The 136861-nt window shown below is 49.8% G+C and overlaps 12 protein-coding genes across 24 annotated transcripts in view; 4 read left to right on the plus strand and 8 right to left on the minus strand.

Annotated features, from left to right (window-relative positions):
- The window catches only part of ppfia2 (PTPRF interacting protein alpha 2), a 63453-nt gene extending 50058 nt beyond the window's left edge, over positions 1 to 13395 (minus strand). For 2 of the 4 annotated variants that reach the window (XM_062559576.1, XM_062559578.1), the window contains exons 1-2: positions 12931 to 13395; positions 6647 to 6902 (exon numbers count right to left, since the gene is read on the minus strand). In XM_062559576.1, the coding sequence (XP_062415560.1) occupies positions 6647 to 6895 (249 nt within the window). In that variant the 5' untranslated portion in view covers positions 6896 to 6902; positions 12931 to 13395. The remainder of the gene's footprint in view (positions 1 to 6646; positions 6903 to 12930) is intronic. The other 2 variants (XM_037462095.2, XM_062559575.1) reach the window with 1 other exon arrangement.
- Positions 13396 to 26106: 12711 nt separating this feature from the next.
- Positions 26107 to 28195, minus strand: pex26 (peroxisomal biogenesis factor 26). The gene is made up of 5 exons (XM_037462103.2): positions 27840 to 28195; positions 27607 to 27747; positions 27125 to 27450; positions 26904 to 27044; positions 26107 to 26800 (listed from the first exon to the last, which is right to left on the minus strand). Exons 1-5 carry the CDS (start codon positions 28025 to 28027, stop codon positions 26694 to 26696), a joined length of 903 nt encoding a protein of 300 aa, XP_037318000.2. The 5' UTR covers positions 28028 to 28195; the 3' UTR covers positions 26107 to 26693.
- Positions 28196 to 28263: 68 nt separating this feature from the next.
- llph (LLP homolog, long-term synaptic facilitation factor) lies at positions 28264 to 29912 on the plus strand. The gene is made up of 3 exons (XM_037462104.2): positions 28264 to 28368; positions 28930 to 29146; positions 29284 to 29912. Exons 2-3 carry the CDS (start codon positions 28942 to 28944, stop codon positions 29445 to 29447), a joined length of 369 nt encoding a protein of 122 aa, XP_037318001.1. The 5' UTR covers positions 28264 to 28368; positions 28930 to 28941; the 3' UTR covers positions 29448 to 29912.
- Positions 29891 to 34063, minus strand: hcls1 (hematopoietic cell-specific Lyn substrate 1). 2 transcript variants are annotated; one of them, XM_037462102.2, is made up of 15 exons: positions 33937 to 34063; positions 33310 to 33393; positions 33131 to 33204; positions 32553 to 32676; positions 32323 to 32433; positions 32162 to 32216; positions 31943 to 32053; positions 31753 to 31863; positions 31614 to 31669; positions 31372 to 31441; positions 31119 to 31267; positions 30892 to 31035; positions 30588 to 30720; positions 30439 to 30501; positions 29891 to 30341 (listed from the first exon to the last, which is right to left on the minus strand). In XM_037462102.2, the coding sequence occupies exons 2-15, from the start codon at positions 33391 to 33393 to the stop codon at positions 30205 to 30207; spliced, it is 1422 nt and encodes a 473-aa protein (XP_037317999.2). In that variant the 5' UTR covers positions 33937 to 34063; the 3' UTR covers positions 29891 to 30204. The 2 variants fall into 2 exon arrangements, with proteins under 2 accessions (XP_037317999.2, XP_062415540.1); XM_062559556.1 differs by having other exon boundaries at positions 31943 to 32216.
- Positions 34064 to 35661: 1598 nt separating this feature from the next.
- Positions 35662 to 49056, minus strand: golgb1 (golgin B1). Of its 2 annotated transcripts, none has more exons than XM_037460200.2 (20): positions 48960 to 49056; positions 48139 to 48217; positions 47450 to 47614; positions 47232 to 47345; positions 46982 to 47146; positions 46778 to 46900; positions 46084 to 46197; positions 45181 to 45859; positions 45016 to 45092; positions 44455 to 44509; positions 39286 to 44239; positions 38782 to 39193; positions 38469 to 38702; positions 37564 to 38376; positions 37276 to 37469; positions 36979 to 37138; positions 36749 to 36849; positions 36606 to 36677; positions 36403 to 36484; positions 35662 to 36307 (listed from the first exon to the last, which is right to left on the minus strand). In XM_037460200.2, exons 2-20 carry the CDS (start codon positions 48205 to 48207, stop codon positions 36170 to 36172), a joined length of 8721 nt encoding a protein of 2906 aa, XP_037316097.2. In that variant the 5' UTR covers positions 48208 to 48217; positions 48960 to 49056; the 3' UTR covers positions 35662 to 36169. The 2 variants fall into 2 exon arrangements, with proteins under 2 accessions (XP_037316097.2, XP_037316096.2); XM_037460199.2 differs by having other exon boundaries at positions 46982 to 47149.
- Positions 49057 to 50990: 1934 nt separating this feature from the next.
- guca1aa (guanylate cyclase activator 1Aa) lies at positions 50991 to 53015 on the plus strand. Its single transcript, XM_037460318.2, has 4 exons — positions 50991 to 51316; positions 52014 to 52163; positions 52275 to 52368; positions 52488 to 53015. The coding sequence occupies exons 1-4, from the start codon at positions 51119 to 51121 to the stop codon at positions 52613 to 52615; spliced, it is 570 nt and encodes a 189-aa protein (XP_037316215.2). The 5' UTR covers positions 50991 to 51118; the 3' UTR covers positions 52616 to 53015.
- A 303-nt stretch (positions 53016 to 53318) lies between these two features.
- On the minus strand, positions 53319 to 58250 carry orc5 (origin recognition complex, subunit 5). The gene is made up of 14 exons (XM_037460264.2): positions 57694 to 58250; positions 57340 to 57432; positions 56628 to 56813; positions 56318 to 56392; positions 55519 to 55630; positions 55114 to 55244; positions 54963 to 55011; positions 54705 to 54795; positions 54512 to 54567; positions 54293 to 54405; positions 54164 to 54211; positions 53956 to 54066; positions 53653 to 53765; positions 53319 to 53545 (listed from the first exon to the last, which is right to left on the minus strand). The coding sequence occupies exons 1-14, from the start codon at positions 57805 to 57807 to the stop codon at positions 53500 to 53502; spliced, it is 1338 nt and encodes a 445-aa protein (XP_037316161.2). The 5' UTR covers positions 57808 to 58250; the 3' UTR covers positions 53319 to 53499.
- An 824-nt stretch (positions 58251 to 59074) lies between these two features.
- On the plus strand, positions 59075 to 69765 carry lhfpl3 (LHFPL tetraspan subfamily member 3). Of its 2 annotated transcripts, none has more exons than XM_037460309.2 (3): positions 59075 to 59527; positions 66763 to 66993; positions 69013 to 69765. In XM_037460309.2, exons 1-3 carry the CDS (start codon positions 59092 to 59094, stop codon positions 69063 to 69065), a joined length of 720 nt encoding a protein of 239 aa, XP_037316206.2. In that variant the 5' UTR covers positions 59075 to 59091; the 3' UTR covers positions 69066 to 69765. The 2 variants fall into 2 exon arrangements, with proteins under 2 accessions (XP_037316206.2, XP_037316207.2); XM_037460310.2 differs by having other exon boundaries at positions 69046 to 69765.
- A 714-nt stretch (positions 69766 to 70479) lies between these two features.
- Positions 70480 to 95441, minus strand: kmt2e (lysine (K)-specific methyltransferase 2E). Of its 7 annotated transcripts, none has more exons than XM_062559564.1 (25): positions 95051 to 95440; positions 86555 to 86739; positions 82802 to 82916; positions 82170 to 82399; positions 81915 to 82054; positions 81275 to 81456; positions 81116 to 81154; positions 80816 to 81016; positions 80513 to 80643; positions 80222 to 80339; positions 80028 to 80137; positions 79650 to 79902; positions 78668 to 78766; positions 76913 to 76984; positions 76077 to 76265; positions 75617 to 75946; positions 75211 to 75510; positions 74967 to 75117; positions 74644 to 74870; positions 74491 to 74547; positions 73739 to 74290; positions 73287 to 73555; positions 72960 to 73039; positions 72751 to 72830; positions 70480 to 72655 (listed from the first exon to the last, which is right to left on the minus strand). In XM_062559564.1, the coding sequence occupies exons 2-25, from the start codon at positions 86623 to 86625 to the stop codon at positions 71651 to 71653; spliced, it is 5001 nt and encodes a 1666-aa protein (XP_062415548.1). In that variant the 5' UTR covers positions 86626 to 86739; positions 95051 to 95440; the 3' UTR covers positions 70480 to 71650. The 7 variants fall into 7 exon arrangements, with proteins under 7 accessions (XP_062415548.1, XP_037316098.2, XP_062415554.1 ...); XM_037460201.2 differs by having other exon boundaries at positions 82802 to 82913; positions 95051 to 95439; XM_062559570.1 differs by lacking the exon at positions 78668 to 78766 and having other exon boundaries at positions 95051 to 95441.
- Positions 95442 to 98334: 2893 nt separating this feature from the next.
- ndufb2 (NADH:ubiquinone oxidoreductase subunit B2) lies at positions 98335 to 99568 on the plus strand. The gene is made up of 4 exons (XM_037460334.2): positions 98335 to 98540; positions 98736 to 98880; positions 99155 to 99230; positions 99476 to 99568. The coding sequence occupies exons 1-3, from the start codon at positions 98455 to 98457 to the stop codon at positions 99227 to 99229; spliced, it is 306 nt and encodes a 101-aa protein (XP_037316231.1). The 5' UTR covers positions 98335 to 98454; the 3' UTR covers position 99230; positions 99476 to 99568.
- Positions 99569 to 99645: 77 nt separating this feature from the next.
- kdm7aa (lysine (K)-specific demethylase 7Aa) lies at positions 99646 to 117021 on the minus strand. Its single transcript, XM_037460234.2, has 18 exons — positions 116871 to 117021; positions 109952 to 110037; positions 109418 to 109535; positions 109142 to 109302; positions 107560 to 107701; positions 107269 to 107455; positions 106952 to 107114; positions 105677 to 105764; positions 105456 to 105562; positions 104914 to 105005; positions 104647 to 104733; positions 104248 to 104499; positions 104010 to 104131; positions 103685 to 103827; positions 103513 to 103607; positions 103095 to 103270; positions 102618 to 103000; positions 99646 to 101706 (listed from the first exon to the last, which is right to left on the minus strand). Exons 1-18 carry the CDS (start codon positions 116966 to 116968, stop codon positions 101618 to 101620), a joined length of 2589 nt encoding a protein of 862 aa, XP_037316131.2. The 5' UTR covers positions 116969 to 117021; the 3' UTR covers positions 99646 to 101617.
- Positions 117022 to 120669: 3648 nt separating this feature from the next.
- Positions 120670 to 136861, minus strand: part of si:dkey-97m3.1 (fatty acyl-CoA reductase 1) — an 18565-nt gene continuing 2373 nt past the window's right edge. The window contains exons 2-12 of the mRNA XM_037460251.2: positions 132880 to 133170; positions 127998 to 128173; positions 126309 to 126488; positions 125925 to 126102; positions 124872 to 124916; positions 124664 to 124782; positions 123994 to 124061; positions 122606 to 122777; positions 122381 to 122510; positions 121876 to 122003; positions 120670 to 121649 (exon numbers count right to left, since the gene is read on the minus strand). Coding sequence (XP_037316148.2) covers positions 121487 to 121649; positions 121876 to 122003; positions 122381 to 122510; positions 122606 to 122777; positions 123994 to 124061; positions 124664 to 124782; positions 124872 to 124916; positions 125925 to 126102; positions 126309 to 126488; positions 127998 to 128173; positions 132880 to 133104 — 1584 coding nt within the window. The 5' untranslated portion in view covers positions 133105 to 133170 and the 3' untranslated portion in view covers positions 120670 to 121486. The remainder of the gene's footprint in view (positions 121650 to 121875; positions 122004 to 122380; positions 122511 to 122605; positions 122778 to 123993; positions 124062 to 124663; positions 124783 to 124871; positions 124917 to 125924; positions 126103 to 126308; positions 126489 to 127997; positions 128174 to 132879; positions 133171 to 136861) is intronic.

The following is a 136861-nucleotide window of genomic DNA, read 5'->3' on the forward strand; positions in this document are numbered from 1 at the left end:
CCAACGCGGTAATTAGCCCCATCAGGCGTTTCGGGGAGAGTTCAGGGAAGGGGCTGCTGCTGATCTGTATCCTGAGTGCGGATATCAATATGCACAGAGCAAGAAAGAAAATGATCAATGAAAGCTGAAGCCATCCGTCATTCAGGAGGTGGGGGTGGGGGGGGGTTCAGTGAGGGACCCGGGGGGGCCTCGATCTCTCCCGCACAATGTGGATTTAAATATCTAAAATGAGGATATGTTGCCGCCTTGAGCTGCATCAATGAATACGGTTTTCAGGCGCCAGATTAACTGAAGAGAGGAAGTCTGTTTTCCTTTGGACCGTTGTCATCGTTGTTCTGTGAAAACACCGAGTAGTTTCATCTCTAAGGCCTCAGAGTCACACGAACCTAACGTTTACAACAGAAGGGTTTTCGTGACAGCTAAATCACAACATTACTATCCAAGATGCTCGGTGCACACGGGCTTTAAAAAAAAAAAAGAAACAATGAGTCACGCTAATCAAACTAATTGAGCCGTCTTCACGACCGTTTCATTACTCCACGTTTTACAGCTGTAAAAAAAGCGCAGAAAATCACAGTCAAAACTTCCCAGCGGTCTTTTTTTTCTGTTTGTTTGTCTGGATGACCGTTCTCAGCATTGGCAACGAGAAGCAAGCAGCTGGGGGGCGGGGGGATGGGGAGGGGGGGGGGGGGTTGCCTCGTCTTTCAAGGGAGCCAGGCTGTGATTATCAGAGTGCAAAACAGGGCCACAGAATGCTGTTAACGCAACCAGGCCAGTGTACAAATTCCAGTGCTAAAGGAGCCATCAATCTATTCTCACACTGCTTTATATATATATTTATATATTTATACACACACACACACACACACACACAGCATCCATTATAGAGCCATTACACTGCTAATAATAATAGTGATTAACTCTATTTGTGTAGCCCCTTTCGCTCAAAGAAATACAGCTGGTGCTTTTTACATTGTAAAATAAGATGTAAAGAAATAGTATGACCGGGCTAACGCATTCCCAATCAACGCATCCTCCAACAAATGGCATTATGGGAAATGATCACAGACCGTTATCTACGAGACTTTCACACCTCGGTTTGACAAAACTTTTTATTCCCTGGTCAACGCTCCCGAGTGTTTGAGAGAACGGCCCAAATAATGATTATATATTATCTATGGTTCCTCGGGTTTTTACAAATGTTTATGTAAATGCATCATTCATATCCTGCCCCAGCAGCACATGTTTGATTTATGGTTAAATAACCAATTGGTTAAAGTTAGGAATTCATACTCGTCAGTGACGGAGGCAAAATAAACACATGTGGCTTCAGCGGGACGTCGGCACTGCGAGGAGGACTAAATATTGGCCATAACCTAATTTTCCTCTGCTCACTAATGTGGCTCCCAAGGGACCGGTTCTCTAATTCTAATCCATTCGGTGTGTGTGTGTGTGAAGTAAGATTCGAGAATATCTTGCCTCAGGTTCTAATACTCAAGATCTACCCGCAGTGACGCAAACACACACACACACACACGCACACACACACACGCTCTCTCACACGTGCGCTTGATTCTCACAGAAGGAGATGCCATCAAAGCGTAGCGGAGTGTGTCTGCCCACGCACGTCATTTCCTAAACGCCAATGATTCATCGTCAAATGTCTTTTTTCGGGAACATTTGGAAAAGAAGAACACAGAGGAACGTACCTGGAGGTGCTTCGATGCATCTCACAGCCTGACTGAGAACACCTATGATCATATCCACTTGCAAACTCCGGATTAATCTCTGAGCCACCGGACGGAGGGACATAATTCATCCTTTCCTCTCTGGAGTGGATCCCACTCATCTCAATGAGAGAAAATCCTGTAATTCACTCAATGTAACAATTTAACAACCAATATCCCGCCAGGGCAAACGTCTTCTCACGCATTCCCAAATTCTCATTCCACTTTTTCAGCGTTGCATTGGAAACTGACCAACTGCAGTCATTAATGAATATATGCCTCCATTTCTGCAAAGGGTGTCAGTAAGGAGAGTAACTCTTTCTAAAATTGATGTGTGTGAGGAAACCAAGATTAAAAATGAATACATTGTAACTGCCAACTAAAAGCTGCGTCTTAGCAACAGTCCCAAAGGTTTCCTCCATCAACTGGATCCTCGTTTTTTGGGGGGATTTAGATTCAACAATTCAATTCAAGAGGTGGATCTTTCTTCTTGTATCCGTATCAGATAACGAAGGACTAACTGCCGGTCTGCAGCCTTTTCCTCAATGTGGTGATTCACCACCCGGCCAAGGAACGCTTCCCTCCCCCCCCCCCCAGCGGCGTGTTTTGATCTGCGGCGCAGTAACCGATTCAAGGGGCTCCGTCTGTGCGAAGGCCTCTGAAGTGAGTTCAGCGATCCTTTCCCTGCAGATATTTCAACCCGGATGGTTTTAGCGTCAAAGCTCGGGCTGTTTGAGCGATCGAGGCCGCTCCGGCGTTGACTTCGTCCTCCTTGCTTCGGGCTTCAGCTTCCTCCCGAGGTCACGGCGCAAACCGACGCCCTGCCGAGCCGTTCATCAGAGAGGTGATTACATCCGTAGGAGATCACAACCTCACCCCCCTCCCCCGGCCCTCATCTCCTTCCTTCAACCTGCACCCAGCGCTCGACGTCTGCACTAGCAGTGATGATTCATCCCGAGGGGGGGGGGGGGGGGTATCAGACAGAAGTAAACTCCGTATCTCTTCTTCATACCGGTTTCCTCCTCTGCTCTTGCTAAGCACCAACTGCACATTGGGCCCCCCAGGCGGCGTGAACTGGGCCACAAACAATAACGGTAATCATGGAAAGTCATGTGCTGCTCCGGCGGAGGAGACCAGCTGAGCGGCTGACTGTTCGGAGCCCTGAGGGCCTCCCGCACAAGGAACAGAGGAACGGGGGGGGGGGGCGGGGGGGAGGGGGGGCAAAGAGTCATCTTCGCCTCTGCGCTTTGCCCATGTCAGAGAGCCTCTCATCACCCCCCCCCCCCCCCTCTTCACTCCGTGTAGTGGTACATTCCGTGACTCCAAAACACTCGTTTGGTAATATCGGCCGAGGCTTTAAGACGGAGGGTGGGGGGGGGGATTATTGACTTCAAAGGGGGGCGCTAGCGAGCCGACACCACCAATGTACATAGTACCGCCTTGAACCGCCTTCATCCGCCTTCATTACCGATGTGCGAATGAAGCCGTGTGATTGGCGCGTGCGATGACAGCGTGGTACCAACAGCCGGCCAAAGACCGGTACCAACGACCGGGCAAAGACCGTTACCAACGACCGGCCAAAGATCGGTACCAACGACCGGGAAAAGACCGGTACCAACGACCGGCAAAGATCGGTACCAACGACCGGCCAAAGACCGGTACCAACGACCGGGAAAAGACCGGTACCAACGACCGGGAAAAGATCGGTACCAACGACCGGCAAAGATCGGTACCAACGACCGGCAAAGATCGGTACCAACGACCGGCCAAAGACCGGTACCAACGACCGGGAAAAGACCGGTACCAACGACCGGCAAAGATCGGTACCAACGACCGGCCAAAGACCGGTACCAACGACCGGGAAAAGACCGGTACCAACGACATTGTCGTGTTTCCCCCACCGAGGCCGGCGTGGCGGTCACGAACCGCAGATTAATGGCCGCCACTGTACAGTGCCTTCATCCGCCTTCATTACCGATGTGCGAATGAAGCCGTGTGATTGGCGCGTGCGATGACAGCGTGGTACCAACAGCCGGCCAAAGACCGGTACCAACGACCGGGCAAAGACCGTTACCAACGACCGGCCAAAGATCGGTACCAACGACCGGGAAAAGACCGGTACCAACGACCGGCCAAAGACCGGTACCAACGACCGGCAAAGACCGGTACCAACGACCGGCAAAGACCGGTACCAACGACATTGTCGTGTTTCCCCCACCGAGGCCGGCGTGGCGGTCACGAACCGCAGATTAATGGCCGCCACTGTACAGTAATCCAGCGCAGCCTCCCATTACTGCACCGAGGGATCGATCGGCCGGTGTCTCGTTACTGTCTGGGGGGGGGATGGGGGGAAATGGGGGGGGAAGCTGATTTGCCTCGACGTCTGGGTGGCGCCGCAAGTCCACGAGGTCAGATTCTGACCCCCGGCGACCTCTGTGATGCAATCATTGTCACATGTGCTGCAGGCCCACACGTCTCCCCCCCCTTTCTCTGGAATCGCTTCATCGAGCGTCTCCAGCTACACCGCAGCAGAGGAAACAAGGCAGAATAATGCGAGACACGGGGGAGAGACACCACGCGCCCCCCCCCCCCACTCATTTCTCATTTATAGTTACAGGCAAGAACAAATCGCTCAGCCTGTGCAACGAAACTCGTGTTGCATCAGCTGCACAGACGTGGCTGAGGGTTAAATCAGCAAAATGAGAGCAATTCATATAATAATACCGTCTTATCTATTTCACGTCTTTCATGGACAAGAATTAATAGATAATGCACACTATTAAAAACAACTGTCCTTTTTAGGCTAAAAGTCTAAAAGAATCTATTATGGCTGCTGCGTGGCAATTATTACTATTGAAGAACTGAAAGTGGTTGGAAATGACTCAACAAACAGAGAAAAGGGTCATTGTGCATGAGGGATTCAGGAGGTTTCTTGTGATGTCCATCACATGACTCCGGGTCTCCACCGGAGTCTTCTGCAGCTTGTTCACACAACGTTCCTTAACAACGAGGAGTCGGAAGCATCCAAGCGTTTGTACACCCGTTATTATCCCGTGATGGGCGTACGACGCGTGCACAGCGGATGCATCACTGTGTAGAGGGAGGAAACAAGGGAACAGTGGGTGAAGAGAGGAGGCATACAGCAAAAAGGGAGAGGGGGGTGGGGGGGGCTCTGTTGCCTGGATGCGTCGAGAGGGGACGGCGAGTGTCACTCCGATAAGTCGGGAAGTGTCGCGAGGAATAGCAGAGACGCGACCTCTGATGGGGGGAGGGGTGGGGGGGGAAACAGAGGAGAAAAGAGGGAGGCAGTGACAGCAGAAACAGAGAGAGAGAGAGAGAGAGAGAGAGAGAAGGTTTGTGGTGGGCCAACGCTTTAAATCCTGCCAGCGCTGTGGGCTTCAGAGACAGAGGAGCGATATCAGCAAAGACACACTCACTGCCCGCCTATCGCCCCAAATGAGGCCACGTGTGTCTGCTGATGCTCCGCTGCCTCCCCCATTCGCACGCACACACACACACACACACACACACAGAGGGGAGAGGCACCTGGGAGCGATCTGTTGCCCTCATTGAAGATCCCCCACTGCTTGATTCCCTGAGAGTTGGTCCACGCTGAACCCTCCGGTTTCTCTCTTTTCTTTGCTCCCCTCTGTCGAATGAGCTCATTCTTACTGACCAACACGACGCCAGCGGGGGGGGGGCAGTGGGGAGAGGATCCCGATCGTCTGCCAGAGAGCGACATCTTATTTAAGCCGGGGTGTCGCGGCGAACGCTGTGTCTGCTCTGTCATTACGCAATGACAACCCATACATCACCACGGCTACCCTCTGCAGCCCTCCCCCCCCCCGTTGGTTGGAGAGCAGTGAATACGTCTGATAATGGAAATGTTATTATCCCCCCACCCCGCCCCACCCCCTCCCTCCACGGCTGGAAGCCCGGGTTGCAAAATGAAGCAGATTGAACAGGAGAGACTCAAATTCCCCCCTTTCAACACAAATAGAGACGTGTGCAGAATCTACAAAACGGAATTTTATACCTTTTGTGTTTTCCCTTTTCTTTTTTTGATTTTTTTTGGTCTTGTACTCCCAACTGTATCTCATCGTGTCCACCGAGTAACTTCTGAGGAAGAGCGAAGCTTTACGACGACCCCGCCCCCCCCACCGGTTCAGGCCTCCGGTTTGAGACGAATCAGAGTGGATTCATTCAAAAGCATCTCCAGGCCCCAAAAGAGCAAAGAGGCGCAAGTGCCTTCACTCTAGTCATTAATAGATTATTAATTAAGGCAACAACAACAAAAAAGGTTGAGATTGTAGCAGGATTCATTAAAAAGAAACGAGGCATCTATAAACACCGCAAAAGTCCATCTCCTCCCCGCCAGCAGCAGGAAACCTCAAGAGCCCCCCCCTGGGAAGAGCGTGTGACTAGAATCACTGGCACACTTACAACAACAAAAAAAAAAAAATGAAGGCCGATCGCCGCTTACTGTCCAACTTTGGGCAAAAAGCGCAACCGCGACGTCGAGCTGGATGTTTTCCGTCATGTTTTCACTTGGAACCAACGTGGACGACGTGCGCGCCGGATTTGAATTATGGATGGGATCTTAAATCATGTTTGGGTGAGTCGAAAAAAAATGGTGGCGTTTGGCCTGGTTGAACACGGTGAAGAGGAGAAAAACAAAAGGCTGAAACATTGTGTCACTTCGGTTCAAACAACTTGTTCGTTCCATGTTGATTCAACAATATAAAACTGATGTTCTGTATATTTAACGATAACCACCTCATGGTTTTAAGGATATTTTAAGGATTATTTGTAGTTCATCCTGTGATTGTGATACACATTTCAAATTTTCATTCAAATAAATTAAGCAAAAATACCAGCAGCCTGGTTTTCTTTTGGAAGAAAAAAAAACGGCGTCTAACCTGCGGCAGGGCGGAGCTGAGCTGGCGCTGCAGAGAGTCGCGGTCGTAGATGACGTCCTGCAGGTGCTGCTGGGACATGCCCAGGCTCTCCTGGGTCTCCCGCAGCGTGTCCAGCAGCCGGTCCCTCTCGTCCAGCATGTTGACCATCAGCTGCTCAAAGTGGGAGTCCGGGTCCGAGGCGCCGCTCTGGGAGCCGCGCTGGCTCAGCGCGGTGTCCTCGCTGATGGTGGGCATCACCTCGCACATCATCCTGGCGCTGGGAGGGAGAGGGGGGAGAGCCTCAGTCACTTGACTGACCCATTGATCCTTTCATCAAGGGGTTAGCTCATTATTTTTTCAGATATATCTTAAATAAAATGTGAAACATAACGTGCATTACAACAGGCGAGGTGCTTGGTTTTTCAACGAAACCTCCGGCTACTCGTTTCTTTTCTGTTGAGCCATTAGAGGGAATTAAGCCTCAATTGTCAGTTACATCATCCGCTTAAAAAGTCAAATCTGATTCCTGTTTCATCACCAAGAGACAGCGTTCCACGGCACATGGCAATGTGAATACATATCGCTGTGAGGACAACCCTCCCGGGACCAACGTCCCTCCACCTCCCAACGAATGACGGAACTGCAGACTGCATTGTTCCTGAGTGACAGCTCACCAGCGCATGTTGATGTCAATAGAACTGGTCCCATTAGAAAAACCTCTCTGGGAGGTTTGCAGCCACAGATTGAAAAAGAGTTAAAGTTACAAAGATCTACAATCTACAAAAAAAGGCCTTGTTGTCTGTGATGCTTTAATGCTGCAGATAACCATCTTTACATTTGAGGTTAATTATTCATAGTTCATCTAAACTAATGTTTCCTCTCGGTCTGTCTGTGTGTGTGACTGGGCCCCCCCCCCCCCCAGAGAGACGTCTTGAAATGCTGGGCGCTCTGCCCTAGATTTCACGCTTGTGCAGTTAAATGATCCAGACCCAGATCGAGTTGCATAACACCCCATATCTATGCAGCAGTGGATGTGAGACCAAATCCCCCCCCCCCCCCTCGCCGATGGAACGCTTCGAGATCGAAAAAGCCGTACCTGCGACCTCCGCTAAGCTGCAAATAACCACCGGTTGGACACGTTTAGCGAGCCGAGGTGAGCATGAAGCATGACGGACACTCTGAGTGTGGAATAAGTCATTTTTGGGGGAAACATAATTCTTTGCTCTCTTACCGTGATTTAATATCAGTTTAATCCCCGGGTTTGAGTGATACCTTAACATGTTCAGCCGGGCTTACTGCAGGGGGGCTCATAGCAGGGGGGGGGGGAACACTTATGGTAAGCCCCAAAATAAAACACAGTGAAGTTAATTTGTTTTTACATCGCTTTTAGCAGAAGCTAAGTTAGGCTAACTACTACTCATTTGACCCACTTTACAGTACAAACATTGCAATAAAAAAGGTGTCAGGCCCTCAATTATGGTCCAGAAGCCCAAAAGACGTCACTTCCATGTACTCTCAGCCGTAGTTACACAGTGCCAACATCCCCCTCCGTGTTTGGCTACGATGGCGGGTCTGTGTCTCAGCGTTCTTCTGGCAGGGAGACAGGGTCTCCCAAACCCCCCCCCCCGTACCACCCCCCCACCCCCGGGCGTCCGGCCAGACTCCCACCGACCCGCCATTTAGACCGAGCCGGACGCTGCGACACATGGCGGCGGGCCTGTTAGTAGAAGGTGGGGGGGGGTTTAGTCCCGAATCCGCCTCACTGCTTGTTAGATGAGGGCAGATTGGAAGGTGCTGGTTGCACCTAAAGATCAATACGAAAAATGCAAAATACCAGCTCGTATTTTCAGCATTCTGAGGAGTTAGTGGTCACAAAGTTAGATCTGAAAGCGTTGAGCAGCTCTCAGAACTTCTCCACGAAGAACCAGTAAATATGGGCCCCTAAAACGTTTTATTGTGTCCTGCGGATGTTTTTCCTGCTTTGTAAGACCTACAAACCCCCCTTTTGTCCCGTTCCTGCACCGTACGCTTTGATCTCGCCATGTCTTGCCCCTCGCAAATCATTTTTTACTGTCTATGAAAAATCAATAGACCCGGCGGGGAGGGCGCGCCGCTTGATCGGCTCCCGCCTGGCCCCCCGCATGGCTCAACTAAACATGCATCCGTTTCACCCGGCCTCCTCTTGTCGAGACGGAGATTTGTCAAAAAACGCATCGATTTAAAAAAACAACCACTTCTTTTTCCTCTTAAACGGAACGGTAAGAGCCACTGCGCTCCTCCCGGATAGACGAACCCTAATCAGCCACGGCAGGCAGCGTGGCGCACGCCACGGTCCGAGAGCTCCGTTTGCCAGCTGCGATGCAGATGTTGCCTGGGCGGCGCTCGCTAGCAGCGACGACACCGCCTCCTCACACAGCCGAGCAGCCAATTTGACCCTCATTACAACAAGCTATTCTGGCTACGGATGTACAGCCTGCAAACAGGGACGACCCGATTGAGCGCCTGTCCACATGCACATCCCATCAAGCGATGCAACATCATGGCGCATTACGATAACGCACACCCGACTTTGGGCATGAATGCATGTCTGACATTGAACGAGAAGGATTTTATTGGGCAGAATGACACATTCAGTGATACTTTTTTTTAGCAATTGACAAGGTAATGTTGTGCAAACAAGATGAAGCTAAGCTTGAGTGCATTTAGCGCGGCTGGGTAAAGATGTCAAACGTGAGCCTGAAATGATGCGGGAAGTCACGGCAGGGTGGAACAGCAACGCGCTCAATTGAACTCGTGGCGGGGCCCCAGATGCAGAGCGGCATGCACAGGCCGACCGGCGGCAGAGATCACTGGGCTTTTCTCTCCGTGCCATATGCCAATCAATTAATTATTTAGAGGGAGTCGGGAGCGAGGATTTCTCCCCAATCAGTGCAACAAACCCAGATCCCTTTGTGCACGCAGCACCCGGCTGGGGCTCAAGCGTAGCTGGAAGTCGCAATCTCACCACCTCAAAGAAAGGCGGAAGCAATGGCCGACAAACTATTGTTAAGGAGAGGACTGGGGGGAAACCGTAGCAAGGAGGTGTCCGACCTGGGACCCGTTTGTTCTTTCTTTCAGCAACATTTTGGTCACATTGAAGGTTTGTAAACCATCGTTTCACCGTTCTGTAACTTCCGTTCCTAAGAAACAAGATGGCCGCGGTACGAAAGAACAAAGATGGCGACCACCAAAAGTCTAAATTCTAAGCTTCGAAAACAGGAAGTCAGCGAGCTGAGGGTTCACTTCGCGGTGCACGAGCATAATGCGAGTTCCTCGTTCACCTTCACCGTTTTAACCACCGTCGCCGTGGTGAGGGCAGCTTTTGCGAAGACATCTTTAAGGCGCTTTTCCCAGGCAGGCCGTGAGCTGCTATGTGGGACGGGAAAAGAAATGTTGCCACTCCATATTTGGGGACGAAACAAACTGCAGGCTAATTTCCGTTGAACGTCTTCGGTTAATCTCATTAACGGGGGAGGGGGGGGGGGGGGGGAACAATTGTGCGAGTAGATAAGGAGCAGCGCAGTAAACATCAGCAACACTTGCGCGGCCACGTGAGGCGGGTTCAGCGCTGTTCTCCAGCCGGGGAACATCAAGGAGACGCGTGGAGGAGGGGGAACGAGGACTTGAGCGCTCGGTCCTCTCTGTGGCTTTGGAGATAAGCTCAAACCAAAACGAAGCACGGATTGCATAACTGTACATCTCTTTAAACAAGATGGTCATTTAGGAAATTAGTTTAAAAAGAAGAAGAAAAAAAACTAAAACTAATAATGCCCCAAAAAAACATTCCATTCGGGTTCAGTTCCTCACAACAGGAATGAGAATGTTGGACTAAACTGTTTTGATGGTAATTTGCACCAGGCTGATTACACACTTGGCTTCGCTGTAGTCAGGGGAGCAGACTACCGAGGAATATTCCACTTTTAAATAATGTCTGCGTTGGATTTCTTTTGGCATGCGACTTCGTCTGCAGACTTTGTTGATGACCGGGGGGTGGGGGGGGGGGGGGGGGGGGGGGCGTTACGGCCCAAGCTGTCCCCTCTCTGGCGTCCCGTATCAGGCCCGACAGGTGGGGAAAAGTGTGACACGGCATTTTTTTTTGTGAATGGAACGGACCAGATCGCTGGCTCCCGGCACCAGAGAGGCTTCTGACAGCCGAGAGACAGCCAATCGAGTCCATCCGGTTGAACCGCGGCCCACGAGGGGAACGTACGACAGCACTCCGCCAGCCATTACCTCGTCTTTCAACACTGCCATCCGCTGATGCAACAGTCATGCTGAAGGGTCACGTTGATGTGGTTTGGGGGGAAAATCTCGCTCATTGGAATTGAGTCATGTTCTTCTGACAGGAAAAAGGTTGCATTAAGTCATGATAGTGTTGGGCAGAAGCTTCAACAGTAGGATCATGTGCTGTTTATGTTGAAATGGACAATTTAAACCATGTTGATTGTCTTGATGCAAGAACATATACCTCCGAAATGTTACATTTAGCACCTTAAGACTTGTTTCCCCCGAGCACTTTCACTGACTAAAAGCGGCTAAAAGGAGAGTGGATATTCGACTGCCACTGGTCAGATCAGGACTTACATTGTTGTTGAAAATATGAACACCATTATCAACATGGCTTTCATCAAACAACAAAGACGTGGTGGGATTTTTTTTAAAGAAATATTCCATCATTTTTTTTTTGCCATTTCTCAGCAAAGCGATATCTTTGATATTGTATTTCGCTATTTTAATATTGGGTGGTATTTTGTATCTACCAACAACGGTTGCTTTGATCCCCTGAATTTCAGTTAACATTAGCCCTATTTACTAAATTGCATGATGAACATTAATAACAGGTTCGTGTATTTCCGCCCGTGACGGACATCCTCGTGTGAGAAAAAAGCTGAATGAGATGGCGATGGGATGAAGAGGATCGGCATGGGTGTAGAGTTACATCCAGCCGCTGCCATTATGGAGGAGGGGAAAGAGAGAGCAGGCTGTGCATCAAGTGTGTGTGTGTGTGTGTGTGTGTGTCTGTTTGTCAAAGCCCACCTCACCGCTACCGTGAGTGCGGAGCATCTGTGAGGTTCCGTGGGTGTCTTGCAACGCGTGATCGACCCGAACACAAGTCTGCGTGCAGCGTGAAAAGGACGGCGCGTACAGCCTGCAACATTGCCCACAATCCCCTGCAGCAAGGTCACGCAAACCATCAATCGATGGATTGAATAAGAGCACGGGCCCGGGGTGAGCGCCATAACCAGAAAACGGCAATAAAGCTGCAGGTTGCAGCGGATTGGAGCCGCGCCGCCGGCGTTGTTCCTGCGTCCCACCTTCCTGCTCATGGAGAGTTTGGCCTCACAAACGCCGCCACTAAACCATCATTTTGTAGACATTAAAAGCACAGGCGGCGTGTGACATCCTGGGGGAAGTAAAAGCTTTGTCTGCACGGGCGCAGCACATCACTGGAAATTCACACTTAATGCAAAAAAACCAAATGAAATTAAAGACACAACGCAGGCCGAGATGTCGCTCGACTGTGGCGGTTGGTAAATGTGAGCGTTCACTCACGAGATCGTGAGGGACCATCACAGCTTTCGCCTGCAGGCTGTTAACCTTCTAGCCGGTATGTGTGTGTGTGCCTTTTTCATTCATTCATCCATTCACGTATTCATTCATGCATCCACACTGGTGGGGGGAGAGAGAGAGAGAATGGGAGCGATGTGAGGAGTGGATGACAGAGAGGCTCTTTCATGCTCCCTCTCGCTCTATAATAGCTGGTAATGATATTATTTATAGGAGGGGCAGCTTCTCTTTTTGCTGTAACACACACACACACACACACACACAAACACACAACTGACTGCGGCGCTGATCGTGTCTGTAACATCTCCCCCTCACTCTGTGAAATGATAATTGGGGAGAATCCTTGGCTATTGTCTCAAGTGCATTACATCATGCCAGCCTCTCAGTCTGCACCCCCCTACCCCCCCCTCTTTAGCTCTCTCCTCTGACTCTCCACTGTGGCAGCCGGCCGTGTTTCTTTTACCCAAAAAGCCCCACAATGTCATCCTCCGGCTAAGCACACCCGGTCTCCATCCACACACACGGAGCCCCCCTCGCTCCTCCAACATCACCACACCAGATGCATGAGGAAGAGGAAGAAGAAGAGGAGGAGGAGGAGGAGGTGCAGGGCACCGCGGATAAATCAACCTTGAGCGTGCGGGGAAAGAGGGCAATGTAGGTCAGCGCGACGCGGGCGGCAACGGCGCGCGTCTACTCACAGTGTGTCGCGCTCCTCGGCGCGCGTGGAGAGAGGGGGGGGTGGGGGGCGGGTGGCGCTGCCGCCGCCGCCGGGCGGCGGGTCGGTTGTCGACTGCGGTCTTTGCGGGCTGGAGCTGCGACCATCGAGCGCGCGACCCTAGGAGGCTTCTTCGGCGCGACCGAGCGGCGACGCCGAGCGACCGATCGTCGAGGTGCGGCCGGCCCCCGCCGCTGGCATCGTCCGGACGCGAAAGAGAGCGCGGGTGGTGGTGGTGGTGGTGGTGGCCAAATTAGCCGCGTCGGGTAATGACATTGGATTTCCGGGGCTGACACACACACACAAACACACACACACGTGCATGCATACACACTCACACACACATACACACCGGTGAGAGGAATTATGGCATGGCAGGAATACTGCTGCGATAAGCGGAGCTGGAAAAGACCATTGTGGGAGCTGGCGGAGGGGAGGCGTGTGGAGTCTTAAAGTTGCAGCTGTGCGCCGACCTCCTCCCTCACAGGTCTGTGTAGACCTAATGATGATAATAATAATAATAATATCTATTTTAAAATCATAAACGATATCATAAGAATACGTATTATCATTGCTTCAAAAAAAATCAGAACCAAAACTAAATTTTCTTTTTCGTGGCGGGCTTTGAAAAGTATGTTTAATTACTTCCTGCTCGTTGACCAGCAAGGTCAACACTCTACATCCGGTTGAAGGTGTGATTTTGTTCCTCTCACCTTCTCCTGTCACGCAGATGGTCTCTGCCGAGTTACAAATGTTGGATTTCACTAAGTTCTGAGTCGCTGACAGTGACATTCACAGTCTGGTGCTCCTCCAGACAATTTAGGAACGAAAACAAAAATCGGATTTGGTGGTTATAGTCCAGTTTTTATGTACATTAACATCCTCAAACAGAATCTGCTCTTTTGAAATACTATTTTTCCATGCCTTCGTACAGTTTACTCCTTATTTTCAAGGTTAAAACCGGGTCCCTTGAAGAAGGCATTCTTTCTAAATGTGCTGGTAATCAGTTCGCCATGTCGACATTATGGTCAAATTGATGTATTTTCCTCTCATCTGTAGAGGTATTTATCAATCAAGTTTGTTTTGGTGTGAATTGCCGAGATTCTAACGCGTGGTTTTTAGAGATGCTCGTCCACTCTCCACGATAATCAGCGTTGTCCTAATTCACACGCCTGGTTACTCAAGATGACATAGGAACTACCAATCCTCTTCATGCGCAGTGGACCACTGCATTGGTGTGTTGTGTCTGGGGCGTCCGCGTACTTTTGGCCACCGGTTTTGGCTGAGAGGGAAATCCTGGGATTCATTGTTGTCCCGGGCAGACGAGTGCAAAGACCGAAGGAGACGGTAATGTATTCGCTCTCACGTTTTTGCATGAATAAATATTGCTCGTGATAACAGCTGTGATCCCAACACACAGACGCCTGTCGCCTGGCGGTGGACATCCTGCATCAGAAGCCACTCGTCCTCCAAAAAGGAAAAGACAGAAGATTTCTAGGAATTTTGTTTGGAGGAAAGGAAATTCTGGGAGGGCTGGAAAAAGCTAAAGATGATTAATCTTATGCAGAAGACACAGCCTTTTCTAAAGAAAGGTTTAGAGTGGTTTTCCCTTGGATATGAGACTGTGACAGTTATTATTACCGCTGTGCAACAATAAGCTTTGATACATATAAAATTTTGGTAAGATGCGCTTAGTCAACTGCAAATTGGACCAAAAGTACAAAGTTCAGATCAGTTCGGTGGCCCCAATTCTAAGTCTGAACTAACAAGTAGTCCCTTGATAAAAAAAATAATAAATGTCTAAAAGGACTAATAACACTGTGTTCTGGTTATTTAAACATAGTCAATGCTAAATGCACTAATAAAAGTATTTACAAAATACAGCTTAGCTCATGTTTTAACTCTTGTTCCCTTGGTCTTGGTCTGGATGTCCTTGGGTTTGGGACTTTTGGAGCGACAGAAAACCCTTCCTCTACACCTTTTGAATGCGCACACTTTGGCTTCCTCACACTCGGCGGCCATCGACACGATCCAACGACGCGCAAACTATCTCGCGAGACCGAGGAGTGAAAATCCGATGGCGAATCCTGCCATCCATGTTTTCAGACCATTTGGATCACGTTGCTTTGCTCCACCTCCCCGCAGCATCCGGTGGACTGACCCGGAGGTTCAGGCCGCTGTCCGTGGTGCTGATTCCCGTTTGCTTTCTGCAAGTGCAGCTCATTTGGGAGGGTGCGTTTGAAAATATACAACCAGTAGTGCAACCAACTGTTTTGTGTTTTTGTTTTTTTAAAACTAAGTCATCAAAGACCTGTGGATGTGTGTCAACAGGATCTATTTTGGGGCTTCCCGCTGACTCAATCCCACCCGGGAATAAAGGCTTCCCGTCGCCTCTCGGCTGTGTTGCCGCGGTTCTCTTCCTCTCCTGAGATAAATTACCAAAACAAACGCGGCGTTAAGTGGCGGAGCGGAGTGCCCCCCCTCGCCACTCCAAACCTCCCCTAGCGGGTCATAAAGCCAACAAACCCTGCCCTCTCAATCATGTCAATGACTCAATCAAGGGAGTTATTTTTAAAATATAAAAGCAACTTATATCATTACTTAATAATGTAACGTTTTAAACCCTTATGTTTAGGAGACAGGGCTGGAAGTGGCTCAAGAGTTCATGGAAAGCTTCATGGATGAACGGAAACCTTGATTTCCCCTCAGGACGGTCTCCATGATCACATCCTCATCTCGAAATGGCTCTTTATAATGCAGCTGATGCTCCCGGTGTGCGCCTGCTGTGTGTCACATCGCTCCAGATGTTCCATATTAATTTCCCCCGAGGGGTCAGTGTAAGCCTCAGCATGTGAATGGACGTAAATGCAGCCTGGCGATGAAAACCCCACTCGCTGGTTTGATTAAGCGAGTAACCCACCTCCGCCCCCCTTTCGTCGTGCAAATAGCCCGCTTTTCATGTGCTGGGTTAGCGGATGCAAATGGAACATCAAGATCTCCACCGTGTCAAAGGCCAAGAGCGGCCGAGCTCCTCGTGGCCAATTAGACACTCACCCACTCACTACATCTGCATAGATGTGAATGTAAACGAGAGGGGGGGGGTCCATGCGACGTGGCCCCCAAGGAGATGCTCCCCCCTCTCAGGGATCGTTTCACACAACGCGAAACAAAATGAGTAGTAGGGAGGGGGACATTTTCCACACCTGTTGACACGCGTTTCGTCCCTTTTATTCCCTCTGCTCTGTGGAGGGTAATAAAAAAAAAAAAGCTCTGCACTCCTCTGAGCGTCTTCATCAGTCAAGGTCCCCCCCCCCCCCCCTCGAAGAAAGGCAATGTTATTCAGCTTGTTGAATAACATTGCCTTTCTTCGACGTCTCTCGGCATTAAGAACAATCTTTCTTTATTAAAAGGCGGGTCATTCATGCTCCTGAGATAAAAGCATCTTGTTACAGGGGATTTACAAATTTGGCCAAGCAGAAATTGTATTTCAAATCTTAAAAAATAAGATTGGCATATTATTTGAAATGCCTGAACTTGAGTACTAACCTTTTCTAACAGACAACTCTATTTATTATTGTGTACAACGTTTTGCATGATTAAATATTATGCATCTCGACGCAACCACTGTTAACGTTAGCAGTTATCTCTCTATTATTTAGCCAAACAGGACTCTCTGCCCACTAAATGCTAACAGCTAACGTTAACGTTAGCACTCCACCCCCCCACCCCCCCCCAATATTTAGCATCAGAACAACTCGAGCCCAATCGAACGGTGCACGGTGCACAGAGGCTGCACAGAAACCCTCTTTACTCACGACCTTATGACCCACACACATGAACACACATCAGCCCATGATTCATGCTCCACGTTGTGTAACTCGTTCCACAACAATTATGACACCGCGTCCACATGCTCCCCTTTTTCGAGACACCTTAGCCTTTACATCTCGTTAGCATTCACCGCTTATCGAAATGGGAAAGGGCAAGAGTTATGGCCGCGTGCACATTTTACCACCCTCGTGAGTGCGGCCTTTGTTTTTTCTTTTTTCTTTTACGACAAACACTTGGTGCCGAGGACAATTCGTCTCTCACGGGGGGGGACGTGAGGCTGTTTGAATAAAGAGAACCGGGCGGGACGGGGTTATTGTTGGAGGGTCGGGATGCACGGCTTGGTTTCTTCTTACTAACTCTACTGACCATGAAATGATCGAATCGGACAGTTCAGTCCTCGCGTGTAAGACCAGAAAGACCAGCACGCCGGCTGTAGCCATATAAGTATTAATCCTCTTTTTTTTTTCCTCAGCAATTTGAAATCCAATTGACTTTTTGTAGCGGGGCGTTAGTGATCAGCACAGATCAGTGGAGCCTTGAGACGACAGCCCCCGCCCCCCTCCCTCCCCCCCCGGTGTGATGCAGTGTTTGCCAGGAGCAATTACACGCATTTCTGCTCAAAGGAAAAAAGATGGCTCGTCGTTGTGCTTTAGAGAACGTGTCGTGATGAAGTGATTTACCTGGGCGCAGGGACAGTGTCTCTACATGGTCATCTTTAGCGCCTTGTGTCTGCAGGTGCATTACCTGGAGCAAATGCCCCCCCGGGCGCTTACTTATTATCCACAAGTCACAGAGGAGCACTGCTGGGATCGCCTTGCTCCTCCTCTCCTCCTCTTCTCCTCTGGTAACGAGACCTGGGGCTGGATGTGCAGCTCCTTCTCCTCCCCGCCTTTTAGAGCACAGCGGGGCTGTTTTCCCGAGGATGTGTGGAGCGGTGCTTGTGAGTCAGGAATACCTCCCCACCTCCCCCCCCCCCCAAGCCCCGTCTGCTCTGCCCTTGAAGTGGACGACACCGATGCAAAATCAATGGAACCGGGGGGGGGGGAGGGGGGGGACTCGCACGGCAACAAGGAGGTGACTCCTGTTGCATCCGCCCCCCCCCCCCCCCCCCCCATCGGCCGAGCAGTGTCCCAGTTGCCCGGCAACCATCCAGCGTCGTTCCGGGCCCTGTGTAGCAGACGGACAGCTGCTAATGAAGGCGGGGGGCGGGTACCAAACCTCCATCCTCCTGCCTCACACATTCCGGGATCCTGTCACACACACACACACACTGATGCTCCTATACGCACACACTCATCCATTGTATTTGAGGCAACATCCCACAGGGGCCACAGCCAGCTGCTGGAATGCAATCATGTCTTAGACAGCCCCCCCGCCCCCGCCCCCCCCCCTCCTCACACCTCATCACCCAGTGACTAATATTTACACAGCGAAGGAAGGCGCTGCATTCGTTATCACTACGCGTGCGGGGAAGGTTTCTCTCTTTCACTCCGCTATGCCACAGGTTTTTGTAAAAAAAAAAAAAAAACGGCGGCCTCGGAGGTGTAAAGACGCAGATGGAACCCAACGCAGTCACGACGACCACGGAGCCGAGCGTTGATTGCTGCGCGTGAGTCACGCTCGGGTCACACGCGCCCTGCAGGCGAGCGTCTCCCTCAATCTGCTTGGATACTCGCTGAAATACGATGGAAGTGTACTTTTGTTTTGTTGCAGCACTGTCAAAGTGTTGTGTGAAGTAGCCTCTCGTCAGTGTAATGATGGTTTAATGAGGCACTACGGGTTTATTTGTTGTCTAACTCAAGGCTGCGTGATGCTGCTTTAACAAATGACCAAATATGTCCATTAATCCGGTTTCTTTTTCTCTACATGAATGAGTAAACAAAAAAAGGGGTTGGTACACCTTTGAGTCTGTCCACCCACCGCTTTGTGCCAGACATCTTCCGTACGCTATGAATCTTATCACAAAACGAGATCACATGGTCCCACAAGGTCTCCCCGCACTCTCTCCGGGCCACAGCTGATTGATGGCGTCCTCGTGAAGGTTTTATGAGGCCAATGTCAAAGGGCCTCGTACTCTCACCTGCGGTGGTTCCTAAGTGCGGAGGAGTGATGGACCCACCTGTCCGGGTCACCATTGGAATATGCATTGAGGGGATGGACAGACATCCATTTTAAGAGTTATTCTCAAAGCAATCAACCTACAATTCATGTTTAAAGAATCGCTATTAAGTTATTTTGTGCATCCTTGGGTCTCCTGAACGCTGCGTGCTCTTCATCTCAGATGGGAGTGGGCCTCGGGGCTGCTGAGAGGCAGCAGTCATAAATGATTCAAGCGCGTGTTAAGCGCAGGATACACACGGGTCCGGAGAGACTGGACACCAGCAGATTTGACCAGTGCTGGACTGGTTATTTAGGCTGTTGCGGAGGAGGAAGCTTCAAGGTCTTTCCTCTGAGAGATCTGGACGCAGGATGATCCTGAGGAGGAGGGGGGAAAAGTGCAACGTTTGGATGAGAAGCTGAACCTCACATTGCCCTGAGGGACTGGTAAAAACTGTTTTTTTTTTTTTTTAATAAAGGAGGGTCAATCCAATCAAAGCATTCAAAGAGAGACACATAAAGACCCCCAAGGACGGAGTTCTGAATGAATGAATGTAAGAAAAACCTCCCCTAAAACAGTACCTCCCTCCTCCAGCATCAGCTGCACCAGTGTAAAAAAGAACATGATGACCAACATAACGATTAAGTCTTCTGGAGATTGGAGATGTTTAGAATTAAAGAGACAAATTAATTAGACAGAGCGTTCAGGCATGAAATGAGTATGGAGTTCCGGAACAATCCATGACTCGGTACCAGAGTCCGACTTCCTGGGCTCAGATCACTGGGCTCAGATCCCCGGCGAAGCCCAGCGTCCATCTGCCGCCAGCCCAGACCATTTGAAGCAGATGTTCCAAAATACCTAAATTGGACTGTTGGTGGTGTCACTGACTCAGAGGAAAGATGCAAATATGGTGGCGATGACAGTGAGATGCATTCGAAGCTATTAGACATCACATGACCTAAAGGAGACTGGTCAAACTGAACGCTAGCGCAGAACCCTCGGGGCAACATGGGCTTCAAAGTCATCTCCTCCAGAGGTGGAAGGTTGTTCCCCTCGAGAGCCTGCAGGAGCCCAACCGGCAGGAGGCCAAACGCATTTTAAAGCCCTGAACGCTTCCCACTTAATGGTGGCCGGTCGTTCTCCACCGACCCATCAGACCAGGGTCCAGTTTGAATCCTTTCAACTGTGTTTCTCGCAGGAAGCGCAACGGTTCCGTCATCTGAGCGCTCCGTCGTGGGAGCCTAGTCGGAGGGAGGAGGGGTGGGGGGGGTTCTCCAGGGCCCGGACGACACGGAGGTAGAAAGGATTTCGGGGCCGAACCCCATCCGTCAATCAACGCTCCCCCAGATGGAATCGGATCACAACGGGAGCAGAGGAGCCGCCCGGCAGAAGGAGAGGATCCAGGCGAGATCTGTTCACCTTTCAGACAGTTGAGTCCTCATTTCAATTTTTCTGTCACGCTTCACCGCGCTGTGATTTATTCATTAATACGTTGAGGCCTTCCTCCACGTGGGAAGGAGGAGAATCAATCGAGGCGACAAGAAGAAAAACGCCCCCCCCCCCCCCCCCCCCCCCCCCCACACTCCTTTTTTTCCGTGGATGACTTATTCGGTGAAATCAAATGAGTCCGATTCAGAAGACTTTCTCCTCTACCTGGGGGAGGTGCCGGGCCAGTTTTGTTTTACTCCCATCTTTTATTCATACAGTAAAAAACAAGGTTCAAAGCAGGATGGAATGCGTATTACCGCGAGATCAGAAATCAATGAAATGGAATAAAAAAAGTTTTAACTGAATGATTGACGTACCTCTTTGTTTCACAACACGTGAGGTCCTGTTGAATCAATCACCACTGTAAAGGTTTTCACTCATTTAATAGAATGAGGAGGGGGGGGGGAAGCAATATGCTAATCGAGTTTCTCTCTTTGTTATATTTCTGCAGATGGTTGAAGGTTTTTTTTTTATTAACATTCTGGTTTCTTGTAAAGACCATCTGGCAAGACAGGATTTTCTTCCAGTTTGCAACATCTATCGGTGTAAACATGAAGAGATTAGTGCATGAGAGCTATTGCTCTACAGCAGCAGTGTAGTTTCTGACGTGAAGCTTGACGTTGTCCCAAAAGACGAGACATCAGTGCAGAGCTGTTGGAACGGCTGCTGCCAACGTGCGTCCAGGTATTTTGGAGATTCTCTCCTCGAGGAAAAAGGGCGAGTCTCAATGTGCGTTTATATCCGAAAACAAGGAAGGCAATAAAAGCATGTCATTCGAAATTGCCTCCGTCATTGATTCCTCCATCAGTCCGCCAAGCCGGGTGCGCTTCATTTCTCCACAGTCCGACCCAGTGAAGACGGACGGGTCAAACCCAGGCCGGCTGGCAACAGGTGGAGTTGTGTTACTAATCGGAGACGACGTGGTGGGTGACAGCTCGACATCTTGTGAGAGCAAACCCGAGACGGGCGACAAAAACGTTCTTCGGAATCAGGACCGTGGTGTTTTTACTGGCTCCCTGATTCGGTGACACAGAGGCTCTGTGGAGGAGCGAGTCAGCAACACGGGGTCAGGGTCAGGGTCAGGAAGGAGGCCTTTCTTTTCTGAAGGTAATTCAACTAAAACATGACAAAGCTTTCTACTCCGTTTTAAACGGGATGGCGTGGAGAAGTGCAATCTAAGCCGCTGCAACGGACGAACGAACGCCACATTATCTACGCTCCCATTTATTGAACGATCTAGAAAAATGCTCGACATGTTTTCTCCCGGCTGGGCGACAGCTCGCAACACTTCGCAAAGAAATCCCGTCCGTCGGATCGCGAGATCACGCGTGGCATGAAAAAATCCATCCGGGCTTCAAGTAAAAGAAATCAGTGACTTGTCGCCGTGGGCGTCACCATAGAGACGACAGTGATGCAGTCTCTGATATGGCCGTGCTTTCTCGTGAGCCGAGAGACCCGTACATCAAGCGTACTCCGTCCAAATAACGGATAATTCAACCCGGCTGGATGGGATCAAGGTAAGAGGCCGCGTATGGTGGAGATGAATATGACCTCTACTGCAGGAATCAATTGCTCCTCTTGTTTTACTCTTAGTTTTATTTGTTGGAGGTCATTTGATCTCCAACCGTCGGCCCCACAGAGAAGAAATAAAAAAATCGCGGTTGAGTAAAAGGAACGGCATAAACACTTTTATCGCCCCAGATATTCTAATCGCTCTAATCACCTGAGAGGAAGTGCGCTGAAGGGGGAACATCAGTTCCTTTGCAGGGGCGAGATTAATTCACGAGGTGACATTCGTGCTTTTATTGAATCTCTTTGCAAAAAGGTATTTAGTGACGTGCTCGCTCTTTCACTGCAAAGCCTTTTATGAGCTTAACCAAGTCGGGGTTTTTTTAGCTGCCTGAGCGCATGGAAGAAACACCTCACTCACGCAAGTACAAGAAGCAAATACTGAAATACTGCGCCCTGCTTTCAAACTGTGTAAAAGTACACGTTGAGGCATAAAACGTCAAATTCTACAGTAAAGTATCGAAAAAAAGAAAAAAAAACTGGTTAATGATAAAAGAAGTCTTAGTAAAATGTATTAATACAGAATCAGTTTAATCTAAGCAACCAAGGGTAGAGTCACTTAAATATGCCTTTCCTTGAATGACACCAAACACGACTGTTTGTGAATATAATATCAAGTTTTAGGTTTTCGTTTTATTGCTTACGATTGGTAAATTCGTACCAAGATTTTTTTTTTTTCTCAAATGAAGAAGAGGGTTGTGTGAAAGCAAAATGTACTAAACCACAACAAGTGGTATTAAGATAGTACTTGGAAATAAGCCATGGCCATTTTATTGTTACTTTGAACTCAAACTATCTCCATCACACACACACACACACACACACACACACACACACACACACACACACACACACAGTTACAATGGGATACCCAGATATCCGCTGGGCAGGGAGGAGGTGTCGCCATGGCAACTGGTTCTCAGCGAAAGCGGTCGGTCTGGCACAGCCCCGTGGTGGGGGGGGTGAACTCACACAAGGTCAGAGATGTACTCATCCAACGTGAGGGGGGGGCGGGGGGGGGGGGGTACAATAATAATACAAAACGATTATTCAGCAACTTTCAAGCGAATACAATTGTGATAAGGTTATTTATTTACAATGAAGTCTTCTACAATGATTGATAATTGGTAATCAATCTATAGAGTTTTCCAAAACATATATACACATATATATATATATATATATATATATATATATATATATATATATATATATATATATATAGATATATACATATACATATACATACGACCGCCGTGGGCTGGTGTTAAAAATAAGTCAAACCCAAAGGACCAGATTTCTGTGTCTCACTTGTTATTCTTGGCAGCGAGGGGGTTGGGGGCGGGGGGGGGGGGGGGGTCAGTGGGGCGGGGGGGGGGTCGTTGACTCCATCTCAGCCGCGTCAAATTAACGCGGCACTTCATCACGGAGGACATAAATTCCCCCGGCCGGACAGATTTACATTGATTGAGCACACTGAGATGAGCACGAACACGCCCCTCGAGGCAATGAAAGTGCCACAGTCCATCACCCGCCAGACGGGGCGCGCGCGCAGCGTGCGGGGTGACACGCGCATTCCTGCCGGGTGACCCGAGAGCGGTGCGTGCGTGGACGCGGCATCGGGTGAATTATATTGCGTGACAGCAAGCAAAATAACGCTCTACTAGAGTCATCAAGTGGGATTTTTTCCACTCTCAGGTGAGCAGAAAGTGCCTTTAAATTGATGACATTTGACGGTGGCGGAGTGCCGGACGCCACAAAGTCTGCAGATCCATCATCTTTAAAGTAGGTTATATGACCAAATCTGAGAAAAAGTTGCAGATTTAGTCTGTGAGTGAAAATCTACCAAATCTATTTAAACTTTATAACATTTCCTCCTGTACGAGTTGCTCATAATTGAATCTGTGTCTGTGACACAGGGATTTAACAAGGTGAAAGGAATCCAATGTGTTTTTATGTAACATGTTGAAAATCACATGCAATATGTGGCTGTGCAGCATGCTCCCCTCCAATCATATTATATTAATATTATATTATATATAATGTCCGGCCTGGACATCTAGTTACTGTAAAGGGTTATTAAAGGACCCATTTTAGTGACTTGTTTACGAGCTGGAAAGTATTCTCTTAAACTAGTTATAATGTCATCTAATGTCATCCTGCAGCTTTTTAGATTGAATTACCTCAGCATCTCTTCACCAATCTCAGTAGAGGGGGAACGTGAACGTCTGGCCATGAGGGGGAGGGGAGGGGAGGGGAGGGGGGGGGGGGGGGGTCGATGGTATAAACAAGGGGTTTAAGAGAAAACATGTTTAACTACGCCTTGCGTTTGTTAAAAAACAGACAGATTTTATCCGTCCTTTTTGCTAACAGACACCGTACGCAACTTGAACTAAAGAGGATTATCTCATCCTAACGTCCCCCCCCCCCACCCCACAGTCCATCACAGTGTAGTATTAAGTATTAAGATGTAATTGCAGTTTTACTCGGACCAAATCAATATCGAAAAAGAATGAGCTTCAACGAGCAATTGATTGCGTTGCGATGGGACGCACACAGCGGGTTACTCCTGCTCTAAAGCCTTTAGAGATTCCTAAAGGAGCCCTGTGATGAACACAATGCACCATGGACCAATTCCTTTACATACAGGAGTGCTAAAATAACACATGGTTCGTCTCTTAAGTTTAGGTCTGCAGAAATATTTTAGGAGCCAAGAGGCATTTTGGAGGCTTTGCTATTACAATCTAGCTGAAATATTGGATGCAATGATGATGTTTAGCAGAGATAACTTGGTCCGTTTCTTTAAGGGGGGGGGGGGGATCACTCGATTAAGCATTAGTGCCGTGGAGCATCTATTCACCACTTGAGTGCAGCCAGAGAAGGTGATGCATTATTAATCGTATTCATTATTTTATACTGACGTGCACGTGAATCCCATTTCTAATGCTGATTGTTTAATGATGCACCAACTCTGCAACATCCTTCAGACAAACTTTGCGATGCTCATCATATCAGCCCAAATAAGGTAGACCATCGAGCAAATATCAGCCATCTATATGCGCACAAAACTATGACTCACTGTGAGAGATTTCACTGCATTGGGGGGCATGAAGGGGGGGGCGGGGGGGGGGGTCCAGCTGCCTGATGACTCACACTCTACTGCACGAGTCACCTCTCACTGGTGTACATCACAGCAGCAACATGACAGAAAGATTTAGAGTGAGAATATGTGAGCTTTGATGTTGAAGAGCAGAACAGCTGGAGTTTCCTAAACCAGGAGGCGCTCGCTGCCTTCTCACTTTGTCACTGATGCAGACTTCAAAATGCAACAACATGGCTATATTTTTATATCTCCTGTCTATGCTAACACACCCATCTGGTGGGGACCAGAGGATGGTGTGTTAGCACCTGTGTGTGTCTGTCCACGTCTGTCCACATCTGTCCACGTCATACTGCTGGACCGGTCTGCCTAATATTTGTTTGCTTTTTTTACTACAGTATGCACAAGGCTGACTACGCCGGAGTCCTACGATGTCTGAATGGAGGAGAGATAGTCAGCTGACAGCAGCTAATGGGCAGCAGGCTAATTGGCTCACAGAGCTAACAGCGAATGGGCCTAAAGAAACAAGCGTTTTGCAGACAGCCGCATGGATTGGGATTGTGATGAGAGCGCATCTGTTGCACGAGACGTGCAAGTGACCCACCGGATTGGCCAACAGGTTGCACAGGGGTCAATGGTGGTTTTACATTACAGCGGTGGTGGCTGCAGACACTCGGTAAGACACGCCTCTGTAAGCTGCCTCATTGAGCAGCATGCTCCGGTGCCCTAAAGTTGTTCTTTTATCTTCCGTGCATGTGAAATGTGCCTGAGTCAGACCAACAGCTGGACTGTCGGGGATCACAGGGATGCTCAAAAGGAAATGCATGAGTGTCCCTTCGATCCTTACATGGATGTGTGTGGAACATTTTCCAGCTTTTGCTTTGCATTCATGAAAGCCAGAGCTAAACTGTATATTTCAAACAAACAAAAGTTTGGACTTCATAAATCAAAAGAACCTGACACTTCTCATATTAAATCAACAGAATAAAACATCACCGAAGCAGAGAAAACTGAGCTTTTTGCACAACTTGTAGTGCGCACAACGAGGCGCTTCGTTTTATTGTGTTATTAGCACAACGATGGCGGCAGCAGCTACATGCGGCTGAATGTGTATTTACCCATGCACACAGCACGTTACGCTTTGGACCCATCGTTGCCTTGTTTGATGGAACAGTTTGTAATAAAGCTCAAATGTATTTGCGTGAGCTGGGTTGGTCGCGGTTACCGCTGATATTTTTGTTTCTTCTGCACAAGGAGATGAAAAAGACCAACAGATGGCAGTATAGATCAATGTTTTAAAAGTTCCTTTAAAATTAAAAAAATCCAGTTGTAGACTACAATCATATATAAACAGATTTAAAGTGTTGGGACACTCCTGGTATTGAAATCTTTGTGAGGAACTTTCCTGGTTGCTAAAATGATTGTTACGATGAAGAGGAAGCGGCAGGATGTCGATCTAGTTGATCATCTCGAGGCCGACTCAGACGACAGCAAATACCGCAGAGAATGTCTTTGTCTGGAGCAGAAATAAGGAACTAAAGGACTCGTGTTCACACTGGTTTGATGACATTTAAAAAAAAAGGCAAACATATTCTCTTATAAGCACAACAAAGTGAAAATGAATCAAATTGAATAATGAAAAAATGGGATTTTTAGTCCTTTACGGCCTCCCGGTAAGAGCCTGGTAGTACGGTGCGAACATGGCCGTCCACAGCTGTCTCAGCAGCTGGAGGAGTTTGGAAATCCACACGAATGAAGATGGATGAGCTGACGGGAAGAAATGAACACATTTAGCTCCAATAAAGACCTTTCAAACTCCGTGATGAAACTGAGATACAAAAAAAAAAAAGAAGGAAGATTTCGCTCCAACCTGTGTCCATGCGGAACCAAAGCGCGCACAGGAGGACGGCGGCCAGAAAGAGCCTCCGGAGAGGGAATGAGCCGCGGCCGGCCGACGACACCTTTCTGCACAAAAACCGGAGCATGGCTTCGAGTTTATGGAGTACGGATCCTGTACAGCAAAAAAAAAACACAATCAGAAAATCTGCATTCGTTGTATGAACCAATATGAAGCAGAAGAAGAAGAAGAACCTTGACTCGAGGGGGGACGTGCAGGGATCTCGGCGTCCGGACCGATGTCTGGATTTAGCGGCGGTTCCTCGTCCGGCCGCTCTTTTTCTCCCACGACGTCCAGCGCCGCCCACCTCTGTTCTTCTGTGAAGGCGACGCGTCCCACCTCCCCGGCGATCAGCTGCACGGCCTCGTCTCTGAGGCCGAGGGGCACGAGGACGTGCAGGAGGTACAGCTCGGCCACCGTGGCGAACCCCGCCGCCGCGCCGTTGGACGGGCAGTGTAGCCAGACTCTGGCGGCCTCCTGCACCGCGGCCGGCTCTCCCACCGTGGAGTAAAGGAGTATGCTGCCACGAGAGAAGAAATGTACTGCATTTAAAATCATGGTTTCACTTATTTATCAAGAAACAATTCCAGTACGCTTGTTTATTCAAATACTAAAATTATATAAACAGAACCACATTTTTATACATATTAATGAATGGACTAAAAGCTCTTCTCACCACATCTGCATGATCTTAGCTGGTATTTTCTCCTGGTGCTCGTACTGCTGAAGGACCCAGGAGAAGACACCATGCCACTGGTTCATCTCAGCCAGTGCTTGAATTCCCAAGATGCAGAAGCCAGCCTTAAAATCGCCACATCTGGGTGAGGCAAAACACAGCAACACACTCTGTGACGTAAACCGGGCAGACAGGCAATGCGGGGGGGGACCAAGGTGCATTTGGACCCCCACCTGCTGTCCTCTCGCTCGACGTCGACGAGGATTTCCAAGCCGCTGTCGCACGTTTCAAAGGCCGCTTGGAAGTCTTTGTCGACCATCATCTGCTCCGCAGCGGTGTCCAGCATGCAGGACATTTGCGCCTCAGTGAAAGCGGGCTGCGGGATGCAGGCAGCAGCCAGCCTGGATGAACAGTGGCTCATGACTGTCACACGTGATACCAACTAAGCATGGACTAAAAGAAGGACACAAACTATTTTAGAGCCCTGAAATATACAACTAACCCTGTCTGGGGGTTCGATTTGTACATCGTCCTGTCCCCTGCAGTTTGTTTACACACACGTAATCCGTCGAGCTTCCTGGTTTGAGTCCACCAGCCAATCGGACGCTAGGATCTTCAGCTCGACCGACGTGGCCAATCACATCGCAGCTTCTTTGAACACGCGTCATAGTTTTTTTCCTCTTACTTGTAAACACGTGCGAGCAGCTCAGTTTGTGTTATCCTGTCTACGGAGGACATTTGTTGGAAGTTAAGCAATTTTTTGTAAGTCTCTGCTTATTGTTAACATGTTAAATGTGTATGGTATACTTAATTAATTCAGCATGTGGTATTAGTTGGCTCTAAAGTCCATACTTGAGCTGCTTTAGCTTCTTATAGCTAACAAGCTAGCGAACGTTTTTTTATCATATCGTTTAAGCTATTAACAACTCCTATCTAATCACGTGTTGTAACTGGTTTAACGACGATACATACGATTATGTGGACAACTATCTTATAGCTATGATCGTCGTGTGAATAGTGTAATAACGTAATGTATAAATAACCTTAGGCCAAAGCCAGCTTTATTCAAGCTTATTGTAAGTTACTACCTACCTCCACCAAGCAACAATTTATGCTGTTATCGTGATAAACTCATAACCGTATTACGTTTATTACGTTTATTACCATCCATCGCTATAATCTGCTTAGACATCATGTATTCACACATCCTCCAGTGAGTTAACGTTAGTGCCCTCAGAGAAATGTTTCCTTTTTTGATAAAGAATTTGGATCAGAACGTGTAAAACTAATTGCTGTGTAATTCTTTTTTTCTTTTTTTTTTAGACCGAACTTAAAATGGCAAAAAGCCTCCGCAGCAAATGGAAGAGGAAGATGCGCTCCGAGAAGAGGAAGAAGAATGCCCCGAAGGAGCTGATCCGTCTGAAACAAGCTCTGAGTCTGGACAAGAAGGGAGAAGCTGTCATGACTGACATCCAGGAGATCGCCACTGTGGTGTCAGCCGACCAGATCAAGGAGGCCGCAAGTGCGGGAGAGGTCGACGGTGAGCGAGACAAATCTGCACGACGTGCTCCATGCTTTATTTACATCACGCACAAAGCATTAGGCAGACATCGCTCTCTAAATTCCATATCCCTCAAAAATGTATATTCATCACCTGCCCTATTTTGTGTGTCACAGACGGGAAGATGGACATGGACAGCAAGCGCAACAAGAAGACCCAGCTGGACGAACACGGCCAGTACCCCGTGTGGATGGGTCAGCGGCAGGCCAAGAAGCTAAAGGGCAAACGGGTGGGGAAGAAGAACACCCAAGGCAAGAAGAAGAAAGGCATCGCCTGGTGAACCAGAGGAAAGACCGAAGGCCGCTGCTTTGCCCGCAAAGACTTTTGACGCAGGAAGAGCAAATAATTTCATGTGTTCTGTGGTACTTGGTAACCGCGGAACTTCTCCTGTCTCATTCTGTTCAGTGGATTACGACGTTCATGTTTGTGCATCGGAGTCTGTTGTGAAAATATTTCGGTGCAGGAAAATGTTTGTCCTCGTGGAACAGCTGTTCTGGAAAGTCTAAACATACTTCACCTCATCTCACTACATCACATGAGTGTGGGATTGTCACATCCTCTATTACAATGTAAGCCTCCTCCAATGAAAAAATCTCTTACAGATCTAAGGCTGGTTCATTATTGTTGTATAAAGACTGGCCTGTGTGTTATTCCTAATCTTCTCATCATGTATTGGAATATTTTTCCAGTATTGGTGTATGCAAAATAATAAATGAATAAATGTTGAAGATAAACAATGACTTTATTAACAGATTTTGTATTTTTGAATAATTTGAAAAATAATAATGATCACATTAAAATAACGTTCTCAGCGAAAATGTTCACTGATGACGAGTCGACGACACAAAGGAGTTCGCTACTAGAAGATTCCAATCATTGCAATCAGCATATTGCAGACACAAGATTTAACTCCCATGTTTTTCTAATATGGTCATCACACAAAACTAAAAGTTGGCTCCAACTCAATTTTTGTGAATTATTCCATAAATACGGCGCTAAAATTGATTTCCTCTGCTGAACAAACGGAGAGACGTCGCTCACTGCCTCAGCTGAACGTAAGCAGACGGGAAGAGACCCACGCGTCCGTTACACTGGCCCTTCCACCAGCCCTCGTCGATCATCTCTATGTGGGTGATGACGTCATCCGGGTTGAAGGAGATCTCATCGTCATCCTCTGTGGGGGGGGGGGGGGGGTGGTGGTATGACATATCACAAATGTTGAAGGACGATTATTAACTGTCAGAAAATGAAGGCCTTCTAAGGTGTTGTACCTCCTTGATAGTCGTAAATCGCAACGGCCTGCGGGCTGGTCGACATGTCTTCATAGTCATCAACTGTAAAAAAAAAAAAAAAAAGACATTGAAACGAGCCCAGGTCTCCTAGTCAAGCAGGTGTGGCCTTTGACAGGCGGGTGACAGACCCGGCGGCGGAAGAGGAGGCGGGTCATCGGGCTCTCCGTCCTCCTCCAGAGGTGCCTGAGCGCCGGGTACCGGAGGAGGAGGAGAATCCAAGCGCGGAGGCAGGGCCGGGGGCTCCTCGTAATCCGGTTCCTCCTGGAAACAGCAGAGAACGTCTTCTCAGTGACCTCGAATCCTCAACATGACCTGAGACATTTTCAGTATGAGCCCTGGCTCCAGTTTCCTGAATTTACTGAGCCTTTTTAAAAAAATGTTTCACAATGTCTTTTGAACATTGAACAATGCACAGCTCCATGCGTGTCTTACCTCAGGCTCCGGTATCTCTTGGATCTCCGGCATGTGGTGGTGGATTTCAGGCGGCGGCATTTTGTCCTCGGCGTCCGGGGCCTCGTCCTCGGCCTCGTCCGGGAAAGACGGCGGAACGCGTTCCTCCTCTCGCCTGCTCTCCTCCTGCAGGAAACCCACGGAGTCATCAACGCCGCGCCCGTCCACTCAATGTCCAGCCGCGCGTGTTTCACGTGACCTCGGGTTACCTCCTGTCTGCGCGCCGCCACCTCTCGCTCTCTGCCCTCTCTGGCCTGTCTCCTCGCTCGCTCTTCGTCCGCCTTCTTCTTGTTCTCCTCGTCGGACGCTTTGGCCATGTTCTCGAAGCGGGCCTTCAGCTTTCCCGCGCCCGCGCTTGCTGCAGAGGAGCGGGTTTGTGAGTTAACGGGGGGGGGGGGGTGGGGGTGCGATGACCTCCGCATTTCAACATTGGAACATCGAGAAAAAAACAAACGAACTCACAGGCCTCCACTGGTTGCGTCTTTTCGTAGGCAGAGGTGGGGGCGTCCATGTCGGAGAAGCCGACTGCGCTCTAAACGAGGAAACGACCAAGAGGGGGGGGTTGACTTTGGGAATCATTAGTCAGGTGGTTCATTCATGCAAGATTCGTTTAAAAATGATATTTAAAAAAAAAAAGCCCATTCAAATTCCTTGTTGTGGGCTTCATTCGGAGAAATAACCTCGAGGTGACTCAGAATGCTGACCTTATCCATGCGGTCCGCCTGGACTCCATAGCGACCCCCGAAACCTGCAGAATAATCTAAACAGAGTCCGTCTGCTCAGCGCGACGTGCGAGGGGGGTCGGGTGTCATGTGAGCTCGGTGCGCGGGGGGGTCTCCTCACCTTTCTGTGACTGGTGCTTCTCCGTCTTGCTCTTGTAGTCGTAGCCCAGAGCGGCTTTATCCACGTTGTCCTTCTCCACGCCAAACTTCCCCCCGAATCCCTTTGAGTAATCTGAACGCGAGAGACGGACGAAGATCAACCCAGCGAAAAAGAACGCGTCGAAGCGGTCCGCGACACCGCTTGAACTGACCTTTTTGGGACTGGTGCTTCTCCGTTTCTCCTTTGTAGTCGTACCCCAAAGCCGCCTTGTCCACCTTCTCCTTCTCCACACCGTACTTCCCTCCGAACCCCTTCGAGTGGTCTGAAAGCACAACGTGGACGTTAAGGGACATTACGTCGCGTGGCGCCTCGGGGTCAAAGGGAATTCTGGTGAGGGGAGGGGGGGGGGGGGGGGGGGGGGGCGGCTCACCTTTCTGAGATGCGTGTTGCTGCACCTCCCCTTTGTATTCAAAGCCCATGGCTGACTGCACACAACACGCACAAACGTTACTTCAAGTTTCCACTTAGTTGCATCGTGCAACTGGCTGGTGAAGATTCAGAGGGGACGCTGTGTCTTCTGTGTCTTCTCACCTTGTCCACTCGGTCCTTCTGAACGCCGAATTTCCCGCCGAAGCCCCGCGCGGCGTCCTTCTGGGAGGAGTGCTGCTCCACCTGCGCCACGTAGTCGTTCCCCAGAGCCACCTGGAGACGAGAGCGACGCACGGGTCCGTCCATCAGCGCGCGGTGTCTTTTTTTTTTACGATGAAGTGGATGCAGTGGTGAAACTTGTAAGCTGTGCCCCCCCCCCCCCCGCCGCGCACCTTGTCCATCCGGTCCTTTTCGACCCCGAACTTGCCTCCGTAGCCGTACGAGGCTTTGGGGGTGTGGTCCTTCTGCTTGACCTGCTCGTGCTCCACGGCCACTTTGTCTCTGAGCTCCGCGATGCTGGCAGGTGGCACAGAGGTGTTTGAGTGTTAGAGGGCACCAGATAAAAGGCCGATAGTGAATGAATCCCTGATGCTTCATGGACGTGAAAGTGAAGTGCTGGAGGTTTCACACTATCTGAGAATGCGTCGTCAAGAGTTATAAAGGGAACTGCATTAATTGGGGTGCAGAGATGGTGAAAGATTATTTAGCTAATTATAATTTTTTTTAATCAATTTAGTCACAAGAAGCAACTTACAGAAATTTCGGGATGTGTCACATAAATCTGTCAGCAGTCTCCTGTTCCTACAATGAGCAGCACTGCCTCGAGTGATGGCAAAGTGTCATCACATATTACCCATATTAGGAGAGACCTGAAAGCTTGTGCTGTGTGCTCTCGCTTCCTCTTCCTGTTGCTACACAGCCCGCCCCCCCCCCCCCCCCCGCCTCTCTGCAGAAACCGGGCCTCTCCTACCTGATGTGCTCCTTTCGCCCCGAGCCCTCGATGGTCTTTGCTCCCCACCTCTGCTCCTGTTCCGACACGTCGTTCTGAAAGCAGAAAGTCAGAGATGTTTCGACTCCCCCCCCCCCCGATCCCCCCCGATCCCCCCCTCCCCTTCGGAGTGAGACACGTCTGCAGGAAGTATGCAGTACCTCAAAGTCAGGGTCCGTCTCCCAGTCGTCCCCCTCTGCAGCCACCTTCATGCTCACATCGTGGCCCACGACCGACTTCCACATCTGGGGAAGTAAAACCCAGTGAGTCCAGCTGACATGTTTGTGCACAGAGGCCATCGTGTGTTTGTGTGTGACCACAAGCTCTCACCACCATTTGCTGAAGTCTTTAAAAAGGAAGTTATTTCTAACACGGAGCTTCATTTCCCCACAATGAAGCTCAAAAACTGCTTCTTCGTGAAGTACAAACAGACTGAAATCCTCCAGACTGACTACTTTTGAAGATAAACACTCCCCGTAGGGCCTTAAATCATTTAGCAAATAAAAATAAAAAATACTTATCGACTGAAGCACACACAAAAATGTCATTAAGCATCTTATTAATTTTAAGGTTAGTTGTTTTGTACTATTTTTTAATTTGTAGCTGCCAAGTGGAAGTAACATTAGACATAACGTTATGGCCAATAGGTACGAGATAATAAGTGCTATATAGTGTTATGACGTACGTCTGACTAAATCTACTTCCTTAATCAACTTTAACGGTGAATAAAATAAAAGTAAATACATTTTGGGGTTGGCAGACTTTGAAAGGAAGAATCAGAACTTTACCTTCTCGCTGTCAGGTTAATTTATCCGCTTTCAGGTGGATTTTGGCACCGACAACCTGAACTCGTTCCGCTTCCCTCACGCTGCGACAGTTTGACGCTGAACACGTGAACGCGGATCTCGCTCACGTGAACGCGCGTCGATGTAAATAATAACGCGGGTTGTGATTAATTCTAATTCAGCACATCTAAATATAATGGATTCCTTTTGTTTGCGAAGTAATTGTATGGGTATCTTTAATAAGATGTTATTTTTAATTGGGAGAGTAGCAAACTTACTGCGTCATTCACGCAATTAAAAAACGGAAATTGTCTTATTCACTTTATGCAAACGTAGCAACTTTAACTTATAAAGAAACTACGCACTCAAATTGATAACCCTATGTTATGTACATTTTAATGTTTTTGCTTTATTGCTCTTTTTAATTTTGACATACATTTTTTTTAAATGTATTTGAAGAGATAAAAAGGAAATGAGAAATGCTGTTTTCACGCCCTTGAAGGCGAGGTCCTTTAAATGCTCTTTATCTGGTTGAAGCGTAGCTCCAACACTGGGGGGCAGACTTACACAATAAAACAGTCATGGGAGAAACCTGGGAAACAATTATAACTATGACCATGGGGGATAATAATAACAATAAATTCAAAGACAACTGTTATTTTATTTTGTTGTTTGTTAAGCAAAGCATTTTAAAAAGTGGCTGCAGGTGTCAAGGTCCCACTGCCTTAAACGTGACTTAAGCGGGTTTAAATTGTGTTTCAGTATAGAGGAGCACAACAGTTTTTAAGACGCAGCGCTTTATTGTGTAAATTACAAAATGTCACAGTAGGTCGTGATCTCTCTCCTGTAGTTATGTTTTATGAAACAGCCAAATCACTGATTAATGAAACTGAAATGACATTTCTTCATCACCTTACAGGTTTGGATTTGAATTCAAATTAAACCGTGACCAATTCTCATTTTTATCAAGTTTAGAAAATATAATTGATGCCTGGCCAGATCTTCCCCTGATCGATTCCACCATCACTTTTATTATATATCAGTTTTCTACACAGCCCTTTTAAACAGGTATTTACACGTTAAAGTAAACTTCAGTGTGTAAGATGTGAATAAAGAACACAAATGTTTAGGAAGAGGGTTACAGAGGAATCACTTCACCGACAGTGAGCGGTTAAATAAGCAAGAAATGACGTCAATGTACATGTAGGTAGTGGATCCTCTTCACCGTTATGGCAATAAATTATGCTACATCGGCCTCGCTCATCATTGGATGGATATCGTTAGAAAACAGCAGTCTCTCTCTCTCTCCCCCCCCCCCCCCCCACCAGAAGGAATCTACTGGTGGTTACGCTTCATCCGTCATTAAAAACTAAACCGTAAAGCCCCCCCCCCGACGCCCAGCTATCATACGTAACACAATTACATATGTACAAATATAAATACGCTCCCTTTCTCTAACTGTGATTTATTTAAGGAGAAAATAAAAGTAACCCCCCCCCACCCCCAGATAGGAATGTGTAACGTGAATTGCACTGTGCTCCGTTGCTGTGAAGGAAACGAGTCGGGACTGAAACAGCACGCCACGCCCCCCCCCCCCCCCCTCCGAACCTCACGCCAGCCTAAAAGAATAGTTTGACATTTTGGGAAATATACGCGCTTATTAAGACGGCGGATGGTTAGCTTCCCCCAGTCTGGATGCTAAACTAACAGCAGAGTGTGACGTCCTTATTAGCGGGAGGGGGGGGGGGGCTTTTAGCGTAACCAGCCCCCCAGGATGTCAGCGCTTTGCTTCGACGTAGTGACCCCTTTTCTGTCCTGATCAACAAAAAAAAAAAAAGGCACGCGAGAAACCCAGCCAACCGACACCAATGATTGTGACTCTACGTTTCCACCATGAAACCATAGATATTCAGGAAGAACGTCAGGCCTCTGCTCCAAAGTCGCTACGAGAGCGACACATTTAAAAACCAAGGACTGCAGCCCTCCTCCATAAATCGACACACACTTTGGCTAAAAAGATGTAAAGTCCCGTAAAGTGCAACGTTCCTTTGAAGAACATCTTTCAACATTCCATCACACGCAACCAATAAAAACACAACTGAGCTTCGGGTCAGCTGTGTGCGTCGCATTTTCCATTTCCTCTCTTATCTTATCCGTCATTTCTTTTTTTTCGTCTTTTAAAAATCAGGGGGGTGGGGTGGGGGGGGGCGGGGGGGGGTAGGGGGGGGCGTCGGCCTCAGAGGTATCCGCCCAGGCACAGCAGCAGCAGCGCGTGCACGGTGAGCAGGTAGAGGCTGAACAGCAGAGGCGTGCGCTGACGGGAGCAGAACGCCACGCGCAGCATCCGCACCAGGCCCGGCCCGCCTCTCCGAGTCTGCAGGAGAAAGAGGGGGGGGGGGGGGGGGGGGCATTCGGTGAGCCGGTCTTAAATCGAGGTGAAAAAAAAAGGGGGGGGGGCGGAGTACTCACGCGAGTGACGACTCCTTCCGGCTCGATCAGAAGCGCGGTATCGGGGGGGTCGCCGTCTTGTGCCGAGGGCCACTTAGCCTGGCTGTGGGTTCGAATATAAAAATAAAAATAAAGGAAAAACCGACAGTTATTACAGAATACGATCATTAGCCTGAACTTTCATGCATTTCCAATTGAACGGAGAACAAACGTGTGGCGGTCACCGTTTGAGCCGATCCTGCGTGAGCGTCAGCTGCTCCTCCGCGGCCACCCGCTGCTGCACCTCCTCCCCCAGCCTAAAGAATCCAACACGCATCAGTATCCATCGCTTTCATTTCAGGTTTCACTCTTCACCCCCCCGTCTCACCTTCTCTGCAGCTCTTTGACCTCGGCCACGTAGGCGCCGCTGACCCCCGCGCTGCTCCGCTCCTGGGGGGCTCCCGGAGCGCTGCCCAGCTCCTCCGAGGCCTGTTGACAAAGCGTTACATGCTGCGACGCTCGTTGTGAAGAGCGGCGTTTCACGCCTTCCGCGAGACAAATTTGCCCAGAATGGCCATAATTAGGATCTCTGACGTTAAAAAAAAAAAAAACACGCACCTCTCTCTGATACTGTTCCTGCTGGAGTTTGGGCCTCTGAGCGCGAGCTTCCTCCAGCATGGCGGCGAGCTGCCGCACCTGTTGGTCCCTCTCCGACAGCGTGGCGAGGGTCTGCTGCTTCAGCTGCTCCGCCTGAGCCACCCAGTCGACGCGCTCCAGTCTGACGAGCACAGCGGCCGGACAACATTAACGCACGATTAAAACCGGGCCTTTTTTTTTAAAATTTCTCCCCGTGTTGGTTGACAGAGCGCCACGGAGGGGGGGGGGGGGGGGGGGGGGGGGGGGGGGGGGGCTCACCGGAGAGTTTCGATCTCCCGCTTGCCCATTTCCACCACGTTCTCCAGCTGCTCGACGTCGCCCAGCAGGTCTTCGCTCTTCGCCTTCTCCTCGATCAGCTCCTGGCTGACCTTGATCAGCTCCCCCGCTCCCAGTCGAGCCAGCTCGGACTTCTGCGCCTTGACCTCAGACGACTGGGCCTGGAGCTGCTCCAGCTGCAAAATGCGAATTAGAGACGCGCAATCAACGTGGGAGCCCGCAGCCCGTCATCTACAACGGGCTCGTAAATGGCGGCTGCATGTGACTCACCAGCCTCTCCCGGTCGTTCTGCAGGGCCTGCAGCGCGTTCTTCAGCCCCCACACTTCGCCGGCGGAGCCCCCGGCGCCGCCCGCCTTGCCGGTCTCCTCCAGCCTCAGGCTCAGCTCCTGGACCCGGCTCACCGCCTGGTCCCTGCTGTCCTGGAGGGACGCCATGGCCCTGGAGAACGACTGGTTCTCCGCCCTCAGCCGCGCCGCCACGCCCCGCTCCTCCAGCAGGCTCTGCTCCACGGCCAGCAGGTCCCGGGCCAGCTCGGCCACGCGCTCCTGAGCGGTCTCCGACTCGGTCCGCATCACGCCGCCCTCCCAGCGCAGCTCGGCCAGCTCCTTGCCGCCGCTCTCCTGCGCCCGCCGCTCCTGCCGCAGGCTCTCCTCCAACGCCGCCGCTCGCTCCCTCGCCGCCCGCAGCTGCTCCCTCAGCTTCTCCACTTCGGCCCCCGGGGCGTCCGCCGCCCGGGGCGCCGGCCGGCCGAGGTCGGCGGCGCGGCTGAGAGTCTCCGCCTCCGCCGCAACCGGCGCCTCCCCCTCGCCGCCAACGCTCTTCGCCTGACCTTCCCACCGCTGGCGCTCTCTCTCCAGCGAGGCGATCCGCTGGCGCTGGGCGGCCAGCAGCTGCTTGTGCTGCGAGTCCTTCATGCTCAGCACCTGGGTGAGCTCGTGGCGGTAGCCGTGGAGCTGAGCCGACAGCTGGGCCCTCTCCGCGTACAGGTCGTCCCGCTGGACGAGCAGCGAGCGCAGCTCCTCCTTCAGGCCGTTGTTCTCCCCCGCGGCCTCCTGGATCAGAGCGTCTTTCTCCATCATCACCTGCGGGACGACACCAGCATTATTCAGAGTACTGAATGGGGCTTAAGGGGGAGGGGGGGGGGGGAGGGGGGGCGTAGCTTTTTCTGCGTTACCTGCAGGTGTTTCTCCTCCAGCTGCTTGTACATGTTGAGGACTCGGTCTCGGTCGTCCTGCAGGGAGCTCATGGCTTTGGTGAAAGCGTCCAGTCTGGCTTTGCGGCTGCTGCTCTCTTCTTCTGCCTTCCGCAGTTTTTCCTCCAGATCCCGCAGTTCCCCCCTCCTCGTCTCCAGCTCCTCCTCGGCTCCTTTGGCCCTGCCGTCGGCCTCCTTTCGAGCTTCCTCCGCGGCCTGCGGAGCCCAAAAAAAAAAAGTGTCACGCGCGGACCAGATTATAAAAACACTCCGCGAGGTGAAAACGGGTCAATACCTGGGTCACGGCGTGCTCCTTCTCCCCCAGCATCTCCACCTCCCTCCGCTCCTTCCCGTTCAACTCGGTCTGCAGAGTCTCCGTCAAGGCCTTCGAGGCGCGCAGGTCGGTCTCCAGTTGCTCCACGTTCAGACACAGCCGCCTCTCTTCCGCCTCCCGCTCCCTCAGCTCGGCCGTGGCCCGGTCCGCTTCGCCCTGCAGCCGGCCCACGGCCTCCTCCAGAGCTCCGGCCCTCTGGTGGAGACCCTCCGCCTCGGCCTGCAGGGCGCGGGCCTCGCGCTGCGCCGCCTGCGCCTCGCTGGCGGTTTGCTGAAGCCTGCCGCTCGCCGCCTCCAGGTCCGCTTGGCTCGCTGCCGCTTTCTTTACCTCCTCTGCCAGTTTCAGCTGCCAGTCTTTGTCTGCTTTCTCGAGTCTGAAAGTAAAAGGAAAATAAAAGTGTTTTGACCCCAAGTGATAAAAAGGATTCGGGGAAATAAGACAAATGCAGATTTTTTTTATTTTTACCTGTCCACTAAAAGCTGGAGTCCATCTTTCAGCGCAGATTCCCTCTGAAGCTGCTCCGCCAGTCCCTTGGCCCTCGTGTCAGCCTCTCGAACTTCGGCCTCCTTGCTCTTCAGAGCGTCATTGAAGCGAGTCTCCCATTGTCGCGTCTCGTCCAGAACTCTGTCCCGGTCGTCTTGCAGCGAGGACATGCAGCGCGAGAAGGCGGCGAGCCTGGCCAGGGACTCGTCCAGACGGGCTTGCATCTCCTGGGCGCGTCTCTCGGCTCCCGCCGCGATCTCTCGGGCCTCCAGGGTGGCCTCCTCCTCCCTGTCCCTTTCTCTGTCCGCCTCCTCCAGCCTCAGCTCCATCTCCTTCAGCTCGGCTCCGAGCCTGAACCTCACCGAGTCGAGGGTTTGCTCCGCCTCGGCCTTCAGCGACGCCTCCCTCCTTTGGGCGGCCTGCGCGGCGGCGGCCTCCGCGGCGGCGCCCTCGCTCGCCCGCTTCTCGGCCCGCTCCAGCTGGGACCTGCAGCCCGCCAGCTCCGCTTGGCACCGGGTCAGGTCTTCGGAAGCCCCGGACGCCTCCAGTCGGCATCGTGCCAGCTGGCCGGCGAGCTCGTCGTGGGCTACCTGCAGCGACTTGGCTTCTCTGCCCACTTCGCTGATCCTCTCCTGGTACTTGATGCAGTCCCGCTGCAGCTGACGGACCTCCAGCTGCTTCTCCCTCAGCAGCTCCTCCAGCTGACGCGCTCGGCTCTGGCTGCCTTCTCGGACCCTCTGCGCCGACCGCAGCTGCTGCTCCAGCTCCCTGCGCTTGCCCGCCTCGGCGTCGGCCTCGGCCCGCTCCCTCCGGGCCTGCCGCATGTCCTCCTCCAGCCGGGCGGCCCGGTCGCCCTCGCTCTGGGCCTCGGCCTCCAGCCCGGCGCGCTCCCTCGCCGACCTCTCCGCCTCGCGCTGCAGCTCGGCCAGGCGCTCCCGGTAGTCGGCCGCCTCCTGCTGGTAGCCGGCGATGCTGCCGTTGAGCTCGGCCAGCTGGTTCATCAGCCGCTCCTCCAGGTTGTCTTTGTCGGCCTCGAGGCGCCGGAGCGACTCCTCGACCCGGGCCTCCCTCTCCGACGCCTCTTCGGCCAGACGCCGTTCTCGCTCTCTGCCCTCCTGAATGCACTTCTCCAGCGCCGCCGCGACGCCCTCCTTCTCCTTGCTCTCCCGAAGATCTCGCTCTAGAGAAGCCAGCTGGGCTCGGAGTCCGGCCTCCTGTTCCCGCCACAGCTCCCTTTCTGCATTGGCCGCTGCCTCCATCTCCCTCATCTTGTTCTCTAATAAAACCTCAACACTTTCCCTCATTTCTGCCCGTTCGTTTTCCTCACTCGGCTCGTGGGTTTCTGGTGCAGTTTGGTCGGCTGGTGTCTCTTCACGAGTGGATTGTATTTCTTCTTCTTCTCCTCCTTCACATTGACTCTGTACGGGCTCTGCTTTGGTCGGGATTACGTCGGACTGCTGGGCTTGCGCCACCTCTTCTGCACCCGGTGCAGAGCTAAGCAAAGGAGCTTCGACTACACCGTCCTCTTTCTCTCTTGCCAGTTGCTCCCTCAACTCCTCAATCTGCTGCCCTAAGGAGTTCTTTTCTGCCACAGCAGCATCCAACGCCGCTTTCAATGCCCCCGTCTCTTCTTGAAGTCTTTCCACCTCAACCTTGAGAGCCCGGCCCTCTCGTTTGATCACGTTCTTGTCCTGCATCTCTCCGAGTCGCTCGTTCTCCTCCTCCAACTCCAGGATCTTCTGCTGCTTCGTTTTGGCGAACTTTCTCATTTTGTCCTTCACCGAACTCACCTCTTTCTGTGCCTCCTCCGCCCGTCCCTCGGCTTCCTGCCTGGCGGCCTCCTGTGTCCTCACCCTGGTCAGGAGCTCTTGTCTCTCCTGCCTGGCGGCCTCCAGGACGCGCCTCACTCGCTCCGCCTCGTCGCTCACGTTTTCGTACGACTTGAGCAGCGTCTCGTACTCGTCCTTCATGCCCTGGACCTTGTCCTCCCATTCTCCGCGGGCTCTGGCCGCCTCTTCTTTCGCCAGCTCCACTTCTCTCTTCCAGGCATCCTTCTCGGTCAGTATGCCCTCCATGGCCAGCTTGAGGCTCTCGCACGATGAGCCCAGGCTTTGGTTTTCCAGCAGCGTCCGGTCGACCTCGTCAATCAGTTTAACTCTTTCCGCTCTGAGCTTCTGCAGCTCGTCTTCTCCCGACTCCATTTTCTGCCGCAGCTCAGCTAAAAGCGTCTCCGTTGAGGCTAGTTTTTCCTTCTGGGTTTTGTTTTCCTTCAAGACATCTTTGCGAGAGATCAGGGCCGCCTGGAGCTTTCGCTGAAGCTGCTGGATCTTGGCCTCGCTGTCTTTTCCGTCCTCCTGCTTCTGTGGAAGCTCATCCTCGACCCTTTGGGCCTTCTCTTGCTCGGCCTTCAGCTCGTCCTGCAAGGCAGCGATTAGCTCGTCCTTCTGAGACACGGCGTCCCGCATCGAGCGAATGAGAGAGCTCTGCTCGCCGAGCTGCTGGCTCAGCTCCGCGACCTCGCGGTTCTTGTCGTCGAGGAACCGCTTGAAGTCCTGCACCTCGGCCCGAAGAGTCGCGACGGAGGCCGCGGAGTCCGCAGCCGCCGCGTCCGCCTCCATCTCCGCCCTGAGGGATTCCGCGTAAGACTCGGCCTGGCGATGCTTTTCTCGGAGGTCGCGAATTTCCTCCGAGAGGGCGTCGATCTGCCGCTCCTTCCCTCGCAGCGCGAGCAGCTCTTTGCCCGCGCCCGACAATTCGGTCTCTTTCAGAGACAAGCTGCTCAGGGCCTCCCGCAGCCGCGCCTCCAGCTCCGCGTTGGCGTGCCGCACGGACCGGACCTCGCCTCGCGGGGCTTCCGCGGACTCCGCCTCTGCAAAGTCCACCCAGTCCTCCTGGACCCAGTCCCCGGCCGCTTGCTTTTCCGCACTCTGCCCGGTCTCCCGATGCGGTTCCTTCTCCGCGGCCGCTTTCTCCTCCAACTCCGTCACTCTAGTCAGCAGCACCTCTCGCTCGCCGCCCTGCACCTCCAAGCGCTCCACCAGCGCGCCGTACTCCTCCTTCTGCTGCTTCAGCTGCTCGCGGTGGTGCCGGTCTTTCTCTTTCGCTTTGCGGATGGTTTCCTTGCGAGATTCCTGCGCCTCTTGAACCTTCTTCAGAAGGCTCTCACACTCGGCTTCAAGCGAGGCCACCTGGGATCGCAGCGCGTCGGCCCGCTGGGAGTCTGCGGCTGCGTCGGTTAGCTTTCGATTCAGGGCGAGGGTCTCGTTGAGGGCTTGATCCTGCCGGTTCACTTTCAGCTCAAGAGCCTCGAGCGCCTCTTCTTTGGATCGTAAAGCCTGCTGGAGTTCGGCGACTTTGGCCTCCGCTTCCTGGACGTCTGGCCCTCTCGATTGTTCCGCCTCGGGAATGTCGGGACTCCCTCCGTCTGCCGCTTCGCCTCGCTCCGTCTGTGCCTTTGCTCCCTCCTCAAAACCGGCGACCTTCCTCAAGAGCTCTTTGCGCTGCACAAGCGCAGCCTGCAGCTTCTTCTTGGTGTTCACCAGCTGGGCCTCGAGCAGCGCTTTCTCCGTCCGCACACTGGCCAGCTCCCCGTGCACGTGGGCGGCCGAGTCCTCGGCACTCGCCATCGGATTCTCCTCTCTGGCGTTCTCCAGGTCCACTATCTGCTCCTTCAGTTTATTGACCTCCCCTTCCACCTGGAACTTCTCTTCTTCTGCTCGGAGGAGTTTGGCAGTCATGCTGTCGTTGAGCTCCGTCGCCTCTTGCTCTTTTTGGCTGAGGCGGACGTGGAGCTCGCTGATCTCCGTGTCCCTCTGGGACAAAGTGTCCCTGTTGAGCTCTGACGTTTGAGAGTAAGCCAGCAAGCTGTTTTCCACCTCTTGAAGCTTCCTTTCCAGCTCGGAGGAGAGGAGCGCTCGGTCCTCCAGCTGTGCACTCAGCATCCTCGCCTGGCCCTCCTGCTCGCAGAAAGCTTGGCGGGACGTTTCCAGGTCGGTCTGCAGTGCCTGGATGGTCTCCTCCTTGATTGTGCTTTCAGTGCTTAAAATGCCGATCTGCTCTTCGAGGCGCTGCATTTCAACGCCGTGTTGCTCCTCCGCTGAGCGGAGTTGCTGAGAGAGCTTGTCGGACTCCTCTCTGGCTGACTTGAGCTCCTCCATAAAATGACCGGCCTGGGCCTCTGCCTCGTCTTTCGCGGCGGCGAGGGACTGTGCGTCTTCTTCCAGGTTCTTGATTTTCTTCTGCGACTCTGCGGCCGCCTCCCTGAGTATCTGAAGCTCAGCCAAAAGCTCACTGTACCTCCTCTGGAGCTCCTCCGCTAAGGCCTGAGCGAAGACCTGGCCCGAGGCCACGGCACCGTTGGTGGTGGAAGAACCCTGGTGAGTGACGTGGACCTGTACCGTCTCTCGGATGATGACAGAGGAGGACTCCACTTGAACCGTGGAGGTTTCCTGCTCCATGCTTGTGGCCTCCCAGGACTGCAGCTGCAGCTGGCCAAAGTCCTGCGTGATGGACGGCCACTCCTGGCCTCCTCCATCTTGATTCATAGCCTCCAACAGGGTCCAGCTGCTGTGGGCCACCTCGGAATCACTACTGGCCACCATTTCATCCGAGGAGGCCCCCTTGGATTCTTCTGGGGGCTCTGGAGACTCGGACTGGTGTCCGATAAGCTCCGGGCTGCTCTCACTATCGGCAGGAACGGAGAGGACCGAGGTGTCCTCAGCAACTAAGGTGTTCTCATCTTCTTGTGTGTCCTCCGTTAAGTCAGGGGGGGGCGTTGAACCGTCACGGGGTGCTGTGCTGGCACCCTGAGCGTCATCTGGAGTCAGGTCGGGTCTTCCGCTGGAGCTTTGCTCGATCGCCAGTCTGAGGGATTCGCGCAAGGCGACCAGCTCGGTGTCTTTTTCTCGAAGCTGCTGCTCCAGTTCCATTAAGTGTGCTGAGGAGGTCAACAAAAGGGGTAATCAATGAGAACTATTTCCTTTTGGCATCTTAATTGATTATCAAAACAGCTGCTGATGCAACAGTTTAAAAATATTAGTGTACAAAGTAGCTTGTAACTATAGCTGTACAATAAATGTAGAGTAAACATAAAAAGTAGCATCAAATGGACACACTCGTGTTCGTGTTTGAGTATGAATTAAGTTTTTGTACCTTTTTTATCTTCAGAATCCTCTGATGAGTCAGTCACATCCTCCTTTTCAGATGCCTAAAAAATAAGATATATATATGTATAAAATTAAACTTGAACCTATAACCAGCTGCGCGCGCACACGCACACGCGCACACGCACACACACACACACACAGCGTGAGGTGAAGGTCAGCTAAGACGGTCAGTCCTAGCGGTGGATCAGTGCAGAAGGGATTAGGCACATTTCTAGCCACCGTCTGTCTGTCTTATGACAGACCTGACCAGGCCGGGACCAGCTGGAAAAGGACGATTGTGACCGAGCTGCGCTCAAAAGAAAAGGACACTCTTCACGCTGCATTTGAATAAAAGGGGTCAATTTAAAAAAAGACACACAGATTAATAAGATTAAAAACTACTTTAACTTCCTACAGCCTGTCCTTTCCTAAGCTCCCAGTCCCACATCTTACACTTCAAACTTTCTTACTAATCTCAATACTTAAATACCAGATTTATTATCCAGTTATTGCATCCAGATACAGATCATTTAATAATACCAGGTGGTCATAGGTTTTTAGCACTGACCGTTACAATTTGATCCTGCAGCCGTTGTATCCTGGCAGTGGTTTCCTCCTCTTCAGCGCTTCGTCTGTCGAGTTGTTCTGAAAATCACAGACTCATATTCAAACATCTCCGTAAAGGTTTGACAATCAATCAGTGTGAAGTGTGCAGACAGAAGAACGTTGTTACCCTGAAGGGTTCCCATGGTGTGGGTGAGCTCGGCGCAATACTCCTCTCTCTCGCTGCGCTCATCCTTCAGCCTCGCCATCTGCGTCTCAATAGTCTGCACGGCGCCCAGGAGCAGCGAAAGGTCATCGGGGAGGGGGACGCCGTCCACTGCTGCTTCTTCTTCTTCTTCTTCTTCTTGGAGCGCGAGGGACCGAAGAGGGGCCCAAATTTCAGCCAAGATCTCAGCCTTCCTCCGGGCGTCTTGGTGTTCCTCTCTGAGCGAGGCCAGCTCTCGCTCCAGCGTGTCGACCTGCGACGTCTCCCTCTCGGAGGCGTCCCGGCTGGCGAGGACGACTTCGTCCCTCGCGGACGCGAGGTCCCTCTGCAGCCGAACTATTTCCGCCGCGTCGCTCTCTGAGGCCTCTTTCGTCAGAGCCAGCTCCCTCTCCAGCCTGGCAACTTCCATCTTTTGCTCCACCAGAGCCTCGCGACTCGCCAGCTCCGCCTCCCTCAGGGACTCCAGCTCGCCCTCTTGCCCCGCCGCCCTCTCTCTTTCCAGCTCCCCCAAGCCGCCTCGGAGGGCCGCGATTTCCGCATCCGCCCGGCTGGCCTGTTCGGCCCACTGCTGCCTCTCCTCGTCCCTCCGCTGGAGGGCCTCGGCCAGCTGCTGCTCCATCTGCCGGAACTGAGCAGTCAAGATCTGGAGTAGAAAAAAAAGAGAGAAAAGGATACGAGTGGGCGTGTTTTGTGTGGCTCGGCCAAACAATGCAGAATTGTGACATGCCAACGAGACGAGGGTGTGAGCGTTTGAGCAGTGTTCTTTTAATTGAGCACTTATTCATTCCAGCTGAAGCCGCTGTGCACAACAGTCTCTACCCGACACACTACACACACACACACACACACACACATCAGGAACCGTACCTGTTTTTGTTGATCGGCACTGCTCACTTCCTGCTGCAGCATTTCCAGAACTTGGGAGCGAGAGTTTAAGGCTCCGTCGAGCTCTTCACAGCGCCGCTGTGCTGCATGCAGGGCCTGGGAGAGACAAGCGTTACGGGGAGCGAGCGATCAGACTGGGGGGAGGGGATCTGTGGGGCCTCGGTCCGCTCTTTAGAATCATTTGTGTGTTTATCCTCTCGGGATGAGCTGCCGCTAATTTGAATGATGTGCCAGTAATCAAACTGTGAACACAACTATTTTTAGAATAAGGCGTGCGTCACAGTTCCAGTATGTTTGGTCTGGTCTAGACCTTCATCTTAATTCAATTGATGGTCTGAGGACATCAAAGCGTCAAGCTACAATCATGTTTTTTAGGTGAAAGTAATTATTTTCACAGAAATTCCAAATCTTAATTGGGGCCAGCTTCTTCTTCTTCTTTTCTATGGTAGTAAAGTGAATACATTTCAGACTCTGACCTAGAACAAGGAAACTAAACTTGATAATTTGGGCCAAACAATTAATCAAGGTAATAACACACACATAACAGCACATTCATTGATAATGAATGAATAATGTCACAGTAATTGGAACACAACAAATCTACAAAAAAAGGGAAATAAAAGATTGATAAACAAAACAAAAAAAATCAAAGATCCAGGTCTGGCGGGTCTCTTACCTGCTGCAGCTCGCCGCCCACCTGAGACTGTGCAGCGACCCTCAGCAGCTCTTCCTCGTGTTTCTGGATCTGTTCTTGGAAACGGACGTCCTTCTCACAGACGACAGCCTGTAGCGTCCCCAACTGAGAAACAAAAAGCCCACGAATCGTTTTAAAAGTGTCCGTTAGCAGAGCCCCCCCCCCCGCGCCTCCCTGACGCCTCACCTGTTCGGCGTGGGCGCACTGCTCCCGTTGAAGCAGCTGTTCCGCGGCCCGGAGCCGCTCCCGGAGCTCTCCGCTTTGGGCCTCTTCGGCGCTGAGCTTGTTCTTCAGCTCCTGCAGCTCCTCCTCGACCGCGGCGCCGGCCTCGGTGAAAGAGACGTCCGGACTCTGCTGCGGACGACAAAAAAATAAATACATTTTTTTTTTTAAAGGCAGCCGGAGGAGGATTCGATTTGAAGCTCTTAAAACTTACTGTCGCTCCGGCTTGTCCTCTCAAATCTGCTATCTGTTTGTTGAGTGTCACCATCTTGGCTTTGGCTTGCAGTTTGAGCTTGGTGAAGCGAGCCTCGGCTTCTTCTTTCTCGTTCTGTGGATACGAAGCACACAAAGCATTGGGTGACAATTATTATTGTTGTTGTTTGTTTGTTTTTAAGATTTTTAAGGGTCTTGGTTGAAATTGAACTGATTTACCCTGAGCTGCGCATCTTTGTTGAACAGCTGAGTGTCTTTGTCTCGGATGAGCTCCTTCAGCTGGACAACCAGCTGTTCCAGGTGAGCCAGCCTCTCGACGGCCTCCTCCGGTGACTCCTCGGGAGCCGGGCCCTCATCGGCCGGGAGCTGAGGCACCAGCTCGCCCTGTTGGAGGAAACAAATATGGTCATTTTAACGATGCGATGCAATGTCCTGTATGTCGCTTGAAATATGCTAACGAGGGGCATTGTGGGAGGTGTAGGATTTACTCTTTGAAGCTGCCTCAAATGTAAAAAGTCTGAATATTTCAATCAATCTTGACTGTTTGTTTATCTTCTGAGGGCCACAGGCTTGATGGAAGTTAAACCACAGGAGGGCTTCTTTAAGGAAGGACCTTCAACGTGTGGACGCTCGAAAAGTAGTTGAAAATAAATATGCCAACACTGAAAGTATGTAAAGTAAGATTAAGCTGTATTTGACCCATTTGCGTGCAGATGGGATGCCTTAGTAAATAAAAGATGTTATATTTTAAAAGATGAGACACGATGAGTCATCACCTCCCTGTTTATTTTAAAATGGAGGATAAAACGCTCTGGAGACGCTCACAATTATTTATTTAAAAAGGCCGAGGACACAGTTGGCAATACTCTGGATTATAATTTGTCATACTTAACGTGTTGCTCTCTCACCTGCGGATCTCCATCTGGTCCCTCCTCTCCGGAGAGCTCCTGGAGGACTGTGGCCAGACGGCTGAACATAAAGCCGGCCCTGGGAGGGGAAAGCAGGTCAAACGTCAGCGATGCCTTGCATATTATTCCGTCTCTCACAGTTATGTTTACGACGCACAATGTGTAACGTGCTGCCACAAATGTAAAATACCCTGTACACTTTTGTATGTACAGTGTATCCATTCAACAGCATTACATTACACTAAAACTGTTGCTTTTTAAAAAGTGTACCTATATATAATCATATAAAATGATGACGTGATATATATAATATATTGTCTGCCACATATTGTCTCGATTGAATCCCTTTCATCCCGCGTCTAAAGCAACACATTGGCACACACCCCCCTGGTCTTTTCTCTCCGAGTCGGACCGAACCCGAGCCGAATCTCCCCGAACCGGCCGGGCTCTCCACTGCGGCTGCGTCACTCTTTTCGAGAACAGCAAAGATGATAAGCTAGCTAACGCCGACAAAAAAAAAATGGACGGCAAACTTTCGGACGGCGGGGGACTCCGACATCATGTAGGCATATTTGAAGACCAAGAAGCGGCGGCGTGACCACGAGACTCCCGGGAGAACATCCGGTGTTTGCTTACTTGCTACGATCCAGTAAGTTTGCTAATGCTACTTAGCGAAGCTAACGCTGGTCACTAGAGCTTCTTTTAAAAAAAAAAACTGCTTCGATGACTTTTTCTCCTTCGCGAATGACTCGTCCTGCAATGCAGCCCCGGTAAGTGGGGTATTTTTGTTTGTTTTTTAAAAGCAGGGACCTCTGACTCACCTGTGCGGTTGCTTCCCAGGTGAATGTTTGTGCTTTTTAAATGATATATTTCCTCGGATGGATGGCAGAGCATAGCCACATCATCACCAAAACATTCCCGGAAACAAAACTTCCTTCGCTCTGATTGGACAGCGGCGACCCGCGATTTAAAGGGACCGTCTGCAACTTCAAAGGCGTAAACTCTTCGCTAGGGGGTGTCTACAGTCAAATACACATTTAAAAAAACGAAAAGTGAGCCTTGAAAGCTTTTATCTTTCTTTTTTTTTACACCCGGGAAGAATTCAGAAGACAAAAGAATGATGGCGGGACGCGAGCAAAGGGTCAACCAGATCTTCAACCAGGGCAAGCAGCTGGGGAGGAGTCTGCTGCTGCTGGTACACTACACCACTGTGGTCGTGGCCTTCGCGGGGCGCTCTGTGCAGTGGATGGTGGGCGCTGTGAAGTGGACCACCCTGTTTGCCCGCTGCACGGTGTCAGTGTTTGACTCCATCTACAGACACATGCCCGGGGGGAGGAGGAACGGTGGCGGCGGCGGCGGCGCCAGGGAGGTGTGCAGGAGCTCTGACGCGCCCGACACGAAGACACACTCAGACGACGGCAAGGAGTGCAACCGAAAATGAGGAGGTGAACATTTGGAAGTATGAAGAAGGAAAATGAGGCCTTACCAAAGTTATAAAAAGGAAGCTTTTTATTTTTTAACGCTCTTCAAACATAGCTGTATGTTTATATAGTCTTACTTGTGTTATAATGTTACATGTGGTTACATGTGTATTCCATGTTTGTTATTGTCCAGAAAAGCTCTTCTAATACGTTAGAAACTATATTTAAGGCTGTTTGTGAGATGGGGGGGGGGGGGGGCTATATCTGCTTATACGACTGTTGATGCAAATTTATTCCAGGGTAATGCAAACTAAAGTGAAATATGTTAGGCGTATATTCAGTAGCTCTCTATTACATTATTGTGACACAGCAGAGCAAAGATTTCTTTTCTAAAGCAGCAGAATCAGCTAAATGTTTTTTTTTTACTCTGTGCCTCTCTAAAGCAAACACTGCAACATGTTCTTTTTTGGCAAGCGAGCGGTTCGTTCTGTGGTTTTAATTGTGAGACCATGAGTTGGAACTCTGGCTGCCCCCTGTGGAGATTTCCTGTGATTATCTGAAACTTGTACTTCTGTTTCGCAAGTTATATTGACAGAATGTGACCAGACATTCCTCCTGAGAATGTATTCTAGATGCAACTTATGAGTTTATGTGAAATGTTGCTTTAAAATGTCTCACGGCTGCATTTACCAATGGAGCCATTATTTTTTACTATTTTATTCATATGTTTGTTTAAATTGTTTGCATATTTAGACCACATTTCAAGCACTAACGTCGACTTATAATACAAGTAGTAAACACGCACTGTTGAAGACAAACTTATCGCTACTAAATACCACTAAAAACGGAATTATGAAGGGAGGAAGAATTTTGTACAAAAGTTTTTTGACATGTTTATAGTTGCATGTTCTTTGTTTCTTGAATCAACACAGATCAAAGTCCTGCATGTTTTTTTATATTCATTTCACTAACTCAAACTGTCGTGTTTTAGAGTCGTTGCGTATATTCTTGATATCAAATAAAAGCCTCTACAGAAGTGTCTGGTTTTTGCAATCTTTCTTTTAGTTACAAAACAAATCTACGGTTCAGGCCTCAATTTAAAGATTGTTATTTAACCGCTCCGCTGTGGGTGTTAAGTCATCGGCTCAGATGCGAGGCCGCGATGGGGGGGGTGGGGGGGGGCGTCAGCAGTTCTCACGGGGGAACGTGGACGGAGATGAGACAGCCACCCTGCCCTTTCAAAAGAGCCGATTAATGCTGATGATCTGCATGTTCGGCCTGGATTACAGACAGCGATTAAACCCAAGGTGGACAAGCAGGGGGGAGGGCGCCGCCTCAATCCCCCCCCCCCCCCCCCCCCCCTGCGAAAAACACAGGCGGCTACAAAAGGGCCCCCGGGCCGGGCTGCTCCTCTTAGACCCTGTAAGTCCCCCTTGTTGTGTGACTGTGAAGTGGGGTTAACCCTCGGCCTCGCAGTAGACCAATCGGGCGGAGCGGTCCGTGGATAAGAGAAACTTGTGGTGTCTCACACACACAGAGACACACACACAGAGAGCGAGATGGGGAACACGACGGGAAGCACCGTGGACGACCTGCAGGCGGTGGAGATGCACCTGTGGTACAAGAAGTTCATGACCGAGTGCCCCTCGGGTCAGCTCACCCTGCACGAGTTCAAGCAGTTCTTCGGGCTGCGCGGGTTGGACCCGGAGGCCAACGCCTACATAGAGCAGATGTTCCGCACGTTCGACATGAACAAGGTGAGGGTTGCTTTTGTTTTATTTTTTATTACGGTTTGAAGCCATTCGGTTTCATTCGGGAGGGTTTGTACTTTGACTGCAGAGAGGTTTCACGAGGGCTCGAGCTTCCGCTGGGATTTCTCTCCTGCTTTTTATTTCTAATTAACCTTCAAGAAAATCAATCATAGCCAATCAGCCTTCTTTTTGACAAAGAACAAGTGTTAACTTCTCAAATGTTTTCTTGACATTATTTTGGAAATGAATACTGTGTTTTTTTACAATGTTTTTTTGCATGTTAACATGGTAAGAAAATCAATGTAGTGAACACATTCAAACAAACACAATGCCCAAATTAAAAAAAAAACATCAGCACAAAACAGTGACCTCCAAGCAACAACCCCTTCAGATCTCTTTAAGTCTCTCTGGGGAGCTATATTTACCCCCCCCCCCCCTTCAGCTCACAAAGGGCAGTTGCAATATCTCAGCATGATTTAAACTGGGAGCTTATCCGTGAGACAACTGCTTTGATGCCTAGATTGTTGTGGAGACACCTCGTGGAGACAATCCCCCGTCATGCCTGAACGTCCCACAGAGCGCCTCTTGTGTGTGTGTGTGTGTGGGGGGTGAAAACGGTCTAATGACAAGCAGGTCTGGTCACAAACGTCAGCTGGTGTGTGATCGACGGCGTTGTCGCCCGCCCTGTGGTGTCTCTCTGCAGGACGGCTACATCGACTTCATGGAGTACGTGGCGGCTCTCAGCCTGGTGATGCGGGGAAAGATGGAGCACAAGCTGCGCTGGTATTTCAAACTTTACGACGTGGACGGCAACGGCTGCATCGACCGCCACGAGCTGCTCAACATCATCAAGGTGCGGTAACGTGCTTAAACGCGAAAAATAAAATAAAAAAAACCCAGACAGAAAAAAGGGCCCCCCGAGGCCCCGAAAAGTGACCGTGGTGGCGCTCCTGTTTCCCCGCAGGCCATCCGCGCCATCAACGGGAGCGAAAGTCAGGAAACCTCCGCCGAGGACTTCACCAACCGGGTGTTCGACAGGATCGACATAAACGGAGACGGTGAGTGTGCGCGTGATCCATCGTGGGCCGAGGCGGTTTAGAGACGTCTCGGCTGCAGGTGCAACACACCCCCCCCCCCCCTTTAAAATAATGCTTATATAATTAAATGTATTTAACAGGGGAGCTCTCGTTGGATGAATTCGTGGCCGGCGCACGCAGTGATGAAGACTTCATGGAGGTGATGATAAAGAGTCTGGACCTCAGCCACATCGTGACGATGATCGACAACAGGAGGCACAGCGTTTAGGGCCCCCCCGCCGGCCCGGTCACACGCCACCTCGCCCTCCATCGTGGTGTAACCCGGGCGGGGGGAGGAGGGGGGGGGGGGGCTTCTGGGCAGGAGGTCATTTATAGACGGAGATCTTCATTGAGATCGAAGGACTCCAGTGTGCTGCGAACACTGAAACAGTGACACACACAGCAAACTGGTCTTGCTTATCGGTGCTGAGCTCTACGGATAACACCCCCCCCCCCCCCCTTGCTTTTTTTCGGCATCTGCGTCAAAATGCTTTAATCTCTTTTCACTCCGTTCTGGCCTGACTGACTTGTGATTGACATCTCTGTCGATTTGATTAAATCAAAGGCTGTAAAATCCAAGAACAGGTGAAAGTGCTTTAGTGGTGGGTGGATTCTCAAATGTTTACCTTCTAAAGAAGTCTGATTTTTAACCTTTTTTAAGTTTAAAATAAAGTAGAAAGAAAAGTATTGTGGTTTTGTGTCATTTTTGTGTTTCATTGATTGAATGTTTTCCTGCTAAATAGATTTAAATTGCTGTTGTTTACTAAGCTTGACTAAGCTTGAGTTAAATGTACTGGATATAAAGCGTGCTGAAGTTTTACCATTTATCAAATACTCCTTAAAAATGCTAACTAGTGGATTAAAGTGTTAAACTGAGGAAACGTATTGTTTTTACACACAAACAAATCTTGATAAAAGCTCAAAATACAAAGTGACGTTGCCAATATGGCGTTTATTTTACAGCAACCACAGGGGGGCAGCAACATGATTGGATAAACATTCCTCCAGAGAAGTTCCTACCATTGGCTCAAGCGCTTCCCTTTGCTTCTTTTAATACATAAATAACTCTTTTGTCTTGCGGTTTGTGTGTCGTCTCCTTTATTCTCAGCAGGCTCACAGGAAGTCATAAAGATACTGGACAATCTCAAAATTCACCGTCCTGGAAGAGTAAATCACACAAAACACAGGAAAACTTGTAAAAGGTTAATTCACTTGAATTATTCTGCTTTCAGGCTGACTCTTGTGTATTAACACACACACATATACCTGGAGATGGCGCAGATGAAGTCCATGGAAACGGCGCATTTGTACTTGGGGGCGTCGAGCTGGTCGTCGTGACTGACCTGAGTCAACAGCTGTAAGGTCACCAGGGAGGAGATCTGAGAATTGGGGGGGGGGGGGGGGATGGACGACAACGAAATGACTCTCTGCTCCAATCACTGCTTTTCCTCACTTTGATGAAGAGCCACTACATGATGGAGATACGGGTCGAGCAGAAGTTCATACGCACAATACCGCAAATACGGTGAAACATTATGCAAACGTGACTGAAGCAGCCGGCTGACTGACCTGGGAGAAGATGCTGGCAGTGGGGGCCACTCGGCTGTCCACCACACTGTAGAAAATGGCGAGCAGGCGGTCCAGAGGAAACGGCTTTGGCCCCAGCAGATGGTTACTCGTCTGTGAAACATATTGAAAAATTATACTGATGTTATTTAAACGGCTTGAATCTGAAACGGGGGATGAAATCGGAGCGGGTTCCTGTCGAGATGATGACCTTTTCATTTTTCTTCAGGAAGTTGGTTTTTCGTATTTTACCGTGGTGCTGACAGGAGGGAAACAGAGGGACGTCAAACTCATTCATTGGCACAAACACACCTTTTAGCAGTCTAATATCTTAGAGTACCTTCAGAAAGAAGCGCTTATCCGTGCGGGCCGGGTTGTAGGACGCCAGGTAGGCGGCAATCAGCAGGAACTTGGAGTAATAAGGCAGTTCAACGTGAGTGTGAGCAGATAAACCTGAGGGCAAATAAACGCAATGAGTCGGGCCGAACTATGCATCCGGAAAACTAAACTGACTTTCTGACAGTACGTCGGCTGTTCGGTGCGACCTGTGCGTTGGTACCTCTCACAGCTCCGGTATCCTTCTCCTCCATTTGCTGCATCTGCTCCCACTGAAGACTGAACACACAAAAAAAAAACCCAGAAGAACGGCTGATCAAAATGAGAGCAAGCGTCGGTGGTCACGCTCAATCGGAGTAACTCAAATCATTAAGTAAAACAAAGTTGTCGGGGTTCACTGTTGAAAGGACACGGACCTGGACACCTCTCGCAGGTAGACGGTCCCCATGGCTTTCTTCAGATGAGGCTCAATGTTTCTCCACAGCTTGTGTGTGTCCGTCTCTTTCACTGAAGACACAAAAAGAAGCAGCATTGTTGCAGGGAGGAGGTGGGGGGGGGGGGGCACATTTACAGCTCACTATCCGCATGATGGAACGAAATATGAAGGGTAAAACAAGGTGTCTTTAAATATGAATCAGCTGTCAGATAAAGGAGGAGACCTCCTTGTGCTTTACCTTTTCCTTCGGCTAACGGCTCGCAGAACTTTGAAAAGTTCAGGGCAGCCTAGTGAAAAAGAGAATAAAATAAAAATAAAAAAAATCAATAAAGCCAGACGGAAAGAAAATCAAAACAATTTAAAGTCTTCCCTTTGAGTGTGTGTCTGACCAGGTGGCGCAGCTCTCTGAGGTCCCGACAGACGGAGTAAAAGACTCCCAGCAGGATGTTGATGTAGGACGAGTAAAACTCAGCAGAGTATGAAGGATGTTTGTCCCGGGACAACACCTGCTGAAGCTCACCTTCAAAAACGGACCAAGTAAAAGCACATAATGAAAAAAGACAGAAAAAAAACAAGAAATCTCGCATATCAATGACCTTCATTTGCTCACTCTAAAGTGCTGAATTCCTACAGTGGAGTTAATGTAACGCAAAATGTCTCCACAGTCGCTGCCTTGAGTGTTAGAACAAAACCACAGGTACAAATCTCACATTTCACACGGCATTCGCCAAGCGCCTGTCATCATTATGCAGCGTCATGCCACTGGCTGATGTGGTGTGTGTGAGCTGCTGTACCTTTACTGTAGTCTGGGAAATGGAGCAAAAGGGGCTCGAAACAGCCGGTGTTTGGTCTGAACTTGTCCCACACGATTTCACTGAGCAGGATGACGGTGACGTTGTCCTCAACCTGAAGAGGAAACACAAGAATAAAAATACAGCAGCGGTTTTGTACAAAGCGTTTTGCAGAGAGAACAGGTCTCCATGGTTACGGACATTGCAACATCTTTTATTCTGTGCTCGATAGAAAACCTAAAGTAACAAATAAATGTTATCTTATTATAGCAAAGATACAAAAAAGGTTTGGGCTGCTGCCAGAGCCGTTTGTTCCTACATTTTTCACAATTCAAAATGTATAAACCAAGTACAAAGTACAGACAATATTTAATACGTTAAAAAAAGAAAAACACTGGTATCTTTGATATTGAAAAATATCTCCAATTGAGGAACCCGGGAATCATCATCTTGACACACAACGACACATCTCGACCTAAATAGAAGCTTAGCATCTGCATCATCTGTGAATACGAGTTTGGAACACACTACCTCAGCTTGTGCGTTGCTGTCAATTCAATACAACATACATCCTAGGCTGTAAAACTGTCACATTCATTTGACTGCAAAGAGATAATAATAATGCTAATGATACACGTTAGCGACAACAACCCTTAGCCATTCTCTCATCTTACACATGGGTGTAAATCTGAATCCTTATCATCACCTCAGCTCCTCCAATTCCTCTTCTTCGGCCACACGGTGAAGCTTTAAAATGGCCGACTTGTTAAGATGTCACAAAGCGCTCGCGGCATTTTCTCACCAATTCCTGAAGACGCAGGAGGGCAGGGAGGAGGTTGGCATCGGCGTCTCTCAGAAGCTCAGCTTTTTCCATCACCTGAAAAATACGTGCATCCATTTGAGCTTGTTTTGCAACATTCAAATTCAATGAACTAGAAGTTTTAAATGGCGTTTTAATTTAAAACACTAATTATCTTAAGGCCAAGGCATCAGGAGCGTTGTGGAGCATCCATCTATAAACGTTACCACTGCTAACCATACAAACATTTAAGTGATTGTCACAGGAGGGATTTTTTTTTTCTTTGTTTGGCCGTAAAGTGCACGTCACTCACAATGTAGCGCGTTTGCTTGGCGGGACACTGGGAGCACTGCTGTCGGTAGACACGGACAAAGTCAGACAGGGAGGGACTGCGGGGGAGCAGCGAGGCGGCGTCGCAGCTGAAGAAGGACAGCAGGACTTGTTCAAACAGCACCGCCACGGAGAGGCATTCGACACAGCTGACTGTGGCGTGAGGCAGCTGCAGAGACGAGGTGGACAAAGGATGAGAGGCAAACCGGATTCAGATCTGTGAAGCTCGATTGCACGACACTTTGAAGAAAAGGACCTGCAGGTTAATCAATAATAAAGAGTTGTTTGCAACCATTGTTGGTTACTTTATTGAAAAACCGTCTTAGGTTTGATCCCAGAGCCTTAAAAACAATGCATTTATGTACATGTTTGAAAATGTATAAACAGGCGACGCATTGAACATTATAACTACAGTTGGCAAGGAAGACTCGCTGTACACATTTTTGCCAGCTGTTTCTTAAGTATAGCATCTACCCGGAGGTTAAAAGCTCAAAGTGTGGGTGCAAAGCATGAGCAGGAATCTAAATCAAACACCTTGTGATTGCGTCCATGCATTATGAATCAAGAAGGGAAACATACTCCTACGCACACATAAGATGTGTGACTCTGGCTGCTGTGTAAAGGAGTAAGCACAGTGCAAAACGAACACACACACACACACACACACACACACACACACACGACGTCTCGCTCACCTGAAGTTCCTTCAGCAAAACATGCATCACGTGACTCTTCCCCGAAGACCGGTGACCGTAGATGAAGATCGAGGGGTAGCTGTACTGGTGAGGCTGAGAGCGATAAGATTCAATACATTTGTGACATTTAACAATGATCAATAACACCCCCAAAAAACGCTTTCTCAAGAGCATTCTCATCCAAAGAACAGTGAAAATCTATCCTGCTATTTCTTACAAGACCGTACAAGAAAGGACTAACTAAGTATGTTGAAATTGTACTAACCCGAAACACCATAGTTAAGTGAAGCTAACCGCTAATCCTTCCACTCTTCCGGTGGTGACAGGACGTAACGCCGGTCTAACGTCACCTACCTGCCCCATGAGCGACAGCAGCATGCCCGCCTGGACCTCTCTGCAGGGCAGCTGCACGGAGACCCTCTGGAGGCTCTCCTCCTCGTATCCGGGATGTTGTACCAGCGCTGACATCCCGAGCGTCGCGCTACCAACCGCAACGGCGGGTAACGCTTGTGTTTGGGTCTGTAACTAATTACCTGCGACCCACAACCAGCTGACCGTTAGCCGTCGTTCAGTCACAGCACGCGCCAGACGTTACTCGGTATAAAACGCGAAACACGGGACACTGTAAGGAAATGAGTCATTGTGAACATGACAGGACATTTTGGAAATCCATAAATCCAATAATTAAATGCGGATAAGACTTGTAACGCGTTGAAAAGTAAAAGTCGAAAACTCCAACAAACGCTCGAGGACGCTCTTGGGAGTTTCGCGCGCGCCTTCAGATTACGTTGAATGACGCTCGTCGTTCACTAGCCAATCACAAATCATGCAGCAAAGCATCATGGACAATGGAGTTTGTGGCCTCTCTAACTGTATGCGTCGAGGAAACAATGTTACAGAAGATCATTTTATCAAGTATATAAAGGCGTCTTCTGTACCATAGTTATATACATTTAACAACCGCTTTGATACATTTTGTAAAAATAAGCATTATTATTTAGTTACCACTAGTAACGTTACAACGATAGTGAATAAGATCCAGAATAGTCTCTAAGAGATGTTGAAATGTACATTTTCACAATATTTTTGAATCAGCGTGCAGAAATATGGACCATGATCATGATCAAATGTTTTTAGCTGAGTTATTTTTATTATTATTCCCGTGTGTCTGTTTAATATTTCGCGCGTGTTGCTGCAATGATGCGTCAGACTGGGATTAAGGGATGTGGGCTGGCCCTGTGGTATCGGAGGCTATCCTCCTCCTCCTCGAATTCACTCCAGGATCTCAGCTGCCGGTTGTTGGTCCGTCGGCGTCGAGCACAGACTCGCCCAGTGAATCACAGAGCCGAACCTCCACCTCGGAATAATCATTCTGTGGCTTTGGACACGAGTCAGGTAGCGACATTTTGAAATACACGTGAGGACAAATGTAAAAAGGATGGAATTCTATAGCTGTTTCTTTTTTTCACATTATCCCGGAGCGCTCGTTTCGTTTCGTTTTTGCGAGTGTGATGAATTAAAATCAGCCCCAAACCACAATCTGCGCTCTCGCCATGGATACGAGTGCGCAGTGATGCTGTGAGTGGAAACAAAAAAAAATCAAATGTCAAAATAGCGACGAAGTTCTGCAAAAACAAAAACATTAAGCTTTTATTTACGAATCAGATGCGGCGGATGTTAGTTTCCTGAGGCACAGGTCCATCGACCCCCTCCCTCCTCCTCCTCCTCCTCCTCCTTCACCCAGACCGGAGGATGATCCCCGGGGCCCCCGGCACGACCACCACCATGCTGCCCGCCTCCGAGGCTGCCAAAATCTACCAGACCAACTACGTGCGGAACTCCCGCGCCATCGGCGTCCTCTGGGCCATCTTCACCATCCTCTTCGCCATCGTCAACGTGGTGTGCTTCATCCAGCCGTACTGGATCGGCGACGGCACGGACACCCCGCAGGCGGGCTACTTCGGTCTGTTCCACTACTGCATCGGGAACGGGCTGTCCCGGGACCTGACCTGCCAGGGCAGCTTCACCGAGTTCAGCACCATCCCCTCCGGTGCGTTCAAGGCCGCCTCCTTCTTCATCGGCATGTCCATGGCGCTGGTCCTCTCCTGCATCGGCTGCTTCGCGCTCTTCTTCTTATGCAGCACCGGCACCGTGTACAAGATCTGCGGCTGGATGCAGCTGGCTGCAGGTAGGCGACCTGGTTCCGCGGAACACATCGCAGGTGCTCCGATGAGATGGTTGAGGTCGATCCGCAAGACGTGCTGAAGGGTTTGCCCGCATCTCCCCGAGAAGTTAGTACGAAAAGCTCCTGCAGTCGGTCTGTGAGGATCCAGATGTTCTGCTGCTTGTAAGGTCCGATGGTAAACATTACTTAGCTCAAACCAGTATTTACTTTACTGGCAGTTGTTCACCATTATGTTTTTTATCTTCATCAGGTGGTAAAATGAATAACCCGGGTCAAAATGCATATATAGCTTTTTTTTTACTTCTATTGTTATTAAAGCCTTAATACATCCTTATAAAACCATAAGTGTAGGTGGTGGAATGTAAAATATCAGATAGAAATGGTGAAAAACACTGTGTCCTGTTATATAATCAAAAGGTACATTTTAAATACGAAATTTTGCAAAGTAAATCCAGAAAGCCTTGGCTGTCGTTATTAAAGCTTAATAAACCCTGGATGTAGGAGAACATTGAATGGAAAAGGAGAGGAAAGGAGAGGCACTTAGTGTGTGACTTATACTTCTTCTTTCTGCTCTCATTTTTTCTGTCAGGTTTCCAATAAGTAGACGGAGAAAAGGTTCATCTTCATCCAACAGATATTTTCAAATATAACTGGTGTAGTTTTTTTTATTTCTTTTTATTTCAGTTCACACGGGACATTGACACGTAAACATCAACATGAACATTCGTCCCTGTAAAGCTTTACTTTTGGTCGATTGGATCTAGATGCAACAAAAGCTGAGGTTTATTTTGAGGATTTTAGAAATATTGAATTTCCCAAGAACACTACAAATAATTGGATGAAAAACCACATTTTCTTTTTTTTAAATATTTTCTATTGTGGAGGCGTTTCTACCAAGATTTCATATTAAAGTCACAGTATTAATATAAACTTGGTTCTTTTACATTTACATTGCCATAGTGCTCCTATTTCAAAGCAGAATAACCAGAATAAAAGGATTCTGTCTTTTTCAATGTAACCCCTAATTTCTCACCGAGCTGCTCAGCAATAACTGATGGCTTTAAATAGACTATGAGATTTAACTTAAAGAGATATCTTTGTGGTTTAATCTGCAAACATCCACACATTCGATTTAGCAGAAGCGCGGGCACCACTCGTTGTATATTTGTGATAAACAATGGCGTACGAGGTCAAAAGTGAAAGAGCGCTATCAGCCTTTCAAAATATCCTTCACTCAACACTTGCCGATGAGAGATTAGAGCTGATGAGATTTTTAAATTGCTTTAAAAAAGAAGCTTTATTAATAGACCAAACCGACCCGGTGTGTAAACGAAGCATCTGCAGGAGAGACGCAGCAGAGAAACACATAATGACGTTTTTGAGTACAATTTAAGGTTGTTAATTATCATATGAATCTAATTTGTGTGTAAAATAGCCCAGCATCACATCGTCCCCGGACGCCTGCTTGTAAAAACACAGCTTGTTCCTCAAATGGGAATTGAATGTCACACCCCATAATAATCACACTCACAGAGAGCGAGCTTCTATTTATGCCCTTACTCGACCCGTTTCAGCAGGAAAACACCAACGCGACAGAGTGGAATCCAATCACTCGGCCGCGCGTGGAGGCCGTTGGGGGCCGTTGGCCAGATGTGCGGCACGAGACCCCCTTTGCACACAGCTCCAGCTGCCGGGTGACCTCGCCTCACGAGTCCCAACGAGCTGCACGTCCCCGGAGCAGTTTTGAGTCCTTCTTTTTCTTTCTTTTTTTTCGGATCAAAGCTGCATGCGTCTCATTGCCGGCCTTCACTCGAGGAGGAATGCGCGTGGAACCCGAGGAACAGAGATGAAAGTCCTCCCCCCCCCCCTCTCAGATGTTGTATCAGATCTGAGACCAGGCAGCCCTCTCCTCCAACGATGAGATGTGCTGAATATTTGAGGAGCCTCTGGCTTCTGGTAGATGGAGACAGCGTTAGGAACATAGCTAAGGAGGACGATCATCGCTGTGACTGAGAAGATCTTCGCACATGTGAAATGGACACAGCTTCCTGTCACATAAACCTAAAGACCTCCAAGGTTACTAATGGCTCATTATTTGTACACAAGCATATCAAGTCATAAACAAGTGCTTCATCTGGCCCTAATGAATCCATAAATTACCATATAAAAAAAAAACCTCACTAAAAAGGAAGTGATGATGCACGTTGGTGCTCAATAACCCAGACGGCCTCCAGAGCCGCGACGGCCATCTGGAACCGTCTGGCACCATCAGCTCCACCTCTTCAGCACCCGTAAAAGAGTCGAGACCCTTTTTATATGTCAAACATCTGACAGTCACATGCGCCTCTAAATGAGCAGCAACAGCGTCTCTAAATATCCACGAATCCATGAACGTGTGAAACATATGGTTTTCTAAGTGATTTTCTCAGGGGCCTTAAAAGTAAAATACCCGAAATCACTAATCTCGCCCCTTAATAGAAATCCTCATCCGAATTAAACAAGCCACATTAGCTCTGAGATGGCCAGGCAGAGAGCTAATGACATCAGGCGGGTCTTTATCCTCTCATACGTATAATGAAGGACATGAGGAGTCTTAGAGGCTTTAAAGTGATGTAACGTGAACACACGGGGGGGACTGAGACGTAAACACACACACACACACACACACACACACACACACACACACACACACACAAAGAAGAAGCCATTAGCACCGCAAGATGAAACCCTCTGAACCTCATTTTCTTTTATTTCCTCTCGTCTCGACCCACAGCAGAGTGCTCGGCTGATTCTAACCACCCGCCCTGGAGGTTGAGGTGTCAGTGAATGGACGTTGGTTTAAAAAAAAAGAAGAAAAAAAAAGCGAGAGATGTTGACGCACGCAGGGTGAATCAGCCAAATTAGGAGGCAAGTTTGGAGCCTGAGGATTAAAGGGGAGTGGATCCTTTTCGGCTGATGAGGTTTATAAAGTTCAGCGGCCGATCCGCGACCCCGATCCCTCTCTAAGACTCTCGCGGCCTCTGCGCCTCCCTTCGAGTACACAAAGGATCAGCAGAAAAAAACAAACGAGACACAAACAAACGAGACACAAACATCCTCGCGCAGACGTTGTCCACTTGGCGCTTTGGCCTCCTCCGGCTCATTGTTTTGCTTTGAACACCCCTGCGCTGCGGCTCACGGGCCTGCCCCCCTCCCCCCCCCCACGGTGCCTTTCCGGGCAGCAGGTGTTTTCAGCGCGATGTCACTCACCAATTGCAGCTTTCTGATTTGCTCCCAGGAGGCGACACCAAAAAAGCCCAAAGAGCGATGGCGACGTGTTTCTGTCGTGTCCAGCTGAGGCCGCGGGAAGAAACCGCCCCCCCCCCCCCCCCCCCCCCCCCTTTTGATGGGGGGGGGGTCTCTGCAGGAGGTGGATGTGCTGAAACGATGGGGTGCCTTAATAGCACACCTATACCAGGTGCTAGTTATGGGAGGGAGAGCCAATAGGAGCAGGGGGGGGGGGGGGTTCTGGGGGAGACGAGAGCGCCGCACGGGCATGAGGAAGAGGGGTTAGTGTGTGGTTGACCTGTGTGCGTGTGTGTGTGCGTGTGTGTGTGTGTTTGTGTGTGTGTGTGTGTGAGACACAGACAGCGCCTGCTGTCGTATTATCCCGCTGTAATGTGTATCCCCGAGGGAGCGTCGCTAAGTGGCTCGCCCGCTGCACAAGAAATGAGTGAGAAATCCCCCCCCCCCACCAGGGGAGAGCGGTAATCTCAAGGAGCGTAAGCTCGTCCCAGAGGAGAACAAAGTACTCTTGTTTTTTTGTTTTTTTTCCTGCTGCCTTTTGGGTCCCGAGGGTCATAGAGGGCGGCGGCCCGGTTGGGCCCCCGTTGGTTCGTCTTTTAGGGCCCAAAGGAGAACCAGCACGGATGGAACGTGACCGTTAGCGCTTCGTCGTTACGACATGATGCAGGTTGAATTCCCCTTAATCGTGACCCGAGGGCAGAGACTTGAACAGAGATGGTTCTGATGGCCCAGGCCTTCGCCGTACATCAGGTTCTGTTACGACGGTCCTGGCTGACATTGTTTGAGGATCTGGATGACGCTGTGGTGCTCCCTTGGTTCATAGAAGAGACACCTGTGTGAAGTTTTACGTGTTTAAACTCCAAGGAACTGACAGTCAAGAGGAAGATGCGTTTTAGGCGGAACGTCACTCTTGGTTTCTGTCATGTCGCCCATGTTCTGCTGTCAGTCTTCTTCCTACTTGCCCTACTGATTGTTGCGGAAAGACGTCTCGTTTTATTATAATATGACGACTGTTTAGTCGGATGTGAATGAATGAATTGAATTTGTAAGATGAATGTTGCTCACTTCCTGAACCCTTTATTCCATCAGCACTTCCCCAGTATTCATAATATCCAATTTACAGCCCCCCCCCCCGCCTGCTGCTCATCTCTGCAGGGCTAATGTGCAGCCACGTCTCCTCTCTCCAAGGAGCCCAAAGGAACCTCGGATCCATTAAATCTATTCGCATTGGGTCGACTGATGGGGGAGGGGGGCTGATTGCGTCGATGATCCACCGCGCTCCAGAGTCGCTCCAGAGTCGCTCCAGAGTCGCGCGGCGTGGGAGAACACGACTGGCGGCGAGGTTGACATTTGGGAATCAAAGAAAGCTTGGTGTGAAAACTGGGGGGGGGGGGGGGGGGGGGGACGTGGAATACAGATGAGGTTCGAGCATCAAAAATGCTCCAGAGCGTCGCGTGGTTTCTTCATTTGATGAACTAAAGCAGTGTGAACTTGGGCTCCGGGGGAGGTGTTTCCTCAGGTGTGACCACTCAGGTACGAAGTGCGTTCGCTAACATTCAGCCTTTTTGTGTTTTTTTTCCTTCTTGGATGTCACAGATCAGAAATCTCTCCGGCGCCCGAGAAAGCGAGTGTGGACAAGAGGGGGGACGTTTGTTGTCACGACGAAGTTCACAGCCGTCACTGCTCTTCCTCCCTGCCGGTTGCCATGGAAACGCCTCTCTCTGTGCCGCTTTGGTCCGCACCCTCACGCTCTCGCTCTCCCCCCCCCCCCCCCCCCCGTGCTGTCGGGTCATTAAGGAGCCGCCGACAGAAAGAGGGGACGATGTGGGAGCTGATGCGCCCCCCCGCACCCCCCTCCCCCGGGGAGGAGGCTCAAAGTGTCTCCATGGCAACCGGCACGGATTTAAGAGCGAGGTCCAAGGCGCGTTGGCTGCTCCTCAAAGCCGACCGACGGCGCCGGGGTCACAAAGCGCCGGGCGGGTGGCGAGAGGGGGGCTTTGCTTCTGGCCTCCATGTCACCGTGGCAACGCACTACCTCCGATCTTTTACTCTGAGCAAAGGCAGTAATACAGGAAAACTGCGACTCCTCATTCTTGTCAACATACAGGTTTATAGCTTCTACGCTCTTCGGCCTTTTGGAAAAGCAGTTGACCCCAATGACCTCAACTCAAGGTCCACCGCCTTGTTTGTCCCAGAGCTTCAAACCGTACCGCACGTGTCCATGTTTTTGGACACATTGTCCATGAAAGAAATACACATATTTTACTTCTGATTAACACGAGCTAACAGCTAAACAATGGCCCTCTCTGAGGATTTGGTCGACTGCTGTTTCCAATGTCAGGGTCGACCTTGATGCCTGTGTGTGGAAGGCTTTAGTAAATGAGTAAATACTTTCCATTTTTACGCCATGGCGACGCAGCATCTCCCTCATCGCCCCCCCACCCCCCAGGAACAGCAACTCCTCCGAGTTTGAATACTGAGCGACCTGAAAGGAGACGGATGCAACTTCTGAAGTCGTCTCCTGTGTCCTCCAACGCAGCAGAGGGAGGGAGGGAGGGAGGAGGGGGGGACAAGGGGGGGGAGGAGGCATCAAGGAGGGGGAACAATACCCCCCCGGAGTATTATCAGAATAACTTTTATGCAGATGCTAGACTAGAATAGGAGCGCTTTGTGTCTGCGGTGTGCCGACGAGAGAGAGACGTCTTAAAATAATCTCATTTAACTGGTCTTTGAAGTGTGGCTCCTCCGATCGGAGGGAGGAACCCGGTCCGTCTGCAGTTTTTTCTTTTTTTTTTTCCTTTCATCCCCTTCATGTCTGGAATGAGGCGCGTTGGGATTCCGGCCGCGTGACCCGCGTTCCTGTTTCGAAATCCCCTCCGGCCTCCACTCCCACCGTCACCCTCGTCACCTTCGTCCCCCTGATCTGCCGACCAGGCCTGAGCCGCCGCTCCTCTTTCTTTCCTCTCTTTAATTATCATTATTATTATTATTGTTTTATGAGCCCGCCCAAGTGCTGAACCAAGCGCGCTGCTCTTGCCGACCCTAATGACCCTATTGGCTGACTGTGCAGTCTTTTCGGGGCCTTTTCACTTCCATCTAGCTCCACCGGCACCGTTGACCTTTTTGATTTCTTATTTTCTATATTATTGCAATGTATATCTCTCTCTCTCTATATATATACAGTATATATATATATATATAATGGAAGGGATTGTGTGCAGGGATGCTGAGATGAAGCAGGAGGCCGACCCCAGTCTTGGCACTGTGACCCGCTTCGGGGATAGAAAACAATCTCTGTTTGAGCTTTTTGTGCTTTGCTGCAACGTGAAATAATGCCTGCAGCAGGTACAAGATTAAGTTCAGTACATTTAGATGATTCTATTAATACTACAGCCGCCTGCAGAGGAGCAGGTTGTTTACAGGAAAGAGAGCGCCGTACTAAATCCTCTCATGTGAATAAAAGGAAATCCACAGTAATACACCGTGGAAAACACGGTGGAAGTTTAGTGTTTGGTGAACACCAAGTCTATGATATAATGTTAGAGTATTAATTAACATAAATGTATTAACAACAAACCCACTGCTGCCCTGAGAACATTGATCTCCAAACCCAGGAGGGCTGCAGGGAAGTCGATACACCCTGTGCCTCCTGGGAAATGTAGTCGTAGGATATGGATCAGAGTGCTTCTGCATCAATACTAGCGATCATCATTATTACGGCAGCTTGTCTCTGCTTTGATCGGTACAATCGGTGGGAGCGTTCGAGTCAAGACATGATACCAGGGGGAGGGGAAATTTAAATTCCTCGTCAGTATATTTCCCAGGCCTTTGAGAGGAAAGCTCCTTCAAAGGCCACAGGGGGGGGCGTGTCTCTCGTAAAATATGAACCCTTTAACCCCACCGTCACTATCGAAAAGACCAACCCGCCCACCTCTCTCCCCCCCCCGATGCAGGCACCTGCCTGATCCTGGGCTGCATGATCTACCCGGACGGCTGGGACAGCGACGAGGTGAAGCGGATGTGCGGCGAGCAGACGGACAAGTACACGCTGGGGGCGTGCTCGGTGCGCTGGGCCTACATCCTGGCCATCATGGGCATCCTGGACGCCCTCATCCTCTCCTTCCTGGCCTTCGTCCTGGGGAACCGTCAGGACGGCCTGATGTCCGAGGAGCTCCTGGGAGACGGTAAGGGGATCGGCGTCTTAGACGGATCGGAGGCGGTTTCCCGACGAGAGATATTGCTTCCTGTTGAATAATGGATGCCACTCTAAATGGTCCAGATCAATCAGAGGTCTCTCTTTGATTCGAACTACCTTGTGTTTTTTCTCCTCTCGGTTCATCGGGGGCCAAAGAACGATTCAATTCATCCCCTCGTTGTTTCAGCTGTACTCTTCAGCGTGTTCCATGGTGACGTCATGCAGCACCTCAACGGGGCCCGTTTGGTACACATCATCAAAACGAAAGCTCAGTTGGCCTTTACATTAGAGCTCAGTGCTGTAATGCAGATCAAAGACACCTTGGCTGCAGCTGCAGCTCGTCACTGAAACCTAATACTTCCTCTTTGGATAATTTCCCACGCCCCAGTTAATCATTTTCACGTATTAGCCGGATGTTATGAACCATCTGCTTGTGGCCGTCAGCAGCGGCGAGATATTTCTGCCTCACGCCAACTGCACTCGCCACACAAAGAGGGTGATTTAAAACGACGAGGAAGGAGGCGGGATGACGCAGAGAGAGGAAAACGGGTAACTGAGAGGAAAGGGGGTGGGGGGGGGGTGGGGTAATTGAAGCCTCGGGGATGCTGGAAAGAGTCATGAATTATGAGTGTTTACACAGCTTGCTGCCAGCCTGTCCAAATGAATCAAAGCCCCCCCCCCCCCCCCCCCCCCTCTCCTCACGCCTCCCCTATCAGCCCGGGACACAGTCACCTGTTAGCTTAGAGCTAAAGAACAGGAGGAAGGAGCTGTTATCAACCGGGAGACCTGGTGAGGGACAATGAGCCGAGGGGGGGGTGAGGGGAAGTAGTTTCTGTAGGATGTTTGTTTTCATCTTCTCTTCAGGAGGATGGAGTGTGACACCTGTCCAGAAAAGGTGTTTTAACGACCCATCCATCCCACGTCTGTGTAACACTGCCACCTGCTGGTCAAGAACTTGCTGCACTTATTGTATTTTCTCCCAGTGTTGAACTGACTTCACCCCCCCTCTAATTTTGTATTGTTTACATTGTGACACATTTTGATGTTCTGCTTTACATTTAATGACAAAATAAGCAACAATCGAAGTCATTCTTAGTTATATGAGTTAAACTCGGAATTCAGAAAATCGACTTTGTAGCTTGTGAAAAAATAAGATCTCCTTGTGTGTTTAGTAATGGCTTCTAACGTTCTAAGTTTTGGATTTTCACCAGACTAAAGTTGTTTGAGTTTGAACAAAGCTTGGTTGCATAACAGGAGGTTGTAAAGACCCTGAGGACAGATATACAAAGTAAATACCTCAACCGCGTGCTCCTCAAGCGATCAATGTCGTTACCAGAAAACAGTAATAATCAGTAATTAGAAAACGCATTTCCTGCTGAAAATGCGTTGGAATGCATATGGCTGAAATTAATTTCTGAAAGTTGCTTAAAGTACAGATGAAATTAATTAAACTAAACATTGCTGAAACGATAGAATTAGGAAAAGCTGAAATGAATTTAAAAATTCCTGAAAATACAGAAATGAGAAAAGCTGAAATGGATTTTGAAGAACTGGAAAAGAAAAACACAGAAAAAAGCTCATATCAATCTGAAAAAATACAGAAATAATAAAAGCTGAGAATTAAAAAATGTATTTTTTGTAGTAATAAGTAGTATTATAGTTTTAATTGTGGTACTAGCAATAGAAGAAGTACATTTTAGTTTTATAGCAGTAGAAAAACCGATATATACAGATATGCATACATCATACATATATATACATATATACATACATATATATATATATATACATATATATACATATATATATACATATACACATATATACATATACACATATTCATATACAGTAACCGTGACAACAGCGCAGCTGCGGTCACTAACGAGCTCACAGGGGCAGAGACAGTGATATACTCAGAATCCACACCTCAAACAAATGCCCCCCCGGACCAAAACTACTAAGTACCTGGAACAATACTTGGAATTGGTCAATGCATTCATTCCTGCAGGTTCGATCAGAGATCCGTCCTCTCGCCCTGCAGGTCTCGCCGCCCGGGCGTGACGTCACTTCCCGATCCGGCTTCCCTCTCGCGGCGGAGCTGATGTCTCGGATCGGAGGGGAGGATTGAGAGGGGGTCCGTGAAGGAGGGCCGCACAACCTCGGAGGGAGACCAGGACGCTGCTTGCTCTGCTTGCAGGACTTTTAAAGACTTTCTCATCAAGGCAACAAACTCCCCAGAGGGCTGGTTTGACCTCTGACCCGACTGCACTGTTTTGTTACAGCTGAATGTTTGATGTGACAGATTCAAATGTTGTGAATAGTAAGTTCTGCTCAAAACATGTGCTAAATAGGAGGAGAATATAAATTGAAGTCAAATAATCTGTGTTTTAGCTGTGTGTGGATTTGCGGTGTACTCTGTCCTGACTTTGAAATGTCCTGATGCATTATTAGTGTGCGTGCCGAGTACATAGTGATCCGACAGTGTTGTGCTAACGGGGGGGGGGGAGTCGTGCCCTGTCGTGCTTCTAAAAGAGATTTATACTACATTTCAACAAAGCATTACAACAGCAAAAACACTTTGTTTTGAACCCTTTTTTACATACATGTGATCTGAAGTTATAATGTGGATTCAAAGTGTGAGATGTATTAAAGAAATGAACACATTTACTGAGGAATGTGTGCAAAACGGTTTTAAAGGGTTCCCTTCTTTTAAAATGTCGAATAACTCACTTCGTAACTTGTCCACTTGCCTTCCTCTATAGCAGCACTCACCAAGCTCCCACGCAGCATCCGGAGGATGGGAACAATTTCAATGTAAACCTTCTGCAAGAGAAGTCCATTATAATTTAATGTTTAGGGATCACACATCATTCAGAACCATCTGCGTCAAATCAGCGTAAGTCGTCACTTCCTGCCCATGAAGGCCTTTTGCCATCTTCTCGTTTTGTGCCATTTTATTTATTGTGACTATTTTATGAAAAATACTTTTGACATTTTTATTTAACAGACTATGGCACAACTTTCTATGGCAAACTATACAACAACATTTTTTTTACTTTGACATTCAATATTATGATTTTCTAAAACCCTTCAAAATGATTTTCTTTTGACAACTTTATGACACACTCCTTGGCTTTTTTGGCCCACGTTATATTAAAAGGCCACTACGACATTTAAATTCCATAACAAATGGATGCATTTTTTATGAAATTGTACCTCATTAATTTATGGTCTTTTTTTTGTAGCATATTTTACATTATAAATGATTCGTCACATTATGGTGAGTACTAAAGAATATGCTATTTTTATTTATAAAACGTTAAATTAACCTTTACAAAGTTCTTTTTGGCATACAATTTGACTTACATGATCAGTTTATTATTATTATTATTTTTTAAAGGTCATGATGTAGCATGTGGAGTCGTAGTATAGTCGTAGTCGTATTTTCCCCAGAGACACACAACACAACAAGTTGTATAGAACTGTCATTACAGTGATTTATTATAATGAACCATGAAAATAGCCGAACAGTGCAGTGTCTGTGAGTCTCTGCCCTCCACACAAACATACACACACACACACACACACACACACACACACTCACACACAAAAATAATAAAAAAAAAACAAAGACAAAGTTGAAAAGTCCAGAGAGGGAAAGAAATCAAATAAAAATAATGCTACAGTCACAGAAACATTCAGCTTTGCCAAGAAGAGCGTTCATATTTACAACCATATTTCAAAAAAATGGGATGGGAGCCAATTTTACAAGCATAGAAAAGAAAAGAAAAGCAAATATTTACAACCTGTTTCTGGTGAAAGCTGGAGTAACCACCTATACATTAAATTACACTTTCTACAAATAACCATTGATATTCAAAAATAAACCGCTAACGTCCTACATGTGGGCGAGGCCACTCTGCCTACCTCTACAAGAACACACACACACACACACACACACACACACACACACACACACACACACACACACACACACACACACACACACACACACACACACACACACACACACACACACACACACACACACACACACACACACACACACACAGGATGGTGCGGCAGGCTTTCTAGAAACGGGTCTTTTCTGAATCTGCAGCGGTGAACAGATATTTGTTGTTAGACAGAGGAATAAAAAAAATAAGTGTTTTTTTTTTTTTCTCTGTACAAAAAGCTTTCTCCTTGCTATAGTGAGCCACTAGTTTATAACAAATAAATGTGTAGAGAGCCGACAACAACAGACGAGAGAGAGAGAAGAGGAAGTAAAAACAAATAACTGACAAAAGGAGGAAGAAGAGGGGTTTAGGCTGGAATGTCCATTGATAAACAAAGTGCGGGGGGGGGGAGGGGGGGAACAAGACACAGAACAAAGAACTTTCCCCTCCATCACAGGAAGGATATATAAAAACAAACGGAGGCCAGAGGGAGCGGGCAAAGAGCACCGGGGGGATCGTCCATCTTCCTTTTCATTCAGTTTGTTTTTCACCGTTTTGTTTGAATCCTTTTATCCCAACAATCAGCTGTTCTTCCACTGGCCACGTGTTCAGGTACATAGAAAACATATTTACAGCTTATGATACACGCCCCTCTCCGGCAGAGTTCTCAGGGGCAGCTGGGGGGGGTCGTCAGTGCCACCCTGTGCTCAGGTACCCCGAGCTGTGGAAGGGGGTCGAGGACGCAGGAGCGCCACGAGGGGAGGCAGCGGCCTGGGCCTGGCCCTGTTGAGTCTGTTGCGGGGGGGGAGGGGGAGGAGGGGGCAGTCCGGTCTGCTGAAGGGGTAGGGGGTAGGTCGATGGGGGCACTGAAGGGTTGGCGACGGCGGCGCCCGGGTGCAGCAACGCCGGCTGAAAAGCCCCCAAGTTCTGAAAATGGTGGGGCTGCATCTGGGCGTTGGTCGAGGGCGCGGGGGGAGGCGGGGGAGGCGGCGGGGGAGGGGTCAGTGACAACAAGGTGCTGCCGGCGGGAGGCTGCTGCTGCTGCTGCTGCTGGGGGGTCTGGCCCTGCGAGGGCGGAGGGGGGGGAGGAGGAGGAGGAGGGGCGGCGGTGGTCAGCATGAGCTGGTGCTGCTGGATGGGAGAAGGCTGCAGGTTGACATGCAGCAGGGTGGGGCCCGACATGGGGTGCGGGGGTGGCGGGGGGGGCGGCGGCGCCGCGGAGCTCTGGTAATGCACGCTGTGTTGAATCGTCTGCATCAGGGGCTGAGAACCGGGGGGGTAAGGGGGCGCGACGGCAGATTTAAACCCAGAGAAAGGCCCGGCGGGCGAGGGGCTCTGGCCAGGAAAGTACGCCGCCGAAGCCGGCGGAGGAGGCGGAGGGGGGGGCGGGTCGCTCTGCGCGTTGTACTGGGGGAAAGCGGCTGGGCCGGTCGGAGCCGGCGCCGGGGTTTGAGGCGCAGCGGAGAACAGCGCCCTCTGGCCCCGGTAGGGAGAGCCCTGGGGCTTGGGGGAGTGCAGGAGGGAGGGTGCGGCGTAGTGGACCGGCGAGGAGGGCAGCGGCGCCGGGTGCAGCTTGGTGGGGGTCAGGGGGGCCGCCTTGGGACCCACAGGCTTGCTCGGCGGCTGTCCGTCAGCGGCGTCCTCCTCCTTCGCTGGGCGACTGGGAGGCGGGGCCACGGGGCCGGGAGAGCAGGGCTGTGAGGGAGGAGGACGGCGAGAGGGTCACGCAGAGGTTGGAAAAATAAATAGCCAGGGGGGGGGGGGGGGGAGGAGGGGTCCCCTCGACCTACCGTGTGGGTCGGCGTCTTCTGAAGACTCGGAGAGGGGCACTCCCTCAGCGCAGGCGTATCTCCACCTTCTGTCTCCCCATCTGAGAAAAAAGGAAAATAGTATCACGTAACCCTTTTAGCAGAGTTTTTCCGGTCAGATTCAAGAGGCGTAGGAAACCCCCCCCCCCCAAAAAAAATCTAAAAACTATCTAACGAGTCATTCTTCTCACCCGCGTCCTTGTCTTTGCTGAGCAGCAGCGCTCTGTGGTAGCAGCGTTCTCGGGCCTGCTCCACAGAAGTGGACGACGTCCTGAAAGAAAATACACAGAGTCGTCACAATCTCATTCCTAGAACACGTGGGAGGTTCCCTGCAGTCTGCTTATCGACCTGAAGGAACAATCTAGGACTCTGAACACGACGAGAGACACCGGGTCAGAGACACAAATTTAAATTTAGCCTCCATTTTCTAACTAGAAAGAACACCGCATTGAACGTTTTCCCTGATGTGGTCGTAATGAAAGCACGTCACTTTGAAGTATTTCGCTGTAGCAACGTACCACTGTCCCTCTCCTCCTTCCTTCTCTCCATTCTCCCCAGGCACCTCGGCCTCCTCGCTCGTGGGGGGCTCTTTTACTGTGGCGCTGGCGGCGGGGTTGGTGGTGCAGGGAGGAGCGGGAGCCGGCGGCGCTTCGCTCGTGGTCTCCAACGCGGCGGCGAAGGCGTCCGCGGTCAGAGGAGGCGCGGCGGACACGGGGGAGCCGCACTCGGCCTTGGAGCCGCTGCGCCGGGCTTCGCGCTGGCGCTTCCTGTACTCCAGCAGGGACACCTGGGAAGAAACCACGGCGCCAATGTCAGTCGAACAACAACGTGCGCGTTGTGTGTTGAACCAGCAGAGGGCAGCGAACTGAAACGTGCCTCCACTGAAATTAAAAACACTAAATATAATAATATAATTCTGTCCCTGGTTAAAAACATCCGCTCCAAGGGTTAAGAGGTAGAAGTCTCTCACCTTCTTCTTCTGCGGGGGGTTCTGCGCTGACCCCCCCCCCTCGCCGGAGCCGTCCCCGTTCAGCGAGCGCGGGAAGCCCAGCGAACTCGCCTCCTCGGGGCAGGCGTAAAAGAGCGGCCCCTGGCCTTCAGGGAAGGGGGGCTGCGAGACGACCAGCGGCGCCGTCCCCGCGGCGGCCCCCGCCACAGCCACAGCGCCGGCCGCGGCCTCGGGCCTGAAGAGGGCCACCAGAGGCTCCAGGGTGTGCGAGGGGGTGAGGTCCCTTAAGTTTGAATTGACTGGGGAGAAGTTCAGGCCAGCTGGTCCCGTCGGGCCTCTGTCGGGGCTTTTTATCCAGCCGGGGAAAGAGGAAGCGCACGTTTCTGCGGACGAGGACGCCTCGTTGCTCCCCTCCACAACCGCGCCGTCTGCCCGGTCCTCCCCACAGTCCATGGGCTCGGCCGCCGGGGGCTGCGGGCTCCCGGGAACCGTCGGCGTGGCTTCTGTCGGGGGTCCGTCTGAACTGGGAGCCCTGACGCACGGAGAGGAGACCAACGAAGGAGGGCGATCGGCCTGGGAGGGGAAATGGTGGGACTGTCAGAACTAAAGAACTGCATGTAATAAACAGTGAAGCCAGAAAAGAACCTTTTAAAAAGGTCTTTTACACGATAAGATTTTAAAAACAACAAGAAGGCGCAAATATGAGGAATGCTAAATTGTAGTTACTAAACAAGTTGTTGACCCAAAATGAAAGAAACGCATCCCTCGCTCACCTCCTGCACACTGGGTTTTCGGCTGACCTCCGGGGAGCTTTCCACTGAAGATTCACTCTGTGGGACGAGAACAGATTTTTGTCCCTCCGGGTTCTTTTACCCACGTAAACAAATGTGCAAACTCCAACGGGCTTTGCCCCCCCCCGCCCTTACCTCCTGGAGGACGCTAAGTGTCTGTGTTGGGGTGCTGGGCGGGGGCTCCGCGCTCGGCTCCTCAGTCCGGGCACGCGGCGGGGTAGCCGGTAAGACGGGCGTCGCGGGCGTCTCCGATTGGTCGGCCCTGGTGGGCGTGGCGCAGGGCGAGCCGTAGGGCGTCGAGCTCTCGGACATGCAGGCGTCCAGCGGACTCAGCCGCCGCTTTTTCAGCGGCGTGGGCAACTCTGCGGGAAGAGCCGAGCATTTTAGGAGCTCTTCCTTGTTTTAAAAAAAAACAAAAACGTGTGAATGTTGCACCAGACCGAGTGCCGGCTGCCTACCTGGTAGCGAGCAGGTACCGTTGTAGGGTAGAGGGCTGTCGGAGTCTCCGTTAATGGGGGGGCTGAGAGGGCCCTCGCTGGGCATCAGGAGGCTTGGTCCTCTGGCCGGGCTGGTGGAGCCCTCCTCCTCCAGAGCTTGCTTCAACCATCGCTGTAAGAAGAGAAGAGAAGAGATATGTGATGAAACACATCTTTGCAGACGTCGAACACGTCATCACGCGATCTTTCTGAAGACGGGTGATACCTTCTTGCAGGAGCCAGTGGTCGGCGGTGTTTCGGGCAGTTCTCGGGAACGCCGCCTCCCGGTGGGGACCCCGGGGGTGGTGGGGCTGCGGTTGGCCAGGAATGGGGACGAGAAGCGGACGTAGTGTTTGGGGGTGCTGTAGACCTGCGGAGAGCAGGCCATGCCCGGCAGGGCGTTCAGCTGCGTGGCGAGTACTTCGGGGTCGCTGCTTATTCTCAGCGGCCTCTCTGGCACCGGCTCCGGGGTTCGGACGCCGCCGCGGTCCTGCTGCTTCTCTCCCACCCACTCGCTCACAAAGTGCTGTTGACAACAACAAAAAGAAGATATATATTAGTATTGGATATTAGCAAAATGGATCACGGTTGAGTGTCCACCGAGCCGTGCAGAGGCTCAGCTGTGGCCGTACCTTTTTAGATTTGAAGCTCTTGCTCCCGTTGCGGTGTCGCTCGGGCGCCGGCGAGCAGCTGTGCGGGGGGCTGGTGTCCGGCGCTTCGTCGGGGGCGGGCTCCGGCTCAGGCGCGGTGGCGGGCACCTCTCCTTCGGGGGCCTCGTTCGTCAGAGGCTCCACCGACTCGGTCGGCGAGCCGGGGGCCAGGTCGGAGCAGGTGCTGATGGTGCGAGCTCGCCGCCGCTGCTGGCCGATGTGCGTGCGGTTCCTCGAGAAGCTCTTCCTGTTCCTCGAGCTTTTGACCTTGGCCGGCTTCAGTCCCGGCTCCTCTTTCACCTCCAGCAGCGGCTGTGAGAAAGGCGATAAGAGCGTTTGTACACGTCGCATTGAATCACTGATTGGCGGTTGTATGCGTCTCACGGGTTCTTTTGACCCCTGCGGTCTGTTGACTGAGGCTTTTGTGTCTCCTCGTTCTCACCTGCATGACCGCGGGAGAATCCGCCAACTCCGGCGTGGCGGGCGGCTCCTCCTTGATGTCGCTGCGGCCGCCGACTTCCGTCTTGACGCCGCCGCCGATCCTCTCCAGGGCCTGCTCTCTACGCTTCTCCCTCTTTTCCATTCGGGCAAAGGCCTGCAGGATCGCCTCCATCTTCCTCTCCTCCCGTGTCTGCGGAGAGAAAAATGGGGTGATGGACGGGGTGGGGGGGGGGGGGAGAGCAGAGCTGTGAGTCCAAAGAGAACCACTCTCCCACATGGCCACAGATAACCGTGGTTAACGGGTGCTACACAGCAAAAGACCAGCAAGCTGCAGAGAGCGGCGAGTGAAAGAAAGGCGTAGCACCCTTAGGCCCGTAGAGAAACAAAACAACAACAATAAAGGAGAGGAGGAGGTCAGGCAGAAGCAACAGGAAACATGTTGAGGGGATGTAAATTAACCGCATTTCTAACTTACTGGGAACAAGAGCTTTACAATTAAACCCCAACAACCCGGGAGGTCGCGTGTCTATCGTGTTCCTGTATGCGTGTTTGTGCCACAAATAGCGGCGGCTGAACCTCCACCGACAAAAAAAAAAAAAAAAAAACTCAAAAAGAGCTCCACCGTATGTTAGAACACCCCAATGAAAAGATGTTCATACCAAGAAATGTATGTATACGGAAAAAACGACATAATGCTGAGAGATCAGGCTGAAGACAGGTGTCTGTAGAGACGAGGCGGTTAGTGCGCTGGGACCTCCGTCACCTCGGGGAGATTTGGGGGTGGGGAAGCTGGTAGATGGGTGGAGTAAGAATTGGCTATGAATGGGTCAAGTTTACCTCCTTGTGTTTCAGTCCCTTCCAGCTGGAAGCCGCCCCGACAGGGAGATGGGACTGCTCCGCTGGGTTGGCCTGAATGTTCAATAAAGAGACAGCCCAGTTTAGAAGAGACATGTCCCCCCTAAACAAGGCTTCACAAACACTGGACAGGGCTACGCTAGTGAGAAATAGCTCTGTGGAAGTTACCGGAGGTGTTGGACAGGTTCAAATTAGGTAATATCCTACTGTAGACGATGCTGATAACACTGGTAACACCACTTATTCTTTATACGATATCGAGGTTAAAAGCATTTTCTGAAATAGCTGATTCATTCACATTTTTGTTCCCCCCCCCCACTACGTCAAGGTTCCCCACCCTTAAAACAACCTCTCTGTATCACACTACGAGTTTGTCGGGACCTCTTTGAATTGTGCGCTTTTTGGGCTGTCGGAGACAAAAAAAAAAAAAACACCACCACCAAACCACCAACAACCCAATCAATAAAAAAAACATCTTTTTTTGATAATACAGTTGAGGGGGGAAAAAAAACCTGCGACCCCGGGGCCTTTTCTGTGCGCTCAATAGTTCTGCTCAGGGTTCTTTTGGGGGCTCTGGTTTCTTCCCACATTCAGACAGAGGGGGGAGGGGGGGGGGGGAGAATTTGGTTAATTAGTCCATTTTTCCCGGTTCCCAGTGTCTGCTGGGATTGGCTGCAAGGACAAGCAGGCGCAGCTGATGGACGAGCCCAAAAATAAACTGGGACCCGAGCGTCCTTGAGGGTGACATCATCCAGGTGGAACGCAAACCTGTGACACCAGCAACCAACAACGAACAATAGGGGCTCTTGCTGAATTGGGCCAAAAATCATGCCAACACACAACAACAACAACAACAACAACACCCGCATGCATCTACTGATCCAGGAGCGCCGCTCTCTCCTGGGCCACATTCCATATAGAAACCAGCCCACTGGGTCTCCCAAAGTCAATATGGCCCCCGGCAACAAGGCTTCACCGTCACCGGGCCCTCCTCGCTCTCCCTCTGCGCCCCCCCCCCCCCTTCCCTCAGATGTCTGTCCCTCTCTGGCCGATTAGCAGGTCTGTGTGTTAGCCAAAGATGAGTCAGCACTTTACACCTCGGTTCCACCGTGTGAAATGAAGCTGACTGCAGGGTAATTTGTGTGTGTGTGTGTGTGTGTGTGTGTGTGTGTGCGGGTTTGATACCATCTCTCAGAGAAAAAAAAAGATAACAGGGTTTGGCCATTTTAAACTTGGAGCCGCGATAAAAAGGTGAGGGTCGCTATACTCAAACGATATGGCACACGGGGGGGGCAGTTTGGCTCACATGATCACACAACATGAGGGTTCATTCAAAAAGGGCAACAGATGATGAAGACAAAAGCCGCTGCGTAACGACAGACAAGCACAAAGCTTCAGTACTGTGGGGAAGAGGGAAGCCAAAGCTGCGGGAGGGAGAGAAAAAAAATTAAAATAAAATTACATTTAAAAAAAAACAAAAAAGGACTGAGCAAAATATCAACATGGGCATGGGACAGAGGCGGGAGCACTGGCAATAGATAAGCGATGAAGAGGAGGGTAGTTTAATGGAGGACAGCTGCTCCTATCCAAGCCACAGCCCCCGTAGCAGACACACCGTTTGGCCCACACCCAGAGCAACAGGGAACAGGCTTATTTTTATTGTCACTTTCTCTGCTGGGTGGCACAAAAAAAGAAGAAAAACAAAAAAAGCTGTAGCCCCTAGCTTGGCACACTTACCATCTTCCTCCTCCTCTCTGCAATCTGCTCCTCTGACTCCATCTCTACTTCATTGCTAACGGAGGTTTTGTCTTCTAGATCCTCATATAACTCAGGATCCTGTAAGAGGAGGGGAGAGGGGGGGGGGGGTGTATGGCGCTTTATCACGGCTGATCAGTCAGTCTAGCTACAGACTAGAAGGAGACAGGTAAGAGTGTAGGAGAGGGAGGTGAGGGAGGTAGGTAGGAAGGAAGGGAGGGAGGCAGGGGCAAGTAACCCGAAATGTGCGTGGGAAGCAACTGGGCTACTTTTCAGGAGTCAATGTGCGCCACGGAGCGCACACACAGACGCTTGGAACTCGTCTTCGGTCCCTCAGTGTTGTTCATAAACGATAAACGGATCTTCGTGTGCAGCTCGGCGAGCGCCCTCCCTGCCGGACCAGCACCCTCGAGCAGAATAAACCCCTCAGCAGCTTCAACGTGAACATATGGTTTCAATAGGACTAGCTAAAGATTTTTTTTTCTTCTTTTTTTTTCTACTCTGTTTTCTTTGGTCTCATCATTCAGCAATGACTTGCATTTCAGGCTAGTGACACACCAGGCTGATTTCTTAATGCGCCACGTTTTGAAATAAACTGATTTCAAACAGCTAAATTGATTCAAACGGTGGCAAGTGAAGCATGCTGTTCTTTGCGCAATGACATTAAATCTCAGCTGTGTCGCTGAAACGCGGGCCGGGGCAGAGGTGAATGCGGCGTAAAGGGATGAAGGGGGCGGAAACAAAGAGGGAACTAAAGAGCATGTAGTGACTAACAATGGAAAACACGTGCACAAAACATTCAACGAAGATCAAACCAATTTGCATGCATGGGCTACAAAAATGTACACTAACACAAATATGCCGTGGTAGACAGTCATGTAAACATGTAAACATAAATAAATGAAGAAAAGGATTGAGAGTGGGTGTGCGTTTCGTGTGCTGTTGCAGAAACGCATAATCTTGCCTGGTTGTTAGAGATGGAGAGGCGGAGAGGAGAGAGCTTCCTCTGTTTGCCGTCGCCCGCGCTCTTGCTCTTCCCCTCGCAGTCCAGACCCATGTTCTGGTTCTGGCCCTGGTCGTCCCGGACCGTCTCCTTGTCCTTGCGGCTGCCTCGGCGCCGGCCCCCGGAGCCCAGGTTCTCCGTGGGTTCGAGGTTGTGCTTGAGCACCGGGCACTCCTGGTTCCCCTTCACACAGGCACAGTCCACCTTGTATTTACTACAAATATCAAGAGAAAGAGAGAAAAAAAAAAGAAGGAGAAATATGAAGTTAGAAGCCAAAACGACCTTCCCGTGCCACCGTGGGTCCTGGCGCTACCTGCCAGGTTGGCTCTCATCACTCACCAGCTGCCGTAGTCGTAATCAAAACCAATGGTGATCTCTGTGCCTTTGACGATCGGCCTCAAGGAGTAGATGTATAAATGCAGCATCCCGTCCTCAACGACGTGCCGCACCTGAGGGGAGACGGCGATGCGATATTACCACTCATGCACGAGGGCTGACGTCGTTCAAAGAGGCAAGCTCAATGTGCGGCTCACTTCAGAATTGGGGGTGCAGGAGCGACGGATGAAGCGCGCCTCGTTGCCGAAGCTCCGAGCGTCCACACACATCTCCAGTCCATCAAACTTGGAATAAAATAACACAAAGGGGTATGGCCTAAAAACGGGAAAAGCAGGAATGTCAGTAATTCACATTAAGAAAAGCATTGTGGAAGTAGCGCCAGTCCTTTGAGGCTTTAATAGCAGTTAATTGGCTCAAATATCAACTTCACATTCATAGGAAACAACTCCAAGGAGGCATCCTTCTGAGAAGTGACGGGTAATTCTGACCTCTTGAAGAAGTATCCGTTGGCCTCGAACTGCTGTCGAAGCATGAACTTTCCCCTGTACTCGATGATGAGGGAGTCCGGCGCCAAGTCTCGCACCGCCTTGACGATCTTCTTGTTCTTCTGAACTTGACTCTGAAAGAGAGACACACTCGGGCATGAGTGCAGATCCTGGACACGCATTTAACGACTGAATGAACTAAATGGTTGAACGTGGGAAAGGATCACAGCATGCGCGTCTTCATAAGGGTGGGGGGGGGGGGGGGGGGGGGTCGGACATCTGACTCTATTGTGAAAAGATTCCTACCTCCACCGGCGGCTTGAAGGAGGCCGGGTGCGTGTTGTACGCCAGGCTTTTGCCATCGCCTTGCTCTTTGACACGCAACAGGACCTGGACGTCCTCGCTGTACTGATTGCTGCTGGCCTCCTCGTAGCGTTCCATCCACGTCTTGAGCTTGTTCTCCCACAGAGAGGGGTGCTCCGTCGGCTCCTGCTCCGGAGCGGCGCCCTGGGAGGAGGAGACAAAAACAAGGCCGTTGTTGGTACGAGCGGTGGTGGGGAGGTCAACAGGACTCTGGACACAGTGTCTTGTGTTCGGTGAGTTTACCTTGACTCTGGAGGACTTTCTGGACCCTTCTCTGAAGGCCTGCCAGTCAAAGTAAAGACATACAAAACCTTTATAGAAACGTTGTCCAATAAAACACAATAGGGATGTAATACATGTCCTTTGACCTGGTTGATTATAAACAAACAAGTGAAATCTGACCTTCTTAGCTCGGGCAGAGGAGGCCGGAGGCTCCTTATCCCCACTCTTTTTTCGTTTTTTATCCGTCTGCTTATTGCCGAGGCGCCCAGTGGTGAGCGTGATGGTGGTAGGCGTGTGTTGGAAGGTGGAGTAGAGCTCTAATGGCACCTCATCTCCACTCTCTGTTGCACTGGTGTCACCATCTGAATAAGTAAACAAACATATTATTATTCATGAGGAAAACATCAAAGACTGCTGCAGGACAAAATCAAGGGCTGGCTATGTTTCAGCGAAGGAAGATGCGGTATGATACACAAAAGGAGTTTGCTTCTTGGCCAGCAGGTGTCAGCGTGTCTCAGGCTGGGTCAGAGGGACCTGCAGCGGGAGGAGGGGGCATCCTGACACAGCCCGCAACCTGCTGGGTTCAATAACAATCGGGCCATTTACTGCAGCAAAGACGCCAGTAAAAGCGGACCTGAAAGACCCGTCTATTAGCTCCAGCAGAGCGCATTAAATTAAACGGACGGAACCCTCGTGACGTCCTGCGGCAGACGCCCCTCTCCAAATAACAACCTTCTATATTTGATCCAACTTTGTACTCTGCTCCCGAATATTTCAGTGTAGACACAGTCTATGAATCCCTCTGTGTGGTGCTGCTCACCAGACAGACACTCTCGTTTCCTGGTCTGCAGCAGGATGGCCCTCTCTCTATCCAGGTGTCGTGGTTGGCAGCGTTCACACAGGTAAGTCTCAGGAATGTTCTGCCTGTCGATGCCCATGCAGTCGATATGCTGCCACGCACTAAAAAGAAGAAGAAAGAAAGGAATCAGATGTTTAATCAACCTGAACGTTGGGATTCGTGAGGAGACGTACGTCCGGGCCACCCGGTCCTTTAGAGAAAAGGTGGTGGACTCGCCTGCACTTGTCGCAGCAGATCATGTAGCCGTCATCGTGGGTGAAGCCACAGATGCAGCGGGTGATGTCCGCCCCGTAGCTGCCATCCTCTGAGGTGCTGAGCGTTGTGCCCCTGGATGCTTCGTCCTGGCCTCCTGGAACAAACAACCCCCCCTCTCCTTGTCGGATCAACATGGAGGGGGGAGGGGAGGCCGGTGGAGTGGGTGGGGGCCGCGCCCCATAGTTATGGTCCTGATGGGACAGAAGGAGAGCGAGACGGTCACCGGGTGGAGGTAAATGACAGCTTATCAGGGATTATTCATACAAGGAAAATCTCCTAAATGTGTCGCGGGGAAGAAGGGTGTGTGTAGGGTGGGGGGGGGGGGGGGGGGGGGCAGCCAACAGCCATATGGGAAAAGCAACCATAGAATTATATTCCTTATAGATGTATTCATTATTAAAACATTAACTGTTTATTCCCAAAAAATGGCTTGTGACAATCAACCGGCCCCTGACCACTTCTAGCCCATGTTTGATGTTGACCTAAATGGGAGCCAGTCACATTAAGCTTAATGATTAACAGTGTGGGAAGGGCTCACGGATTGCAGGTTATTTGTCATGGGCTGCGCAGGGAAGAACGGCGAGTGTACTCACGGCGTACGGCAGGCCAATGTAACTGTGGGAATGGTGAGAACCGCTGCTGTAGATCTGGTGGGGGTAGCTGGACTTCTCCACCACCACAGGGCTGGCCTCCACCGATTCTGGTCTGCTGAGCAGAGAGACAAACAAAGAGCCCGCGTTACTCAAGAAAAGAAGAAAAAAAAAAAACCCTCAAGGAGGCCACGCGGAGTGAATCCTCTTCCCCAAACGTGTGTGCGCTGCACGCCGAGCCGGCTGCTGCTGCTGGTGGTGACACGGAAAAAGAGTGGCGAGAATACGGATGCATGCTAAAGACAGCAACAGTGTCAGGGGACATGGGGCAGTAGGCCACTGCACACCCAGTGAGGGAGGGAGGGGGGGGGGGGGGGGGGGGGAGTAGATTGACTCAAGTTCTTAAATAATGCACACGAACTGTACTCTACTTGAGTATTTCCATTTTATGCCTTTATTGCATATTTTACTAAATCGATTTATTGTTTATAAAAGCTATAGCTTGTAGACTTCAAGACATTGATTTTCATTACATTTCCCTAATTAACTTCTGCGATTTAACAAAAGAGAAAAGAATACACATTTGTGTGTCTCTCATGGTCATTGCTGCTGAATTCTTGCTTCCTTATACAAATAATCTGAATACTTCTGCTGCTGTTATGTCACACTGGCTTTAAAACTCTAGAGAGAGAATGTAATTACCACAGCTACTAACTACTAATACCGTTTGAACCCACATCCACAAGGCAGACAAGCACTACAAACGGGCTGTCTGTCATCCACACAACCAAGCACTCCTACAAAACCAGACGATCCACTTTCCCCCAGAGTCACAATGCAGTTGAGCAGTGAGCCCTTTTGGCCGTTTGAGACCAACCCGCCCTTATTATGACATGACTAATCTATTCTTCACTTGCCAAAAGGGGTGGCTCTAGAGGAAGAGAGAAGTGGAACTGGACTAACGCATGGCATGAGACAAGAGAGTTGGTTATAAAGAGGGAAGAAAAAGAGAGACGGGGGGGGGAAACACAACTTGGGGACGGCCACAATGACTTTTGAGAGGGTTCTCCCGCTGTTCAGATCAACGCGTTAGTGGATCAATCGTGCCCTCGATTTACCTCCTTTAACGGATAACTATTTAATAAGAAATGTTGCACGGAGGGAGGCGGACAACAACCATTCAGGAGTGTGGGTATACGTGACAGCTGCATAGCTTGTTTGGTTGTGTCTCTGCTTCGTGTCTCTCCACACTAAATGTACACCATGCAGCAGGCAGCTCCACGAGAGCCACTGCTAACAAGTATCTGTAAACAGGACCAAGAGCGTAGCATACTGGACAACCTTTCAGATCCATACGAGCACGACGGGTACAAAAGGACTAAAACAGACTATGTGGGCTGGGAACGGGCAATGTAGCTTTCATTGAGATGTGGCTCCATGAAACGCTTTGTTTTCGAATTGTTTAAGCAGAAAACAAGTAGAAAAATGGAGATACAAGTAATGATGATCTAGCTGGAGCAAGAGCTATTGAAAAATCATAGTTTGAATCAAGAACCCAAGGGTAAAGAGGTGGTACGATACCTGCGGGAGCCCTCGGCCCTATCGCTCAGGTTGCGTGCTGTAGGAGCAATGTGCACTTCCTGTATGCGTTGCCGCTCAAGTATTCACTGACAAAGTGAAAACGTAAGTGCATGCATGAGGTCCGGAGGCGGACCCAGTGTAAGGTGTGGGTGTGTGTGCGCTTTTTTTTTTTTTTTAACAACTGTGTGCACAAAAGATTAACTCACACACAGAAGAATCCAAACTGTTCAACTGAGTGTAAAGAGCCTGGTTAAAAAGATAGGGGGAGAATCCCCCCCAAAAAATCATACTAAAGAGAGTGCAGGCGGCCCACTAACTTTCTCCAATTAATGTTTAACCAGATCAAAGTCTATTTTCTTTTTTATAACACATGGCTTTAAGAAGCATGTATCAGTAAGTGGCTACGGGGAGGGAGGGGGGGGGGTTGGGTAGGAATGAATCAGTGAGCCGCAGCGCTGGAAAGACGTGCAGAAGGCAAACATGTGAGCGAGCCTGTTCAGTGGGAAGGAAGTAAGCTTGTTGAATGTACGTGTTTAGAGCTGAAAGGTTTGTATCATTCCACTCCTGGGAGGAGGGGGGGTCAGGGTGCACACAAGAGGGTTGATTAGGCCGCTACGGCGTTGAGTTATCCACATGAAAAGAAAAAAAAAAAAGAATTTTGGGGGGAATTTCTTAATTCTCAAGTAAGGTAGCTCCCATTTGTTATTAGTTTATTCATATCACAAGCACTTAACAAAAGGACCGATGCAAACACCTGCTGACAGAGGAGAACGGAGAAATCAACAGCAGGAGAGGAAAAAAAAAAAAAAAAAGCAGCACCCAACAGCCAGCGGCAACGCCTTCACTCCTTAAGTGCTCCCACTCGCTACCATGGCAACACTACGTATTCAGTCCGACGTGTGCGCGCACGGCGGGCTCTGCGTGTCGCCGTGGACACACACCGCATTAGACAACAGCTGGTCACGCTGCTGCAGGCTTCAGGGGGACGCGTAAAGGACGTGGCGCTGTTCCGCTGGTGAGTAACCAGCCCGGCTATCCCGAACGCGGCGGGCGCACTCACAATACACCGCAATACACCGCGCGTGTGTGTGTGTGTGAGTGTAGGCGTATGTGTGTGTCCAGTTATGCCGTGTCCGTTCGTTCGGGACGGGACCAGCAGCAGGTGGAGGCCCCTTTCAAACTCGTCACCTGCTTTGCAATAAAACTGCAGCGGGGCGATGAGACGCAGCGCTCGGACGGACGCAGCGTGAGGGAGAGGGTTAGTCTGAGGCTTACTGCTACCCCCGGTGGCCGCAGGAGGGGAGCGGGGCGCTTTGGGACCGTTTAAGACGCCATGCCCATGTCAGGGCACCCCGTCACTCTGGGCCAGTGACCATGGCAACGGGCCCTGCGCAGTGCAGAAGGTTTCGGGAGGGGAGCGAGGGACAGATACCATGGCAACACAAGGTGTCACGGCAACAGCTCCGATGAAGGCTGAGGGGAGGGCAGAGGACCCCTCTAAGGGTTGATGACGTGTGTTGTTCTTCAGTCACATGAGAAAACCTCGCCTCGTTTATTTAATCGGAAAAGAAAAGAAAAAAGCCGCGCCGATGTCCTTGACGGCACTGTAGGAAACGGAGAGGAGGGGCAACGGGTGCCTTGTTGCTATGGCTCCGTGCAGCCTCCGTTGTACTGACTCAATGCAGCGTGTACACATGAGTGCAAACATCAAGCCGCTGCGTTAGTGAAGGATCAAGGGAAAACAATGTTCTACACTTCTCCCCGTCAGTGTTATAAACAGTTATGCACCGACATTACAGGCCTCCGGTTCCACATGAGATTTCAGATGTAGTCAATAGCTGAACACAGGGAACAGAGTTGATGAGAGTGCGAGTATAATAAATTAGACCGAACTGTCCATTAGAGCCACCGCCTATGTGGGGGAAGAGATCTACGCAAAAAGACAAGAATTGTAGAGTGAAGGAAAATAATAACGAAACGGCTTTCCTCGCCACAGAGCGCGTGTTGAGGGGGGACGGGGGAAATTATATGGACAAAAAGTCTCAAATGCAAAAGTGTAGCGAAACCTAAGACGGGTGAAATATTGAGAACAGAGGAAGTGACGCTTTTGGCAGAGACAGATATTATTATTTGTATGTGCAAGAAAGCTTGGTGTATCCGTCAGGTGTTACTCACTCTGAGCCTGCAGCCATTTCCAGGTATGAGGCGTCTGCTGTGTCCACCCCTACTGGGATGACTATGCTCATGACGTTCTCTGCTGATCAGTCCTTGTCCTACTGAGTCCAGAGAATGGGAGTCCAAAACACTGAGGCATGCCAGCCACAGCAGTCATTGCAGACATCTAAGTGCATCCACAAGGCCTGGGCACGGAGGAGAGGAGAACGAGACACAGAGACAAAAGAGAAAGGGATGGGTTAGAAATGTGGACATGCATCCTTACAAGTTTCGATTGATGAACAGTTCGACAATGCGGGATTTATTTCACAGTAAACGCACTTGAAATGCTGCAGTACCGAGCAGACCCCAAATGACAAATCAGTAAAAACAGGGTATTTCCAGCACATGCAAATTCATACTTTCAGGTCGAGAACGGCGTTTCTACACAGAAGTGTTTGATGGGAATTTCCCTTTCTGACAAAACCACCAAGCTGAGCTATAGACTGATGACAAGGAAGAGGATACAACATTGTAAAGTACAGCCTGAGCTGCTGCTGCTGCTGCTGCTATGAACTGCGCTAAAAGCAACCCCTTACACACTTTGGGCCAAGGAATGCAGGAGGCTGCACTGCGAGGAACCTCCCACAGAGGGGAGCAAGAGAACACACAGCAGCCGGGCCGCCATGAAGGGAGGGAGGGAGGGAGGGAAAAAACGCAACAGCACATAGAAGCCATTTTTTCCCCCCTTCGACTGAAAAGGACTGCTCTATTCTAAGCACTCGAGTACACTCCTCCAAAAGACAGACAGACAAAACACACAGACCCTCTACATCTATTCTTGATATGAAAGGTTCCATTTTGATTGGTCCGGCTGTTAGAATCGCCAGCTATTCACATGGTAAAGGCTGCTACAGATCAAGTAAGATCCTTTCATTAATAATTGACGGCATTAGGGCTCGGGCATTGAATGCAACGCCCCCCTGGTCCCCAAGTGGGAGGTGGTTTGGGAGCAATACTCTTGATGGGAATATTAAGCCATGTACTGGAGTCTGAGGCGAGTCCAGACGGGAGCATATGTGTCCGTGTGGCTGCCTCCGACACGGGGAGCTCTGTTGATAAGCGGGATTAATGTGAGGGACAGATGCCGAGACAAAATAGGCTAGAGGTCACACCTCCGCCTGCTCATGCACACTGGGGCCAAACAAAGGCTCAGATCGTGGCGCACGAGACAAGGTGCCACAGAGCCGGAATATGTCAACTATTGACAGGCTCGAGTCGGAAAAACAATTCACAGACTCAGTGAGCAAATAACACACCAGAACATGTCTCTGCAAGCTTATGTGTCGACTGCCTGTTCTGGGCCTAACCGGGTCCTCTGAAGCAGGCGCACAAATGCATGTCAACACGCACAACTCTATCCAGGGAAAAAAAAAAACAGTACCGGGTTCATTGTCAACAGCACGGCCCCCCTGTCCGGGAGACTCATAGTTCACTGGGGATGGACGCACAACTGACGAAGGTGACAGCCACGACAGTCGTTTCAGGTACTAATTCCCCCAAATGCACTATTAGAGCCAGCAGGCCTTGGAAGAGGCTCACAGACGTGACATCTGTCAGCTCCAGGCCTAATTGATAGCGGGAAGAAGACCCCCGGGTGTCTGTGTGTCAGCCAAGGCTGCCTGGCGGGAATCGCCCTCCAAATTCTGTCCTCATTCTGTGTTCGGTGAGTGGATGGGTTAAACAGCGGGGGCAACAACACTGGCAGGAGGCCTTTCATGGCTGAGGCCGATGTAACTAGAACACCTTCCTTTTGCCCGAAACACTGAGATGACAGACTTCTCCCCCTTTGTGTCGTCTGACGGGCACAGCATGCTGTGGGCACCGGGCAAACAGCGTTGCTCTGAAGCGGCCCGTTTGTTTCCCCCCCCCCCCCCCCCCCCCCCGTCCACTAGGTTTGTCTCCTCTTCACCCACAGGGAATCCTGCCGTCACAACTAAGGAATGCACGCACGAGCCCACGCTCGGCCCCCTCCCCCTCTCCCTGTCCCTGTCAAACATTTCTCTCCGTAAAGGAGGACCAGTCTGCGGCGGACACAGTGGAGACAAACAAAAGAAAAAACAAGTACAGTGCAGCTGCATTCCTGACTCAATCTGAACTGCGCTGTGACTGCCTCCGCCTGCTCCTCCTACTTCCTCTGGGAGACATGTCCATCACCCCAAAGAAAGGAAAAAAAAAAAGAAAATCCCCCACCCCCCCTCCCTTCCTGTGCCCAGTCACCCCGCCCAGCCGGATTTCTCTCCCTTCTCTGTGCGTTTCCTAAATAAACCCGAGACTGTAACGCAGAGCGGAGGAAAAGGGGGAGTGTCGCAGACGCAGTTCCAGATGACACGCAGCCAGCGAGAGAGACCATTTAAAGTCACCTTTGTAGCGGCGGGACGTAGAAAGACATGCAGCCGAAAGTAGACACGGTGCACCAATGAACAAACTTTTTTTTGTTTTTTTTTTAAAGCGAGCCGCAGGTTGGGAGGGGTTTCGGTCGGCTTTCTTTCTCCAAAACCGTTCACCTTTTATGCTCTCCCTTCGCAGATTTCCTGGCGCCGTGGGGAGCTTTAGAAATCATCCACAGGCCCTCCATTTCAGAGGGCAGCGGGGGTGGGGGAGGGAGGTGTACATGGAGGCTGTCTGACAGTGACGCTACACAGCCTAGACCTGGGTGGACTCTGGGTGGCAGAGTGGAGCACGTAGCGTAGCCCCGTCTCTCCTTTCTCCCTCACTCACTCCCTCACTCGGGGAGGGGACACAGTCACGTCATTGTGTGTGTGTGTGTGTGTGGGGTGGGGGGGGGAGACAAATGAAGTGTCCTTTTAAGACCGAACCGCACCGAAGTCAGCAAGGGAAAACCCACATCGCCGCAACAGCTCTCCTCTCGTGCTTCAATGCTGGGCAGATGATGCTTTGCGATAAATAAGGTCGGAGCGACGGAAAACGAGGGATTCCGACTGAATCCCCCCCCCCCCCCCGCCAAGCGGATGCGACTTCACACCGTCCTCATAGCTGGCTGCAGTGACTCAGCTGATAAACAAACGGATCAAACCGACCTCAAACAAATAAAGAGTCATGGGCACGGGAGGAAGTATGACCCAGAAGGAATGTTGGCCTGGCCCTCTTCTCTCCATCTGCCCATGGCTGCCACAACTCTCTCTGCACTTGAAGGTGAAGTCATACATCGATTTGGAATGCAAACCTCAGCTGCGTGTAGAGATCGTTCCATTTAGGAGTCAGATGAACAAGCTAGTGGACAATAGAAGGAGAACGGCCTGCAGAATAGCAATTGGGAGCATTTAGGGGGTTTACAGGGGTTACATTAAATATCTCCCAGCATCCCAAAGACCAAAAGTCAAATCATTTTTTAAACAGCCAGGGAGTGTGCGAGCTGAAGTCAGTAGCCCCTGGATCTGGCAGCGAAGCTGGGGCAGCCCTCCTGTAGTCTGAGTAATGTCTGTTCCAGAGAAATCCCCCCGGGGGCACAATCTCTACATCTCCCTCTCGCTCCAGCTCACAAAGTATCAAAACCCGGCCCTGTGTGGTCAAGACTGAAACCCTTTCAACATTTGCAAAGACACAAATGTTTGCAGCTGCAAGGTAATTACAGCATTTGGAGAACGCAATGGGCAGCACACAAACATTTGAGGTATGCACGTTGATATGAGTCCAGGGAAAATGGGAGGAGGGGGGGGTGTCAATGAACAATAAGAGCCCCTTTAGCGGTCCCATTACGGCAGTGTTTGAGGGTTCATTTCACGCCTGGTCCGCAGTGGCGTTACATCACCAGCCTTGATGGCACATCCTGCCTGGTGGCAGGCTCAGCAACAGGAACGAGGTTATGGCGGTGTAGTACAGCTGCAGCAGCAGTACCTAAAGCCACCTGTCGAAGGGGAGGGGGGGGGGGGCGCGCTTGCTAGCTTAAATAGGGATCTGTTACGGCCCAGCTTACTGCACAAAAACCATGTCACCTGAGCCCTTCTCTTCCCAGCTGGGATACCATGTGACTGCGTTGGGCCCAAGAGCCGGGTCGCTTTGTCTCTTGGGCTCAGTGTCTGGATATCACACCGAGCCACAGCCATGTACACGACTTAGCACCGCATGGTGGGGTCCGTGTCTACAGAGACACGCACACTTCACCTACACAGGTGCGATACTATTTCTGGGATGACAGGTTATTGTCTGGAGACAGGGAAGAGCACAATAACAAGGGTAGCTGCTCTAAGTACAGGAAGAGGGTCAAAGAGAAAACGGAGCAGTGTGCGGCCTCCACCTGCCTTATCAATAAGTCAATACACTTCCTGTGCACCTGCTTGGCTTCTTTATTGTCTCCCTCTCTCGATCTGCCGTGCACACTGAAAAGAATGAAATAGTTCTGTACTGGCTATTTGATCGTATGTTTGTGTTTCTGTCCGTCTAGGGGTTAGGGGGAGAGGAAAGGTGTGTCATCTGAGATTGCTAGTCCCCCAGCCACCTGCCACAGTTGCCTGTCCTCGTCCCTGTGGTGGAGGGGGAGTGGCGGCTCACTTCCCGTCGCCATCTCTGTCAACAAAGCAAGCAAACACACTTTGCTGCTACACAGGGCAACCGGGCACACATACAGTGGGGCCGGCAGTCAACACTTTCAGCTCCAATATGACGCAGACAGAAGGAGGGCTAAAGAAGCAAGTATCAGTAACACTGACGGCTTGGGACTTTGTGTAGTTTGTTGCAGGGACTGATTAGGCAGTGCACCGAAAGGCCCTCTCACTCATCTAGCAGTAATAAACCCCCCAGACAAGGGAAGACCCGTCGGCCCTCGCTATTATGTGCATGCATAACATGCATCATGCAGGCAGCTGAACTTCATTACAATGACCCTCAACGGATGGGAGCTATGAAGGCCATTCTAGTGCTTAGTGATGTTTATGATACAAGTAATAATAAAGAGACTTTAAACTGGCCCTCTAATGTCTGCTTATTTCACATGGTATGCTTTGAAAGGGCTTGGAGACCAGTGTCACGCGTTATTCTTACAGACAGATGCTTTAGTCCCTTCTGTATGAAGCGTCTATTAGTCTAACATCGATACATACAACATCCTCGCCCTACACCTAAACAGCTGGTAACCACCATGTAACGTGAGCTACAATGGAACTAAGCATATTTGTAAATAAATATGCTACAGTAACAGTGAAATGTTCTTTTATTGACTGAACTGAAAAAAAAACACTCGGCATTAGGCAATAAAAAGGCATTTCAGCTCAGCAAAGTTTATCCCACGTTGCAGAAAGGACAGCTGTGCCACAAGGCTCTGTGAGAGCCCAAAGGCATGAAAACACCATCCTGGAAAATAGCTTGGATTGATTGTATTCATAATATGTTGATCCTGTGTTTGAAAACAAATTCAAGACACATTTCTGGCATTCATTGTTTAAAAATGTCTTATCATTTGGGATTGTGCACTCAATATGAAAGATAAACATCTTTTGTGTACTTGAGGAATGTTCCGTGAAACCGTATTGGTCATTGTTACCGTGCTAATAAAAACCCCAAGTAGAACATAACTGACATTTTACATTCTTTCATTAATGTTTGCCGTTGTTGAGTCTTGAGCTAAGGCAAATATCCAACTGACAAACGCTTTCTTCGCTCACTATCCTCCCCGATCCAACAGTGAAATCGGAAAAAGAATAATAATTACCCATTATAACTGAGCCGCTCACGTAACCATGGGTTACAATTAAATACAGAGTGCATTTCTATCACATCATGTGTTGACCAGTAAAGAAAGAAAAGCATGCCCTGGGTATAAGGCACAGACGGTGTCGTGTTAACTTTGTTAAAAGACCATTTCAGGGAGGTGATCTGGGAAAAGGAGCATGTCTTGATACACACATTTTAACAAAGAGTTTGTGCTTGTTCACCTTTGTGAAACACAATGCTGTCAAAAAGTAGATCAGTGTGATCTCTCTCTCTCTCTGTGTTTATTTTGATATACATCAAATTATGTCTGATCAAAACTCTCACGTCCCAACATCAGACAACAGGACAGCATGAGTCGTGACGCATGTCACAGGGATACTTTGTAGTTCATTTGAGGAAGAGAGACAACAGCTTCAGTGAATGTTACTACAAGCCCCCTCCTCCCCCCCCTACCCCCCCCCCCCCCCACACACACGCACACACACACAAAAAAAAGCGCAGTATAAACCGAGGCATGACTAAGACGCTTTTGACGTTATTTTAATGCCTCAACTCCAGTAAAAGAAAAGAAACCCCGTTGTTGTGCAGTTGCTTCCCCGCGAGTGTGTCGGCGCTGCAGTCAGCGCCGCCGATAGGGGTGTGGAGGGTACAACGTTGCTATTATGTTACCACAACACCCTGCTGCTGTCGCCATTTTCAGAGCGCTTTTTCTCGGGACTGCGAGGCAACCGTGTGGCCGGGGGAGCCTCGCCACGGGAGGAAAACCCCCCAAGAATGCATTCAATCGCCTCTCTCACACACTCTGACTTAAGTATCACCCTGTCGGTGCGGTTTACGTGTTGTTTCCATGACAGTTTTGTGGGGAATTCGTCGACAGCAACAAAAAAAAGCAAGCCAGGAAGCTAATCGGCTAGCAATTATGGCTAGCACGGGCCTATGGAAACGTTGCAGGCTAACGTGTAACGGCATTCGGAGTAGCGAGACAACCGAAGCAGGAACCGACTTAACTCGGACCCTTTGTCTTTATTTAACCGCTTTGCACAAAGGGAAAGAGAGCGTTCAGCACAACGATGACTTTTGAACAACGGTGTACTTGGGGGGTGTGGGCGTGAATAAACGGCGAAAGGTGACCGTGGAAAGTAACGCACAAAGGCTAACGGTATCCAACGGAAGCTAACGGCGTTAATGCTTGGAAGGTAACGGTTAGCAAAGGGAGCTATTACCGACACGAGAGGAGTGGATTAATACGCGACTCGTCACCGCGGGGGGAAAGGGCGACGGCGTCAGGCCTTGAAAATGTAACTTAGCCGCCCGAGGCTAAACCCGAGCAGTGGCACATTTACACATTTGTTTTCAAAGAGGTCGGGCAGTGAATTTCGCCATGGCTACGATCGCATGGATGGAGATGGGGTTCGTATTGTATGGCTGGGGCGAGATGCAACACACACACACACCCTCCCCCACGCTTGCAGCATTTGAACCCAATACACCCCCTTTCTCTAAAAAAAAAAGCCCAAAGCGATGGGGAATGGCATCTTATGTCAAAGTAAAACATAACGGTCGTCCGCCGCTCGTTTGACATTGGGTCTATTTTCGATTACCTCTCGTCATATCTACAATTCCATTAAAAGCTCAGTAGCCTGAGATTACTGCGCAATGTAGCTAGGCACCGAAGCTATTATAACAGCTGGTATTGCTTTGAGCAGTCTCGTACCAGACTGAACATCTTCATGTATTCGTTCAACGTCACTTGCATGTAAAAGCTCATTGTTCTCCGGCTTTCAAATGGTACCATTGTATGATTTTTTGCTGAACGGAAATAATGCCCCGTGCTCTGGTAAGCAGGGTGGGAGGCCAACACGAAGAAGAAAAAAAAAAGCAAGTTTGTAACTAACGTTCAATGCACTGTTTTCATGCTGGTTTGATGGGTGTTGCAAAGACAGTAATCAAGTAACACAGGATGTCAAAAAAACGGCTGATGCGTTTTTTTTTTTTTTAACTGACAGCCACCGTGGCTCATGTGCTGTTTCTCTCCTCAAATAAAGCGTTGTATTAGGAGGTCATATTTACTAAAGTTACATTAACGTGGATGAAACCGTGCGCACTATGGCCTGCAGTTTCTCGGTGTCAAACCGACATGAAGTGACTCCCCTGTCTGGTTCTGGTTCAAAGTGCGAACAACATGAATATTATGGACAAGTTGACTGTTGATGACCGAGTCGGTATACTGTATCAAAGACGCCAGGCTGTGGGACAGCCATTAATCTAATTGCAGCGTTTTCTTCTTCTGTTAACCTATAACGGTCTCCATACTGCCGTTACCGTCCAGCGATCGATCGCGTTGATTATCGCTACCTGAAAAATAATATCTACCCGGTCACTTTCTATGACGTTTTTCCTCGTACGGCCACACTGTCGAGGAGAAATACAAGAGCCCTGCTCGGTGTTGTGTAAAGCTAATTTGAGCTAGTAGCATGCGCTAGTTAGCAAACGGTCTCCTGGCGTTACGGTTGCCAACATGACACTTTGGGCTAGATGGGAAACTTGCGTCGCCCTGTTAGCGGTTTTTAATTTTTTTTTCGATCGAGGCAAATTAGAAAGAAATTGACATCTACAATAACAAACCCTGGACGGTATTGCTCGGCTAGCTAGCAAGCTCAGCTGATACTACAACTAACGTTAGCCAGCAACAGCATGATGTCCCTAGCCGGCTAACTAAAGCCAACAATAGCCTTGCAGGTCGGATTTGTGCTCACCTATAACTACCACGCAATGCAGTTTACTCACCGTTTTATGTCCACTCTGAAGGATCTGAATAGCGATTTGGGGGACCTGGGTGAAGCCCCCTCTTTCCACACAGCTTCCACAACCAAAACAATACTTCTGTCCACACACTGCGGATCCCTAGCAAAGTATTAAAAGGCTTGTATATTAACTTGTCCGCCAAAGAGTCCTTTCATGCGAAAAATCTCTTGCGTATTTGTCTACGAGGTGTCCCGGGTTTTGCCTCTAAATCTACACGAAACCGTTAAAACAGTGCCCTAGTCATCGGCGACTTTTCGAAATTAGATCCCCTCAAACCAGTCTCTTTTCCCCTTGCAAAAATGGCGGCCCTGCCAGGACTGCCGAGACTCCGCCTCCCAACCCCCACGAGCCCCCCTCCTCCGTCCTCCCTCCCTCCCCGTCACTAAACCCGAGCTCCGCCTCCACGCGCTGCGGGGTTACACTCACGGTTTCGCAGGGGCACCGTGACCATGCTCCATGCGCGTCCACGACAGCGGTTGCTCAAGACGACGACGACGCTGCTGTCTGTGTCGGTAACGCCATGGATTTACCGCGTGCTTTACAAACGGACATTAACAATCGAAATAGGATCTTATAGCACGTGGAAGAATTAATAAGTGAAAGACAAACCTGCTGAAGTAATTACAGGTGGATTAAGGCTGTTTTTTTTGTTATTATTTTAGACGTAGACCGTCAAATGAATCCTGCAGAATTTAACAATAATTTGGTGTGCTGGTTTACGGTGATGTCCGTGCAAGCTTCACGACAGTCTTGTGAAAGTACACGCAGCTGTGGGGAATGTTTTGTTACATGGAGGTTTGTTTTAAACTAACTTCCCCTCCTGCTTCCTTCTCTTCCTCTCGAGGTCAAAAGGCAGTTTTTTTGTCCCCACTCAAACCCTACATTCCATATCCACTTTCCTTGTTTTTTTGTAGTTACAACAAAAGACTGAGGCAACAATTGACCCTCGAACACGTGAACTCAGTAGGCCAGACGAGATTGCTTATCGGCCCATTGTTGCCATGAGAATGAATGTGTCGATTACAAACTAGACAAAACTAAAGCGATGATTTAGGACCAAATTCTTTTTTTATTTTATTTACTGACATGGCAACAAATACCAGCTTAAATAGGACACCAAACGCAGGAAGCTGTTATGTAACCCCTTGCACAAGAGCAGCATTTTGTATACCCATCAAAACACTGACCATTGAAGATAGCAGACGATATATCTTAAACCACTCTAAAGCCTACACGCTTGCACAATTCGAATAAGACCGATCACTCAAGAAATCCCAGATTAAACCATGTGGAAATGAGGATATATTTGTCAGGCGCTATCAGCTGTCAAGCAGTTTGGATTTATTTTAACAACCATTTCAATGGGCATAAGCTCCTGACACGTTTAACACGCTATAAAACGATAAACAATCATTCTAGCAGCAACGTCAGACAGCTTTATTGTTGTGGTAAATCGGCGACTGACACAATCTCAACAAATATGTCTGTAGAAATCCCATTGACATCATTCGTTGAGAGAGGATGTTCTCATCGTTTCCATTTAGTGACACCCCCCCTCCCCTCCCCCCTCCCGTAAACCGCATCCACCCGCGCATGTGCATTCGTGCAGGACCGCTGCAAAACCCTGCAACTGCTGGTGCACGGGCATACGCGTTGTTAGAAATAAACCTTTTTTTGGGGGGTGGGGGGTGGAGGGGAGACGTCAGGGCCCCATCACCCGCTTCCACACGGAAACGTTAGCAGACGACCGCGGAGGACGACGAAACGCTTCCCCCCCCGGAGGCACCGCATTTTATGCCCGTTTTCGGCGTGAAGATGATAATGACGCACATTTGATGGGCGTGTGGGGGTAAAATAATTGTTTAAAAAAAATAAATGAAAACGGGTGTTTTTTTTTCATTTCGTTTAGTTTGTTTAGAAATGGTTGGTTCGTGATGACATCATGCGGATGGTGTTTTGGGGGCGGGCTCTGAGCTGAGAGGGGAGAGGGGCGCAACCGGAGAGCATCCGCGACCGGGCGCCATTAGGTACCAACGCACCGTGCGTGTATTCGCATGTATATTGTGTATTTATTTGTGCGGTCGGGAAAAACTACGTACGTTTTTCCACACGCACGAAGTGGGGAAATTGACCGTTTGCGCCCCGCGGTGACAAAGGACTTCCTGTCGCCAGACCGACCACAGCGCCGTTTTCTTTGCTCCTCTTTGACCGGGAACAAGATGGCGTCGAGGATTCCTTTCTTTCCGCGCACGGGTCGGGGTCGCGCACTCCTGGGCGGTGGCACCGTGCGCGTTCTCGCCAGTGTTTTATTATTTCCTGTTTCACATCGCGAGGAGTTGACGGTCGTCTTAAACTCGCGAACATTTATTTTGTTACTCATGTTATACATTTGCTTGTGGTTGATTTGGGCTTCGTTGTCCTATAAAAAACACTTTCTGCCTTCACAATGTGACAAATAAAAAAAAACCATTGTTTTGTTCAATTTGTTTTAACCATTTTTATAAGCAATTTATGTTCGTCTTCCACTTTTTACCACACCGATGTTGAACGATCTGACTCTAAAAAAAAGATATTCAGTAATGTTCGACAGTGGAGTTTCCATTACCTTCTTTGTTTTAGCTTTCGACCCCATCTAGTGGGCCATGTATGCAAAAACAAATGCATTTACGCGTGTTTCCATTTTTACTGACTATTTGTCTTTCTCATTACTACATTTTTTTGAGTCACTGCACTTAAGGGTCAGAGAAGTTTTCTGAATTAGCGATGAACTGTTTGTGTCAAACCTTAATACACAAAAAGGTCAACATGCCAACTTAGTCAATGTATGTCATCTTTCAAAAACGAAGGTAGTATTCAGCTCCTTTATGCGCACACAAGTGCGACGTACCGCCACACCGCAAATACTCCACTGCAAGTCAAAAGCTTACGTGCAAAGCCAAATTACAGTGACGGTCGTCATTATGCAGAAAATTACGTTTTATGTAGACTTTTTTTGCTTGTTGCGACACTAATGTAAAGTAATACAGATATCCAAAATATATGCGTTTTGTTTATCTCCTTAAATAACAGAGCTGGAGTTATTATAAATCTTTTTATTTTGTTAATGCAATAAAGACTTGCGGATTTTAAAAAAATGACATATGAAAAGAAGACAAATGGAAAGCATTATCTCTCGGAGACCACGCGAGGGCGCTGTACCCTCAAACTGTTAATCAGTCAGCCAATCATCTCACGTAAACAACGGATGTAGTCACTTGCTGTCCAATCACAGCCGTCGTTACTGGGAGGGTGCTTATTGACGAGGAATAAGGCAGTGCAGCGGTCAAAGCAGTACAGCGGTCAACAAATTACCCCAAATAAGACTGGTTTTTGCTAAATTAGCGACCATGTCTTCTTTTGGACGGGTGCTGGGCGTCCTCCGGACAGGAACTCAGCTCCTTAGACGCAGTACGCAGAAGATAACGAACAGAAAGTAAGTATCGGGAAGCCCACTAGCATTTTAGCTCCTAACGCTAGCTCTAGAAAATACGCTCCAAAAATAGCGTTAAACCAAAAATATTACGTTCTTTGAACTCTTAACACTGCTCTAAATGTCAGTCTATATTTCACATAATCCAACACATCCGTAACGAGGATTTTAATGGAGTGTCCTTGATAAATGTGTCAGGGCCAGCGGTGGACCGCACATCGAGCCCCAGTACAGGCAGTACCCACAGTTAACCAAGAAGCAGAAGATCGAGTCGGAGCTCCTGAGCGGTGCCATGTGGTTCTGGATCCTTTGGCACTGCTGGCACGACCCCGATGCAATCATGGTAAGTAAACCCGTTTAAGGGCTTCCCTTCGATCCCATTTGCGCTGAGCATGACCCACTACTGCAGGTAACTTGGTGTTTACATCCGCTGTATAGTGATCTCTACTTGAGTAAAGAGCAAATAACGTTAAAACGTCGTGTATAGTACTTTTGCTAGAATTAGTCTTGAATGTATTTAATGAAAATATGCGATGACAATCAATAGGATTGTTGCTATTTGTTTATTTACAGGAACCCAATCTGTTAATTTTTAAAATGGAAATGTTTTTTTGTAGGGTCACTTCCCCTGGCCGGATGCGTCTGCATGGACGGATGAGGAGCTCGGAATCCCAGCAGATGATGAGGAATAAGGTCATTTCTTAATTTTTTTCCTTTGCTTCATTTAAATGAATCTAGTACGGTAACAAATGAGGAAAAAGAACAATCCGTTTGATTCACCATAAAAGATGAACGGTTTGTGTGGGTGTCTTTTTATAATTTAATCATCAAAACCTCCCAACATTGAGTTTCACAGGTTCTTAATCTTAGACTGAATTAGATGAAGCTATGTGTTCGTATGCATTTGGGAAGTAAAACATTTTTCTTTTTGTCTGTAGATCACCAGAAGGGATTCAAGCTGCTGGATAAATCTTCAGGATGTTCTGCAAGTCAGTGTTGTACATAGACTAATAAAATTATCTTTAAATATGTTGAACTGTCTTTGCTTTTTTTAAAAAAATGTAAGGTGTGAAACTGGGCCCCACAAAAACACAAGCAGGTTATTTCGTTATTTTTTTTTTTAATTATTTACACGCAATTTTTGAAATGCAGTAACAGTGTCACAGTTAGCCAGTGCTTTTGTAATATCTATAATCTTGGGGGGGGGGGGGGAAGAAAAAAAAAACCCACAAGAACCAACGCACATAAAACAAATGCCAAGAAAGCTGCATAAAAAGTGAAAAGGAACAGATTGTGTACGACGAATACTACAAACCCTGCCTGCGGGCCAGCCCGTGTTTTCAATGACTTGACATGCAAAAAGTTCAAAGGTCAATAAAAGGGGAAAATCAGTCTGGCAATGTGATAAAGGTTTTTTTTTTTTTAGTTGGTTCTTTGTGTTGGGATTATGGGAAACACCTGACCAGTCAGTCGCAGGTCACGTGCACTACAAGTCAACCTGAGCGAAGCTCTCCAAACCTCCTGGGATCTACTCGGCAACAGTTAAGCCTTTAAGAGGCAAACTAAGGTAACACTGATGGTCCATACCAAATACTAACATAGGTCAAAATGTACAACGACTGACTGGTTGAAGCACAGCTTGTAATTTACAACTTAAACCACAACCATGAAATAAGGAAAACAAACAAAAAGAAGGTAAGAAACTCCATAAGGAGGAGGAGTGAGTCTTAAGTCTGACTGCTCTGCGTCCGTGACGTGGCTGGTGGGTTCATCGAAGGTCATGTCCATGGCATCATTCCCTGAGAGTGAAGAACTGCGCACCTCGAGAGAAACACACACCTTTTGTCTTTTGAAAAAAGGAAGAATCTGTCATTCAAAGTTCCAATGCATCGACCACAGTGGCTCAGAATACTTGTGGTTGGTGGGTTTTTTTCTTTTTGCTAAACGAGAACTGGCACTAGTTGGAAAAGCTCACGTGTAAATATGGAAGTTGACATTTCTCACCCTACGCTAGTTTCTATTTGCACATAGCTACAGGGAGAAAGGGACCCAACAGGGGGAAAGACTTGTGACAAAATGGAAGGTAAGAAAAGATTTGTAGATAAATTGCTACTCAACAGATGATAATCACATGAACTCTAAAACATCCACATTTACAAAAAGCATGTGTTGAAAAGAAATCAACCCTATTAAAAAAGGAGGGGGAAAAAAACTCAATAGCTGAGGGTCAAAATATAATAAAATCATTCTCTTTCAATTAATAAATACATCATTCAGAATACATAAAAACAACAAAAATCAACAAATAAATTAAGCACAATCTCATGCGAGATTTGTCGTCTACGTTTTTTTTTTTTTAGACCTAGCGACTGACTTGTAAATCCTATTTCAAAATAATTCAGAGAGGCAGCACTTTGGGTGACTTCCCTTCAGCCAAAACTCTTCACTCATTAAAACAGTGCAGATTTGAGAGTATATTTTGCACTAAATCGTGCAAGCCTTTAATGCAACCATCAACAAACCGAAGAGTCTGGGAAGGATGCACCAAAGTGCGGTCTCTCACCCTTTCCTCTCCTTAAAGTCATTATTGCTGGTGTGATTGAGATAATGGAGGGGGAGGGGGGTGCTTGATAGGACAAGCATGAGTGGAGGAAAGTACAAACAATAAGCACCATTCAGAATTCTCTGAATCGGAGTCAGCAGAGAGGGGGGGTGGGAAGTATAAAAAAATAGGATGCAGGTGAACTTGGCATCATAATCAAATATTCTCGTTTGTTTGGTCGAGCGCGTCCATTTAAATGCCCGCAAGAGGTCGGCCGTTTCCCAGCATGCTCTGCATCCCGTAGCTCCTTTCCGTTCCGTTGTTAGTGTGCTTGGGGCGAGGTCGTTCACTCGCTTATTTTAAATCCAATACCCTGTCTCCTAAGCACGAAGCATGCACAGTGGGCGTGTTTTTTTTTTTTTTTTAGCGTGTCACGGTGGTCTCCACGGTAACCGTCGGTAACAAAAAAAAGTTGTTTTTTTTTTGCTTCCCTTTCCAGAAAAGTGTCCCCACGCATCGTTTTGCTTTTTGAAAAGGTTTAAACAAACACCCGGTTTTGTCGATTGAGTTTCAGGATCTTCCCCAGTCTCTGCTTGGCGGTGGCCATTCCTTTCTTGGGCCGCTTGCCTGGAAAACAAAACAAACGGGAGGAGCGTTACAAGCGTGCGTGAAAAGGACCGTGCGTGCGCGTCGTCTACTTTACGTTTGGTTATTTGCCGTTTGTTGGGTCCATCAAGCGACGGCTGCGTCGCGCGCGTCGATGGAAACCAACAAACTTTGTTTGCCCTCACGTTTCAGAAGCTCAAATAGATTAATCCTCATTGTCGTATCATGTGACACACATGCTCACATGTTTGCTTGGACTACACATAGCGACAGTCATGGAGTTGTGGCAGTCAGTAACGTCAGTGGTGTCAGCGTGAATGCGTGGGTGATGAAGTGCGCGCGTTTGTGAGCAAAACCCCCAAAAAAAGGGACGCCAAAAGCGCCGTGACCCGCGGCAACTGCCTGCGATCACTCAACAGGCGCCGGAGAGAAAACCCGGAGCGAGGCGTTTATGCCCTCCCCCGTTCCCGGACCAGGTGCTCTGCATCAGGTGACCTGCGCTCTAGGGACAAAAAGGACAGAAGCATACTTGCAGTGAGATAACAATTCCAACCAGAAGTGCAACAACGGACCCACACCGTTCAGTGAGGCGTGCAACTGGCTCCCTCAGAGCTGGGATGGGCCGCGGTGCTCCGATTGGGCCACGCCCCCCTTTTGACACACGTTTCAGAATGTTACGCTACGTTCTCCGGATAAGTGTCCACACTTATCACGTGCCACTTCCGAGACAGGAGGACGGAAACGTAGTCGGCACCGCTATTTGGAAAACACATTCCCCCCCCCCCCCCCCCCCCCCCCCCAATTTTATGAACACCTCCTCGCTCTGCAGGAAGTAGCCAGTAGCCGCACCATCCATCTCACACTTTCAGAAATTCAGATTTCACTTGAGCATGAAAACAATAAATAGGTAATAAATAAATAGGTTTCCAAACCTTTTGTGGCCTGATTGCTGATGGGCGGGGGGGGGTTGGGGGCGAGCCTCTTGGAAGGGTGCAGCGGCGGAGACATGGAGGGGTCACAGTACTGGTAGTCAGCCTCGGGGCGGTCGAGGGGGCTGGGTGGGCCCTGATTGTCCCAGGCCTCGCTGCTGTTGCCCTGGCTGTCCATGGGGCTCTTGTCCCCCTGCAGGCGGTGCTGCGCCTCCCCCCGCGGCCCCCGCGGCCCCCGCGGCCCCAGCGGCGAGCCCTGGCTGGAACCCGACCACCAGGGCTCCTGGGACGAGGCCGCCTTCTCCGGCTCCGACGAGCACAGCAGACCGGCCATGGACAGCATCCCCTGAATGGCCTCTTCTGTGCTGGGTGAGGTAGGACGTTCTCTGCAAGAAGCGGGGGGGGGGGGGGGGGTTTACTCGGGTAACACGCAAGAACACTACGGAGAAGGACGTGGCGTCCTCGAAGGGGGTCTCTCACCGTTTGAGTGGTTTGTGTTTGAGCCTGAGTTTTGGGCCAGACGGGTCCAGCTCTATGGTGTGTCCTGAGCCCCTCTGCTGGCGGGGGCCGCACCCCTCGTCCTCCTCTTCCCCCGGGGAACTCCCCGAGTCCTCGTCGGAAGAGGACGACGAAGACGAGGACGACATTGTTTTACGCTGCATCGGGGGGAAAAAAAAGGAGAAAGGATGAGTCACACGTGGGATACGAGTGGGTTTCATTTTAAATTCTGTGACTACTGCATGCGCGTCTTTTTTAATTGTGTCCTTGCTCATATTGTTCCAGACGGATTTAGTGTGCCTATTGTTGCATATTATCATCTTCTAACATAAATATCATCTTGCCTTGAACCACACGTGTAGAAATGAACGCGTAAAGAGGTTTGATCCCCAGTGTTTACCTGTGAGGGGGAGTCACTGTCTGAATCCGTGTCCGACACACTGCAGTGTCCCGAGACGTCTTCCCTGAGTTCAGTCTTCACCCTCTCCAGACCGCCTGAGAAACGGAACAAGTTGAGCTTCAAAACATCTAGGAAGAACCGGCGTTTAATGATGGTGATGAGTCATACTTACGGAGGAGTGTGGGTTTCTCGTCCGAGCTGTGCTGCTCTCCGTCCTGTGTCCTCTCCGACTTCACAGAACTCTTTGGTGGGTCAACAGGTGAGCGTTCACCCTCCGTCTTTACGGGGCTGCTGCTGACTGGTCGCCTTAAATCTCTACACACACACACACACACACACACACACACACACACACACACACACACACACACACACACACACACACACACACGCACGTTTGAATGCTGGGACAAAATGCAATTTCACCAAAGGAATATAAAGAATCTGAAGTATTGAACAGAAGGCTTTGAGGTCGTCCTTGTCGAGTGAGCTTTCACCTGATGATTCTGCCGTTGACCAGCATGAGCCGTAGGTGGTTGTCCTCTAAAGACTCCGCGGCTGCCGATGCCGTAGACACTTTGTTGAGCTTCCCACGGACCTTGGCGCAGAAGGCCGCATCCTAAGTGGAACAGAGCGCCCATCAGTCAACAAAACGTGGACCATTGCATCTTTCAGTCCACGAGAAGAGCATCTATGCAGACTTTGCTGCTTTTTAAAGTGCCGCTGCGCGCTCACCTCCTCGAGCGGCCCCACCTCCAGCCTCTGCAGCACCTCCCTGGTGTGCCGCTCCAAGATGTCCAGGTTGGACGGCATTTTGGGGGCCTGCCGCTGCTGCTCCCTCAGCCGCCGGGCGGCCCGCCTCGCCTGCCGGGCCTGGCACAGCCGCTCCAGAGTGGTGCGAGTGGCCGGGCAGGCGGTGGATCCGGAGGGCGCTCCACAGCCGGCTCCCTGAGATTTCACTGGCTTGCTGCCGCCGACGGGTTCCTCCTGTTTATTTACACACAGCACAATAGATTCAAGTCTCTGCAGAAGCTAACGGGTCCATTTATACTTCTTGGCCTCGTAATCACGTGTTAAATTCATACAATCTCATCTCACGAGGAGTTCTTCTCTCCCCGGCTCCTGTATCCTTACCTCCAGGTGGCGGATCTCCTTGGTCAGCTCTTTGATGAGATGGTTGGGCCTGATGTGGTCTGGTACCTCACTGCTGGGCTCAGTCACCTGCGAAGCCACAGCGGACCACATTCAGACAGGAGGGGGTGAACAGAGAGGAGCCTGTTGCCGGGCCGCTGACGCGCATCCGGGGGGGGGGGGGGGGGGGGGGGGGGGGATCGGAGCGAGCCCGCGGTGTGGAGTGGATCGGAGGCGGATTCAGGTCTCGTGATCCGTGGGAACGCTCACCTCTCTTTTCAGCCAGGTTCTCAGAGCGCCGATTAAAGCCTTGACTCCCTCCACCAGGTAGGTCGGTGGCGGACAGTTGTCCTCTCGTAGCTCTGAGGGATGAAAACAGACAATTAACAAAAAAGTATTTTCAATCCTTTTACACTAACTTTACAATAACATACGTTATTTAATATTAGTGTATTAAGTGGGAGTAAGAACCTTCCGACCTGCGCATCGGACATTTAAAAAAAAACATTTAAGCAGCAATTTTCCGTGTCTTTGAGTACTCCTTTTCAATTCAAGTTTATTTTTAGAAAACATGTCAGAGAGTTGAAAACAGAGGTGTGGTGGAGACGCAAAGTGTCCTCAGGACAGCGAACACTGCACACGCTGGTCATTATGGAAATGAACAGCGCCTCTGACATTGTGTCAGTGAAGCTGAGCCATCATTTAACATCATCACGACAGGTGTAGGGTGTGAAATATCTAGCTCTTACCTGACATCTAAAATCAGGTGTTCTCACCTCTGTGGTTTGTACATATATTTTGGTTTGACTCACCTTTAAGTGTTTCCAAGAGGTTTTTGGCCACATACCAACAGATGGCCTCGAAATAAGGAAACTTAAAGAGGTCTGGGGTTTTCAGGCGACGCTCCATTTCATAACACCTACAGAGAGGAGAGGAGATACGAAAGCTTCACCAACGACAACGCGACTAAAAGCAAAGATGCAGCCAGACTAAAGCAGAAAAGGCTTAGATGGTTACTCCACGAGCCGTCTACCTGAGCTGCATGTCAATGTTGAGGTTGTGAAGGAAGTTCCCTCCAAACGCCATGCAATCCTGAGCGGTGAGAACAGCATGGATCCAGCCTGCAGGGGGCGCCACAGTGCCGATAATCAGACAACGCACACTCGGGCTGACACCTCAACAGCCGCACATGATTGTATGTGTACTCGTGGGGGCCCATGCATGTTTATATGAAGATATTCACAACACTCGGTGTGCACTAAAGACCCATTTGTGTACACACAAAACAACTTCTCACCCCCCCCCCCCCCCCCCCGCAGTGAGACTTTATATATACACACACACACACACACACACACACACACACACACACACACACACACACACACACACACAAACAAAGATAAGGTTGTCTATCACAATGATGCGCTCCCCCTCAGAGGAACAGTTTCTTCAACAACCCGAAGTGAGAGAAAGCAGAGCGTGGGGGTGGGTGTAAGGCTGATGGACAGCCCTGATAATGCCCTGGTTGACTGACTTACTGTGCTCTCTGACCCCCACTTAATTCCCACCTCTTCACACCCTCTCTGCCAAAAACGCTGCTCGAGGCTGCTGAGAAAGCATGGCCGGAAGAATGATTGAGGACATTGGGGGGTGTGGGGCGACTGTGTGACTGGAGCTTCACTGGGGCGCGTCGTATTCACCCAGTGACGCCAAACACAAACATCTTTTCTCGTCCACAAACGCAACTTCTAATTAACGACGGCGCCGCCGGTCAGAAGTCACGTGGCGAGGAGAGCCGTGATCCACGCGGCGTCATCGGAGCAGTTCTCTTCATTTTTCCATCGCAATTATGATCATGAAGAGCTGTTAGGAGCGTTGCTCGGTTATTTTCTCTTGGCAATGACAGAGAACCTTCAGGAACACTGTATTTTCCTGGCAGGAGCCATGGGAAGCTGGATTTTAAACGCTTGAGAAAGGACAAACAAATCCGCACGACATGTCGGCTGGGTCGGTGCGGACGGCATAAGCTCAGTCACGATCTACTATGAAAATACATCTATTAGATAGAGAACTGTCCAGGAAGTGATCTTATAATAAGCAATGTATATTTACATTTATGTAAATTACACAGTAACACAGCTGTTGCTCAACACAAAATCCATTTGGCGGTTTTGCAGACACAACTGGAGTGAGATTAGTGTCTCAACGGTCTCCTCATTGAGTCCAATAAAAGGTTATGACAGGAACACATTAGGGTTTGTAGAAGCAGTAAAGTGTCACACAAACGTAAATCTCCACCACTGACCTGTAGGGATGAGCAGGGTGGTTCCTTGGGTCACGACACACTTGTAGCACTTTTCCACTCTGTCCCCGAAGAACACTTCACTCTGATTGGGCGAGGAGCTCCATGCCTCGTATAGTGCAAGGTTGGCGGCGGTGGGCTTGATCAAGTAGAAGACCTTCTCACCCTGCAGAGCAGAGGAAGAGGGGTCGCCGTGACACTTGAGTGTATATACACACACACCAACACACAAAAAATGACATCGTGGGTTAAACAACGCAGGGGTTGGAACACGTTGATAATCCTTGAAGGATTCAGCTCTCTTTCGTACGAACACTGACCCAGAGGACGTGGTACCAGACTGAGGTGCCGCCGAAGTCTATGTGGAAGTCTGTGTAGCTGTCCTTCACCCCCATAAGGCAGTACTTCTGGACAAAGGGCTTGGGGAAGAAGGAGTCGTCGGGCCAGTAGTTCTCCACCCAGGACATCTTCTGAGCCACGTCGGGAACCTCCACCAACTCGGACATCCTGGGTGGTGGTTGGAGCAAAAAGCAGTAGGTTGGACTGTCATTCCAGTGTGGGGTAATAAAACACAACTCCTAAAATGTAAACATCCGTGTTGGCTTCCTTACTTTGTGTCAGAGAACTCCAGGCTGATGAGGTTGAGGACCTTGGGTCGATGCGGGTTGCTGTAATACTTGATGAACTCGCTGAGCTTCATCTTGCTGTCCGCCTGCCGCGCCACGTCAATCACGTCGATGACTTTGTCGCCGCCTGGGTAGGAGACAAGTACCGCTTAGCCAACGCGGCGTCATTTGGGGAAGTTTAGCCCTCAGTGACTCCTGAATTAAGAAAAATATCTTCAACTTTTTAATTGGCTGCCGAGTGGGCGAGAGGGTTCACTGGGGTCAGCAGCCTGCTGGCATCTCCATGTGCTCTTAAGGGAGCAGGCCCTGAGGGAAACTGGCACCAATGTGGCAGCATGGGGAGGGTTTGTACACGAAGGCAAGCGAGACAATCGGTCAATCTGTCCGCACCACCATTCCCCCGAGGAGGAGGAGGAGGAGGAGTGGGTGGAGCCGAGATGGCTGCCGTGCCCAACACCAATGTGTGCGTGGGAGACCTGGAGCATCGGGGTGAATACGCGTCTAGATGTGAGAAAAGAGCGTGTGCACATGCGTCACGTGGCGCGGTAAAGAGACACCAGACAGCTGCTGAGAAGAGAAAAAAAAAAAAAGAGCTGAAGCTCCGCTAGCAGTTGGAACGCCACAAATCACACTCGGCTGACACGGGGGGGGGGGGCGGAAGTGGGACCGGGGTGCGCAGTGTGGAACCAGACAGCTGGTTGTCGTATTTTACCCACACCCCTCCCACTCACCTTTTTTTTAATTTTTTTTATTACTGCCCCCCCCCCCCCCCCTCCCTCTCTCTGTCTGTCTCACACACACGCACCTCTGACGGCTCAGCTGGCCAGCGTCTGATGACAGAGAACAGCTGGAGCAAGACAAAGCTGCCTGGAAACCAGACAACGCCGAGATCGAACACCGGCGCCACAAACCCAACAGAAACAACACGCGCCCCCCGTCCCCCCCCCGAGAGGTGTGTACAGTCTGCCTGGAGTCAAACCCACCCTTACTGAAGCGGTGATGTGCTAGTTGCAAAGTTTGCGTGTAAACCAGCACGCCCAGACATCTTTTTACGACAACCTTTGTCTTCGTACTCTCTCAAGTTGACCAATCAAAGTCCTCCGATCATCATCCCGCCGACTGCGCAGCTGTTCGGGCCCTCGTTTACTTACTCGTGGGGAGTTTATCTTCTGGCTGTAAGAAATGTAACCCGACCCCCAGTCCCCGGTCACAACACCTGTGCCCTGGCTTATCGCTCAATAGGGCATGTGAGAGAGAAATAAAGTGTGTGTGTGTGCGGGGGGGGGGGGGCTGTAATCTGAACGTAATGATAAAAAGTGCAGTCGGCTCTGTAATGGTCTCGTAATAGGAGCCGCCAAGTGGCAGGCCGTTTCAACAAGGAAGCGTAGTGTGAGAGCGAGGGGAGTGAAAGCTTAGCCCGTCGCTCATTTAGAAATCATTCAGCCGGCGTCCGATGCCGCGCCCCCCCCCCCCCTTTCAAATAACCCTGTAAAGCGACAAAACCTGTTCTCATGGACACACAGATGGCGCCCGCTCAGCGATGGCGTTTGCCAGGAAGAGTCCTTACCCACGTACTGCTCCACGTCCCGGACGGAGAACGTCCGGGCCGGCAGTTTGAGCCCCAGGCCCTCCATCTCCGTGACCTTTATGGGGTAGTTGAAGCCGTGTCTCTCCAGGTACCTGGTGGTCACGTGCTCGCCCTTCATCTGCATCATGATCTCCTCGCCGCTGAAACAAAAGGATCGCTCACAAGTTCAGGAAGGAGCAGCAGCTTTGGGCCCAAACCACTATGCTCTGGCCCGGTGCACAGCACAGATGTGAACGCGTGTAGGTGGACACCTACCTGGCGAAGGTCCGGTTCTGGAGCTCCTTGACAAACACCGGGGTGCCCGCCTGCACCGGCTTGGACCCGTCGTTGGGCTCCGTGTAGTCGTGCCTGTGGCCGTTGTTGCGCCGTTTCACTGCAACGAGACAGAGACAGCCGAGGTTCACCGGGCCGTTTGCTTCTAGCGCCATGGCGCCGAACTCTTTCGGTGAAGTGGTGAATTCGTCACCCGGCACTTTTTGTAAGGACGCAGAGTCGTCACTCGAGACGGAGCCGGGGCCGCGGGGGGCTCGTCCAATCGAAGTGGAGGGCTTACAAAAGCATTCAATTAGCCTGTAAATGTCTGCCCCCGGGGCCAGTCTGAGGTTGACCCATCCCCCCCCCCGCCCCCCTCCACAAAAAAAAAAGTCACACTTGGGTGACACTGCAGGGTGTGTTTTTTTCAGCCCTGTGACCAGTCAAGCTTACAAATGCAGAAGTGCGAGGGGGAGAATCAGAGGGCACAAGGTTACGCATCAATCATTGGGAGACGTGACACACAGCGGTACTCACTCAGGGAGGGTCCGTGGACAACGTCACAGTTGGGACAGTGGTAAACATCGATGTCCACGGCATGATGCTCTTCTACCTGCACGCAGCTGGAGACGGACAAGGGATGCGGTTAGAACCAGTTTGTGCTTCTTCCAACGGGACAACACGCAATTCTCAGAACACCTTCTTCTGACAGAGGTTTTTGTTTTACAGATGTGCTGCAAACAAACATTCAAAACGGACATTTTGAACCGATTGCTTTTGAACGAATCACACGACGAACCAATTATCAAGATAATTGCGGGTTAACTGAAAGCATTATTTTTTTTTGGTTTCAATCAATCCACTTACATCCTGCTTGTAGAACATGATCTGGGGAATAAATTCAAGCTGATGCCAAACTGTGGAAACCATGTGTGTGTTCCCAGAGGAGGTGACACGCGTGAGAGCATTGGAATAAACAAACAGACATTGCATCACTCTGGAAAATAACGCGTCGTTCTGATCAATTTGACCAACAATGAAATAAAATGTTCAACGACGCACTAAAGAGCAGGAAACTCAATGCACATTTTAAAGCTCGTGCACCATGCCATGTGAAGGCAGCAAGGGGTAATTTTCTTTTGGGGTTTTGTGTGAGAAAATCAAGCCAGAGTTGTAATCACAAGACCAGATATCGAACACCAAGGAGTGTGAACGAAGCGGTGGCAAAAAGGCTGCAAAAAAAAAAAAAGTCAGAGCATGTAAGCATAATATACTTTAACATCTCAAATCTTCAGCCGTGATAATCTCAATTACACGCATCATCCGACCAGGCTCGCAGAGCGAGTAACCACCTCGGAGCAAACGGGGGCACTTGGACCGACTGGAGGTTATCCCCGTTCTTTCCATTCCGGGCCCCTTATGTGGACGCAGAATGCGGTCAAAACCTTGGCCGAGCATCCACTGCTTGTACACATAGGGTGCGTTGTTGAGGATTTTCCTCCCCCCCTCCTCCTCCTCCTTTTCTCCCATGGATTTTTCCACAGTGTCCCTAACACAGCTACCACGACTAGCAGCCAAACCACAGGCAGCGACACACATGGAAGTCCTCTGTTGCATACCAGGACTCCATTCCAGAGCAGCCTGGACGGCAACAGAGCTGCCGTCCGGCCTGAAATGACACCGGCGGCTATTTGGAGTTGTCTGATTGGAGCATGGGCACATGGGGGGGGGGGGGGGATTCTTTCTATTGCTCAGAGAGCGGTCAAGCACTGTAAGGACCCTGTGTGCAGGCCACAGTAATGCTCTTAATTTTACAGTTTACGTGCAAAAAGGTTATAGCCTAACACACGTGACCTGGAAACAGGCGCCTCTAACGCTCCCTCTGCAATGCACGGGCGTTTGTTTACTTACTGGCGTTTCCATATTAACGGACAAACAACACATATTAAAAGCATGGATGATTGGATAGACTACACGTAGTTTGAAGTTAATGAGAACAATAGCGGCTGGTTACTGCTAGAACGACCCGATCGAGCTATTGTCTTACATGACCTTTGCCATGGCAAAATGATTTCCCTTGCACTGGGGGATTTTAACTTGACTGATGAGGAAACATGTCTCCAAGCACCATTAGCGCTGTGAAGGCTAACCCTAAAAACGTAAACAAACCAAATAATCCATAACTAAAGTGTAAGCACACTGACGGGAAACCACCTTTCAAAGGCATTGGCGCTTCAGCTCGACAGTCAGCACAGTGGCATCGGTTATAAATGATTCATTTGTGGTGGATGTTTTGTCTGTTTTGGAAAGGTGAATGCCTGCAGGGGGGTGTGGGGGGGCATTCTCTCAGCTTTGATCTACAAGACATTGCAGGAAACTGTGAAAGGAAATAAAGCCCGGGGGCCATTAACTCATCAGGAAGTGGTGCGATTATGTGAATGCTGGCCCCTGTTTGCCCTGTGCCTCCGTCTCGTTTACCACATGTAACGTAACCTGCTGCCATTATTGCAGACAATTAAATAATCAACTGCCAAGATTTCTGCATTTTAGTCATTTATGTACTTTCCTCATTTACTGATGAGGATACTTGAATTTGACGCACAGTGTCCGATGCTAAAGTTTGATCTTTACGTTATTTCTTGCCTCCAACATTCAAGAACAAGAACTCAAAATGATAGGAAAAAGCAGCCAAGGAACAACAGCAGAGCGCCGTGCTCGGCTGCCGCATTAAGCCTCGCTCGTGTATCTATCGGAGGCTTGGTTCACATGTGGATGCTCGCCGGGGGAACGCATGAGTCACAGGTCTCTGCCGCCGGCCCACGTTGGATATGAGGAGCGAGAGCGGCGTGGGCCCCTGGCCCCAAGGGGGGGGGGGGGACCTCGGTGTCCTCGTCCCATTTGCTACCGTCCTCCATGTAATACGTAGGGTGGGAAAGCGGGGCACTGTGCCACATATGTGCCTGACTCGGCTCACGTGTCTCCTGCAGTGATTAATACACAACAAGGAGCTGAAGCTGGTGAGACTGTGTGGACCAGAGATAGAGCATGTAAAAAAAAAAACTCAACCGAAAGGGAGAGAGGGGCCAAGTATTTCCTGTCTTGCTCAGGCTTGATGATGTATCGCAAGACTGCAAGGCGTGCAAACACTTCGGGCACCAACGTGAACCTCATTCCTCACTCGCTCGGAGAGAGCAGCCGTGGCGAGGACAATCTGAACCGAGGTCACCTGAACCCTTAATGACAGAGTTACGGCACGCTGTGGTCGAGGTTGACGGGAGTGCGGCACCCAATACGCCGCACAAAAGAACAAAAAAACAAAACGTCACCCTACACGAGACGGGGAGGGTGAGTCGGTGACGGCATTGCAGCAGATTACCAAGCATAACATCCCGATCGTGAATAAGAGGAGACGTGTGTACTCGGCTAAACCCCCGCCACCAACAGCCCCTCTCCCTCCACTTCCTCTCATCAAGGGCCTCCTTCCTGTGTGACTGAGAGGGCTTATTCATTAGTGCGTGCACTGTGAGGGGGTTCATTGTCCTCCGTGATCAGTGCCCAAACACAAAGCCTGGAGGCGGGCATCGCCATTACTTTCAGCTCTAAATAACTGCTCGGCATGGGGCGGCGACACGCCTACATTAGGGAACTGGCAGCTCCCTAATGGATGGGTGGTGGAGATGGAGATAGGGAGGAGATGAGGGCAGTTAAACACACCTGGCCTCCTTTATCTACCCCCGGAGGGGGCAGCCGACTCCTCCGGGCCCTTTCCCCCGAATGCGCTCATGCGAAGCTTGCACAAACAGCGGTGGACCCGGAGAGCGGCGAGAAGCCACCGAGCCCTGAAGGACCAATAGGGATCCGTCATTTGGGGCGTCTGCTGGTCAAATCATTTCAGCCCGGGCTGGGCGTAAAAAAGCGACCCCGACGTCCCCCGCGGTGGTTACAGCTTGAAGGAGACCTCTCCGTAGTCGACTGGTAATCAACAAAAGAGGATCACTTTGTTGTTTACGGGGGGGGGGGGGGCAGGGAGCCACGGGGAGTTTTAACAACTTAATCGCTTCGGGGCTCCGGGGACTGGGGCTCTACCTTTCACACATGTCTTCAACAGGGTTGCCTTAAGGCCCCCCCAAGTCCCTTGTCCCTGCGGCTGAGAAATACATCAGCCATCAGTCCGAAACCCACAAGAAGAAAGGACCAACTTGTGGACGCAATTGTTGCTCCGCGCTCGCCGGTATGAATTTTTAAATACATTGAAATCCCTCCCAAAAGAAGTTGAAGGCTGCCAATAGAGGGTTTGCTTAAATACCATAATTCAATCCGACTGCTGGTCAACACACGAGGCCGTTGACCCCTAGTCACCTTTGATCAAACGGGATGTAATGCAGTTTACCTTTCCCAGCCGTGGTAATGAATGTAGAAATAGCATTTTAACCGGAGTTATGAGGCTGCGCTTTATTTCAGCCAATTAACTAATCAGACACCTAAACTGATGAAGTGAAACGGTTCTTTCATGGACAACAGTAGAAAAAAAGAAAAAGAAAAAGAAGAATCGTTCAACCATCCACTTAGCGTAAACACTGAAAAGGCACTCTGTAGAGGCCATCAATCTCTCTTTAGTGTGCTCACAATCTGTGCGACATTGACGGATCGCCCCCTGAACTTGGCTGGCTGGAGCGTCCATCAATCCCTCCCCCTCTGTCCCATTGAGGCCCCGCCAGTCCATCATCACCCCCCCCCCCGCGCCACTCGTACCTAAAGCAGACAGCGGGCCGACTGGAGCGCCTGACGCCCACATAGCGGGGTAAAACCCCCCCCCCCCCCCCCCAGTGATCCGACGTGACCCGGTGAGGAAATTGGCATCTCGGAAGCACTGGAAGCTCTGCGTTGACAAAAGCCGGCCTTGTAATTAGGTGAGGCTCTGAATGCTAAATACCAGGGTTCAAACTAACATTTGTAATCCAAACCATAGGCTCCAGGAGCAGGTTCGTGTGACTCAACAAGCACTTAAGGGCAATGCTGCTCAACCGATGAGGAATCGGCGTCGCATGCGGTCAGAAGAAAATATGTATATTTTTAATCTAAACTAAGCAATTTTTTTTTTTTATATTTTTACTTAATTTATATTTTTGTAAAATGTTGGCTAGGTTGACCAATTCCATGATTCATAACATAACAAACCTACCGGTTTAATAGAGATGGCCATTTGTACATAATGTATAATAATGACAACATAAATGTTACGTGGAGACGAGGTCCGTCTTCAAATGAGGCAAAAAAAGAGCTGTTGTTGATTTACATCTTAAAATACTCCGTTAAATCAACATCGGAAAAGGAAAACATGGTGCGTCACTACGACCTGTCAACTGTACGACAACAACTAGAAGTTGTCATTTGTGGCCCCCTTATCGACCGGGGGGGGGGGGGGGAAATGTATTGTGATACAAGACTAGACTCTGGGACCACGGGTTTCAAAGACTAGAGGCAACACATGCAAGCAATTAAGAGCGCCGTGTTTAGCACAACACGGGATATTTTTGCTCTCCAGCTCACCTCCCTTATCACTACTTACTACTTGTAACAATGCCCAGGTCCTCATGCGGTTAAAGTCCCCGGCTGTACGGTGTACTGAGGTAAAGCTGATGGCGAAAGGGACACTGTCCAGAAAGACAAAGTCCCCCCCCCCCCCCCCCCACACACACACACCCACACAAACAAACAGAAAGCCCACTGGGAGGTTGAACCCCTCGTTCCACGCCATCATCCAGAATATCCCTTCCCTTCTGGCCGGCCTCGTGGGAAAGAGACAGGAAACGTGGCTGGTGTTGGAGCGCCGCTCCGTGTGTGTATGTGTGTGTGTATGTGTGTGTGTGTATGTGTGTGTGTGTGTGTGTGTGTGTGTGCTGATTAGTCATCAAAGAGGGAAGCTCCAACATTTGTTCCTTTTCTTGCTGGCACATGACACACAGGCCAGCCAGTCTTTTTTGGATCCGATTCGCCACAAATACCGGGCTCTGCCAAGTTTTTTGGCAGAGGACCTGATGTGGTTGCGCAACGGCTTCCGTCATTCAAACGCAAGCAAAAAGCGATTATTGTATTCATAAACGGTTGCTGTCGAGATGCTCCCACACAGGGTGACTCAAGGGCCCGGAGAACCTGATCCGTCTTAAACTTGGTCAATGTTCTAGGGCTTGTTAAACGTTGTGAAAGATGTTCTACGTGAGGTCTTTCTGGTTCTGGTCTGACACGGTATTTGGCAATGACAATAAAACAGATTTTGTTGACATCTTCCTTCACTCTCAATCAGAACAATGAAGTCACCTCAGCTTTACAGGATCGATGAGATGACAAAAATCACAAATCAACCACGTCCCTCATTACATTCCTCAATACATTCTCAAGACAATAAAATGGCTTTAACAAACAACAAATACATTTCCCATTATAATTTTGACAGCCACCTCCAACCCGCCCTCACATGTTACCAATCAAAAGAAGGCATCGACAAGTCCACTGGTCCACTCAGTGTCTATCGTGAGACGAGTGAATATAGGACCATGAGCAGCAGGACATGTGTGTCTGGTCCTTTTAAATAGTCCCCCATGTCACCGCTAGGGGTCCCCTGCCATGTGCCTCCTCTGCCCGAAAGGGGGATTTAAATTTCTCAAGCTGTCAATCAAAAGGCCGACCATAACAAGCGCCTTGTTCTCAACCTTTGGCTTTCGTTAAAGTAAACCACTAAAAAAAAAAAACGGCTCAGAATACTACAAAATCGGCAAATCTTAAAATGTGTATATATTTTTGTAATATAAAAGTTAGAATGCCTAACAATATCATATGTGTAGACCAAAAAAATAAAATGTAACTCGTGAAAATACGCCTTAAGTAACGTTGCACTTGCAAAGCGTTGCAATTACCTCGAGTGACCTACGGTTAACCGAAGCCACCTCGCGGTGTCGAAGACCTGAGACACAACGACTTAAGATGATCTTAAACCGCCGAATCAACAGACATTAAACTTCCACCCGAAGTGACCACAAGGAGCAGCCGCTCCGTGTCACGGTGACCCCCGCAGAGCTTCACTCGGCTCCGCGGTCCCGATAGATCGGGATACTGCGAGATAATAAAAAAAACGACTTGCGATGGGGCTCCATTCGGGTCAATATCCTGATCACCAGCAACAGATTTACGTGTAATATGTACGTGGCTTGAAGCTCGTGGTCGAACCGCCGGGAGAGACGTCTGAAATCCAAGCCGTTCTCGGAGAGCGAAGCGTTACTTTCTTCGGTCCAAGTCGTGTCAATAGACGGTTTAAAACCCCCGTCGCCCGCCGCTAGCGGTTAGCAGGCTAAGCTACCAGTCAACACCGCCCGGAGAACCGTCGCCTTTCTCCATTAAACCCGCAGTGTTTGTCGCGTCCGAGGACCCGCTTGGCTTGAATGCGTGAAAGCCTACGTACCCGCCGTGGAACCAGTCTTTACAGATGTCGCACTCGATCATAAACCGGCTAAAATCGTAGGACTGCCGGCAGACACAGTACAGCGGGGCCGCCGCCATCTTCCTACTGTCCCCAAACAACGCAGGAATGAAGCGGGCGGGGATTTAACTAAAACGTCCGGAAACACCCGAAGGCTGAGCCGAGTTTACCCGAGAGCCTCCATTCTAAGCGATCCCACGTCCGGGCGTGCGGGAGGCTACCTCCTCTAAATTTTAGTGGATGAATTAATTTTAACCGGAACTAACGCACGTGGACACGTGCACCCTCCATATCAAGTTTCAACACTCGGAAGTTTATCTTAAATTTTAAAATGTTAAATATTTACCGAAAATAGTCGATGCATGAATGACTATTCATTGCTGTGGCATTTAAAAGCAAAGACGTATCTAGATAAATAATATTCACAATGAAAATAATACTTTAAAAGTAAGTATACCAAGTATGAGGTCATTAAAAGCAATGCCTTGAATTATCATTTTTTAGCTCAAAATAGCTGTGAGTTCAATCAAGGAAATTATGTTCTATGCTGCAAAACATTTTTAGCTGACTGAAAATATAGCATCAAGAACATTCTTCCAAATGTGCCACACCACTATTGAATATATCAATAAGCTTTTTAGAGCATGTAAAGAAGAGGAAAAGAGAAGAAGCATAATTGTGTCACCCAACCTAAAACTGCGCCATCAGCAGAATAATTGCACAGTTGCAGAGTTTGTCATTGTTTCGTTCTCACACCTCTGATAATATTCTATGGCGGACACAGCGCCATAGCATTACCAAAAACACAGCCTCCACCCCTGGTATGTCTCCACGGAGCGTGTCTGACATGCCCTACGTGCTTGCGTGGAGAATAGCAATGGGACCACCGACCCACAGCTTGATCTGTGCGCTGACAGCACCCATCCCCCAACACGCCCATCTGTGCTGCTCTGCATAGGCAAGCGGGTCGGGTGCATGCAGAGGCTCACGAGCACTCACTGGCCAGGAGACACATGGGATTCAGCCATTTGTTGTGTTTTTTTTTTTTTTTTGTTGCTTTGGGACATTCTCGGCCTGCACGGAGATGTGAACATCTCATTTTTTTTGTCCTTGTTCTTGATTGGTTGATGAACAAACCCGTGACCTAATACCACAATAAAGTAAAAGCTGCGCTTCATATAAAAAACATGGTATGTGAAACACATCTCTAAATCATCAGAGCAAAAAGGTTGCTGTGGTTGTTGAGGGTTTCCCTTCCACCAGAGACAAAAAATATTCATAATTAAAACTAAAAAATAATGCAAACTTATCAACTTATGGTAAAAAAAAAATTAAATGTCCTGCAATAAAAACAAAGAACGATTTAAGCACCTTGAAATTGTGCCAGTACTACAGTTTAAATCCAGTTATATTATGTGACGTTGCGTTATATATTTATTCATTTACAGCCATCTACCAAAACGGGGCATCGTGGCCGGTATGGTGGCGCCACCTCGTGACGGGATATGGAAACTGCGGTGTGACGCGCAGCTGACGTCACGATTGACCCAAACAAGCAAGACGCGAGTCGTAAAAACTTCGTAAAACATCTCTCTACCTTTGATTATATGATCTCTGACTCTTCTGGACGTTAATATTTTGATTCGAATCGTCCATGTTGGTGCAGAGTCGCAGTGTTTATGCAGGAGTGGTAGTGTATTAGTGTGTCATATGGGCATTTGTTGTGGTGCTTGAGTAGAGTTATTAAATATACAGCTTCTCTAACAATGGTCATGCATAGTTAAAAAAAAAAAAAAAGGGAAATTAAATATTTAAAAAAATATTTAATAGAATTGCATTAGTCTTATTAGATGTTTACACAAACTACGTTTTGACTGAAGCACGGAAGCTGAAAAACATTTGAAAACTTTAGGGAAAAAAAATAAATACAGCATTTGATTTTTCTGAGCCGGTGGCTTTATTGAAGGTTTTTAGATTGTATTATTAGTACAAAACCGGTGGGTCCCCGTCTGGAGACAAAAGGACGTCTACGCTCCTCCGTTAAAAAACGCTCCTCCGTGCTCCTCCAGGATGTGCAGCTTCACAGCGTCGCCCATCACCGGACTGACCTTGTTGGCCTGAGATGTTCCTTCAGGAGGCCGTCGTCAAGCGGCATCAGTTGGTCCGAAAAGAGTTTTCTCGACGAAAACGTCAACCCGTCTTCAACGCTTTGGCGTCTACTTGAAAAATAAAAGGTCACTGTGAAACGACTACAGGATTAAACACTTTGTTATGGAGTTTGGTTCCATTCACATCAACAGTGAAATTAAAACCGATCAGTGAAGTTATAAAAACCACTAATTAAACTCTTTTGAAAATGAAAATGTTCTTTGAAGTCAAAAAGACAGCGACATCTTTGCTCTTTAGGACGTTAAACATTAACTGATGCTAGTTGAGCATTGCTGCACAAATGCATTATTGATGTCAATACTAAACAAGATTGTCACTTGTTTTGATTAAGCCACATTGTTTGGACCAACATTTGTTCTCTAACAAACCTTCGTCAGCTTGTTAAAGAAAATGAGAATCGAAAGCCTAACAACTGTTTAAGAGAATAAAATAAAAACCATATGGTTAGAAATAAGTGTCAGCAGCTGCAATTTCTGGAGAAAGAAAAAATGTAATTGTGAGGTAGAATTAAAGACTGCAGCGATGCCATTCCTCCTCCTGTTTATTGGTTCTCAGACTTTGAATGAGCAGGTTATAAAAAAGGTGATCAAACATTTGCTAAATGACACCCGAAAGTACACAATAAAATCATTGGTTCCCCGCGTCTGTCCTTCGGGGGGGACGTACGGAGACAAAACCTTGACCACAACACAACAGCTGACAAAACCACGTCTTCGTACAGCTGCAGGTATTTCAGGTTCATCATCATCCCCTCCCCCCCCTCTGGAGTTAGGACAGTTACCATGGTTACAAAAAAAATGGGCTTTGCATAAACATTTATTTAGTTGCGTCCCTCTTCCTCCCATTTTTGCTCCTAACTGTATTGCGTCCTTGTATTCCGTCAATACACACACACACACACACACACACACACACACACACACACACACACACACACACACACACACACACACACACACACACACACACACACACACACACACACACACACACACACACACACACACACACACACACACACACACACACACACACACACACACACACACACACACACACACACACACACACACACACACACACACACACACACACACACACACACACACACACACACACACACACACACACACACACACACACACACACACACACACACACACACACACACACACACACACACACACACACACACACACACACACACACACACACACACACACACACACACACACACACACACACACACACACACACACACACACAACAATGCAGTTTAGTTAAAAACGTCACGCGCTGGGTTAAACTCTGCAGTGGAACCCCGTCGACCTTCACCGGGCACAGACCCACAGTCCAATACAATTTTTGGTAGTCTATAAGAATAATATGTACTTCAACTATTTACAGATGTTCCAAACCAGGACGACTTAAAAAAAAACCCCTCTTTTATCACCTAGCACTTGTGTGATTTAGGTCCAGGCAAAACGCGTCAGATCACAGTGAATCGTAAAAAAAAACAAAGTCAATCTTCTCATCAGGTCTGCGAAAAAACCTCCGCTCACAAACAGTGGGCTCGGGTTGGGGGAAATTTTACAGTACGTTGTGCGGGGGGGGGGGGGGGGGGGGGGGCTTATTTAAATATAATACACTGCTAAGGTCCACCACACTTATCCGACTGGCCATTGATCCAACTATAAATATGAAAAAGAAGTAAACGGTCTCAGTACAAACAGGCAGAGACTGGATGAGCAGGTCAGTGGTTCGGGTCATTAAATAAGTGACCACTTTGGCAGCAGGAAAGGCGGCAGATCTCAACGTTTTCAGTTTTCTGGTGGGGGGGGGGTCAGAAATGAGTTGAAACCAGCAATCTGTGGATTGGCCTGAAGACCAATAACAGACTATTTTTTTTGGGGGGGGGGTGTAATCTTAAAAAAAGGCAGTAGACACACGTGACGTAACGCAAGACTGATTGAATCCACCAGATCGCCTGTAGTCAAGTGGGAGGTTGGAGAGCCCCCCCCCCCCCCCACACAGTAGAAAAGTAAACCAGCCTCCAGTGAAGCACGGCCGTATTTCAAGTATGGGAAAAAAAAAAAAAAACACTATCCTCACGAGGCAATGTTCAGGAGGTCAAACGATGAACTGAAGAGGCCTCATAAGGTCGGTACGGAGGTGAGGAGAAGGTCAAGATGAACCATCTGGACGGGCTTTAAGGGGACTGACCAAGCAACGACCGTTTCAAAAACAAATAATTCATGGCTGCTGGACGTCAGCCTCTTTCCTCCGAGTGCTTCACACAGCTGTAGCCCCCCCCCCCCCCCCTCAGCTTATCCGCAGATGGAGGATTTAGAGCATCCGTTGTGGACAGCCAGAGTCTCAGATGTGGAGGACAAGGCGGGTGGGGGGGCTGCTGTCTCCGGTATGAGGAATCAGTTGGTTATGGTGCTGGATGCCCGGAAGTACGAGAGGAACTTGAAACAGAGGCTGACCACAAAGTACCAGATGTTTCTGGCCATCTGGGAGCGAGCGATGAAGACCCTCCAGATGAAGACGACCAGCAGGGTGTTGAAGGTGTAGCGGATGTTCCTCAGTCTGGAAAAGTGAGAGGGGGGGGGCGGGGGGGGGCCGAGGAGACAAATATTATTTGTCCCGTTTTAATACAAGTCGTTGCCAAGGTTTATTTAAGCAAACCATCATCTGTCTTTTCCTCCAAAAATAACAGGAATTGATCCTAAACCTTAAAAAAAAAAAAAAAAAAAAAAAAAAAAAAAACACTGCGCCCAATGTGTCGATTTTCGACCACCTGGGGCTCCCTTACTTCCTCAGATGCTGCCTGGCGGCGGGGATGTCGGACATGTCTTCATTCAGGACGTACTTCTTGGTGCCGATGCAATAGTTGTCGATGTACTCGGGCCAGTTCAACTGGCGCACGTCAAAGTTAAATGTCTGCAAGAAAGAAAAGGGGAAAAAAAACCAAAACAACAAAGCCATTTAATTTGAGTTTAAAAAGTAATTCCTCTCCCCCCTCACCAGGTGGCAGAATAGACCCCCCTCATATGTAAAGATGTAGCCCATGGAGACTGAACTCTCTGAACCACACCAGTGTGAAATAGAAGCATCTCTGATGAAGTAAAAGCTACTTATTATCAGTTCAATGGCCTTAGTGTCAAAAGTGAAAGAGCAGTAAGAATAAAAATCTGCTCCTTTCAAGTGTTATTTACAGATCGTCTATCAAACGATTCATTCAATCAGTTTGAAGCAAATGTTCTTCAGAGGGTCTCAAACGATGTGGTTTCCTGAACGAGCAGAAACCCGGGTCGTACCTTCCGGTCCTCGGGGGTCAGCTGGCCCAGCAGCATGCTCATGTTCTCAGAGTTCCACTCCCAGTCCTGCCGGCTGAAGTACTCCAGCAGGCCGATGGCCTTGTGCAGACGATTGAAGATGCGCATCATCCTGGAGCGAGAGGAGGGCGGGGGGGGAGGGGGAGGGGTTAGACACCCACACACTCAAGCTTCTGTAAGATTTCCAGTGGAAGCTGCGGGTCTCACTGGGGCTTCTGTCCGGAGAGCCGCAGCACGAGGTCGTAGATGAGGGCGGGGAACTTGTGGCTGACCAGGATCCAGTACTGGTTGATCAGGTAGTTGGAGGTGATGTTGGCGTTGGGCCTGCGGAACGCTTGCTCCAGCGGGTTCCTCTTGAAGGACGACATTACGTGGTGCTCTGCAAAAAAAAAAAAAAAGTAAGTGCTCAGCCAGCTGGGTCACAAAAAATAAAATCGCTTTAACCAGTTTCCTAAAGCAAAATGCCAGAACAATAACTAACATGTTATTACTGACTGCCATATTTGTTTTTAGTCTCTAAATAAGCAGTGAAATGGATACTTTATAATAATCTGAATCATTTTGAAAATCATTCAGCTGAGAGATTAAGATCAGTTATTTAACTTTTGAAAAATCCATTGCACAAACCACAGCGGGCCTTTACAAATCTGCTGAAGGGTTACACAACCCCCCCCCCCAGCAGCAGCAGATCTGTCTGAATCATCAACATCCACCGACCAGGAACAATGAAACGAACACACAGACTGCAGTTTAAATACGAGGATCTGGACTTCCAGGAACCGTTGGCCTCGGTCACAACGTGGATTTAAGCTCTGGTTCTCGTGGGAATATCAGGGCAGAAAAAAGCCCAACTGGGTAACCAAGACGGCTCCTCCTCCCGCTCCGCTCGCTCCCCCCCCTCCTCCCCTCCTCTTCCTCCTCCAATCCAGCAGCGGCGATGCACAGAGCCGCCATGTGACTTCAGACATTACATCACACGCAGCACGCGAACTAGGCCTCGTTCCCGCGGAGCGCCGCCCCCCCCCCCCCCCAGGTGTGGGAGCCTGGACGCAGACAACAAAGAACGTGGATGCTCCTCCACTACGAGCCTTTAAAAAAATCGACAAAGTGAGGGGGGGTGGTGGGGGGGGTTGACGAGAGCACGCGGCTCCTCTTTCGTAACAGAGTTGACGTGATGAGGCCTAATCCCCCGCCACGAGCCATCTGGGGGCAATTTCATGTCCCCTCGTGTTTGCTAATCTGAGAGGGAAACGGGGTTAGAGAGGGTCCCTTGTCCCCCTGCCAGGCTGACGTCCAACAGCGCTCTAATCCCTCGGTGTCTCCATGGCCGCTGGGAGGGAGGAGAGGAGGGGGGGGGACAAGACTCTTCACCCTTCGAGTGGAAAGTCAATCGCCGCTATCGGGAAATCAGCCATCAGGAATCATAAAAGGCTGTTAGCGGCCGCAAATCGATATGAACTGCATCGAGGGGGGTGGGGCTGGAAAGAGACTACTTTAAAACAAACACAGCCCCCCCCCCCCCCCCCCCCCGACCACAGGAAACACAGTGATTTGAGATGACAAACGGCACAACAACATTAATGCGTAGGGCCTACCGATCTCTCCCCAGTGGAACGGGTTGATGCCGCCGGACGTGCAGTTGTACACCAGAGCCGTTTTGGGCCTGCAAGAAAGAAGAAGGTCATAAAAAGGAAGCCAAAACCAAACGTTAGTCTGTACCTTTTGGACCGTGCAAGAACCCAGCTAAACAAAGGGGATTCTTTACAGCATATTAATCTGAGATTACTCATAAAAAAAAAACACAAGTTTACCGAGTCTCCATCTAAGTGGCGGGAAAACTAAAGCTTTTGAGACATTTTCCAATGCGGAGTCAATACTTAACTTTCATTTCATTTCTCTTTTTTCCTTCTGAATACAAGTACAGGTTGTCAAGGACATGAACACTGGTATAAGCACATAACAGTCGGTCATGTCGTATAATTATCACATCGGAGATAATTTCTTAGATAAAAATAAATTAGTTTGGATTTCTCAAAACCAAATGCTTGTAGTTATTTTGCATCCATTACTTTACACCGCATCTCTTCAGCTTTGAACCTTTAGCATCTTTGCGGTCTGCTTCTTGGTTTCCCCCCCCGTTTAGTCAGGCTACATTAAGGCGGGGTCTCCTCCTGATTGACAGGTCGCTTTGGAGCTGTAGCTTGTTCATGACCACAACAACAAACAACCCCCCCCCCCCAAAAAAACAAACAACCTGGCACTAACCTGCGCTCGGCGGTGTACCAGCCAGCCGCCAGCGTGAGGTTGATGACCACGTCCACGGGGATCAGGTCGGCCACCGCGTCGTTGTTGGCTCGCATGGTGCGCAGGATCCCCTTCCCGGCCTGAGGCAAAGGGGGAGGGGGGGGGGTGGGGGGGCGCACTTTAAAACTCAAGAACGCGTCTGCGCGTGGGAGCGCTCAGATTCACTTACGGCGATGAAGACTCCGCTGGGACCGTTGAAGTTGTCGATCCAACCCTGGAGGCGTGAGAGCACAGAGACGACAGCGGAGGTCAAGTGCATTAACTGGCCAGAGGTGTTCATTTAGCAGCACTGTGAGGGTGGCCTCCTGCCACACTAAAACGGCAGGTGGCGCTTTGGAAAAGACACTATGCATCGTAGAGGATGGTCACTTTAGACTCTACTAAAACACTAGCAAACCGTAGCACTTAAATTATATTTGATGAAAATTGTTCTTCTGAGTTTGTATCTCGATGTGGAAATGCACTTATTGAAAGTCGCTTTGGATAAAAGCGTCAGCTAAATCACATGTAATGTCAGATCTGGAGAAATTAAGTGACAAACTAACAGAGCCACCCCTCCCCCTCCCCCTCCTCTAACCCCCTCCCCCTCACGGAGAGTACTGGCACAAGCTGGCGAGGCGACAGCGCGGCGAAGCGTGAGCGAGGCCTCTCGACGAGTCACTGCCAGGACGAGCTCACAACGGAAGGCTGAACAGAGCCGGGCGTCCGCCGCCAGGAGCCCCAACGGCACGCGCACACACACACACACACACACACACAACGCCCCCCCCCCCCCCTCACGAGGAAACAATCCACTACAGTTATTCAGAAACCATCCTTATGATTTATGGACTGATTCACGGCGCCGTGTCAACGCTTTTTCTCTTTCCTCATTTTAAAAGCTTATATTTTCTGCTCACACAGGCTGCTTGTCTTCTGTTCAAGTAAAGCCGGCAGAGCATAAAGGGAATATATATATATATATTTTTATTTAACTGAATGCAAAGTGATTCAAATCCTGCAAAATGCAAACGCCGTAGCCGTCCGGGCGCCTGAGTCACCAGCGGCGGGACTGAAAGCCAACAACCTGCGGCCTCTGCATGAACTCCTCTGAACCCTCCAACCTTCCACCCTCTGAGGGATGTATACATACATACATACATACATGTCCCGTTTCACGCCCCCCCCCCCCCCCCCCCCCCCAACAGCTGTTCGAGCGGACCGACAATGGACAAAGACTCACTGGGAAAGGCTCCTGCCAGCTGGCTCCCACTATGGAGGGTCTGATGATGGCGATGTTGAGCCGGTCCTGCTCCTGCTGCACCAGGTACTCGGCCAGGGCTTTGGTGTAGGTGTACGTGTTGGGCCGGTCGCCGATGAGCCGCGGCGTGATGTCCCGCACGATGCCGTCGTCCATCCACCTGGGGAGGTCGGACACGAAGGGGGGGGGGGGGGGGCGGGGTCAGAGAGACGCGGCGGGTGTCATTCGGGTTCAACAGCGATGGAGTCATGTTCACAGGTCTTTTTATTCATCTTATTTGACGAGGAACATCTGCATTTTTCCTATGAAGCGACAAGTGGCAGCAGCGACTCCTCGGGGGGCCTGCAGAAACCGGGCGCCACTCACTCCACAGACTCGATGAGCTTCCGGGGCTCGACGGGCGGCGGGTAGATGACCTCGTCGATGTGCTTGCGGTTGCAGTTGGCGTAGGCGGTGGAGATGTGCACGAAGGCCTCGAGGTGGCGCATCTGCTTGGCCAGGCGCAGGAGCTGCTGCGTGGCGATCACGTTCAGCTGCAGGGCGTGTCTGCCGGAGAGAAGAGAGGACGCCCGGTGACCACGTGTGTGTGTGTGTGTGTGTGTGTGTGTGTGTGTGAATTTGCAAGGCAGCAGGAAACTGCGGAACACTGTTATGAGCCGGAGCAGAATGACAGGTCATGATGGTCAGGAGGGGGGGGGGGGAAGAGAACATCTGCTCATCATTGTTTCACTGAACACAGCTGACAGTAAGCACTCAAACCAGGAGCTCTGCAGCAAACGATGTAAAGCGCATGCCGGTTGTGGTAATTAATTACTGCATGCAAGCTTTTCTCCTAATGCCCCCCCCCCCCCCCCCGATTAAAGTAAACTGTTTGAGCTACTCAAGTAAATCTGCCCGCCAACACCGCTGCATTAGAGGAATACACAAATCATATCAGTGTGTTTTAAAAAGGATAAAGAGCAGCCAAGACGTCAGCAAGGACAGAAGTCTGATTTGCACACAGCGGAGAGGAGAAAACGGGTGAAGGCCACGAGGTGGAAGGAGAAGCAACAGACGATCCGTGTGAAGCCGCTTTAGCCGAACTGAGCGGTCACTCACACCCGAGTCCAAACCAACTGCTATTTCAGATCAAATAGAAGACGCATAAATGGCCATTTTATTTCTCCTTTGATGGACACAAATTTCCCGTCTGCGTCATTTTCATTTGATAAAATTGAACAAACCGGTCTTCGGTCACAAAAAACAAACTCTTTGGCTATACAAGTTTTCTTATGACCTTTTTTTAGGAGGGATTGTAATGTATCTAATGTCCCATGTTAACAAGTCAATTTGGACCATGTCATGAGTTTCATTTAGGAAGGTCAAGTGAAACCTGCAGATAAAAAGGAACTGTTTTGTTCTGATGAAGGCCACGAGTCAAAGCGCATTCGAGTAAACAGCGTGTTCATTATGCTAAAACCCTTCTCAGACTCCTCAATGGACCTTCAAAGTGGTGGTTGAACACCTCCAACCAAGAACTCTGGAGGTGCTGCTCGCTGCTAGCGATGGAGACCGAGCGCGACGCACACGGCGGATCAGCTGCACCGGCGCGTCGACAGAAAGAATAAAAACAACTAGGTCACCGTTGTGTGCAATACACCGTCCCCCCCCCCCCGCTCCCCATGAGGGCACAGCAGCCTGAAGCTGAAACTTATCGCGCCGCGATATGCAACCGGCTGGAAGCCGTCTATTGCGCCCCCCCCCCCCCCCCCAAAAAAAGACACCTTCGCAACGATGTTACTCTTCATTTCCTCATGCTCGCATCTAAAAATACTCCATTACTTCCATTTCACTTATTGGGCTCATTACGCACAGCTTCACGTCCCATAACCCTCCAAATGGGATTTAGTCACAAGCCTCGAGGACAACGCGGCCCGATTGAAACGAGGAACCCGCCGATCTGACAATAGACGGATGGGTAACTGATTTCGTATCGTAAAAGGTGCTTAAAAAGCCGGTTTTTGTCGAAGAGCGGAATGTAAAACGCGCGTCTGAGCGATGGAGCGGATTCCTCACTTCAGCGGCTCGTCGAAGCGGATGGTGGCGGCGCAGTGGAAGACCACGTTGACGCAGGCGGAGAGCCGCTCCACGTCCTCGGGGCCGATGGCGAGGCCCGGCTGCGTCAGCTCGCTGCTGATGGGGATGACCTTCTGGTGGAAGTCGGGGTCGTCCTCACGCACTCTGTCGAAAAGCTGCAACAACAAAACACAAGAGATGAGAGCGCAGAAGATCAAACAAGCAACGCTATGATGGACGTGGAAGGTTCTTCACTCAAGTGAAGGGTAAATGTGGGTAAATATTTACACCCGTCTTTGAGGGGCCTCTGGGACGTGTGACAAACGTGTCGGGTTGCCCGCCCCCTCCGTGGAGTGAGTCAGAAGCCCTGACAACCGTCAAAGCAACGCACTCCCCGTTGTGCACATACTACAAATCCGCGCTGCCCACGCCGCACTGATGGATCAAACAACGTGATCGCCTGTCGGCGCCCGAGGGGGCGTGGCCTGCGACGCCAACCCACGTGCAACGCTACACGCAGCCACGCGACGCATCCCACCAGTCACTACAGCTGTCCGCTCACAGAGGGCTGCACGCGACATTCCAACATGAAGGGAAGGGGGGGGGGGGGGGGGATGGAGGGGGCGATAAGTCGCCTGGATTTAACATCTTTAGTCTCCTTCACTCGCCATCGTGCTGCAGTGGAGACACTGAGCGAATGCAGCAGTCAGTCAGATGCCCCGTTATGCGTTTGGCAGACGGAGGGAGAATAGAAAGAGGGTGGATGTGGTGGGGGGGGGGGGTTCGTTTAAGTGTGTGTGCGGTTTCCATTATGAAATTGCAGCTCTCTGTGCGTGTCAGCTGTCCTGGTGAATAAGAGGACAGATGTTGCATTAAATAAGCTTCAGACAGCGGCATCGGGATCAATCCATTGGTGGGCCAGCGGCGAATCACCCAGACGCCCAAAGTACAGGGCGTGATGTCATAACCAGGACTGCACGCACGAGGGTAGCACGGTTATGCAAAGTGATTTGCTTGAGGCAAACAGCTCAGCAGTAACAGACCTACTTTTAGTAGAAGAACAGATTAAATACGCCGCTTTCTTGTTGAAAGATTAAAAAAAAAAAAAAAAAAAAACTAATTTGAATGAGGTATTGATACTATATAGAGGCTATAAAATTGTAATATGCTAGAAATAATGTCTAAGAATGCAAGTAGTAATTTCTCTAGAGACCGTTCTATAATTTTTTTAACCAGTCATTATTTCAACATGCTGCTGATAAACAAAAAGGCACCAAACGTAAACCCTCACATATCCTCTTAATAGCTCGACACATTTCTGATGAAAACAAGATTCCAATAATTGATTTTTCAAACCACACGGTGTTGCCTCTCTCTCTCTCTTGTATGAGTCACAGAGCTGCTGATGTCATGCAACGACCTTAGTCACCTTCCTCTCGAGGGCGTGAAGCTGGCAGCGCCGCTCGGCTAACACGCAAACGCCTCCCACAGGCCTGACGGTGTCTCCCCGGGGTCACATGACAGCGATGCATCAGGTGACGCAGTTCATTAGTGACAGAACAAACTGTTCAACTAGTTTAGCGGGTAAAATACCAAGTGAGACTCCCTCATGACGGAGACAAAACACCGTTTTCACTCCAGAAGCCACATGAAGACAAACCTTCAACGCTGAAACGAGGCGTTTGGTTGACCACATAGTTGACGTTTTGTTTAAAATCATACAATCAGTGTTACGATTCAACGCGAATCCGTTCAAAGAGGATCCATTCGTCCCTATTCGTGTTGCCACAGTTCTAGAAAAACCCAGCGGGGAGGAAGTGCGCCGGGGGTCAAAGGGGGCGAACGAGGAGCTCAGGCCGCTCTTTGTTATGGACGCAAGCGGAGAACGGCATCGTGGGATTGTTCTGGGGAAAAAAGGGCCCTTTTCTTGTGTCTTTTCTCCCCCCCCCCCCGGGCTCTCCCATCCCATCCTTCTCCGAAACACACTGGCATTCAACGAGCAAAACACACGGGACTACAATGGTCCACCAGTGTGGCTGCAGCGGTGAGGTTTCTCCGCCGCTGGCAGAGAGCCGTGGGAGTCCAATCTTAACCACATGTCTACATTGCCTTTAGAAAGGGACAATGTGTCCACGCTACCACAAATAAAACAAAAAGGCCACAAAGCGCCTGTGTAACGTCCGCCTCCTTCCTTTAGTTGCATTAAAAAAAGCTCAACTTGGGGGAGGAAAGAATCAGAGGAGGACACGTCATGGCTGATGAGACATCGATGAATCATTGTTGTTCCTCGTTTCTACCCACTAGACTTAAAAAAATAAATAAAAAATCAGCACGAGCAGCGTTCTCACAAGTTAAAGGTGTGGAAAGCGCGTGTATTTAAAAACCCTTTAAGACACAAGTCTCAAAGCGGCTTCCTGCCCCACCGCTGATACCCTCGGTGACAGCGCTGCGTACTAAAGGCCCGTTTCGGCAGGTACGTTGACCAAAAAGATCACATGACAAGCGGTGTGGATCCTGTCCTCGCGCTGCAGCAGCCACACAGAACGTGTGGCATGGTGGCAACAAAAAAAAAAGCTCTGAACCACTTCAGTGGCCCTTGGGAGTCCTGACAATACAAAGTTTGACATTAGTGTCAGGCTATAATCTCCAAGAACAGCTTCTCCCCCCCCCCCCCCCAGATAAAGCAGAGTTTCATACAACTGTTTGCACATGATTGACCATCCTTTTAAGTAAATCCAACACTAAAATGCTAAAGACAAAGAATGGCCCCTTGAAGTGGAAACCTGCCATGTTTCCCCCCCACCCCCCCCCCCTGATTTAGATGACCTACTTTACAGACTTAAGTTGTACAGAGGGCAGCTTCTAGATTCAAGGATGCAACGTTATCGGCTGATAGACGCAAAAAAAAAAAAACAACTAGAAAATTCCCTCCAATGTTTCAATACCACCACACATGTGCTGGAACTTTAATTCCAGTTTAAATTTCATTAGATGTCTGGAGCCATGAGGATGGAGAACCTCGTCTTCCCTCTGCGCGCCTCAATGACTCCAGTGACGCTTAGCCAATTTGTTTTAATGAACTAGTCAATTTGGGGCGTAATTAGACAAGACTGCATCGGGTTCCCCTTCGCCCGGCTCTCTGGGGAGGAGATGCAGGGGCGTTGGCGGGTTTCTTCCTGCGTCGCTCGCCGACGGACGAGCAGCCGAACTGGTGCCACTCAGACCCCCCCCCCCCCCCCCCCGGGGGGGCCCCCCCGTCTAGAGGCCGAATGGCATTATGGGAAAGTCCACACACACACACCGTCTGAGCCAAAAGGAAATCAATACATAATATTTGCACAGCTGGAGACATCACCGCCACCACCGTCACTAAGGAATTCAAAGAATGATCCTCTGAAGCGGCGACAACTGCAGAGAAATAAAACCTCAGAAGGCAAGTAAGTGCAACAGTGCAGGTAGATCAAGTTACTGGTCATCCACGCACAACCGTTCCAAAAAGCCTAAAAACACACTAAGCATGCTTTCCAGCAGAAGAAGAGACATCGTTCCTGGTACGTGGTCCTTCCTGGAGACACGGGCGCGGCTCGTCTCCTTTTGCCACAGCACTGACGTCACCATTAGTCTTTATCTGCACTCCGGCATGTCGCTACATACACCTGTAAGGCTCTCAATGAGACAGGCACCGGTGGAAGATCAAAAGATTAATGTGCAACTAAAAAAAAAGGGGAGGAGTTCAGGAGGTGTGAAGAGCAGCATGAATGATTCAAGGCCGAGACGACATCGTGAAGACGTTAGAAGAGGAAGTGAAAACCTTGAGTCAACGTGGCTAAAGTGAACTCTGACCTTTGGATACGTCTTTATTTAGACATATTCAACATAATGCGAGGCATTGCTGCTTGGGCGCAGGGGGGGGGGGGGGGGGCAGGAGAGAGGCCCCGTGTACCCAGTGGCCTATTTGTATCAAGTGCCTGACGTGCCATTCGACGCCTGGCACTGCAGCAAAAAGAGGCCTGCAGCAGTCTAAACATGCTGCTGAATCAGAGTACCCCCCGCACACCCCCCCCCACAGAGAGAGAGAGAGAGAGAGAGACAGAGCCTCAATGTCAAAGTGGCTGCAGCAGAGACGCACACAGTGGTTTTTATTCGCTTGTCCCTTTCTTCTTTCCCGGGGGCAGCTCCCCTGATTGCAAGCGGGTCGGACGGTCGTTACCTAGCAACAGGTGCGGGGAAAGATACCGGCCCGGCGAGAGATACGAGTGCCGGCTACAAAAAAATAAAAAATGAATTATGCCGACACGGACCGGGATGATTCTGACCCGAGGATCGCCCGGAATACAAATCGCTGCTTGAGGCTCCGTCATGAAAATGAATGACATCACCTGTGAGTCTGCTGGCGAGAAGCGTTTTTAGGGGGGGGGGGGGGGGGGGGGTTAAATAGTACCATCATCCGGTCGTGATATGCAAGCCGCGCTCTCCTGGCGCGTCAGATTGAACCCATTGCACGGCGAGAGGCATTCTCCTCTCTGCGACGCCCCGTGTCACTGCTAAAAGCCCTCTCCCCGGGGGTCAGGGGGTTTGTGTCGCCATGGCAACAGCCGCCGCCCCTCGTTTACTCGCAGGCAAATTTCCATTGTGCCGAACGCACTTGCAGCTGTGTGGTGAAATTCAATGGATGCTGTGAACCTTAAGCCAATCGTGATTAAGTAACAGACCGGTGTGGAGGAATGCACCCCCCTTCCCCCCCGTGTGACTGTAAACAATCATTGTTTGATAGATAGAAGAATCAGTTCAGACTGTCAGTCATTAAGTTACTGAGAGACTCATTGTGCACGATGGAGAGGCTCCGTGCTCGGCTTCGACCCCCCCCCCCCCCCGTGCTCACCTTGCATGCCATCATGTCGCTGACCCTCTGCCCCATGGACTGCCCGGCCTTGGGTCTGACCAGCAGGTAGAGGGCTTTGACCTCGGGGCAGGACCTGAGCAGCTTCTCCACCAGCACTTTGCCCATGAAGCCCGTGGCGCCGGTGATCAGCACGTTCTTGCCGGCGTAGTATTCTGGGATGGACGCCATGCTGCTGCTGCTGCTGCTGCTGCTGCTGCCCGCCATCAAGCTGCAGGTGTACGTCGGTCCGGTCGGTGCGTCGAGGTCCTGGTCCTGGTCTTCAGACAGCTCCTGCACAGGAAGCAGGAGACACACACGGTGTGAAAAAGGAACACCTGCAGAAAGTCAGCGACTTCCATTCGGTGGAAATAAAGAAAACGCGTGGATCTGAGGCGTCGTTCCTCTGTTCTGACATCAAAGCATCCGGGAGAAACACGACAGGAAGCTTCTGTGATAACTTCTCCCTCCCGAAGGCCTTCAAACTGTTTGTTTTGTCCAATCACCAGAAGATGCTGATGAGCATTTCTCACTATCAAATGATACATTAAAATCCGTTCAGACTTTCCACATTAATCTGACATTTGTTACATTTTGTTTTTATAAAGTTAGTAAAGCAACATTTAAGTTAAAGGCCTTCGGCGTTTTATTTACTCACTGGCGTGGGACGCCGTGACCTCGCGTCTGCCGCCATCTCGCCGCCGCCACAATCAGACGACTCGCCACAACAGCACAAGATGTACAGCCACAATCACACAAACGCACAATCGCACGCCGAGGACACTCTGAGCTCGTATCGGCATCGCTCTCCCCCCGCCAGGTCTCGGCGAGTCGACTAGATCTGCAACACCGAACCAACGACCTCCAGCCGCTCAACAGCGCCGCCCAAGTGGAGCGGGACGCCAACTGGCGGCCAACGACGCGGTCGGTTGAGATAAAGGGAACCAGACGTTTTCTGCCGCGCCCGTCCTATCGGGCCACTTGATTGGATCAATGACGGCGGTCTAATGGGCCGCGGCGGCTTATTGGAGCCTATTCGATAAGAAATCAGGAGCTGCGCTGGCTGCGCCAGGAAAGGTCCTTCAGAGTCCCAAAGGAAGCTGGTGGTGAGGGGGGGGGGGGGGGGGGGTCGTCAGCCGAGACCTCGAATCGACGAGAGTTCAAAGTCACTTTCAAATGTTGCAAGAAATAAATTTTATCTAAATTACAAACAAAAAAAAGCAGTAAATCTTTCAATTTGACGAGCTGAATCCAGCGAGCGTCATCTTTGCAGGAATCATGAGTCACTCGGTCCTAAAAGGAAAGAACTTTTTAAAGAATGGACTTTGTATGCAGTTCTTTGTTAATATTTGATAGCTGCTGGTTTCACGGAGATTTTTTTTTTTTTTTTTAAATACGAGATTCTGTGCTGAGAATATGAAATCAAAAGAATGATTTAAAAGTAAAATATTTGCTTCACAACTGAACATTTAGGCCAGTTAGGAGTAGCAGTAATAACTCATTACGACATACATTTGCTATTTAAGAAATATTGCCAAACATTTACAGTCTCAAACTTTTCTCTCTAATCCCTTAACAGAAAAAAAAAAAAACGTCTGTGACTTGCCGATCAACAGCATTGTGCCGGACCGAGCCGCCGCCGCCGCTGTCCCATTTGTGTGTAACCATGACAACGACCCCACCGATTCATCACGGGTGGTTTAAAGACAGGCTGACAGGCTTCCCGTCTCTGGCTGGAATCTACTTTTACCATTTTTTTTGCACTCGGCAACAGAAGCGCAGCATCTAGCCAGCGGCGTCCGGCGCGTCGCACGGAACCCGGAGCCTGTGATTTGTACCAGAGAAGAAGCTCCTTTCTCTGCTTCTTCTCCTTTCATCCCCTCTGCTGGACCGAGACGCTCCAAACGCAGGGCCCACGTAACCAGACAGACCCGTATGTGCTTGCATGCGATCGCTCTGTGCTCGAGATACTGAATTACACGGCCTTTAAAAAAAATAAATTAAAAACAAAAAGACACAAATCCGTCCGCTGTCGACTCAGAAAATAAGGCCGCAAACGCAAAGCCCGCAGAGCTTTACATTCACCCCAATCTGAGGGATTAGTTAATCCCTTTAAATCTAGATCTATAATTTACAGACGAGGCGATAGCTGCAGATTAACTCTGCATGCAGAGACGGTAAATTAAAATTAGGGTGGGTCAAGGTCTCTCTGAAGCACGAAGCTGGAATGTGCTCAGAGATTCCCTGTGGACACGAGGACGGGGGGGGCAGAGGGGAAAGGGGGGGGGGGGGGTGGCGCAACAGGAGCGCAGTCACTACGGATTAACGCCCGACAATGGAAACCCTCCCGCAAGTGTCGGAACGGACCTCTGCATATCTAACCTCAGAAGAATGCGGCGGTGGGTGTGCACGCCCCCCCCCCCCCCCCCCCCGAGACGCAGTTCAGCCATCTGCGGCCTACGAACCGACCCAGAAACTGGTTACGTGGACAAGTCCAGTTCCTGTCAGCAGCGGTTACTGCAGCGGGGGCAGCATTCGATCCTCAGATTCAACTCCTGTGAAACACAAAGTGGCTTTAATGCACGACCCCCCCATCAGCAGCAGGTCGGTTCACACACATCCAGCTGCACGCTGGCCAAGACCATCACAAGTGGATAAAAGCTGGCCGGAGGCAGGAGGAGGAGGGGGGTGGGGGGGGGGGGGGTGGAGTGCAAATAATAAAGGCAGCATTAGTCAATATTGCAAAGCAACAGGAGAAGTCGGCTACTAAAATAACCCCCCAGAGAGCGGAAATGAGCCGGTATGATGTCATCGTGAGATTAGATTAATACAATAAGAGCTCCTGGAGGGGGGGGGGGGGGGGGGGGGGGGAAGGAGGTAAATTAGCCAAGTGCCACGCACAGACACACACCGTTTAATACACACTTTGAAGGCCTCTCGTCCCAGAATGCACTGCGGCACAGAGAAGGCGGTCCGGTGGCGGAGGGCTTCTGTGATTACATCAGTGGCCCGCGGGCCGTGAGGTCATCACGGGACGGGTCCCACGGCGCAACGTTTTACACACACACACGAGGGCTGATGAGGACAAACTTATGTACATTTATACAAAGAGCTGAGGAAAAGTCAGCAATACTAAACCCCGCAGAGCCTCGATATAGAGTTTCATTTCCTCAAAGAGCCTGAAACGGTGGAGAAAAGCTAAATGAAATAGTTTGGGCGCGGAGCACACTCGCTCCACCTTGGATTTAGGTCACTTGTAAAGTTAAAAAAAAAAAAAAAGTGTCTCCACTTATTGGCAGAAAGTTGGGCCTATAGTTTTCTTCTGAATGCAAATCAATTAATCCAAATCAACGATTTTTATTTGTTGAACCACAAATACAACCCCTTGATAAAAAGGACCCGCCGCGCCAAAGATCCAAGTCGGCCTCCTTGTGGGGAGAGTAACTGGCAAAGGTTTGTCAACCCGAAGAAGAAACATGAAGCCCGAGGAGAGGACGGTTAAGACATCAGAGCCACTTAAATAAATAAAGCGTTCTTTTTCCATGGGAGGGTCAACCTTCTTAAATCTGTATGCAACAGTATGACGAGTGGATTTTAAGTAAAGGATAAGTTTTGCTTACACAAGGTGATCAGCCTGCAGCTCAACATTTAAGGATGGAACAGCTCATTGTACAACCTGGTTAAAAAAAATGATATTTTAAAGACCTCTTCGTACCCTCTGATGCATTACAGGAGACTCAAAAGTGTGACTGTTCAAAGGTGAGCAGAAACTTTTTAAAATTGTGATTTAAAAAAAAAAAAAATAAAAAAAAATGTTGTGACACCAAGAGACCGTTGAGCAATGAGAACCACTTTCACCTTTGCACATCGCAACAAGTCTCATTTAAACGCACACACACACACGTGAAAAACTGACTTCCAGTCAAGACTCAGCAAACCAACCCAGTAATTCATGACGTGCTCCTGCGGTCGCTCGCACAGAACC

This window comes from Pungitius pungitius, chromosome 2 (assembly GCF_949316345.1).
Source record: "Pungitius pungitius chromosome 2, fPunPun2.1, whole genome shotgun sequence".
NCBI lineage: Eukaryota > Metazoa > Chordata > Actinopteri > Perciformes > Gasterosteidae > Pungitius > Pungitius pungitius.

What these genes read in the sequence shown, in the direction of transcription:
- pex26 (XM_037462103.2), bottom strand. Translation starts at nt 28,027, where the DNA reads ATGAGCCACTGTTCATCCAGGCTGGCTGCTGCCTGCATCCCGCAGCCC. An exon ending in GCTAAGATCATGCAGATGTG is followed by an intron (nt 27,451 to 27,606) that starts GTGAGAAGAGCT and finishes CTCTCGTGGCAG; the next exon opens with CATACTCCTTTACTCCACGG. An exon ending in TTGGTTCCGCATGGACACAG is followed by an intron (nt 26,801 to 26,903) that starts GTTGGAGCGAAA and finishes TCTTCCCGTCAG; the next exon opens with CTCATCCATCTTCATTCGTG.
- llph (XM_037462104.2), top strand. Translation starts at nt 28,942, where the DNA reads ATGGCAAAAAGCCTCCGCAGCAAATGGAAGAGGAAGATGCGCTCCGAG. An exon ending in AAGTGCGGGAGAGGTCGACG is followed by an intron (nt 29,147 to 29,283) that starts GTGAGCGAGACA and finishes TGTGTGTCACAG; the next exon opens with ACGGGAAGATGGACATGGAC.
- hcls1 (XM_062559556.1), bottom strand. Translation starts at nt 33,393, where the DNA reads ATGTGGAAGTCGGTCGTGGGCCACGATGTGAGCATGAAGGTGGCTGCA. An exon ending in GACGCAACCAGTGGAGGCCT is followed by an intron (nt 31,268 to 31,371) that starts GTGAGTTCGTTT and finishes GCTCCTCTGCAG; the next exon opens with CAAGCGCGGGCGCGGGAAAG. An exon ending in TGGCGGCGCGCAGACAGGAG is followed by an intron (nt 31,036 to 31,118) that starts GTAACCCGAGGT and finishes GGTTTCCTGCAG; the next exon opens with GAGGAGAGCAGGCGAGAGGA.
- golgb1 (XM_037460199.2), bottom strand. Translation starts at nt 48,207, where the DNA reads ATGTTCAGCCGTCTGGCCACAGTCCTCCAGGAGCTCTCCGGAGAGGAG. An exon ending in AGTGCGCCCACGCCGAACAG is followed by an intron (nt 46,901 to 46,981) that starts GTGAGGCGTCAG and finishes TTTGTTTCTCAG; the next exon opens with TTGGGGACGCTACAGGCTGT. An exon ending in AGAACGACCGGGAGAGGCTG is followed by an intron (nt 37,470 to 37,563) that starts GTGAGTCACATG and finishes CGCATTTTGCAG; the next exon opens with CTGGAGCAGCTCCAGGCCCA.
- guca1aa (XM_037460318.2), top strand. Translation starts at nt 51,119, where the DNA reads ATGGGGAACACGACGGGAAGCACCGTGGACGACCTGCAGGCGGTGGAG. An exon ending in AGCTGCTCAACATCATCAAG is followed by an intron (nt 52,164 to 52,274) that starts GTGCGGTAACGT and finishes GTTTCCCCGCAG; the next exon opens with GCCATCCGCGCCATCAACGG. An exon ending in GATCGACATAAACGGAGACG is followed by an intron (nt 52,369 to 52,487) that starts GTGAGTGTGCGC and finishes TGTATTTAACAG; the next exon opens with GGGAGCTCTCGTTGGATGAA.
- orc5 (XM_037460264.2), bottom strand. Translation starts at nt 57,807, where the DNA reads ATGTCAGCGCTGGTACAACATCCCGGATACGAGGAGGAGAGCCTCCAG. An exon ending in TTTCCCAGACTACAGTAAAG is followed by an intron (nt 55,245 to 55,518) that starts GTACAGCAGCTC and finishes CCGTTTTTGAAG; the next exon opens with GTGAGCTTCAGCAGGTGTTG. An exon ending in CTGCCAGCATCTTCTCCCAG is followed by an intron (nt 53,766 to 53,955) that starts GTCAGTCAGCCG and finishes CCCAATTCTCAG; the next exon opens with ATCTCCTCCCTGGTGACCTT.
- lhfpl3 (XM_037460309.2), top strand. Translation starts at nt 59,092, where the DNA reads ATGATCCCCGGGGCCCCCGGCACGACCACCACCATGCTGCCCGCCTCC. An exon ending in CTGGATGCAGCTGGCTGCAG is followed by an intron (nt 59,528 to 66,762) that starts GTAGGCGACCTG and finishes CCCCCGATGCAG; the next exon opens with GCACCTGCCTGATCCTGGGC. An exon ending in CGAGGAGCTCCTGGGAGACG is followed by an intron (nt 66,994 to 69,012) that starts GTAAGGGGATCG and finishes TCATTCCTGCAG; the next exon opens with GTTCGATCAGAGATCCGTCC.
- kmt2e (XM_062559564.1), bottom strand. Translation starts at nt 86,625, where the DNA reads ATGAGCATAGTCATCCCAGTAGGGGTGGACACAGCAGACGCCTCATAC. An exon ending in CACTTAGCGTCCTCCAGGAG is followed by an intron (nt 74,548 to 74,643) that starts GTAAGGGCGGGG and finishes CTCGTCCCACAG; the next exon opens with AGTGAATCTTCAGTGGAAAG. An exon ending in AGAAGACGCCGACCCACACG is followed by an intron (nt 72,656 to 72,750) that starts GTAGGTCGAGGG and finishes CCTCCCTCACAG; the next exon opens with CCCTGCTCTCCCGGCCCCGT.
- ndufb2 (XM_037460334.2), top strand. Translation starts at nt 98,455, where the DNA reads ATGTCTTCTTTTGGACGGGTGCTGGGCGTCCTCCGGACAGGAACTCAG. An exon ending in CAGAAGATAACGAACAGAAA is followed by an intron (nt 98,541 to 98,735) that starts GTAAGTATCGGG and finishes TAAATGTGTCAG; the next exon opens with GGCCAGCGGTGGACCGCACA. An exon ending in ACGACCCCGATGCAATCATG is followed by an intron (nt 98,881 to 99,154) that starts GTAAGTAAACCC and finishes GTTTTTTTGTAG; the next exon opens with GGTCACTTCCCCTGGCCGGA.
- kdm7aa (XM_037460234.2), bottom strand. Translation starts at nt 116,968, where the DNA reads ATGGCGGCGGCCCCGCTGTACTGTGTCTGCCGGCAGTCCTACGATTTT. An exon ending in CAGAACCGGACCTTCGCCAG is followed by an intron (nt 109,303 to 109,417) that starts GTAGGTGTCCAC and finishes CTTTTGTTTCAG; the next exon opens with CGGCGAGGAGATCATGATGC. An exon ending in GAACCTGGCTGAAAAGAGAG is followed by an intron (nt 104,734 to 104,913) that starts GTGAGCGTTCCC and finishes GTGGCTTCGCAG; the next exon opens with GTGACTGAGCCCAGCAGTGA.